At 37.7% G+C, this 144,179-nt stretch overlaps 1 protein-coding gene across 2 annotated transcripts; it reads left to right on the top strand.

Annotated features, from left to right (window-relative positions):
• The first annotated feature begins 36,122 nt into the window (after nt 1–36,122).
• Nucleotides 36,123–143,271, top strand: LOC121314571 (collagen alpha-1(XV) chain-like). Of its 2 annotated transcripts, XM_041247986.1 has the most exons (44): nt 36,123–36,420; nt 36,510–36,586; nt 74,404–74,951; nt 89,147–89,221; nt 95,702–95,800; nt 97,256–97,400; nt 99,036–99,121; nt 99,388–99,549; nt 101,766–101,792; nt 102,793–102,855; nt 104,392–104,460; nt 104,574–104,636; nt 104,924–105,082; nt 108,920–108,952; nt 111,836–111,898; nt 113,335–113,361; nt 113,874–114,008; nt 114,136–114,195; nt 114,550–114,585; nt 120,882–120,926; nt 121,366–121,428; nt 126,302–126,337; nt 126,426–126,509; nt 126,782–126,838; nt 127,515–127,550; nt 128,747–128,809; nt 130,424–130,513; nt 130,609–130,644; nt 131,010–131,063; nt 132,995–133,051; nt 134,597–134,656; nt 134,788–134,829; nt 136,305–136,350; nt 136,962–137,042; nt 137,875–137,900; nt 138,008–138,106; nt 138,753–138,888; nt 138,976–139,040; nt 139,389–139,517; nt 139,782–139,841; nt 140,157–140,219; nt 140,313–140,510; nt 140,733–140,845; nt 141,871–143,271. In XM_041247986.1, the coding sequence occupies exons 1-44, from the start codon at nt 36,410–36,412 to the stop codon at nt 142,085–142,087; spliced, it is 3,894 nt and encodes a 1,297-aa protein (XP_041103920.1). In that variant the 5' UTR covers nt 36,123–36,409; the 3' UTR covers nt 142,088–143,271. The 2 variants fall into 2 exon arrangements, with proteins under 2 accessions (XP_041103920.1, XP_041103919.1); XM_041247985.1 differs by lacking the exons at nt 36,123–36,420; nt 36,510–36,586; nt 108,920–108,952 and adding an exon at nt 67,905–68,570.
• The last annotated feature ends 908 nt before the right edge of the window (nt 143,272–144,179 follow it).

Genomic DNA, 144,179 nt, shown 5'->3' with positions numbered 1-144,179 from the left:
GGCATTGGCGGAAAGGAGATCGGGGATTAGAGAGCTAGTGAGCCAGTGTGATATAGTTGCCATTGCATGTGGCCGACAGTGTGCTTTACTTTTGTTTTACAGTCTGTGTAACACTACGTTACTCAACTGTTGTTGTACTATTCGCTTTAACCCTTAGCGGTCCATTTATTGAGCGCTTGTCAGGCACATCAGGTCCAATTTATTTTCACATGTGCTGTTTATTTTACACATGCTATTTAAAATATAAATTTTTCAGAGTAAAACAGGTTTAAAAGCCATTGAATACCAAAAGTACACGCAGTACTGTATCTCCAGCCAAGCCCCACCCCTTGTTCGCTGTATTTTTCACATTTTTTCGGTTCGGCCATTGAAAGGTTTTCTCTGCTTTTTCCAGAGAAAAAATGACTAGATGCCTGTGCTTTATATCTTTTTGATGGTGTCGGACATCGACATCGGACTGGAAAGGGAAAATCGTAATGTCTGACCTGGTCCGACATAGGACTGCAAAGGGTTAAAGCAGCATGCTTTTCTTGCTGAGTATAGAATCTCTGACTGCAATAAACCACAATAAATTTGTGAACCTGCAATATCTGTGAACCTGGATGTACAGGGTGGACACTGTGTCTACAGATGTTATACAATTGCATTGTTATTACATTATTCAGTATGTTTCATTCGACTTTATGAAGCAAAAGTCTTTAATTCTACAGGGTAATACATTAGCTTATATATATTATATATATATATATATATATATATATATATATATATATATATATATATATATATAATCAAGTCACATTCAAGGGCAATATATAAGCTTGAGGATGGATTTCACTGTACAACCACTAGAGGTCTTGGCCTGACTACAAGGAGTCAGGAAGAAACTACATTGCCCAGAAGGCCACAAGGTTTGGCTTGTTGGCCCAGTTAATTGATTTATTGTTGGCAGGTGTACTTAAATGAAGTAATTACGAGCCCTTTAAAAAGAAACAGGTTCAACCCATCTCGGGTATTTGTATGGAAGGAGGGTAGGTGTGTGGGGAATTGGAGAGAGAAGATTTCACTCGTTTTCAGTTTCTTTTGCCCTTTTGATGCAAACCCAGACACAGAAATTGAACTTTGTAAGAACTTACGTGCTATTTTATTATTTGCAGAAAGAAAATGAAAAAACAAAACAAAAACCCACCCCTGCGACAGAAAGACAATGATTCTTGGTGGTAAATCTCCCTCCCGACCTGTAAGGGCGCTAAGACTTGGCCTGACACTTTGTTCCTAGGGTTAAAAGGAAGTCGGTCATTTTAAAAAAGGGGCGGAGCTTCTGTACATTAACTCATCGGCCCGGAAGGGAAATGATGTGGCAGCTGCAGATTGGAGTGGCTGCAATCATTTACCAAGGGGTATAAGTAGGGGATGGAGAGACGTAATCTGTTCCTTTGTTTTGGTTATAGCAAAAGAGCCCAGAAGGACCTGAAGATTTGTGTATACGTATAGTGAGTGTTTTGTTTGTTTGTCTAATTGTGTCTTGTTATTATTAGACGGCTAACATGTTCTGGAGCTGTCGCCAAGGGCCAGCACCGACCCAGAACAGCACTGCACTAGTATCACTAATTCACGCACTAACTGGACTTGTGTAGGTGTTTTGTGTGGGTGTATAATAAATGGGACTATTATTTTGGGACAAACCCAAGGATTACAAATTAAGTAATACACGCCACTGTATACTTCACATAATTTATTGTTTACAGTTTGTTTTGCCATCAGGCACTGGACATACAAATCATTAAACAACTTTTCACTTGGATTATAATTGTCTGTCTGTTCATTGATCACCTGCACCTGCACCTCACTTAGCCGCTTACCGATAAACAAAACAATGTTTCACACACACACAAACAAAAAGGTTTTCACACTACCGCAGGCAGTTGGCCTTCATTAATAATTAGAGCCAGATGAACCTCATCCTGGCTCCCTCCGGTGGCATTCTGGGGGATGTAGTCCTTTAGCCCCTCCTGGACTACATTTTCTCTCCTCCTCCCCCTAGTCTGCCACTATATATACATATACACAATTGTAATATATACAATATATATATATATATATATATATATATATATATATATATATATATATATATATATATATACACACACACACACATGTGTATGTTACTGTGACACTATTGTATTAAATAACATTAAATGACACTATTGTATTAGATAAAATAACTTTTGAAAAATATGATATTGTTTACACAATGGTTTTGACGATTGTATAATTATACGACTAGAAATATTTATTGTAATCGAGTCCGGAAACAACCATTAAATAGTGTACCGTGTAATCCAGGTGTAGCGGTTCTCCCCCACACCCCCCCCCACCCCCCCCACCCTTTTTTTTTTTTTTTTTTTTTTACCAGACTCCAGTTAAGTTTGCTGGTTAATTATGAAAGCTTTTCCAAATATGAAGATTTGAGCAAGCTTTCTCATAAAGAGGTTGTATTGGCAAAATATTGAGGGCAGTGTACATTTAAACTTTTCACAACGTTTATGAAAAATTGACGAGCTACTGCAACCCTGATCATGCAGAATAAAACTACGTTCTATTAAACCAGCCCACAAGTTTCTGAAGGCAGTAAGGATTTTCGACCCACAGCAAGTTTGTAGTTTGGATAATGAAACCTTCCCTTTAGATTCTATTCCAGGTTTTGATGCTCGCTGTAAGGGGTATCAGTTATATGCAAAAGGAAATGGTAGTGCAATAGTGAATTTTGGAGACATGCAGAATAACTATTTAGCAAGAAAGGCTAAAAGATATTTGTTAGTTTGTAATTTGTTGCTTCTTATGGACACATTTTCACAGAGCAACATCAGTCTATGAAAGAAGTCTTAACCAATTTATGTTGCTTATGTTTGACAGCAAAATATACAAGAGCTGAGAATAGAAACATAAGTAATACTTAAGAACAACCTTGTTTTTTTACATTATATTCAATGAACAAAACAAAACCAATAAAAACAAACAAACAAAAAAAACCATTATGAAACAAAAAACACAGCTAACATATGTTAATGTCCAGATTCCAATAAACTGCTACATTAACTATACTGTTAACTATACTGTTCAGGGATCGGTGCCAGAAACGGGAAATCCATTAAAAAAATATCTCCCCCTTTTTTTTAAAACAAAAAATGATTTCATAAAAGTTAAAAAAGATATTATTAATAAAGAGAAAGTTTCTCTGTAATTATATTGAAAAACCTTTTAAAATCCTGTTACATGTATTTACAGAGATGTAAGGGTTCAATAAATGTCAGAAGCCATCTACAGCATTCTGTTTATCAATCTGCTAATACATATTTTGTAGTAATAGGATGTACATTTCAAATAGTTAAAGTAGCCTCATTGGTGTTCATTGTGCAATTTCTTTACTTTTGCATATTATTGTATCTTATTGTGTTCAATAAAGCAAATAAATCGATAAATTAAAAAAATATATTAAAAAAACTCTTTCCAAAAAAAAATTGTTAAAGTATTGTAATGGGATGAGTGTTTAATGATTGCTCATTACGTGGCTTACTGTGGAGGCTATATCGACATCTTGTGGCCAGAGGACTAAATTACTAAATGTATTCATATATTTATATGTATGTTTATTAATATATTTTATAGATATGCATATTTTTTTAACCTCGCCTTTCTGGCTCCACATTGCAAACAAAATAAAAAGAAAATTTAAAAAAGGAATACAAAATATAAACATGGTGTAGCAGGGCGGTAGGAAAGCCCTGCTTAAATGTATTGTTTGTTTATTTTTAGAACAGGGTCTTCCCCTCTGCCCCTGTGTTATTTATGTATTATGATTTGTATTTGTTATTGTAATGACGGCGTAGCTGTGCATTTTTGTTTTGTTATTATTTCTATTTTTTGAAACGTGTTCTGGCAGAGGCGAGGGGAGTAACTCATCCTCTGCCAGGAATGATTAAAAACGTTGTGGTAATCTGTAGCTTTCAGCTTGTGCGTTGTTAAACTAGCCGGCAGTCACACAATTAATAAACTCATGCAGATTGTGGCCGAGGGTAATAGAATAATTACAAACTAGTTAAACCCCTCAGCCATGGTTTTTAAGCCTGCAGCTCTCCCTGCTCGGGGTGGGAGTTCAGAGGCGGAGTGAGAGAGAGGAGTGAAAGAGAAATTTAAAATACTAAGGATCAGCGAAGGTAGTTGCCCAGCCTGACCTTAGTTTTAGTGATCGTATTTTGTGTTCATGTTCTGTTTAAACCTTTTATTTTTCTGCTCTGTGAGCAGTGTCTTTTCGTTTAATATCTATTTTTAGGAGGAGCCTGAATACCCTGCGTCTGAGTGGGAGGAGCCCGAACGTCCTGCTCCTGAGTGGGAGGAGCCCGAACGTCCACAGCCCAAGAGCGGGGAGTTGATGCATCCACAGCCCAAGAAGAGGGAGTCGGTTAGTCCACAACCCAAGAGGGGGAAGGCCGAAAGTCCGCAGCCCAGGTACCCACCAGCAGAGGGAGAATACCTGATGGTTCCACCTTCACCGCCATGGGGGAACTACTTGTCACTCCCACCTCCACCAGCAGAGGGAGAATACCTACTGGTTCCACCTCAACCTCCGTGGGAGGACTGTGTGCCGCTTTCACCTCCACCAGCAGAGGGAGAATACCTGCTAGTTCCACCTCCACCCTCGTGGGGGGACTACATGCCGCTCCCACCTCCACCAGCAGAAGGAGCATGCCTGCTGGTTTCCCCACTGCAGCCAATGGGGGAGGAGCCCCTTCCGCCTTCGCCGCCAGAATGGGAGGAGCCCTTGCAGCCAGAAGGGGAGGAGCCCCTGCTGCCTTTGCTGCCAGAAGGGGAGGAGCCCCTGCCGCTAGGAGCAGAACAGCAGGAGCTGCCTCTGTCTCCAACCTCGCTAGAGGGAGAGAAGCAGGAGCTGATTCTACCTTCATCATTGGAGGGACCAGGGCAGGATGATTGCCTGGGGTCACTGAGGGCTCTGCTTCACCTGGGGTCGCTGCCGTCCCTGCTTCGCCTGGTGTCGCTGCTGGCTCTGCTTCACCTGGGGCCTCTGCCTGGCTTACATCGCCTGGGGCTGCTGCTAGTCCTGCACGACTGCAGGAAGCACCGAGGCCGGCGCCTCAGAAAAGGGGGCTGCTGTTTGTGTTTTGTTTAAAGCTTTTATTTTTCTGCTCTCTTTTTGTTTAAATATTTTATTTATTTTTGTTCTAAATAAAACGGTTCACGCCGCATCTTTTTGAACTGTAGTACCTGCCTGTGTGTTTTCACTTCCGCCTTCTGGCCTGACGTCACTGCTCAGCCATTACCTGCCACACGTGGATAAAAAAAGTGTTCTTTGCCACTTTATAGTATGAAGAGGAGTCAAAACTTTGTTGTCGTGGCAAATGAAAATATAAATTTTTACAGTATTTTGATTCATATTGTAACATTACTGCTACACATGCATTTCACCCAGAAGTGATGACAGATTCAACAGAGTTAAATCAACCAAGTTTTATTCATCCAACCCATACAGCTGCAGCACATAACGCAGGTCAGGGCATTTCACACATAGTCACTGTTACCCCCCCTTCGGACTGCATGTTTACAATAATGACTTGTGTGTGATAATATAAAGTGTTAAACTTCTTCAGGAAAAGATCAATACAAATTCATAATAAATGAAAACTGCAATATACGAGTGTTCCTTTGCTTTCCTTATAATAATATAATGTCTGGTAATGAATTAAATTTTGACCCGGGATAACATTTTAAGAAAATGTATATGTTATAGAAACAGTGTGGGCACGCCACGGCATGCAAAGTTTTTTTTTTTAGACTATTGCAATATATTTTGATGAAATACAAAATATATTTTAGAATTCTGCCATCTATAAAATATATCTTGTATTCTTGTAGGAATGTACTGCAATATATTTTGAATGTTTTCTGAAATATATGAGAATGAGATGACAATATATGTATTTTAAATATATTTGTATTGCTTTAACATATACTGCAATATATTATTTTTCCTTGAGCAGCATGGTTTACATTAAACACTATACAGTTTTCCCTTGCTTTACAGTCTCTCATGATGATACAGCTGCACGACTGGAAGAATACTCATAGGCTGCTCCATCCTGAATGAGTATCCCAGTCTCGCTATATATCCAGAGAAGTCCTTAACTTGTCAGTAGAGGATCAATTAATTGAGTCATCCATGTGGATTTTTTTTCTAATCTCCATGTGTAAAATGGTGTTTTTCTTCACCCCCATTACACAGTTAAGAATTCTTAAACAGATACACCAATTAGGCTGCAATGACAACTTTATATTTTGTAGAGGGTACGGTGGCTCGGTAGGCTACCCCCAGCTCACATGCCTGTTCATAAAGGCAGTCAAATATTATAACCAAGATACTAGATGTGCCACGCTTCGTCGCTTTGATTGATACGCCTTCAGTGGGTAAATGTTTATTTAGGTGTTAAATGCAGAGCAAACAGGAAAGCTATCTTTGGTTAAAAGAGTTCATCATATTCATAACCTTTCTGAGATAATAAATGGGTGGGTTTGTAGCAGTTTTTTCTTGGTGTAATATAAGTATAATGATACCCTTTTATTTGAAATATTTATCTTATGAACAGAAAGATGCAGGCCGTTCTGAAAAGCAGAATTAGCATAGTGCCTGCCTGCTTGTCGTATTCAGGTTTCTAGCACCAGGGGGGGTCATTTACAGTTGGGGAGTGCAGGTATAGTATTCCAATAAGACGCTATTTTTTTTTCTCAGGATTTACTCTTGGTAACATGTCTGGTATTTGCAAGCTGCAGGCTTTGACCCAATTACCATTTTGTGTTTGCTTGTTTGGATTTGTTTCCAGGAAGTTTATTAGGGTCCTGATCTTATCACAAACTGTGTTGAGAAATGTTTATTTGATTAAAGTATTTTATAGACCACTTGTAAACAAAAGTATAACCTCAGGAGATAAAAATATCACTGACCTAAATAATTAAGAGCCATCTAGACATGTGTTTATATACAATTAAATTAATTAAAAAAAACTAAAAAAAACAAAAAAAACACAGCCTTATGCTGTATTTATAATCAGAATGTGGTTCCTCACCACTACCTAAAATGTACAGTGGAGCTGTAATAAACATTGAGAATCTAGTCAGCGTCTAAGGAGTATATTATTATCATAAGGTACTGTAGTTTAAGAAGTATAGTGTGTCAGGGGTGGGTTGCAGGGGGAAAGTGTGTTGGCACGAGACTGAGCCCTGTGGTGTAAAGGAGGTATTGCTCATAAGGCAACATTTGGGCTCTACAACCAGAACAATAATATTCAGTAAGTTTGCATGTAAGATTGTGAACTCTAACTTGTTTGATATTCTGTGTCATTTGATGTGTGTTGCTATGTGTATCACAATAAAATAAGGTCATCACCTATATGACCTTAATCCTTCCTCAATTGGTGGCATAAATGTTTAAAAGACAGATTTAGAAATCCTTGTCTGAACACATCTAATTTTCCAGAATAAAGAGTTGATTACAGGAAATTACCACACCCCACAATTATTGTCTGCCTCCCTGTTGTCTAATTTCCAAATGATTCATGAATCATACTCATCTAAAAAAAACTTTCCAAGTGATTTTGACTTTCATCCAGACACTAGTGCTACCCAGGACAATCTTCAAGTTGTTTTGACTTACAGTGTGTGGGTAAGCCATTTCAAACCTCTGCTCAGCGTATAAGCCTCTTTGTGATTCCCTGAGCTGTTCTTGTTTGTGTGTTGACAATGAATGGAAAATGTGATGAGAAATGCCTGTTTCTCCTTTGATTGCCTACCATTTGTCATCACCCACCACATCAGAGGCCCTGGGGAAATTCTGAGAAACACATGCAGAACAGACGGTTGCCTTCTACTTCCTCAATCAGGTGTTAAAGTCTTGTTTACACCTCTGTCCATTTAGAATTGCATCTGCGTGATCCTGTTCAGCCTTGGCTCTTACAGTTTTAAGTTTGATGTTAACAAAGATCATACTAATGTGTGAGGTAAGGCTTGAGGGTTTCCATTTTCTACAAGGGTACCTGTTTAGTGGGATTTGTTTGTAAACGATGTTACCACGAGTTGAATGTTACTGTACCTTGCAGAATATGTTAGTGTCATTTTAAGTCTTACCCCACAATAGCTTTAAATCTTAAAACAAAACTAATTTTTCATGTTGTGTAAGGCCATATTTTCAATTATTTTACTGCAGTCTTCAATTAACTGAGAAGAATCATAAACATTTTCATAGAAATGTCAGAACAACACGAGTTGGGTGCAAACTGTAGGTGTTGTGATCCATCAAGCTATTTTTTAAAAGAATACATTTAATTAAAAAGCACAGTGATTATGTTGAAAAGGATATGGTAGGAATATGTTAAACAAAGCAGGCAGCAATGTTAAGTAAAATTATGAGTTGTAAACATGCAGCCTGTTCAGTAGCACTTGAAGAGACACAAATATATAACGCATTTGCAGTGTTGGGCAATAATGGACTACATGCAATGCATTCACTGATTACATTTTCCAGTAACTTGTAAACTGTTAGGCTTTCTTTTTCAGACAGGAATTGAGCTGTTAAAGAACAAAACAAGAAAGAAAAAGAATAAGCTATATACACTATTAAGAACTGTAACTATTGGCATCTAAAATTCTAGATGACAATAAAAAATAAACAGAAAATGATAGGCTTAGCAAGTCTTCAAGCTATCCCTTGGCTTTTCTCACCCTGACTGACCAGAAATACCAGCATTTACACTTGAACAGGTATACCACTCCCCCTGATTAAACCAAGTGAGTGGTTGCTTCTATTAAACTGCTAAATATTTATAATAAATAAATACTTAAAATATAGTCAATAAATCCTAATACACAACCAATATAAAACAAACATACAAACATGCATGTGTATCTGTAACAAAGTGCCCGCCCCTGTGTATATTATCTGTTATGTGTTGCGTGTGGTGTGTTTAAATGTTGGTGTATAGACATTGGTACACGGGATATAAACGGGTCTGTGTAACACGAGTGTTTAAAATGTATATGTGTATTTAGGCACGAGGATTGCACAGCACTTCACGTGCAAGTAAAATGTAGTAATATGTGAGCACGGGGAATTGCACTTTATTAATTCACGTGCTGGGATTCAAGTGAATAATTAATTGGTAATTGAATCCCAGCACAATAGTATATATAGATGCACGTTGTCACATACTGGGGGTTGGGTGTTCGGTGAGCGGAGAACGGGATTGGAGACGGAGGAAAAGGACCAGGAGCTGTTCCTAAGTAGTATAATAATAATAGGGGAAAGTATCTGCTCAGGGGGAGAGGAGCAGGATCACCGTGTTTGTCAGTGTCTGTCCGTGCACCGTTTTGTTAAGTTTAGTCTGTTTTCGTTTGTCTATTTATTTTGGCGTAGAGTGCCGTGTCCTGTGTTTTTCGTGTTTGTGTAAACCTTTTATTTTGTATTAAACCGGCGCCAACAGGCGTCTTCATCACTTCATTTCATCCGTCCTGTGTTTTGTGTATTTCATTACTTTTCCTGGCTCTGACGCCGCCCACTTCGGCCGTCTCTGTGACAGTATCAAATAAATAATACACCCAGCCCTTGTTATATCGCCCCTCGCTATACTGTGTATTCGGATATATCGCGGTCCTGGAGTTGGCTCCCAATTTTAAACTGTCTAACTGCGTATTCCTTAGCTGCAATATACATAGACACTTAGAATTACTGTTTGTTTTATTTCGTACTGCACATCACAAACAAAAATATACAAAACAATTAAAAACAAAGCATTAATATTGTACTGTTATCATATACACACGTATTGCACAATAACACAAAGCAAATTAAATATCTACTTGCTGAAGCGCTTTTTACTTTAGCCAACAAGGTGTTCATGTGGCAGTAATGCAAAGTGGTGTACATTAAGCAAGCATAAGATTTATAAAATACTTCCCTTTTATTTGTACCTTTTGGTGCTGCCCTGACTACAGGAAGTCAGCTCAGAGGTAAGTATCAAAAGACCCCTCACTCAAGATGGTGGTTTTTAACTTCCTCCCACAAAATGGAGGACAGCACTACCCCATACAACTCAGGTAAATTAAACAATTTTACAGCATATATATTATACACAGTAACAAAGAAAAAAAGTTTAAAGTTTTCCACTCCAACAACCAGATCCATGCAACACCGAAAATGTGCATCTTTCCAGTATATTATCGCCTCAAAAGTGGCAAAACCCTTTATTCCTTTTCTTTCTTTCCAGAACCTTTCTGTTGCCTGACAATGAATTACCCACAACAGGTAAGTAAACACTGTGGCGAGCAGGAGTTCTGCATTTAAATAAGTGTAGTCCTGAGAGCTAAGATGGCTGCCCAGCACAAAAACTACATTTCCCAGCAGTCTGCATTCAGTCTAGCTGGCCAGAAATTTGCTGGGATTTAGTTAATCTGATTTTAATCAGGCCTTGTCTGTGCTGAGGGTAAGAAATGTATGTGTGTGCAGACTCAGCTACTGTTGTTAAGGTATAGAAATCTGTGTTTGTTTAAGAATGATGTTATTTTAGTACTGGTAAGCAGCTTATCTGCCTTGTTCTTAGTTAGGGAAATTGGGACTGTTTAGTTAGTGCGCTGTGACAGAGCTAGGCATTAGCGTTTAATCCTGCCATCTCTGCCTCTCAGTCTCTGCACTGGTGCCTAAAAGCCTCTGCACTTACGCTACCCTGTCACAAACCATTTTGTTTTCTTTTGTTGTGGGTACAGTTAAAAATATATATATATAAAGTTACTGTATTTAATTAAAGTACAGTAAAAAGAAAAGTCTAAACAAGTTTTACAATGTGAATGACCTTGCTCAGATATTCCTTAAAATTTCACAAGTTATACATGGACACGAGAATGAAAGTCTGCAGTCTTGTTCTGAGCTCCCATCCTATACTTCACCGTGAAGTTGAGTGGTTGCTTTGCCAGGTACCAACGAGTGATATGGCATTGGAATCTTTAATTCTTCCAAGCCACTGCAATGCACGATGGTTTGTTTCCAGGGTGAACTCACGGACAATCAGGTAATACCATAGCGAATCAAGGGCCCATTTGGTTTCTAAGCATTCCTTCTCAACTGTTGAGTAACGTGTTTCTCTGGAAAACAATTTCAGACTGATTTAGACAAAAGTCCTCAACTCTTCTGGCTCTCCTTGCAGCAAAACGGCTCCAAGTTCCACATTTGAAGCATCGGTCTGAGGGATGAAAGGCTTGGAAAAGTGTGGGCTCTGCAACACAGGTTCACTACACAGTGCCTCCTAAAGATCTTTAAGTGCTCTGTCATGGTTCTCAGTCCATCTCACTTTATTTGGTTCGCTGTTTCGGGTCAGATTGGTAAAAATGGCTGCTAAGGTGGCCACGATGATCTTACTTCCTTCTTGATTTTTAGTGGAACATAGTTCTGGATAGCCTCAACTTTCCCCATTTGTGGTTTAATGATTCCATTGCCCAGGTTTGCTGATAAAATGAGTGATTGGGAGAGGATTTAGCCATATGCAAGTCTATGAAACATCAAAGGCTTTATTTTTAAAATGAGCTCATATCCAGCATGACTATAAACAGTGAAAAAATATAATAAAATATACATTTCAAAATCAATGGGTATGTGCACATACCCATGCATAGGTGTAAATGGGTATAAGTACACACAAAACTATAAACCCAAAATCAAGAAGAATGTTTGTAATACTACATAAAAAGAAAATATAACACTACTTCTGGTATGACGGCCGCATTGTACTCTATGGAGGAGCATACGCATCTGCCAGCTGACTGTGTCTGCATCCAGGAGCTGTGTTGTAAACACAGACGCAGTTCCATTGAACACTATTTTGTAAACACATGTAAACTGGTACTTACAAACATGTAAAACTGAATTTTTTTTTCTAAGAGTAATATAAAAAAAAGAATATGTAACATACGTTTCATATTAGGCACACAAGTTGTTATCCTACCTGTCATTTCAGTTTGCTGTGTGCATTTGAGTGCAGCTTGCCATATTCCAATAAAAATGACTACATTCAAGATTAAATATTTCCTTGTAATATATTCCCAGTTGCATTTCTGGAATAAAACAAAGGATTGTTGTCTCCCCGGTACATTAAAAAATAAGCAACTAGGCTATCACTGAGTTGGCATCTTGACAAATCCACAATCATAGCAATCTCTGGCTTGTAGTCAGTCTACAAACAAAGAAAGGCTTGGAAAATAAACACGTAAGCTAGGAGGAAGAGGTGTGTCTTGTTTGCTGCATTTACAAAGAAAAATAGATTATCTTACGTCATATTAAAAAAAAAAAAAATCCATGAATTGCAGTGCACGTGGTGGTTCTAGGTAGAACTGTTTATCACTTTATCATTTTTACTATTCTGGCTGTCAAACGCTGTCAGGATATTTAATTCATTTATTTAGGAAAAGTCAAAAACAGACATATGCTTGGTCTTCCTGCGGTCTGGCAATAGCGATCTTGTAGACCAGCAGCCCCATCTTCCTCATGATCTTATATGGATCTTGCAACTGGGACAACAACTTATTTTCCTGTGAAGACAGATGCAGCAGCACATCTTGTCCATGTTGGAACTCTCTGGTATGTGCCGATTTGTCATACCTGGTTTTCTGGACTTGTTGTGCTTGCTCCATGCTCTGCTGTACTAATGATGTAATCTTTTTTAGTCGCTCTCACAACTGGAGAACATAACTAAGAACAATCTGGTCTTCCATCGGGCTTGACTCCCAGGTCTCTTTCAGAATGTCCAAGGGTCCTTGCACCTGTCTGCCATATAAGAGCTCAAATGATGAGAATCCTATTGATGCTTGAGACATTTCCCTTTAGGCAAAGAGAAGGTATGGTATCCAATGATTCCAATCAACTCATGTCCTTGCCACAAATTTCCCCAACATTGCCATCAGGGTTTGATTAAACATTCTACAAAACCATTAGTCTGAGGGTGTTAAGGTGTGGTCTTAATACCGTTAACCCTTTGCGGTCCATTTATTCAGCGCCTGTCAGGCACGTCAGGTCCAATTTATTTTCACACGCGATCTTTATTTTACACACGCTGTTTAAATTTTTTTTTTTTCCAAGTAAAACCGGTTAAAGGGCATTGCAATGTTAAGCGACATCAGTACTGCATCTCCAGCCAAGCCCGACCCTGTGTTCACTGTATTTTTCACATACCTCTTTATAGACATACATACTGATAAATCCTCTCCTGATCACTCGTTTTATCACCAAAGTCCTCAATAATGTGATCCAAGTCATTATTTTATTACTATAACATCTCAAAAAGCACTGCAAATGTTTGTGATATTCTTAGAGTGCTGGATGCGTAAGCAGCTACCTCCTTTGTTTAGCTGCTAGGGCTATTGCTCACATGCCCTTTTTTCAGTTTCATTCGGCTCCTATCGGTCTCACTCGGCCATTAAATGGTTTTCTTGGCTTTTTCCAGATAAAAACAACTAGAGACCTGTGCTTTAGGTCTTTTCTATGATGTCGGACAGGGTCCGACATTGGACTGGAAAGGGAAAATCGAAATGCTGGACATGGTCCGACATTGGACTGCAAAGAGTTAACACTAGAACCGCCACGGCAGTCACTAACGTTTTTCACTATTATAATTTAACTTACTCGACGTGTGTGAAAGATACGCAGATGTCCGTTCTTGACTTTTCCGAAATACATATACTAAATACCCTGATGCGTTTGAAAGTCAGAATCGCAAAAATAAAAAAGTTATAAGCACTTCTACTGCTAAAATCTGCCACTTTGACACGTTATTACAATACATGCTTTTGTTGTTAATATATCCTACAATACACAATTTTTATATGTATATGTATACAAGCCAGTTTGTTATCTCTACCTTCACTGAGTTTACAGCAGTATGTATTTGAATAGAATATTGCTCCTGAAGTCTAGACATGTGTTATCCAAATATCTATTGTAATCCTATCAATTTCTTGGAGAACTGCAATCTGACTGTCTAGATGAGCATACATAGTCTGCTGTCTGATAATATTACTATTAAAATAATTTTTCAAGAAATTTGGGGATTTTTGCATTTTGCTTTGAGAGCAACTACAGATATAGTTGCCTTAGCATCAGAAATTTGGAAAGACTTAATTGAAAACAGCATTGCCTACTTCAAGCTAAACTTAAAACTTTACATGGACAAGCAGCTGTTTCTGACAAAAGCATGGTGTTACTGAACACAATACATGTCAAAGAAACCTGTCAAATTTGGGATCACGTTTTGGCTGTCAGCGGACCCTACCCTACCTGTGAGAAGATGGTCAGAGACTGGGTAACAATATAGTGCTTAGGCTGATGTAACTGTACTTAGGAAAAGGGATCAATGTTATCAATGACACAGGGGTCGCTGGTGCGCGGTGAACCGTGGATTGCCCTGCCGACCTAATCCTTCCCTACTCAGGTGGCCCTCAGCCAATTGTGCATCACCCCCTAGGAAATCCTACCCTTGAGAAAAGCTGCAACAATACACTAACTACCTCTCTACCCTTAACATTCCTCAGGGGGAACACCTCAGGATAGTGAATAACATAACCACAGACAACCAGTATATATTTATACCCTGATCTACTTCACACATCCATCGCTATACATTCTATAGGAAAAGGTGAAAGACAGGCCCAAGTCACTTTTCCCCCTGCTCATGAAAGCTGACATTCAGGACACGATTTAATAAAACCACGACCTCCATATATAGGCCAGGCCAATAAAAGCAACTAGATATAGGGACAAGCGTTTTATGCTTACTAGGGATGCACAAAATCCTGGATTCGGTTTCGTATTCAGCTCGGACACCTACTTTTTGAGCAGGGTCGAATCCTATATCTGCCAAGACACACATCGATTTTAATACATCCCTCCAATATATGCAGTTCTTATTTAAAGAAAAGAGACAAATCTGTTATTGAATGTAACAGTTGTATTTAATAACAGAACCATGTTTGATGAACTCTGTCGGAGCTCTCAACTCCCTAAATTACTAGTGGCGCATGCACTAAACACATCACACAGCTGCTGAATGCAAACATACCCCCGTATGCAACAGCACAGTATGGAGTAAAGTTATGCGGTAAATTTGTACTATATAGTAATGGCAAACTGTTGTAGACTTTTGTGCTTTGTTGTTTTGTCTGTCAGACGTGTTCTAGAGATTATGCTGAGATAAAAGAAAATAATAATAGTCGGTACACAGAATTATATATATATATATATATATATATACACACACACACACACACACTGAGTGTACAAAACATTAGGAACACATGCTCTCTTCATGAAGTAGACTGACGAGGTGAATCCAGGTGAAAGCTATGATCCCTTATTGATGTAACCTGTTAAATCCACTTCAATCAGTGTAGATGAAGGGAGACAGGTTAAAGAAGGAGTTTTAACCCTTGACACAATTGAGACATGGATTGTGTATGTGTGCCATTCAGAGGGTAAATGGGCAAGACAAAAGATTTAAGTGCCTTTGAACGGGGTATGGTAGTAGGTGCCAGGCATGCCGGTTTGAGTGTGTCAAGAACTGCAATGCTCCTGGGTTTTTCAAGCTCAGCAGTTTCCTGTGTGTATCAAGGATGGTCCATCACCCAAAGGACATCTAGCTAACGACAGGCCAGTGGTCGAAAATGGCTCATTGATGAAAGAGGCCAAAGGAGGCTGACACGAATTGTGCAGAGCAACAGTTAGTCAACTGACAGTCCAGTACAACATTGGTGCCGAAAGACCCATAAAAGAATGCACAACTCATCGTACCTTGACACGAATGGGGTATGGCAGCCAACGACCTAACAGAGTTCCACTTCTTTCAGCAAAACACAAGAAACTGCGGTTGCAGTGGGCTAAGGAACGAAAACACTGGACACTGGAGGATTGGAAAAACATTGCCTGGTCTGATGAATCAAGGTTCCTGCTGTTTCACACTGATGGGAGGACTAGGGTATGGTGAAAGTCACATGAGTACATGCATCCGTCATGCCGCGTGTCAACATTGCAGGCTGGTGGTGGTGGTGTGATGGTGTGGGGTGTGTTTTCATGGCACACATTGGGCCCCTTGATAAAAGTGGAGCAATGTTTGAATGCCACAGGATATCTGAACATCACTGCCAATCAGGTGCATCCCTTCATGGCAGCAGTGTATCCATTTGCTAATAGATTTTTTCAGCAGGATAATGCCCCATGCCACAAGACTAGGATTGTTCAGGAATGGTTCCACGAACATGACAGTGAATTGAGGTTGTTCTGAGGGCAAAAGGGGGTGCAACTCAATATTATTATATAATATATAATGTAAACTGCCCTTCCTTTCCACGGTTCGTTGCCCCTTTAAAAACATAGACCCAGACACAAGAATTGCAGTTTTAGCGTTTACGCACACTTTTAATAATACAAAATAAACAAAACCAAAATAAACACCTAGCTCCTTCAGAGCACTACCTTCACAGACAGGATCACCCTGACAAACACACCAGACAGCTAAGCTGTTTACCGCTAGACAGACAGACAGACACACACACACACACACACACACACACACACGTTACTACACAGTACTCACTTGTGACTGCTTCACAGACAGTGCATACACCTTCCTGCTTCCTTCTCCTAAGCAGCCCTGAGCAAACTGGCTGTACACTTTTTAAACTCTGCATCTGGCACTAATTCACAATAATTCCCAGGTGCGGGTGATAATTAAAGAATAATTTAAATTAAACAATGTGCATATGCATGTGTTTTTGGGCAAGGAATAATTTAACCCTCTCCCTGCTCACATCTCATATATATATATATATATATATATATATATATATATATATATATATATATATATACGACAACTGTCAGTAAATTAAATTACGTTATTGTAATGTCACAATACAAGTTGATTTATTTGGGAACTGTTGTTTTATTAAAATGTTTTTTAAACTATTTATTTTGTAGCCTATTTGATATGCATTACACACACAGTGCATTTAAATCAACGTGGGTTTTATTTTGCAGGGAGATTCAGGTCACTCTTCATGGTAATTTTTTCCTCATAGCTCTCAGATAGGGTTATCAAGAGGCTCCAGAACCTCAGGACACTTTAAGGCAGGTCAGGTTTTTTTTATCTCGCCTGCAATGTATTCAACATGTAAAGTGAGTCTGAATTGCTTGAGCAGTTTAGTAAATGTGTTTAATTGTTTAATTGTGGTGGCGATTCTATCCAGAGACTCGTAACAACGATTAATCGTATTGGTTGAATTTTTTTATAAAGTAAACAATATCTATCAAATAGTGCAACACCATTATTATATATAACTTTGCACTCACATGCACTCTTTCATGTAACCGTGTGACTGCAGGTAAAGCTTCTATTTGTTTAATATTTCTTGCTTCACACAGCCCCGCCCAGTAAGAGACTCAGAAAGCTGCTGTATAGGTCTGATTGATGGAAATGGTCTTCTCAGGCATTTGTGTGCTTTTGGTAACAACTAAGTAAAACAATTCAATTAATTTAGCAGTTTGCACAATTCACATTCACTTTATTGAATACATTGCAGTTTAGAGAGGTGAGTTACAAAACCTGACTTTCATTAAAATGTCCCGATATTCTGGAGCCTGTTGGCAAAGCTACTCTCAGATCAGGTGACACAGGTTGAAACGTCATTAAAGAAAATAGTGGGTTACGGCAAGATGCAGCTTTCCTTGTAAAGGTAAATGGTTCTGTATTTTGACGTTTCTGTTGTGGGGGGAAGGGGGCTAGCGGTAAATTGTGTAAGTTTCAAACTGAAATCTTATTCCGGGATATATTTCCATTCGGTAATAAAAATAACTAAAAGGCTCAAAACTATAGATTGTGTGAGTCCCTTATTAGTAGCTGCCAGTCTATTTTTCATTCAGCAGTTTCCTTCAGTTTTCTTGATAGTTTTTGTAGATTCAATATTCGGTTTGGTATTTGGCTGAATCTTTTGAGATGGATTCGGTATTTGGACGAATCCCAAAAAATTAGATTCGGTGCATCCTGAATGCTTACCCAATGACCTGCCCACAGGATTGTAGGCCCCAAAGTAAAAATCTTCCCTCTCAATAATATCCTTACTCTGCCGATACAGCTGAGCTGGGAGACACTGTGCATACGGCAACAATAGCCCGGGTGCTTCACAAAACTGGCCTTTATGGGAGAGTGGCAAAAAGAAAGTCATTGTTGAAAAAAACTCATATCAAATCTCGGCTACATTTATTCAAAAATAAAAATCTGCCAGCGTCCAGGAGGCGCTGGTGATCCCATTTTAACACCACGTGTGACAGGTTGGTGTTGCGGTGACATCAGGACAGAAGCAGGAACAAAAATACTGACACCAGTACTGAAGTGGAAAAGACGTGTGGTGCGTCATTTATTCAAACAAAAATAAATTAAAAGGTTTTACAAAAACACTGCTCCGAGAGCAAAATAAATAACACCGTGTAACAAGTTTTTTTTTTTTTGTTCCTGGGTAGTAAGTGTTATTTCCTAATTGCTTATGCCTCAAAAGTATAGAAAATGGCTATTATTTCCCACAAACTTTTCTTTTGTGACCAGGACAGTGATATTTCAAAATATCACTATTTCCAATGGGAAAACGGGCAAATGTGTACTGTAAATACAGTATAATCGTAAATCTCGAAAAACTACTCACTTCTAAATCTTTTATAGTCATTTTTGTATTATTTTACTATAAATACATGTTAATTTGGATTCATATGTTGTTTTTCTGACTTTATGTGAACAAAAAGACACACATTTGTCCGTTTTCCCATTGGAAATAGTGATATTTTGAAATTTATGGGGAATAATAGCCTTTTTCTATACTTTTGAGGCATAAGCAATTAGAAAATAACACTTACTACCCAGGAACAAAATTGTGTTACATAGTGTAATTAAACAAAATAAATCACAAACACGAAGCCCTGTTTTTACTTTAGTTTCTCTTTCACTCTTCTCCGCACACACACACATGCAGCCACCCCGTCATTTTAAATAACTGAAATAAATGTACTGAATCAAAACACAAAAATGAAACAGTGCAAAACAGTAACACACAAGATGGAGGGGGAACCCCGTTCTAAAAATAAACAATACAAATAAAAAATAAACTGATTTTAAATCACCAGGGTTTTGCTCTGCCACTTTTTTTTGTGCAGGGCTCCTGGCCCTGTTACACCATGATGGACCGGAAATGCTAGCATTTATACCTGAACATATATACCCCTCCCCCTGACTAAACCAAGTGAGTGGTTGCTTCTATTAAACTGTTAAATATTTATAATAAATAAATACTTACAATATACTGAACAAATCCTAATACACAACCATTATCAAACAACAACATACAAACATACATGTGTATCAAATAAATAATACTTTAAGCAAGCACAAGATAATCAATTCATTAAATAGTTCCCCTTTATTTTTTACCTTTTGATGATGCTCTGACTCAAGATGGTGGTTTTTGACTTCCTCCCACAAAATGGAGGACAGCAGTACCCCATGCAACTCAGGTAAATGAAACCATTTTACAGCATATACATTATACACGGTAACAAAGTAAAACAGGTTTAAAGTTTTGTCTGTAAACTATTTATAATAAAAGGGTCTATTAAAAGATGTCACAGAGATATTTACATCCACTTTTTGAATTGTCAAAGGTGCAAGCTTGACCCAGTTCTTCCAGTGACAGCGTGAGACTTGCACCTCTTCCCCATTCCCCTGTATCTGAGCTCCAAGCATAAGCTATTATTATTATTATTATTATTATTATTATTATTATTATTATTATTATTATTATTATTATTATTATTATTTATTGTGCATTCATGTCTTTATTTGAGTGAGTCTTCCACCCTCAAGGACTCAGGATATATTGCAATTGGCCAATATTCACAGTTGTTTGTCAAAAATATTCCAATGTATGCTTTTGTTACACACATTAAATGGTGATTTCTTGTTTCTTTGAAAATATATTTATTCAGGGCTACAACAGCACAACACAAACATAGCAATAAGTAACTGTAACAAGCTGAACTGACAGTTTTTTGTTTTGGAACTTTTTTTATATTGAAAAATAGAAGAATAGGGGGATTTTAGGAATGTACCATCTACATATATTTACCATAAATAAATAGGGGTGTTTATAGGAATGTACTATATACAAGTATTCAACATTCCTTTTAGGGTGTTACGCTTCCATAAATTAGGGTTTGTAAACTTTGGACGCCCACTGTATATGCACAAGCACACAGTATAAATTTATTATACAGCAGCTTACAGGATTACATTTTTAGGTGCCCTGCCAAAAGGACAAACCAACGTTTCTACATATTGTGGCATTGGTGGACAAAAGAAATGCAACAAAGGCAGTTTTGTGGCCAAAATAGTGGTAACAACAACCATTGTTTATTTCTTCCTTGAGAAATGGACGCTCTGAGAAATGGGATGGGGGGCTGATAGTAAAACCTGGAATGCAACTGCTTTGCAGTTGTGCAATACAAGGCTCACTGACACTGCTAGGTCATATTAAAACCTGAAGGGGGCTTGGGGAGCTCAGTTTGCAGAGTCTTCTGGGAATTGAATTGTAGTTCGGCTCGGTGATGTCATAGCGCTTTTGTGGACAGTCGCTGTAATGGTCAGGGCTGTAATGACCCCCGCGGTGATCGCTTTCAAAATATGACTATGTTTTAATTATCTTAAAAAGATGAATGTGCTTAATTCTAATTAATTTGTCTATTAACAGATGTTGCAGCAACATGCCAAACTAATGGATACAACACAAGCTAAGGTGTTAGTTCCTAGTTCTCATGACATACAAAACTAAATTAGGTCCCTTATTACTAAACTACAAACAGTTACATTGACATATGCTCCCTCCTGGTCCCTTTGTATCTCAAGTCTTTTGCTTAAAGTCCGCAAGACCAGTCTTTCAGCTCTTACTATGCAACGCACTGTAATTCTCTGCCAATAGAATTGCAGAGTTGAAATAGACCAAATCCCACTAGACATATTGTTAATCCTGGCTCTGTAGTTTTTTTAAATGGTTTAATGTAATTGTGAAAGGATGGCTGAAGGTGGTCATGTCAGGCCAGAAGCAGGAACTACACAGGCTCAGGCAGTACTCGGTGCAAAGCGCAATGCGGCGTTATTTTTATTTGAAACAAAAAATGATTAAATATTCAAACAGAAAACACTGCTCACAGAGCAAAATTAAAGTTTTAAACAAAAACAACTCTCGAGCACAAAACAAACAGACCTAAGGTCAGGCTGGGCAATTGCCCTCACTGCTTTTATTTTCGATTTAGTTTTGTTTTCCTCTCACCCCCATGCCGCCCCCGCCCCCCGCAGGTCTTTTATATCATGGCTGAGGGGTTAACTGGCTATTAATTATCTCATTACCCCTCGGCCATAGTCTGCACAGGTAGAATAATTATGCGTGACTGCCAGCTAATTCAATAATTACTAGTTGAGAGTCACGCACCCACCAGATATTTTAAAACTAAAACAATACAATGCACCATGGCGGACGACACCTCGCTCATCCTTGCCAAACAATAACAAAACCCACAGCTTTTTCGCCGTCACATTTATAAATAATAATAATAATAAATATAGAAGCATGGCTTTGCCTTTCCCCCTCTCTCCTGCTGCCCTGCTACAGTAATGTTTTATTTTTATTTTTATTTAAGTTCTACTCCTACAAGGAGATTAATTAAGGAGGATATACATGTTTTTTTTTTTTTTTTTATAAACCATCATTAATGTATTTCTTGTTAGCTTACAGTACATAACACACACCCCAACACCACTATTATGCTATTTTGCATCTCCTGTGGATACTTCAACATTCTAAAGTCCTGTTCATTTAATATCTGCTGGTCCCTTCTTTTGAAGACAGCAGGGTGCCAAATAAACATGAAATAATTTGAAGTGACTTTATCTTTTAGGGTGGGACGACATTTCAGCACAAAATATTCTTTAGAAAAACAAATTGCCCTAGGATAAGATTTATTTGAAATCAAATATTTTTTTAAAAACAATCAAATGTGCCTTCAAAGCAAAAACAAGGCATTTGATCTTTATATTCACTGTGCATAAACCAGTCCAAATACACAAACTAAAGCAGATGCTGCAAGAACAACCAGCTGCACACCATGCTCAATTGTAAACAATGGTAATAGGGCATGTTCTGTATTATTGTTTAAGTCTGTGAAAAAGACTTCTAGTCAAAGGCTGTCATTCAGTTTATTCCATTTCTTTCAGTATACTCAAGTATACTCACTATTGTGCGTTTAATATGCATGGTGTTGTTTATTATCATAAAATAACTTGAAAACAATAACCATGTATAGATTTATGTGCAATTATTTTGGGAGTTTTTTTTTTTGTTTTTCTTTAGTTTCTTGTAATTCATGCAGGGCGGTCATGTTTGTTGTGGTTAACCGTGCTGTGTATCGTGTGATAACTACTCTGTGCAACTACATGGTTTGCTGCTCAGCTGCTCTGGTAGTCACTTCAGCTTCTGAAGAACAGACCATTTGCAGAAAAGGTTAGTCATGTGAAATCTATAAAACACAGACCCTGGTTAGCATTAATTTTAGACTAAAGCTACCTTCCCTTATGGAAATAACCTATAGAAAGTCCCGTAGTAAATTGGTCATCCTATAGAATATCCTATAGGATTTCTTTAAAACCTTTTTAGTCCTATAGAGTGTCCTATAGTACTACTGTAGGGAGACCCTTTTGAGTACTATAGGAGGATATTTTTTAAAAGAATCCTTTAGGATTTCTCTAAAACCTTTTTAGTCTCATAATGTCCTATAGTACTACCATAGGATCCTATAGGACATTTCCGTAAAGGTTATGCTATTCAGAAATGAAAAATGAAAACAGGTATGACATTTGAAAACAACTATGACATTTTATGGCACATGTACAGTATTCTTTCATTGGATGGCATCATTCATATTCATATACAATTCAGATTTTAGGACTTAACTGCAGTAAGGTTTCACATTTTAGCAACACAATAAATAAACTAGTTGTACCATTACATTTTTTCTATTCCACATACATTTGAATTTATTTTAGATTCTTACCCCTCTAAGTGGAACTGTCTTGTAAGTAATAAACTATATAAATTGGATTATGGCAACATTCTTTATTGAGCAAGATTGAACTTTACAATGATATGATCATATGAACAAGGGTTTGAATATGTCTGGTTGAGATTTACTTTGAATTCATAATTATGTCATTCGAAATAGGTGATATTATTTTTATACTTGTAGTACAAAATTCTGGTAGAAATAGACTATTTGAATTAGTCCAATACAAAGTGCTCTTATGTAATGGGAAAACGGAAGAATCTGAACTTAAAGTAAATAAAACTTCACAGGAAAAAAAACTGAAAAGACAATGACTGAAAGTGAAAGTAGAAAATAAAGTACAGTAGATCAATGAACAGAGCTGAACTATAATGAGAACCGTGTTACTGCTATATCAATAAGAGATCAGAAGATCCCCAAACATCATGAATATTTTTCCACAGGCTTTCCCATAGGCACTTTCCTTACAAAAGGTCAAGTTTCTAGTAAATAAAACACACAGATCACGATAAAATAGCCACCACGTTTATTTTTTTTTGATCATCGTGGTCCACATTAGAGCACTGTGACAAAGTGCCCGCCCCTGTGTCTATTTTTTCTGTTATATGTTGCATGTGGTGTGTTAAATGTTGGTGTATAGTCATTGGTACACGGGATATAAACGGGTCTGTGTAACACGAGTGTTTAAAATGTATATTTGTATTTAGGCACGAGGATTGCACAGCACTTCACGTGCAAGTAAAAAGTAATAATATGTGAGCACAGGGAATTGCACTTTATTAATTCACGTGCAGTTGTACCGAGACTCCAATTGAATGATTGATTAGCAATCGAGTCTTGGTACAGCTGCATAAAAGCAGCATGCTTTCACTCACTCGGGGTTGGGTGTTCAGTGAGTGGAGAACGGGAGAGAGAGGAGGAGAATTAGAATTAAATATCAATTGCTATTGCGTGCTGGTGGGACGATACTTGTTTATTTATCTGCTCACCGTGTTTGTTAGTGTGTCTGTCCGTGCATCGTGTTTGTCTGTATAGTCCGTTTTGTGTATCTATTTATTTTGGCTTAGAGTGCCGTGTCCTGTTTCTGTTTGTTCAACCCTTTTATTTTGCAATAAACCGGCGCAAGCAGGCGCCATCATCATTTTACTTCACTGTCCTGTCTTTGTGTTCATTCCTTTCTTGTTCTGACGTCGCCCACTCGACCGTCTTTGTGACAAGCACACAATTCAGTAAAATTAGAAAAAGGATTTATGTCCTTTTGCAAACTAGCAGACAGGTGGCATTTCTGAGGCCTGCCCCCATTTCTCCTTATCTCTGAGTTGATTCTGTGTAGCTGGCATGGCATTCAAAACCCTTAGGAACTTTGGTATAGACAAGGTAAAAATCGTCCCCTGACTTGCTTGTCATCATAGTATTTCAATCACAAGCCTTAAAATCAAACAGCAAACACATTACAGGTAAGTGCAATGGGCCTCTGAAGTGCAACTGATATTCTCAGCTGGGTTTTAGTATAAATACACTTACAATGAGGTCATAATAAGGGGAAAGGTTGTTGCTTACCATGTCATATTAACCATGGGAAATGTAAGTTTCAAGTTGATAGGTCAATGCACAAGTCATGCCTCCTGTAGAGTTTGTATCACCTCTGACCTGTTGGTTCAGCATTGGGTTACATGTCAAAGCAGATAGTAAATACTTTAGTGACATTTTTAAGGTGAGCATAACAGCATGTTAGATAAATCCAAAGTTGATAAATTCAGCAGGTCTGTGGTTTTCAGGCTTGCTGTGGTGGTTCAAAGGCATTAATTTACCTTCCCCTTTTTAATAAATATTCTTCATTTCCTCTGATGTTTAGTTTTAGGCAACCCCACTCCTCTACAGTGCAGCTGTTTCTGCCAGGTTGTGCTTTTCCAACCTTTCATCAGTTGGTGCAACACGTAATTCGGAACCTCAGTAATGAGATTGATTTAACCAGGCTTCCCAAGGAGGGTGAAACACACCAAGGCTTTTCATTCAATTGAGGGTCAAGTAACTACAATTGCTAATTATAATTTTCCAACCTGTATCAGGTCATAGTTTTGTCATATTATTTTATTTTACTTATAATACTTTATTGTTTCTATTGTCGCTATAACAACAATACAGATAATGTTCTGATGTTAAAAGAAACCAAGGTTAGGTTAACAGATGTTTTGATAAAACTGTATTTTTCTGTCAGTATATTTAGTTTCTTTTAATATTAATGATATTGATATTGATTCTTTTGAATTATCAAAGAACACCTACTTTGAAAATGACCTTGCCTATATGCAAAGCATTTTTGAATACTGCTCAATAAGTAATAACTTACCATATACAATCCTTTTCTAAAAACAAATGGTCCACTATTCAAGGTGCTAAACAGTTGCATGGTTTTCCATCAACTGTTTCAATTTGTATTATTTTGCCACTAGGTGTGTTTTTTATTCCTGGCTAAACATCCAATAAATTATGCCCCTATATTTATACATTACTATGTTTCATCTAACAATTATGACTCAGCTTGGGACCCAGTCCAATTAAAACAAACTGTAAAATGAACAGCAGGTAAAAATAACAAATGTTGTTCCATTTAGAATTCTAAGAACAAGCTGAAATAAACATAAGATGTAATATTCTTTTGTGCTAATTAATTTCATAGCATCACTTTACATAAATGCAGCACAGACATTAGTCACATCTCCCATTTTGGCATTGCTTCATTTCACTTTGACTACTCCTCCAAAATTGAATTACACAGATCAACATATTTTCTTTTGAAGAGGGAAAGCAGCTTGGTTTTGTTTTGTAAAGGACGTAACATGACAGTATCAAGAGCTTAAATACACAACAGAGTTACAGGCTAACTGTAATAAGGAATTAATGTTATTGACGCCCTGTGAGGCCTGAGAGGGGGATGAAAACATTTCTCTGCGTGTGAAGGCCTCGCTCTTGGCAGAGTTTACTCCTGACTGAGCATGGAAGCTGCAGGCTGGAAAAGTTACAGAGGGCCGATGTGGCATCGGTGAGACAGTGTAATTCTTCAACTTCCTTTAGAAACTACTTCCCTTTAATTAAGCCCAGAAAAAGAAAAACAATTACTTTAAATACAACTATTGTATTCCTCCCATTCGTTTCCTTATCCTAGACATGTGATTGTCTCTGCAGTTGTAGAGTTGACTAGCATGATTAATCCAATACAATATGTATTATACCATATGTTAGTTATTACATTTATGTGCAGTTCTTCTCAAATGTAACTATGTTGCCCATCTAACAAATATTGTTTGTCAATACTTTACAATGACTGCATGAGGCTAGTGTATGTTATTCTAACATCAATGGAATGGAGCTCTGTTAATGTTATACTTAATGGCAACATGACCTCTTGGGTTGTTGAGGGATGTTTCCCTTAATATATGGGAAAAGGTATTGAACACATTATGTGGTATTTAAATAGAAAATATGATGTTGAATGAATCAACAGCTCCTCAGCTTTAGGTCCTGTGTCCAAAATAGTACATTACTGCAGCACATCTTTGCTGCTATTTAAAAAACAAATAGTAAAAAGCTGTTTAAGTTCAGATAAATTCAGTTAAATGAACATTTTGAGTGTATTTTTATTTTTTATTTTCACTACAGCAAAATCTTATTAAATGTGTCGCCAAGTCTCTGGCTAAAGAGTAGTCTGTACCGGTCAGCCCATTTGTATGGGAGAGCCTGCATACTTTTGCAAAAACCGTAAATCGCTACTTTGTAAAGCATGCAAATGATGCCCCTCTCAAATTTGGGTAAATTCTTATTTTATAAGGAGTTCGTTTTTTCATCACAGACTTGGTCCCATTCCCAAGGTATGATCAGCCTGATGCTGAAAATCAGATGAATGCAAGTCCACAGAAACCTGATCAGGCCTGATGTATAAGGGAAGGCTACTGTTGTGCTCAACTCAGATATATCCCTACCTGGCTGAGGCTCAAGGGAAAACATTGAGGCATTCACTTCTATTTTCAGTTGGCTTTAATGAAAATTCCTTGTTATTCCTCATTATTATTTAAAGAAAATGGGGTGTTCTCCTACAAAAAATTCCAAATCAAAATCTGAAAATGTTTGAGCTAATGTGACAAATCTAAATGAGTGTCAGGATGATGTGGAGTTCTTACTGCTTAATACTGTAAATACATATATTACTAAGTGATTACATGATTTGACTTCAGTTGACGAAAATGGATGTATCACTATTCCTAAAAAAGATTTACCTGACCCTGTCCATTCTTACCACAATGTGGGTTTACAACAAACTTCTAAGTGCCGTGCCAATGGGTGTCATTTTATGGTAATTAAGGAGGGACTATGCTAATAATTTGATAACCGTGCTACTGCATTAATTAAATGCACATTGCATTAAAAGGATGTTTACAATGACTTACGTTTCCAAACTCTAGAAAACTGTAGTACAATAAGGGTATGTTGTCAAAATTCAGAAAAAAATAAAGTTTCATTCTTGATGACAAACGTTGATATTAACCTAGCCAGTGTAACCTTTTTAAAAATGTATCTTATTTGTTTCTTGCTATTTCAGTAACATTACCTGTTTGCTTTTCACTTTCCAAGAAAAATGGTGCAAAATGTGCATAAATGCTTTGAAAATCTGACCCAGCATTTTGGAAATAACACATTTACTCTTAAAGCAATAGCGATAAAAGTAATAACAAAAAAACATCAGATCAAAAAACCGTCTCCCTTATTAACACTGCAGACCTGCATACTGTGAAGTTCTAGGAAATATATTCCACTCTGAACTGCAGACCGCTTTTGTGGTAAAATAGATAGCTCTGCCACCACTTGCCAGCAGATCAGTAAACTAACGATATGTATGGCCATATTTACTGTTTACAAAAGGTACCTATTTGTATTGCTTTTGCTTTATAAGACACTGGAATATTTAAATAGTTAGCCTAGGAAGAACATGCTGTCTTTTTGAACATTTCTTAACCTCGTAATCTGTTATTTAGTAATGGGGGAGGGTCAGGTATCGCTAGCAGGATTCATATAATGCTGAAGGGATATCATCACCATTGATACCATTAAAATAGACCCAAATGTGTTTGGATTTGTTGCAGCATTTCCAACTTGTTTCTCTGACCGAGTATACTATTTTACTTCAGTGCATGTCTTTTGCTGGATACCTAATCTCTAACTGGACAGAAAACTTTGAGTCAGGCTCAGCTGTGTAATCAGAAAGAGTTATTTTCCTAATTGAAAGGATTAATAAACATTTAATAAACTAGTTTAGCTTCAGTTTATCTCAATGCACGTAAGTGGGTGATGTGATGTAAGATTTAACATTTGACTAAACTTGCATTTGATGCTACTTGGCGGTCACTTCACATAGTTAGGACTCCAACGCCAGAACTATGCAAGCTTTATATGAACAGAACATCTGTAAAGCTACTTGAAGAATAAATGTTCAAATTGCTGGTGCATTCCAGCTGTGACTCACATTCCATTTCTTCTGAAATTCCGGGGAGAAAGGGTCTTTGGCATAATTTATTTTTTCCATTGTAATAAATTAATAAATCTACTAGCTAAAACACATAGCAACTGTTCCCCAGTCCCTATAAAAGCTAGCTTGTGTCTATTAGTTGGTCAGTTTTCCTTTACACATTGCTTTCCACTCAAAACAAAGGCTTTCAACAAATGTAACACAGTAAACACATTAAATAACAATTACAACAGAATCATTAGAACTTCAAATTAAAATGAGCCACAATAATTATTATTAACTCATCAGCTGCAAAATGAGCTCCTGAATTGTTTGTAAATCATGTTATCTAACTGAAAAGCAATAAATAACAGTATTGCATATATACAGTTGAATTTGGGGCATATTCAATTTCCACTATATAAATGATAAAGTAATGACAGCAGGGTTCAAGGTCTCTGCATAATGCCTTGCCTTGGTGTCTGTAACTTTTGGAAAACCTGTCCTGTAACTTACATATTAGTGGAAAGAGGAGATGTGACTTTTGACCCTTAAACAATTGCTGTTTAGTGGAAGAAAACACCAGACAATGGTGTCACTTATTAAAAGACACTGATGCATGTAAAGGCATATACCAGTGCATTACAAAGAGCAGACATTCTAAAAGTAAATTCAGTTACTCACTAACTGGGGTTTGCCTAAATTTGTTAGCAGCTAATTAAATGCAGACTTAATTTTGGTAATTTGGGCTTTGAAGTTGCCATCTCAAAGAAGAATCCGAATTAAAATGTAATCCATGCCGCAGGGTGATTGCAGCAATACCTTTTTGACTCTTGCCGCAGATTTAGTACCATTCCAAGCAACTGTTAATTCTTTGTCGCATAAACTATAATAGTAGAATAATCTGCACAAATGTAGAATGTATTTGGTGGGGAGATTTATTTTCTGTAACACTAAAAGAAGCATATATAAAATAATGCATTCAAGAATATCATCCTCAGTTTGACAAGATCTTAAAGTTCTGCCTTATACCATATGTTTCTAGGCCTTTTTTCTCTTTCTGCTTGTCCATGACTTATTGCTGGGTCAGAAGGACTGTGAGAGCTTCAAACTCGACTACGCCGATTGCTTGTTACAATCACCGTGTCTCGTAAGAGATTTCGATTGTCATGGGAGTCTAGTTTAAAACAAACTCACTAAATGAACAACATTCAAGATACGATTTACTGATTTAAAAGTATCAGCTTTTAGTCATTTAAAGCTAAACTTTTTTTAAAGTGATTTTACGCATGCATTTCTCATTTTGACTGTAAATAACTGGCACTTCATGGCTACCTACAGATTATTAGTTTGTCAAGGAAGATTCTGTTTTTAAGAGGTGTAACAATTTGGATATAAGCTTCTTTCATGAAAGCAACAGGTAAAGGTTAAAGGAGAGTTGACAGTGATTCTTAGATACAAATAAGCTTTGAAAATATGGTCTCTGATGTGCACATTTGACTTGAGTTAGACAAAGCTTTATTCTAAGCTGAGCTCTATCTCCCCCCTTGTTTTTTTTTTTTTCACTCTCTCTCACCACAAAGCAATGTTTACTCTTCGGAAGCTGCTATTATTTGTGACTAAAGTCTGATGATTACAAGGCTAACCTTCACAATACAATTAGTTATCTCTTTGATGCCTTTTTATTTTGTTTTTTATTGTTGCATTAAGATAAGCTGATCCATGACACAAAAAAAGATTACCTCTTTGTCCAGTAGAATCATAGTTCTTTGGAAGTAATGATCTAAGAAAATTCACTTAAAAGAAAACAAATTAATGCGTTGACAGAACATTATTATTTACTGTAAGCAAGTTCTAAAGAGAAAAAAGGCTAACAAAATGCTAATATACATTTCTTTCAGCAGCGTTTTTCTCACAGAGGGCTTGTCCTCTAAACAGCGCTACAGCGTACAAAAATGTACCCGCTACCACCAGCATATACATTGTTTCTTGATAGTATTTCACTGCTATTTTTTTTTTTTTCTAAATGCCTTTGCCTTTGCATTAGTGTGGTACACAAAGGACCCTTTGTAATTTACTAAATGCATTTAGATTGAACGCTGTTTACATCAACTGAATTGACTCCATTATCTTTACATGCCAGGTTACTATGGTAATTTGTGTATCTTTATGACTAGATGTAAAGTTCATTTTTTAAGGAACTGGAAAGCAGCTATATTTAGTTAAAATAATAGATGCTGCCATGGTATGGTATAATATAATATTTTTGTATCAAATGCTTATTTCTCTTTATTATATTTGACTCACCATTATTTATATTTTCATTTGCTTACATTTTTTAATGATAAAAATAATATATAAGGATGATTTACTCAAGACAAGGCAGCTTCCGTCATGATGAATAAGATAGCAGGTTTGACACTCTGATCTAGTGCAAATTACTGATGTTCACAAAGACCAGTCTCAAAAGTGATGTCTACTCTATACTGTATGAGGGTAGGTTTCATGTTTTGGGAGAATCCTTTCATATAACAATCTGCAATTGACTCAAGGTCCCTAGTGAACTCTAGGTGAATACAGATTGAGGCTTTCAGCCATTGTTCAATGGTCTATTCATGCAGTATGTCCAGACAAGAGTTTACCTTATCTTATGTAAGCAGACACCAAGGTCAATCTAAGTAAGGTTGCTGTTTAGTTAATTAAAATAGGACCCTATCTGGTATTTTAGTGGTACATTATTGAAATGCAAAAATATACCAAGGAGTCATAAATTCCCTTGGTAAACAAAGGGCTCTATTGTAGTTACCTACACTGTGACTCATTTGTTTGTGCATTAAAATTCTCTGCAGCAGTGAAGTCTGGCCTTACACTAGCATTTTAATAATAATATCTTTATTTCTGCATAGTGCCTTTCATATTGGACCACCATCACAGAGCACTTTACAGTGGCAGAGGTAGGATTTGAACATCTGGTTACGAGCGCTGGACTTTAACCACTAGACCACACTGCCATCTGACTCATAGCATATGAAGGCAGGCATCCTGATGAGGGCAGAGGCACAGGTGCTCCAGGCTTCACCTCATTAAGAACCACTGCTTAGCTAATTTTGGACTACCTTACCTAAAGAAACATTAGCTAGTCCAAGGTTAGTGCTAAAAGAGGGTCTGTGGAACCGGCTGATAAAGCTTTTAAACTAAATACACTAAAGATACTCTTTGGTGTTATATATATAGTTTGATAATCAGGCCCTCTTGCTTAAACCCCCTTTCATAAATATTGCAGTAGTATATATGACATTCTTTAGTTGTGCATGAATAAAAAGGAACAGTAGTTGGTTGAGTTCAGTGTTGGTGTACATATTTTGTTTGGATTCAAGTTGACTTCAGAGCACTCTGAAACTCAGAAGCAGACAGTAGCCATGGCAACAAATTATCTGCAATATGCATCTAATAAAAAATGCTATAAGAAACTGCTAGATATCAGTCGGTCCATTAAAGATTGGAAATTACAATGAATGTCCACCTGCCACTGATTATTTAAGTTTGCTTTTGATAATCAACAGCTGCATACCCCACATTAAAGAAAATTATACTCCTATGTGCTTTAACACAAAGGATTATATGTTATTTGAAGTTCAATGTTAAAGTTTTATTGAGCCCACTTTAACAGTTATAAATGATGGTTGGAACCAAAAGCAACAACCCAGATGTCTCCTACCAACAAAGCAGAATTTTCTTTAGTTTTTAAACTATGCTGGCATCCCTCCTAACTCCAAGGGAGCCAACAATCTTTATCCACACGCAGTAAACATAACATCCTGACACAGGGCATCTATTCATTTACACCACTGAACTTTAGTAGAACTATCTGGAGAAAGAAAAAACACTTTTCATTTAAAATACTGTATATACTGGGCACTATGTAATTGGTGTTCACATACTTGCACACTGTGTAGCTATGATGCTAGATACTTGGTGTAGCATTGTGCCAGTCATAGTGACTGTCTTGTATTTTTTCTGTGTCCTTCAGTGCTTGAATAGAAGGTAAGGTTAACATGTTTATGTAGCAAGTTATTGCGTTTTGGAGTTATGAGAGTAAATCAGAAACGGCTGGTTTCACAAACCACAAGCACTAATCCTGGACTATCTTACCTTAGGTAACATTGGGTTGTCCAAGATTAGTGCTTGTAGGAGTCAATGAAACCAGCCGATATACGTGTGAAATGGACAGGGTAAGGGGTGAGACTTTGCTGTTTATAATACATTAGTAATGTGTTATCTGTAATGCACTGTGGCAAGTGAGTGAGTGCGAGTTTGTTTCGCCGTCTGATGCCGGTCTCTCTCTCTCCCTTGACCTTCTTGAGCAACCTGCTCCTGCCTGCTGCAGGCTTGTGTGGTGGTGAGGTTGTAGATGTGTCAAGTACAGGGAGATGTGTGGTGTATGCATGGCCAATGGGGTACTGTACTAGGAATGAGCCAATGAGTGAAGAGTGGGGGCGGAGTTGTACTGCATAAAAGGGGGGGAGCTGCGACACCAGTGTTTGTGTTGTAAGTAAAGAGTTTAAAAGAGCAATCCATGAGAGAGCATTATGGAAGATTAAATCCAGTTTAAATTGTCTGCCTCTTCCTTTACCACTTGAGCCCACACATAGCTGGCTGCAACAATATTTAAGGCCACAAACATACAAAAACATTCAGATATTGCAAGTAAATAATAAGAATATTAATATTGCATCAGAAATACATTGTTATATTGAAATAAACTAAGGATTGTTTTCTTTTCTATAGGCACGTGTTATTAATATTATTATTATTTAGTCATTTAGCAGACGCTTTTATCTTAAGCGACATACAGAAACTAGGGGGTGAACTTTGCATCACAACTGCTGTTCTGCACTTTAGGTCCCAGAATCCTTTTTGGACTTCTTTATTTGATCTTTTTATGGAAGAGGTTGAGGTTTTTTTTTTTGTCCTTTCGTATTTTAAATTTAGCAGTGCCTACGGACCTGTTACAGAAAAGAACAGTTTGATGATCTAAAATCTTACTGAGCAAAAGCTCAGGGTTGGCTTAGAATTTATTTTTTCCCAGTGTTACGATAACATGTGTGCTTCCTTGCTGTTTTCCAGTTAAATGGAAGTCTGGACTATTGAAATGTGACTAGTTGGCTTGTTAAGGAACCGGAAAATCAACTGCTGTTTCAATTGAATCAGACATAAGCAAATGTCGCAAAAGGCTTTGCAAGTAGGCGAAATGAACCTGCCTCTGTTAAAAATAAAGTCGTATAATAAGGTGGCAAAGGTATTGCAACCTCCAGTTTCTCTCAAACAACGCGTCTTCTGAATATCAGGTCCTATGTATGAAATATAAACCAATGAACATAGACTGCTAAATAAGCATCACAATCCTGTGCATGTCAAAGGTAGAAATATGTAGCAAAGTTTAAAATAACACAAATAATCATGAATAAACTATAATAAAAGGGGGTAGTGTATATCACCTTAAATATCATTTTCTGCCAATCCACTGTGAAAAAGAACGCCCTTTTTGGTGTTTCTGCAAGAACTGCAATACCGCATAATACTGTCGCGTGCACGGGGGAAGGCAGCAGCAGGGCTGGTAGATGACGTAGTCACATACAAAGACATAAGCCCGATATAAGTTACTTGCAAAGTAGCTACATGCTACACTCTTCCCTGCCAGCCTCAAGTCCGCCCCGGGCTTGCTCATCAGGCTACAGTCCGAAGAGTGCGTGCTTGGGTACCTGCCTCCACTTCTGAAATCAATGTAGCTATTTCGGTTCCCGCAGGCAAGTGCATCACACAGGGCGAGGCAATCCACACACAGGCGGAGGGCGGGCGCGAACCCGGGACCTCCCGCACTGAAGCATAGCGTCGATACCACTATACAAAAGAGCTGGCTCCTTTGCAAGGAATGTATATCGGGCTTATGTCTTTTTGTATGTGATTACGTCACCTACCAGCCCTGCTGCTGCCTTCCCCCATGCATGCTACAATACTATTGACAATTTAAATAATGCCTTATTCACACCAATCAAGCAAAGGAAGGGCTGTAAAGAACCCATGCATAACATAAATTGGAATTTAAAGAAATTACAAGAATCTAAAATTAAAATAGGTTCAAGTTGAAATATAAAAAACACACAGCACAGCTCTACACATGAGCCTAAATCTGATAACACACAGCACAGCCCTAAACATGAGCCTAAATGTGAAAGCACACAGCACAGCCCTACACATGAGCCTAAATCTCATTTTCAGATCTGTGGTACCTTTTATTTAGAGCACGCATGTATAAATAATTTTACAGGGTATAAGCAATATTAATAGTTTCTTCTGCAAGGAAATCCCTCTTTATTGTCTCGCTGTGTTTAATTTCTTTCATTTTCCAACTGCTGTGGCACACATATCTGACTCATCATGAGATCAATAATGTTCTATTATGGAAATGATAGAATGTAATGTAATCCTGTGTTGTTGATATAATCATTGGACAATGATGCCCACCGACTCCATGTTGAGACTCTGAGCGTGAGCAATCACATCACATAGCAACCGTCGCAGACTTCATTCCAGATCCCGGTTAGATTAGAAAATAATAATTGCCCCCCTGCCCCATAGCAAATGGCGCCCCTGAACACCAGACCTGTAGAGTATATTTTTAAAAGTCTTAACAATCAAAGTACTGTATTTTCATAACTTGATTCATATGAATACATTAAAACAATATAATAAAATGTAATAATAATTACAGTGTAAGAAGATTTTATTAAATTAGTTAAGTTCACGCATCAGTTATCAAAGTGACTGTCTATGGGGTGAGGGCCATACAAATCTGTTTACTTGACCTTCGAAACATTAACAAGAGAGTGCTATAAACTGTGTCAAATGCATTCCTTTCTATATTGCCTATCGATTTTTTTCTATATGTTGTAGTAGTCCAAGGTACAGAAAAAAACGTGAAAATCAATATGTAGAAAAACGAAAATCCCGTCATCGCATCAAACCATATAATAACTACATGCTTTGTAATGTATAAATTATAAGTCCGCAAATATTGTACTTTACTGATTGAACAATATATTAATGAGTAAATAAGGGACAGGTAATAAAGAAACCTGGTCAGTTATTCTATCTGAAATAACGTCTGTGCGCATCAGTATATTTAAAAAAAAAAAAAAAAATCATAGAACCGTTCCCTTACTACACTATTTCCCTTAATTCTGGATATATAACGTAACTATATAAAATATAGTAGTACTTAAAGTGGGAGTTTCATTAGTGACATGACACAGTGGTTGAAAGAGTGCAGCATCTTTTTTCACGCCAGTTTGACATTCTGTACTGCTCCTCAAAGTCGTAAGAGGGGTTGGGGTGATCGGGGTCGTTGCAGTAGTTAGGTGGGAGAGCGGGCTAGTTTAAGAAGTTTAAGGCGGTGGTCTTGGAGGAATAGAGGAATCAGGTTTCACTGTTTGAGGGCTGGTTGAGTCACTGAAGGACTAAGAGCTGCCTTTGTTTAATTTTGAACTGCAGGCAGGCAGGAGGGAGAGAGAGAGAGAGAGAGATAGAGGGTTCCAGCTCTCACCACAAGCACATATGCACAAGAAAACTCAAGCTTTTACTATCAGTAATTTAAAATGACTTCGGGGTAAGTAGCATATAATTTATTTTACAACTCTTGCACGACTTTCCCCGCTTTACATTGGGCACTGTTACACCTTCTCTTTCTGTCCCCAGGCTCAGTCGGTGGCCTCTGGGTTTGCTGCTCTTGTCCTGGCACTTCCATCTATCCACAGCAGCTCAGGTTATGGAAGGTATGACCTGATCATTGTTTTTATGTCTTCTCAGTCAAACCCTTTTCATGACAAGTTTATATATATATATATATATATATATATATATATATATATATATATATATATATATATATATATATATATATATATTGATAATTATATATATAGGGAATTTGGATTGGCGGAAAAAAAACTAAAGAATGCTTTTCTTTTGTATAGTCATTGGCTGCAGAGTAATGTCAAATGAAGTGGTTAATGTAATGAAAGAATGCTGATGACAGATATAATGCATATGAAGTTTTGTCTGTTTGCAGATAAACAAAGCAAGATAATATTCAGTCTGGAAATCAAATGCTGTTTATTGTTGATTTTGCTTGACATAGTTGGAAGGGGAGATATTATTGTCTCAATGTTGAAAATATATGATAGATTAATCTGTAGAAAATATTTGAGAAATCCATGGCTTTTTTCTTTGTAATGTAATGTCTGTCGTTTAAAAATAAAAACGTGGTAATAGAAATAGTTACACTAAACACTTCAGCAACAAAATCGTCTTTTGGGGGATCTCTGTAGAAATTACTAAAAACCATTTAAGCTCTCGTTCTGGAGATTTTGAATGAAAGCGCTTGAAAAATCCCAATTTATATGTAAGCGAGTTACATTTCTTAGCATCTCTAACCAGATCAGAATTACACATTCTTGTAGTAGAAGTAATATGTCTATATTTAAACTCGGTAGGCTAATAAATCACTTGCTTGGGTGCAATGGAGATTGATCAAACAAACAAATGAACCATGTTATACGTGTTGTAACGGTTTTCCATAACGACTCTGAAAAAAGTACATTCCGTCATCGAAAGCTTAATTAATTGCCATGCTGGCAAATAACTGTTATTAACGCTTACCGGTACCTTATATTGCATTGAACATTGCCTGTAAAATGGAACTCACGTAGTCAGCAAAGTCTTCTCCAAATTTTCCTTACTTCAGCATAAAATACTTAAAGGAAGTACTGTAGACGTTTTCTTGTCACCAAATCTGCTTTATATGGGCTTTTTTTTGTTCTTAATATTGCTAGTTTTCAAAGCTCTTGTACGATGCATAAAGGTTGTTAGACAATATGTGTTTGGTACAGGACAGACTGCCATCATCATATGGCTTTTTGCAGTCATGAGCTGTGCTTCATATTTTGTTTCAATGTGTGAAGATCTGTAATTCTAGGGAAGGTTGTCAAAAGCACTCCAGAGGGAAGTTCACCTGAGGGCACATTATCCTCTGGCAGTGAGCAATACTACTGATGTACTTTCAAGAGCTCAAGGGGTCAGTCGACATGACCCCCAACCTCTCTTTACTACCAAGGTTGGTTCTTGTCATGCTGACACCAGCAATGGACTAACATTCAAGTCAATGACAACAGTTTTCATTTTGATTAGCTATCATCAGTGTCTGATAAAGGACCGATCATACTCTCATCACATGGCTTCTTAGAAATGAAAAAAAAAAAAAAAATAGAGCTGACCTGGCTTTATTTATTACTATAAAAAAACAAATGATTAAATTATGAAAGGGCTATTTATTTAGTGATTTTTGTTTGTTTGTTTTTTATACTATTATATTAGAAAAACATTCACATTATAGCATTTTATATTTAAGGTGGTTTCAAGTCTGTTGCAACATCCTGAGAGATTGACTAATTTAGTCTATCATCATTTTGCTCTGTATGTGTATTAAACATCTAAGACCATGGTTCACTACTTACATAATGATCTGACAATGTAATTTTGTAATTTTGTCATTTTTCTGAGACCTCTGTCTCCTTTTTCAGGGTGGTCAGTTTACAGTAGAATATGTCTTCAGTACAGTGCATTTTCTCACAGAGATAACTAAAGCCACTTGTTTTGTGTGATGGAAAAAATATGGAGCCAAAGTCTACAAAGTCTCTTAGTGGGATGTTGGCATAAACATTACGCTATTGAGCTCAACCTGCTCAAGCAACCCCCAGCAGTCATTTTCTTTAGATCCATTCAAGCCCATTATACTTATTAAACGTGGAGTAGAATGGCTGTCCAAGGCTGGAGTTGCCCACCCTTGTGGTAGAGTATACTGCCAGGACATCATATGCAACATGAGATGAAATAAATATAACATATACAGTAATTCATGAGGCAGGAGCCAGGCCTGCATAAAGGGGCTAGTAAAATAAAGACTAAGTGCTTGTGACAAATAGGGGTTTCCCCTTGGCTACTCGGAGAACTGCCAAAACGATTGACCACCAAGGCTGGGAAATGAGGAACTTCCCCCAAGGAGAAACTAAGGACGGATAGAAGATAAAGAAATAAACACATAAAGAGGGCCAGGGTCCCCCCCCCCCCCCCCCCCCCCAGCTGAAAGAGCCACCTTTGATAAGTTCAGTCAATGACTAGCTTGAAAACTGGGAGCAAGCTTTGCACGCCAAAGGGGGAGACTGGCATGGCTGCAAACAAATAGATTTAAGCAGGAGAATGGAACATGACATGCAATTTAATGTTTTTTGGCTGGGGGTCCCCTCTTACCAGCAGGAACCTTCCTCTTGGAGGGCGAGATGACATTGTTGACCTCTAAGGTTGGGAAGTGAGTATCACTTGACCCAGAGGGGACCGTTGCATAGGTGATGCAGCAAAGTGGAGGAGGAAGGGAACAAGATGAGAATTATGGAGCTGGGTACATTTTAAATAGGGTGACTGACAGGTATTTTAGTGGGATGACACAAGGGAGGAGCCCCAGCTCCAGCCCCCAAAATACACTAAGGTTCTACAAAATGAAGCTACTAAAACTGCTTTTGGGGATTGCCAGTTTCCTTGAGGATTGGCAGTTTTCTTGAAAGCTAAATATTTTTACTAATGACTTTTTATTTGAGCTAGATGTGATTTATGAAGAGGTGTTACAAATGATGTTTCACTCCAGTGAAAAAAACAATACTTGCGTTTGTTCCAATACATTAAATAACATAGAAAGAGTTTGTAAGAGGTTCAGTAAATGCCAGACTTTTAAAGGTGATTTAATTTGGCTAGTCCTCTAAAACCAGGGCACAAAGACCAAGAAAACACCCTCAAGATTTGGATGGGTTCAGAAAGGTTCCTTATTTCTGTCCTTGGAAGAGCTATATTAAACAAGCCCTGCAGTTAATCGAAATGTAGCACATGGATAAAGACAAAATCCTTTAAAATCGAAGCAAGGACGGTTAAATATGTTGTGTTTTATAAATATATACTTTATTGGATTTTTTTTTTTCTGACCAAGTTAAAATACAGAAAGTTGTTTGATGTTGGGTTATGTGCAGTGTGTTACACCAAGGGTTTTTCTCTGCCAGCCTGCCTCATTGAGTGGGAAGTTTTCACTTGGGGATTAATATTTGATCATCCCTTACCATTCCTTGATGTTGGAGTTTAGCTTGACTGCTACATTAATTATTAAAAAAAAATAAAAATTCTGTCAGGGACAAAGGATATTTTTCTTTTAGTGATCCACCAATCCACTGTGGATAAATCCTATTTTCACTGTTTAGTGATGATACATTGATAAATAGTGGCTTTAAGAACAGTTATAATATGAAGTATAACATCTCTTTTCTGACTTATTTTGCTTGTTACAAATTGCTGCAAGGGTAACAGGGTTCTGAAAAATATAATGTTACAAGTCCCCACGTGTTGCTACATCTGTTTAAATAACATACCTGTAATTTTTCTTTTCATTGTTAACATCCTGACAATTTTTTACACTTATAACTTTAAAGTCTGTTTCAAAGCTTTTTTTCAAAATGGGCGCTGTGGTGCACTGGGGTTTGAGATCTGTCCTCTAAGTCACTGCAGAAAAAAAACACATAACAAGAAGTGCTCTGGCTATTCAGTTCTGTACCGCATCATGGGTCATTATTGCTGTGTTGCCTGTTTGACAATGTGGGCAACAATCCTGACACTATCAGTGTACCACAGTGGACATTTTTAAAAGAGCATTGAAACAGACTTTAAAGCTATCAGGATGTTAACAATGAAAAGAAGATTTACAGGTACTTTATTTAAACAGATGCAACACTTGAGAATGTGTAATGCTGTATCTTTCAGAACCCTGCTACTTACTCTTTAAATAGTTTGACTTCAATTTACTTGCAGGCTGTGTTGTTCCAAGAGTCAATTTGGATCACTCAGTAAACACGTAAGATAACTCCTGTTGATCGAAAAAAAAAAAAAACATTTTCCTTTCAATTTTTTTTTTTTTTTTTTTTAACTCCAGGCACCATTCTTCTCTCTCAAAGATTACAGTTGATCCTATTAGGTTTTATTGTGTTTTAGGCTCATTTATGTCAGGGACCTGGATAAGAAGAAAGCCAGTATAAAAACCTACATGCTGCAGCTGCTCACTTTTGAGCAAATGAGAAACGTGGGTGTGAACTTAATCAGTTGAGAAGCTACAGAGATTAAATACACAGATACAAAAGGAAAACTTGAACGGCACAGTGAATAGGGTATGAGTGAAAATGATCATTTGACTAATTATATGCAGAGAGAACATTTTCAGAGTTACAGTAGTTTGAGAGCACTGACATTTGAACTTAATGGTAAACATTTAGCTGTAATAAATTAACAGATGAACCTTTTGTCTTGATGTAACTGTGCTGTTCAGCTAAATTGTACACTGAATTATCTGAAACTATATTCTACCTATTAAGTCCTGTTATGAACTATTCATATAATATATGTCCCGTGGATATTTAATATCTGGTATCTATACACAAGGGCCCTATCCTCGCAAATTAAAAATAACATTTTCTGAAAAGGATAAAACAATTCTAAAGGCATAAATCTAACAAAACAACTTATTTAATTATTGTTCTGAATTGGTTCTTGATAATTGTATACTTTGAACTAAAACAGATAAGTGTATTGTGAGTCATAAACTGAACACTAGAGCAAAATTCAAAATAAAATAGTGACGCTTGTTCTGCTGAAAATAAGAACTAAAAAATTATAATTCTGTTAAGCATTTAAAGACAGTTTAGTAATTTGACACATTGTAGACTTCAAACAAAATGAGCTACTGAAAAGAAAATACTATTTTCTGCAAGAATTACTTTACAACAGATGAGTAAACAAAAAAAGGAAACAGATTTACAAACAAAAGCCCAGCTTTTTAAAGTGAAAAACTTAAATCTTGAGACATGAATGAAAATAATTTATTTTGTGTGGAAAGAATGTGTCCTCTTGCAATTGAAATAAATTTGGTGTGCATCTTTCATTGGTTCCTTATCCCTTTGACATACCTAACTCAGATGAGACTTTAATGGGTAGTGTTTAGCATTACCATGAACCACCAAACCCTTCATAAAAGTGTTTTGTGTGTTTGGCAGTCTATACTTATTAAATGACAGTAAGTGGGTTAAGTGGGTCCCCAAGTGACTCATTTATAGGAGGCTGTGTGGTCCAGTGATTAAAGAAACAGGCTTGTAATCAGCAGAGTCCCCAGTTCAAATCTCAGCTCAGCCACTGACTCATTGTGTGACCCTGAGCAAGTCACGTAACCTCCTTGTGCTCCGTCTTTCGGGTGAGACGTTGTTGTAAGTGACTCTGCAGCTGATGCATAGTTCACACTCATTAGTCTTGTATATTGTAAAGAGCTTTGTGATAGTGGTCCACTAAGAAAGGCACTATATACAAATAAAGATTATTATTATCATCATGCAAAGGTGTGGTGCACAGGGTAAGTCATACAGTGCAGGTTCACGTACTGGCTGTGCGAAGTGACCAGTCTTTGTTGGTGATTCTGAAGGGAGCGTCACGTTGGCTATGGTGCTCCCATTCCTTAAGGAGGCAGAAACAGCAGGAACAGTTTCTCCTCATTGCACTACAGCAAACCCTACTGGCCAGTGGCCTAGTGAGCTCAAAGGCAGACACCTGCAGGGCTGACATTTGTCCAGAGGTCGGTAGCTCGGTGACATCAGCTCTTGAGTTTCTGGGTGTAAAGAGGAAGCTGGCTCGGTCGTGAGATCGGACGACACCCACTGAATCTTCGGGTCTCCTGAGCTGTTCAGGGAATTACCGCGGTGAGGGGAAAAAATAATAATAAAAAAAAACTGGACATTCCAAATTGAGGAGAAAATTGGGGGTAATATAGCTGGGCACACTAAATAAAAAACAAAGGTCTCAAAAGGTCTAACTGCGTCAAAAGTCTAGCTTGTGTATTTTGAAAGCAGAATTTTTCAAACCCATTTTTTCCTTTTTTTTGCTTTCAGATTCATATCTTGTTTACCGTTCCTTTGACACCCAGACACTTTTGAGCTGACACCAGCAAACAGTGCGTTATAGCAGGTGTTCATTAAATACAATTTGTTCAAAGCTGTATAAAAGCGGTGCCTACTTTTTTTGGTTTGGGAAACTCATATCATGCTTTTTTGGATCAGTTCCAATTCCAGTGGTTTTAAAGGTGGTATTCCTCCAGCATATCACCAAAAAGCAAAGAGTTACACATTCAGATAGGCAGATGCAGTGCTATAGAGCTTTAAGTACAGATGAGAAAATGGATCTGGGGGGGATCATGGGATACCAATATTTGAGTTATGGTTAGATATAAGATGCTGAGATTCAGTTCAGGAATTCTTTTTAAACAAAGAAGGCAGGTGTGCAAAAAAGAAAAGTATGTGCTGGTCTTGCAGTAGAGGCATGACAACTTTATGTGTGACAAGTTGCTCTTCTTCTTTGAAACCTTTCCTTTCATTCTCCATGTTTATATTATTTGCAGTTCTCTTTTTTTGTTGTTGTTGCATTTTTTTAGAACCTCACTCACTGATGCAGGATATTTTACGTATTAATTTAATTTAAATGAATATATCAATGAATGCATAGGACTCTGGTAGACATACTTGCTCTGCTACTCAAATGCTTTTAAGTTGCGAATATGTAGTTAAGCTTTTAAGTTTAAAATATGTACTTTCTTAATTTACATCACTTTAAGTTATTTGTAAGGAGGTCGCTTCAGCTTATTCTTTTTTTATGTACCGTAAACAAAGCTGCCTTACTTTGATTTGGCTGCATTTAATCATGCTCACCTGTGGATTCTGTGTTTTTTCTCGTGGATTGAAATGGGTCCAAAAACAGCTGTACCTGGTTCTGCTGAAACTTCATTGATGAATGAAAATTTTTGATATGTTTTGCAGCACAGGCTTGTTAAAGCTGTCCTGCTTCCCAGATTTTGCTGATGGCAATCCAGTGCCATTTAGATTTGTTCTATTCTGTCATACTACTGATTGATGCTATAAAGCACAGGGTGCTTATATAATCACTCAATGTCTGCTGTAGGAAACCTTTCCTAGCCGATATGAAGGAGCTCATCCATGGAGAGGTGCTGCGTGCTATTTTTTAACTCGTGATGGAGGACCTGTAGTGGCAGTGGTATAATCATCATTGGATGCCTCCACCTTCAAGAATGTTTAAAAGAACTTACAAAAAGTAGTGTGAGTTAAAGATTTGTGAGTCCATTTTCATCAACCATGCTTTGTTCATGTCTCCCATATAAATAACAGTCAACATGTTTCTATTGAAAAATTGCTGTTGGTCCTATCAGCTAAAATACTGTATCCCTGGCTTAATGTCTGTGTTACGGCATTCCTTGCGGATAGCTGTAGATGGTGGTTTTGAGACCACTGTCTATACATCAGTCAGTCATAAAACCAACCAAAGAAACAACTGTCCACTCAGAGCTGAGCAAACTCACTGGACTGGTTCATATGAGTTCTGTGTCCTATGCAAGGAGCTTTTCAGCGCACCTAAATGTTTTAAATAACCTTTTAATAATTTTGCCAATTCTCCCCATTTCCTCTTTGGCAGATTAAAGAAATGTGCTCTTGAGCAAACTTGCAGCAAACCGTGCGATTCTTGTTGTGTTAGTAATTTTTTAACAAGAAAAGTAAATAAAGCAAACTAGCTTTAATCATAGAGTATACAGTAACTTTACAGTTTGCTGGTGGGTTGCTTGTAAAATGGAAAATGAAGAACTGCTTTCTGACCAAACGTACCTGTAAACAGATAATGTTACATTTTGCTTTTTATTCCAAAACCATTGCTTCATTAAATAACTGACTAATTTGCATGATCATGTGATCATTCCACTAAATACAGTAGTTTTAATATGTTGGGTTTGCAGTTGACACCGGCAGGGAGAAAGTCTGGAGCAATTGAAGTTTAGTGCATAATTGTACCTCCCTGAATAATTTATTCACTACATTGAGTTATGCTCCTTAAACAACCTATTAACGGCCATCTATAATTACAGCATAATTTTTAGAATTCTTTCCAACCTTTAAAATTGTTTATGAAAACTACAAGTGTTTAACAAAATGTTGGTTTCTTTTTTTATTACATTGACTTTGCAGAGCTGGTAGTCAAACATTGATCACATTTTCCACTCTTGCTTAATTGGTAATTGGACGGTGAATTGCCACCATATTGTGACATTTTCTGCTGACCATGTTACTCCACACAAAATAATCAGGAAAGTGCCAAAAGAGTCAGTTTCTCTTAAACAAACACAAGCTCTTCACATATCATAGGTGGTCTAAGTTTATCTCTCTTTCAAATAAGGGAGATTTCATATAGATCCTTGTAATATCATTGGTTATTCACACCCATTCTGGTTGACTACATTAAATGTTCAATGTTGTGTTTTGTTGAAGACCCTGCAGGAATCTGCTTCCATCAACAACTGCAAAAAGAAAAACCCAAAACACAGATTATTATATTGTGTTATGTAGGAAGAAAGTATGCTATCACATTACCAACATGTTCTTCCCAAATACAGCTATGGCTTAGTTCAGGTTTTTAAGGTTATTTTTATAAACAACAACATTAGTTTCTTAAGCCAATCTTTTGACTTGGTTTTCCTGCAAAGTATAACCCTAAGCTTCGCATAGTTCATTCCCTACAGGAAAAACCATGTCCATGTTGTGAAAAAAACCGCATATGACTGAAACAGATGGAGGTTTTGACACTTGATATAGAAAGGCCTCAAGAAAAAAAGTTACATACTGGAAGCAAACTGTTAAAATAAAAAAGACAATTTGAGCCACACTATCAGTTCCGTTACACTTTGTTTACAGCACAGCTCATAGCTTTTTAAACACAGGGGTATGTTGTGTATAAAATATATCACATAACTGATCGATTGAACTTAATATATCAGAATTAAAGAAAGTCATTTTTTCAAAGCAGTGCATTATTAAATAGCAATTATGCTGTAGATTAACAGGGTTAAACATTGTGCTCATTACATCAAGATCATGTTTAAAAATTGATCTGTTTTAATTCAATGATAGCAGTTAAACGTCAGCCTCAAGGTAGCCTTTCATTACCACAGAATTAATCAAAGCCACATTTATTCTTGGTATTCTTGATACTGTGTCTAGTTTCAGAATACTATTGTTTGAATTCCAAGGGATAGCACACAACATATTTATGCAGCCCAAAATATCCAGAGGCTTCTAATATAGAACAATATGAAAACTGTTCATTTATTCTTGGAAAAATGATTTTAAGTGAGGTAGTCTTTATGGTCCAGGTTTATGGCTTCTAGCTTGGCTGCTCTTTGCAGCTCAATGAAAATCCAGGAGAAAGGTGTCTTGATAGCAGTGGTTGAGTAAGAGAGGAAACAGCCATTACATTGCAAGAGCAAGAAGTCATATCATTCTGTCTTTATTCTGATGTAATTGCAGGCCCCTCATTCAGGTCAAATATGTGCACAATTGACAAAAGAAGTCTTATAAGATGTAAATTACACTTGTAAAGGGAAACCTCTGTCATCTGTCCCAATGACCTATTGCACAAAGCAATTCAGCATTCACTTTCAAATTAATTATCTATAGCCCACATTTTTCCAGTGGAAAAAAATACATCAGTTGTGTCTCAATTTCTTAGTTGCCTAAATTTAAACTAAAGGTCTGCCTTGTTTGGAGGGTAAGACGGAATGGAGCTTGTCCTTCGCAACCAAAGCAGTTCCAACAGCTGGAAAACAGCTTATGAAATAGCTTTACATAAAGTGATGCATATTAAAAAAGATGCTTAGTGATAGAACATGGAAATAGCCATATGCTATTAGTTGTATGTTTACTATGGCAAATGTCTGTGGAAATTACATTTCCCTTGAGTTTTAAAAGCAGTGAACTTTCCCCTGAACTTTAACATATTTTACGTATTTTATCATCCTTTGCTATAATTTGTCTTCTGCCATTCTTGACTGATTTATTGAATCCAAATACATCAGACCCAAAACTACACTGGTAATTTCTCTCAGCGCTTTCCATCTAAAGAATGCCATTTCAGCTCTCAAGACCTCATTAATTACAACAATTTTACAAAGCAATTTTAAATGCATACCACCCTCTCTACACGGTCCATTTGTTTAGAATGCAATCCTTGAAGTGTTTCTTTGAACGTCAAACTGAACTGTTTCCAGATTTAATTTGCATTGCTTCGCATTTAGTTACACTTCAGAAAGATGTGTTTAATATTTAAAATCAAAGCTTTTGTTTGCACTGAGTACTGCTTGGTGTCTGGTGATCAGAGCCGAGCTGCCATGCTAAAGGCTGCATTAAGAGAAAATCGAAAACATTCTGCAGATTCCTCTGAACTTCTTTGTCAGTTTTAGTAAAATTCATGAGTACTTTACATGAACAAACAGTATATAGAAATCTGCATTGCACCCCTTTGACAGATCTGTGTCATAACTTTAGGAAGTATCTGGAAACAGGGAGAAAGAAAAATGCTGTTTCCTGGCAGTGATGCATGTCCATGTTACTAGATGGATTCATTACAACTTAATTTTATTTCTACACAAAGCTTAGCCATCTTTATTAAAGGCAGCCCCCTACATATTATGGTGCCATTCCATGTGGTGAGAAAATCAAGGTGTCACCTTCTATGAGAAGAAGTTGCCTCAGGTTGTGTTATTTGGTCCTGGATTAAAAACATACCTCAGACTGCCAAGGTTAGATATAGTTTAACATGTATCAGATACTGCATTGCTGAATTCTGCACACATAGAACTACATAGATCCTGTCATGTGCACTGCTATCAAAACACAGTCTGACACACTAGAAAGAGTGGATTTATATGGCACCATTGCATTCTTAGATTAATGGTCTATTGAGAAACTGGCTTGAAAAGCCTGGAGTATGACTCAGTTTATTTAAGGTGGTCCAGAAAACAAGCCTTGCCATTATACTTTGTCCTTATTCTGTGCTTGAAATGTCCAATGTATTTAGTAGGCTAACGCATTTTCATAGTTGATAGGACAGCATTTCCTACCATGTGTGAGCTTTCTCCACTGTCCAGATCTGTAACAGTTAGACCAAACCACAAAGGATGCTTCCACTGAGGTTTTTCTTATTCCCAGCTGGAATGCAACAGTAATATAGTGCAGTAGGCGATACTTAACGTTTATACATTATACATATTGAGAGAATTGGATAACCAAATAAACTTGGTCAGGACATTCTTTAAGTTTTTTCAAAATCTGTCGATATATGGAGATGAATATGGAGCCTATCAGTATAATTCTACACTTATCCAATTCTGATAAACTTGAACAAGCTTGGATTTTAGGCATAACTTAGGTCATTGTGGTTATACAAATCACTGCAGTGTAGTTTTTCTTAAAAGAGTTTGCATGGCCCATTGCAGATATGTGAAGTGTTACGCATTGGGCGTGAGACTCACATTAGCATGCTATCTCACACTCACACATTCCTATGATTATCTCACACATTTTGAGTACATTAATTGCAGATTAAATCTGTGATTTAACAACAAAGTTGATTAAGACGTTAATGTTTGTAACTCGGGTCAATGTCAAATCCGGTTTGCCTGTATAAGGCACCCGTAGCCCATTTTGAATAAATATATAAAAATGTAAAAAAAAATTCTCAGGGGCTGCAAGAGACAACAGTACATCCTGGGTCTCAAGCACGGGACTAGCATAGAAAGCTGCTTTCCAAGCTTGTGTACTGTGGTAACCATGGAGACTACAGTCATCTATACGCTCGCAAGAGGAGAGAGGAGGCTACGTTGGAGGGGTTTTTGTGTGTGAACACTTGACTGTCAAAGAAAATGAGTTTGTCCAAAAAATGAGCAGGACTTGATCGAAAGTTAGCGGGTAATAGGAACAATAATATACAAATCAAATAATTTTTATACTGTAGTGTTTTTCAAAACGATGATCACTATGACAAGGTGACATGCAAAATAAACATATTGTTGTATTGATAAAACATTTTTCTTTTTTTTAGGTTGATATAAAAACAGTTTGTTTTTTTTAATATTTCTCTTGTTCTGTCCACTGACTGTGTACCTAAACCAGGGGTTATTAATTCTGGTCCTCAGGGATCTCCAATCATTCAGGTTTTTGTTCCAACCACTAATTGTTTTTATTAAAATCACTTGAATATTAAGCAGTGTACATTTTATGCAATATTAAGCAGTGTACATTTTAAAACAAACTATTAAGTGCTGGTTGGATTAAAAACCTGGATTTCGCCAAGGACCAAAGATAAGAGTCCCTGTCTTAAGCAATGACCGAACACCACACCTGGAAAATCTCACTCTTTGACCTTGAATTTCACTCTCTGGGGCTCTAAGCCTCACTGTTAAGGAAAGCCAGCCTTTGGCATCTCTGCCATTGTTAGTGGGAGCCTGGGTCAAGGAGTTAAACCCATTTCTCACCAAAACTAACCATGCATTTGATTAGTCATTTGTCTTCTCTGCTTCCACTCAAGTGTGGAATCCCCCACTCAGAGACAGATGGTTTTCTTCTTATTTTGAGCACACAAAACTCAAATTGAAAACACAGTTTCTGTAACAGTATATTGTATGTTGATAATACTGTTGTCATGGCTCTTGGACAATAGCTGTAGCAAGGGGATTCTTATACATGGAGTTTATCCAAGTGTGTTATTGGTCTATTTTGTATGTAGTTAATGTTGAAATGTCAGCATGCTTACACAATCGTCACTCTCTTTCCACAGTCATTATTTATGTGTGTATCATGCATGTACCATGCACATTCCACACGCTATAGGAAGTCCACGTCTAAAACACTGTATGACTTTAAGGGTTGGGTAAATAGTCTTCTCACACTAAAAAGCCATACAATTGACAAAAAACTAGTTGGGTTTTTTGCATGGAAACATGCCCAGAGGTCATACATTATGTTTATGGGACTTCAGCTGTGCAGATCCTGTTTGTGACATAACCTTGCCCAATGTTCTGCTATAACTGAAGGCCATGCCAAGCAATCCTTTATTGGCAAGCTTCTTTGACCAAATAGTGAAAAAAGCATACATGCGTTTAAAGACCTCTTCATTCAGTGTTTTATTTTGTTAATTTTGTTTACTTGACAGTATTTATTCAGTGTTTCAGATTATTACCATTTGATTAATAAAAAGTGCTTTATAGTTAAGTTGTTTTATAAGCAAGGTTATAAAAAAATACTGAAGCTACTACAAATAAAGCAAAAAATAGATTAAATAACAAAGCCCTTCTTTACACTTACGTTTGCTATCTTCATCATTGGTCATCGGATAGCTGATTGCTTTAGCCAAGATTGTTCTCTCCCCCATGGCAATTAGATTCAATTAATTGTACACTACCATAGCGCACCACACTCTCATAAGAAATGTGTTGTCTGAAAGTTTCACAGCATTTCAAATGTGAATTCAAACAAAACATAGATTGGCATGTGACTTGGCGGTCTGGTCAAAATGTACTTGCGGTCTGGATTTGGAACGGAGTCCGTCTGTTGAGTACCCCTGCACTAGTCTCTGTCATTTTGGATAAAATATATACTAAATATATATGCAGTCATAAAATGTTTAGCAAATAATATTCCACAAGATTCCGCTGTGCACTATCCTTGTATAATGCAGAGGTTTCTTATGGAATGCTTATTATTATTATTTGTGTAATGCCAAATGAGACAGGCTGCACTTTGTCTAAAAACTTTGTGTAAAGAAAGTTGTACGATATGAGCAGTCGCGCAAGGCCAAATTGGAACTCTGACAGAAACATTTAAATATTCCATCCCTCAATTTAATATTAATGAGGTTATTTGCATTTGGAATGAGAATTTCTCTGCCAAAAAAAAAATAACTACATGGAAACAAACACGACCCGAAAGTACTACCAAAATAGAGTGAAAAAAAGGTGAGACTTATTTTTCTTTTTCGATGGAAATTACCCCAATGAAATAGAGCAAACATGGAGTTCATCTGTTTATGCCACTGATACACAGATTAGACATTATAGGACACCTGTAACAGTCTGTAATAGTTGTATGTTGAAAAGGCATATGATTGGACTAACACAATAGAGTATGGCATTTTTCAAATGTTATTGATTTAATTGTGCCCTGGCTCTTATCTTTATTATATGTCACACAGTAATAGTTTAGAAGAATAAACGAGAAAATAATAAACTCCAGTAATTTATTTTGGTAGATTATTATTCTCATTCATTCAACCATTTTAACACCATCTGAACTGACAAATTGGCAAATACTGTATTTACATAAAACGGCATCTATTACAGTATGCCAGCTTGATTTGTTCATGTTTTACCAGCTGTAGCTCTTTTTTTATAGTTGTAAAAATGCCTTGTTAATTGTCCATCTTTAATAATGTCCGTTACCAGCATCACATGGAATTCTGAATTAGAACATTCTTGAAGGGCAACTCAGGTCATGGTGTCTAGGCATGCAGAACTTTGAGTGAGCCAGAAAATGAAGTGCTACACCCAGTGCCAATGCAGTGAAACCCTGCAACACAGAATACAGGGCTAACTTTCATTACACCAGGCTGGTGAAAAACAAAGCTGGACATTTCATATAAAGAGGTGCTTCTTATCCAGAAGCTTTCACCTTCATCAAGAGCTCTGGCGTCAATATACAGAAGCCTATATTGATTACATTTCACTTCTTATGAATCAGTCCCACAGTTAAAACTTCTAGCCAAGTGCCCCAATCAGCAGATCAGCTTTTTCCATCACGCTTTACCCATTCTTACTGTTAAGAATCTCTAAAATGGTTAGCCTTAATGCAAATTGTCGGGCACATACAGAGACGCTCTGCCAAGCACCACTGTTAGACATAGCTGTAAATTCTGTTTATTATAGTGTTCATATTTATTACAGAACGTTTATTACAGAAAATAATTCGAAATTTGCAGGACCTTTTATGGTTTTCATGACACTTCAGAGTAACACATTATTCTTATTATAAGAAAAAAAAATATTAGCCGCTGTGGCAGGCTGGCGAGTGGATAGAGGCCCAGAGACAGACTGCAGTTCAAAAAAATAACTATTTTATTATAAATAAACAAAAATAAAGTGCACACGGGCAAAATAACAAATACTCAAACACAAATAAAGCAAAAACAAAACTCACAAAAATAACAGTTTCCAGGCTGGGCAATGCCTTCACTGGATTCAAGTTTTCTACACAACCAAAAAAACCAACCTGCTTCCTCAGCTCCCTCCTCCAAATGAGAAGCTGAGGCCTCCTTTTATATCAGGTGGCTGGGCGCTGATTGATCGTTAATCAACCTAATCAACTAATCAACCCCAGCCACCTGAACATAATAAACCCAGGCAGGCAGGGGAAGTTAACCCCATCCCTGCCAATTTAAAAGGGCAGAGCTTTGCTCTGCCACAGCCGCTCTTCAAAAAGAGTAAGTTATTAAAACGCTTAACCTAATTTTGAATGTAATACAGAGAAGGCCAAAAATATTGCAGTCAGCACAAAAATTTAAAATGGCTGATACATAGAAAACATTCTTGCATTAACAAGAATCCTACTGATGTTCCTTAAAACACTGGGTTCTTTGACTAGTATGACGGAAAAAATAAACTCCCTTTGAATATATTAAAGCCAGAAACGTAAAAAAAAAATTGATAACTGCATATGAACAAGACGAGAACAGTTATGCAGTGTTTAATTTACAGCCTACAACGTGTCAGTTTTCAGTCATGGCTACATTTGGTATTATATTAAGAAAACCATGGTACTGGTACTAAAGGCTGAAATAAAAAGGCTCTAGATTTATTTTTGTACACATTTTTTCACTGATTTTCTAAAGAGAATATATGCATAGCAGCTATTTCCCATTTAACTGACTGCTAAAAGAAACTGCTTTAAAACCTGCTTTACGAAATGTGGTCTTTGATGAATTTGCTCAGTGTATATTAATGCACATTACATGTAAATAAGTTAAAATGTGGTAAATGCTTCTGTGTTCTAAAAGTAGCCTTGTTTCCCTGATTATTACAGTGTATTGCTTAAAGATACTTAGACTACACATCCTTAAAAGAGTGTTGCTTTTTACTAAGCCTTGTTCTTTACTTCAGTGATAAACTTCATAATAATTTGTTTGCTTTTACAATAGATAAGAAATTAAATAAACTAAATGAATAACTTATAACAGTACCAAGATCTCTATAATCACTGCAAATAATGCTCCAATGTAGTTCTGGCAAGGCGCATAAATCTGGGTGTTTAACTCAGTTTAACTCAGTCTGAACTTTAATGGCTCCCAGCCTAGGCAGCCCTGGTAGCGGAAAGGCTGCTTCCTCCCGTGGCACCCCTGGCAGCGGAAAGACTGCCAGCGGCAATGCTGCCAGCAGATGTGCTGCGAGCTCTAAGGCTGGCTCCTTCAACCCCAGCAAATCCCTGGAGGTCAGCAGCAAATGACCTCCAGGGAATGCCTCTCTCAGCAGTAGCGTATGGGCATCCCCCTGCGATGGCTGACTGGCAACCCCAGACAGTGATGTGCAGGCATCCCCAGGCGTTATAGACGATATACTTCAGGCACCCTCTGCTGCATCAAACCACAACTCAACTCCCGCTATTTACTTGAAAAATTTCACATGACTCTCGCAGTAGAAATCTTGCTAAGAAGGCATAACACATATTGAAATTAGTATATTGCTGCTCTTTTCATTAATAAATTTTCTCTTAGTACATACAACAAAATGTATACTTTGCTAAGTGTCGGAACTAGGGATGCATCGAATCCAGGATTCGGTTTCGGATTCGGCCCGAATACTTAAGATTCAGTAAACTGAATCCAAATCCTATATCCGCCCAGATACACACAGTTCTGTACAGTTCTTCTTTAAATAAAAGATACAAATTGAGCATAACTTTTGTATTTAATAACAAGAAAACGTTTGCTGAACTCTGTCGATGCTCTCAACTCTCTACTGGTGGCGCACGCACTAAACACGTCACGCAGCAGCTGAATGCAAACATTCCCCCGTATGCAACAACACATTCACATCATGTTTTTTATGGAGTAAAGTTATGTAGTAAACCTGTAATATATAGTAATTGCAAACTTGTATACTTTTGTGCTTTGTTGCTTTTTCTGTGACATGTTCTAGAGATTATACCTGAGAAAATATATATATATATATATATATATATATATATATATATATATATATATATATATATATATATTTTTTTTTTTTTGTGTGTGAACAACTGTCAGATGGTCAAGGACATCTGATGTTGAACAACAACTTGCTTATACTTTAAATTAAATAAATTAAATGTAATAACATTATTGTTACTCAAGTTGAACAATTTGGGAACTGCTGTGTTTTATTAAAATAATTTTAAAGCTATTTTGTAGCCTATTTGATATGTGTTACAAACAAGGTGCATTTAAATCAACGTGGGTTTTATTTCGCAGGGAGATTCAGGTCACTCATCACGGTAATTTTTTCCTCATAGCTCTGAGATAGGGTTGTCAGATAGGCTCCAGAATCTTGGGACACTTTAAGGAATGTCAGGTTTTTTAACTCACCTCTCTAATCTGCAATGTATTCAAAATATAAAGTGAGTGTGAATTGCTTCAGCAGTTTAGTAAATGTGTTTTGTTGTGGTGACTACTGTATTCAGAGAGCCCTGTAACAATGATTAATCGTATTGCTTGAATTTTTTTATACAGTAAACAATATCTATCAAAATAGTGCAACACCATTATTATAGTTAACTTTGGACTCAACTGGACTCTTTCATTTAACCTTGTGACAGCAGGTAAAGTTTCTATGTGTTTAATATTTCTTGCTTCACACAGTCCCGCCCAGTCAGAGACTCAGAAAGCCAATCAGCTGCTGTATAGGTCTGATGGCTGGAAAAGATCCTCGCAGGCATGTGTGTGCTTTTGGTAACAACTAAATTCACACTCACTTTACTGAGTACACTGCAGTTTAGAGAGGTGAGTTACAAAACCTGACTTTATTTAAAGTGTTCCAAGATTCTGGAGCCTGTTGGCAACCCTATTCTCAGATCAGGTAACACAGGTTAAAATGTCATTTTTGTACACCTACCCCTACATATTAGCTCTTACATCTTTACAAGATCCTCAGTCTGCCAAATACTATATCTGCCTGCTTTATTAAAATACAATATTTTTAATTGACTACACTGGGTGCCCCATGGAAAAGTTAACATTTTACATTGGCTATGTAGTTCATTTCCTGGTATGCAATCATGTGAGTAGGAGTGTGGCAGACCCAAGCTTTCATTAACCTACTGCTTTCCCACCAGCATAAAATAAGTGGTCTGTGATTCATTGCAAGCTATTCATTGCTGATTCAATACCCCATCATAGCAAATTCACTCCTTTAGCTCCCAGGAGACAAGCTTTTTCTAATCATGTGATTCCCTGATACACCTTGGAACATCGCTTGTAGTTCCCTCATACCACAGAATGAACAAAAAAAATGTCTCTTGGATATGGACTTTGCCAATTTTTTAATAAAAGCTGAAACCCCTGATCATCCTACTAGCATTGTAACAGGTCATGCAATGTATTACGAAATTATTAGGAGCAAAATCCTATTTGATTATGCAGGGAAATAATCTATTCTGGCTCCAGGCATTGGATTTAAAGCCATTAGTAATTTCTTGGATCATGTCAAGAGTAAAACTATTTAAAGCTGGCCATGTGAAAAAGCTATTAAACTTGTGCAGAATATATAAATTTGATCATTTTTTAATCGACGGTAAATGGAGTAAAAATATTCAGATTCAAGTTTTAAATAAATTATTTTGCATGTACATCTTAAACAGGAAATACTCTTGAGTAGCTGGTGAGTATGTGTATTGGATGTAGTTCAGGTAAGACCACTTCTAGATGCTAGTAGCAGCAGTTTGGTTTCAGTTTATATTTTGACTGGATAAAAACATACAGATGAAACTCAATGAATGTATATGAATTACAGATGTGAGTCTATGAATATGGATGACTCTCATTTTGTAATGAGATTACAAAAGTATGGATAACAACAACCAATATGCTCTTACTGCAGAAAAATAAATACTGCTTCAGAAAGAAAAAAAAAAATGTCGTGTTTGTTTCAACTCTCCTAGAGAACCAAGTCATTTAACACATCTGGAACACAACCAAATATAAATTATTTTGGCATAAGTATTGGCTCCATGTAAGGAGAGGACAATAACTGGCAATTTATATGACATTTCTCAATATCATAAATGCCATAAAGCCTGCAGGAATGTCTGCTGAGTAGTCTGGAGTGGAAGCACAAAGGGCATTCCAATATATAGTCTACATTTTAGTTTATGCTGTCAATCATTGATAGTAGTTAACATAAATACTGTTTATATTCTGTATGGATGTTAGGATACAGTAACCTACCTTTTCATGGTACTGACTTTATAATGTGGCCTTAAAGGGGCCAATGTATAATGTAGGTACCTTGTTGGATCATTTTTCTTAAATGACATTTAATTATATACAGAGTTAATTATGAAACCCAGGCATGCTTAAAATAACCTTTTTTAGGCAAATAGGTAAAAAATGTGGACTTTTTGTTACTTTCAAAATATGTTGGGGCTTATTGGGATTAGTAAAAAAAACATGTATTATAATGTGATTCTCCAACATTTTTTATTTAACATTTAACAATTCTAATAGGACCTAGACTTGTACAAAATGTAAGTGGATGTGATTTTGCGTAGAACACATGCCACCCGATGGCTGAATATTGTAATTGCGGTTCCAGTTTGCATTGATCTTAAAGGGAAGGACAAGGCTTAAAGGGAAGGCCTCTGTGGCTTGTGCTTTATAGGCATGATCTATCAAATACCCTAGACCATGAATCCCCAGAAAGACTAGAAAGTGGGAAGACTGATGTTATCATAGGTTATCACTGAGTGAAAGTAGAGCTTGTTCTTCTCAAGGTGTTTCTTAAATCATTGAGGATAGATGTATTTTTGCCGCTCCTCTACAGTTCCAAACTGTTTTCTGGAACCAAAGCGGCATCCATCGTTTGATAATGTGTAACACAGGTTCTGTCTCTGCCTTTCCATATTCAGTAACATTTGATAAAATGCAAGCCCTCCTCAGACAGGAAAGTAATAATACTATTCTTGCAAAAGTGTTTATATATTTCTAAATAAAAAGGCATTTGTCATGTAAACCTAGGAAAGTTTAAACAAATTTGTGAATAAACAGGTATTTTGATTTTGAAGTTGTTACTTGTGTGGAACAACCAGTTGTAGTTATTAAGGCGGAGTTTACTTTTGCAAATGCTTGTTTCTTAGTTCCTATTCATGCTTTGCCTAATAATGCTTGACCAAGTACATACTGTACATTGAACTGCATCCAGCTAGTATCAGACTAGTTTGTTGATTAGTCTGAAGCCTGTAATCACACTATGTTAATTACCACATGTTCTCTGTGGTTCAACTGCTGCAGTTTGGCTTTATTTGGAAACAAAGTGATAGTGATCGGTTTCAGAATCATGTCATCCTGGTCAGTTTATCGCAATAGGAAGGCCGTGCAAAATAATGGATGAGCAGCAGGGCATAGTGCCAGACTATAAGCACAGTTGGCTAGTAAGTTGGGTTTAAAGGTGGAAGCGGATGATTTAGATGAACCAGACAGTGCATTAGTGAATGGCTGGTAAACAAATCAGTGAAGTGAACTAGGACCTTTCATTTGTGATTGTGGTCTGTTGAATAGCTTATGTAATCAGTCGCTGCAGATATGGGTGCATTGGTGTGAAATCTAAAGAAAGAGCAGCTAAAATGAGTCATTGTTCCTAGTCCTTATCTTAATTCTTCATGGTGTTTTACCTTCTGTCACACCATGTATCTTCCAGCTCTGGTGCTAATTCCCAGTCACCCAATTTTTACCTTAGACTAAATCAGTTTAGCAATAGCTGCATACCTGTTATGTTCAGCAATTTTAACAGATTAATGAGGCCTTCACATTAAAGAGGAAGTCTTTTGGATGGGATTTATTTCACCATCAACCTCCATTATTTCCTTGACAGTAAACTAATTCGCATCTCCTGTGCATTTCACATTGGACTCATATTCAGTAACTTTCTCCATCAGAGCGACTGGTTCAAAGCTTGCTCTCTAGAAATCTCTCAAACTAAAGAACTAACTGCACTATATTGAGCACCAAATGCTTACTATGTTGCGGGTTCCTTCACACTATTAACATATAAGTATGTTTATTGACACACACTGGTAAATTGAGATGCAAGAGGTGCTTTCTAATACTTTATTTATCATCTGGGTTTTCAATAAGACTATTGTGATCAGGCTTTTATAGTACAATAGGCATACTGTGCTGCAGATAGGTTTTGGGTCATTGAGTAATTTATTCTCTAATTTAGACAAAGTGAGTAAAATGTATTTTGGGTAAAATGTACGTCAAAATACTTTAATGCTAACTTATGGGGTATGCATTAACTATAGTCTTACATTTTAACTGTAATGTTACTTTCAACTACTGTGCAGAAACTTGGGCTTGGAATAAAAACAAAACCAACAATTATTCATATTTGCTTTATTGACCACAAGCAATATGGCTGTGAAGCAATTGAACATAGAAACAGAAACTGTGCAGATGGAGTATACTTAACAAAAGGCCTGCGTGCACATGCTATATATTGGTACTGTACTAATGTAAATAGATAATATCGCCTTGCAATATAAAGCATCCCGACTCTCTAAACACAGAATATTGTGTTATATAGATTTACTTCCAAAAAATGTGGTTGGCAGATAGGTAAGGTTGAGGGGGACAAAGGTGGTGCCGAGAAATCCTAAGCATCAGGAATCAAGTTGCTTATTCATCAGTCACAAACACACATTTGCCAGTGAGTGGATTCAACAGTACTTTATTTAAAAAAAAAAGAAAACCAAAAACATATTGGTCACATGTTTCTGGCAATTCCGATTCAGGCTACAATTAACTGTCCTGGCATTTCTTTCATCCGTTCTGTAGCTACCCAGTGCAGGATATTCACAACTGACCATTGAGATGCCAGGAACCAACCAAGTTCAAGAAGCTTGATAACATGCGAACTCAAGATGGACAGCAAAATTACTATTCAGATTCTTTATGCATCAAATATATATACGCAATTGTAGCAGGGGAGATCTGTGCATGACTCTGCTTGCGTGTACACAATACTGCAGGAAGAGGGCAGCAGTCTTCCAACAACCGCCTGTGAGTCATGGCAGTGACACGGGGAGGTGGGAAAGTGGGTGTGTGGACTTTCCCCCCTCTCTGAATGGCTGAGAGGCGAGTCTTGGGAAATTGCTAGCCCTATAAAAAAAATGCTCTGCTGTTTCCTCAGGTCTGCCTTTGTAGACGCACTGTGTGTGCGGAAGCGCTGGTTGAGGACGGAGAAAACAGCTGGGAGCAGCGAACAAGCCAGAGAGTGACAGCGGGGAACCCTTGGGCAGAGCAGGCAGGGAGCCGCTAGAGTAGGACGGTGATCCGGGTCGTGCGGGTAGCGGCGACCGGGATAACGCTGCCGAGTGCAGCACCTTTTGTTTGTAGTTTTATTACCGTTTTATTTTTCCTTGTTCTTTTCGCCTTCTGTTCTCTGTATTATTTTGAGCACCTGCGAGTGCGCCCGCAGTAAATTCAACTTACCAGCTTTGGTATTTCCGTGGTGCTGTCTATCATTGTTGATAGGCAGCCCACGGACAACAGTGCCCTCTGCCGGTAAAAAATAAGAAAGTCCTGAAAATAAAACTGGGCACCTGGGTGGTGTTCCAAGTACAACTGTTCTGTCTCGTGTGTCAGTGAATTACCCACCACCCTTCCACACGTGGTGTCAGCAGTGGGATTCACTGGCATTGCCCATAAAAGCAGTGCACCCACAGAACCAGGACACAGAAGCTATGGATGCCACCCAATTTGCAGCCCTGATGGACCTCCTGCGCCAGACTCTGACTGCCGCGGTGCAGGGGGCGGCGAGACCCGCAGCTCCAGACCACTCCATCCAGAGACCCACCAAAATGACGGCCGAGGATCGACCTGACCCCTACTTGGAGGTGTTCGAGGCTATGGCGATCTCGGCCGGGTGGCCCCAAGCCCACCGGGGAGGCTCAAGCAGCTGCGAGTACGCTGTCCCCGAAGCACATGCTGGATTACCCCCTGCTGAAGGCAGCCATCCTAAATCGCGTTGGGGCCACACCGGAGGGCTACCAGAAGAAATTCCGGGAGGAGCAGTTTGCGGCGGGGGAGCACCCCTGAGCTATTGCCCACCGGCTCAAGGATTATGCCATGGGCTGGCTGAACCCGGATGCGGTCACCAAAGCCAGGTTGGTGGAGCTGATCGTGGTGGAGCGGTTTCTGGAGTGTCTGGCCCCGGGACCTCGGCTATGGGTCCAGCGACAGGCACCAGATACTCTGGATCGGGCGGTCGAACTGGCGGAACAGTACCAGGTGGCGGAACCAACGCCTGCGAGACTGTCTGGGAGGAGCGTGGCTACCGGATTGACCCCTCAACTGGCCCCGGAGAGGGCGAGGGGACTGGGGGAAAGGGTTGGTCTAGGATTTGGTCGGGGGGTGTCGGTGGGAGCTCCCGGCCCGGGAACTGGGGCAGGGCGGGGATACCCATGGGCTGCTGCAGTGTCGGACCGGGGTCTTGCACGGACGCCTTATCGGCGAGCCCCTTTTATGGCTCCAGTGTTTCCCCCTGTTGCCAAAACTTCGGGGAGAGAAACCAGCCCACCGAGGTGTTGGACGTGCAGGGAGGTGGGCCACCTCGCCCGGGACTGCCCCATGATGGAGTGTGACCTCAGCCGACCAGGTAGGCGCGTTCAATTACCTCAGTCGCTTCAGCACACAGGTTTTGTTATTCCTGTTACAGTGGATGGTACAAAAACCCAGGCTCTCCTGGATTCAGGGTGTGGTCAGTCTCTAGTATAGGAGAGCCTAATCTCACCGGGGCATAAACGTATATTGGGACGGGTGCATATTAAATGTATTCATGGGGATGTCCGCTCCTATCCCAAGATCAATGTGTGTATGACTATTGGCCAGCAGGTGATGCAGGTGCAGGTAGGATTATGTCCTCGATTGCCGGTACCAGTAGTTCTGGGACGGGACTGTGAGCAGTTTAAAGATTGGTTGGCTGCCCTGACAGCCCTGTCCTCTTTATTGGCTAAGAAAGAGGAAGTAATTGGAGAGATTTTTCCCTTTCGCGATCCAGAATGGTTTTGCCATAAATTTAAACCCCGTAAAACTAAACTGGAGCGCCGGATCGCTAAGAATGAGGGCTGGCAATGGAGGGAGTCGGAGAAGTTTCAGGTGGGGGCGGTTGGTGAAGAGTCCGGGGGGGAGGTCGCGGAGCCAGCGCAGGGGTCTGGCTCGGCTGCCTCTGCTCGGGACCGACCTGACCCCGAGTTGGAAGCCATGGGAGCTGATTTTTTAGCTCGCTCCCGTGACTTCCGACTCGAGCAAGGGCGTGACGACGTGCTGGGCAGGCTCTTTGACCAAACAACGGTGGTTAATGGTCGGGTGGTCGAGCCCAGACGCGCCGCCATGTACCCCCCACTTTGAAATTGATCAAGACCTGCTGTACCGTGTTGATAAATTACCCCAGACCGGTGAAGTGCGTCATCAGTTGTTCATTCCTCAGCCCTTTAAGGAGGATTTGTTGCAGCTGGCTCACGCTATTCCCCTGTCTGGTCATTTGGGAAGGGATAAAACTAAAGCAAGGCTTGTGTCACGGTTCTTCTGGCTGGGGCTGGATGGCGATGTCAAGCGGTTTTGTGAGCGTTGTGGGGAATGTCAAAAGGCCAGCCCTAGAGCCGTTCCACGAGCCCCACTGGTGCCTTTGCCCCTACTGGAAGCTCCGTTTGAGCATATTGGGATGGACATAGTTGGGCCATTAGAGAGGAGCGCGGCAGGATACACCCACCTACTTGTCATTCTGGATTACGCTACGCGTTATCCAGAGGCTATTCCCCTCCGATCTATGTCCGCTAAGTCTGTTGCCAACGAGCTTGTGAAGGTTTTCTCCCGGGTGGGGATTCCCAAGGAGATACTAACCGATCAAGGCACCAATTTTATGTCCCGGCTAATCCGCGGAACATGTAAGCTTTTGGGAATTAAGACCATTTGGACCTCGGTGTTTCATCCTCAGACCGACGGTTTGGTGGAACGCTTTAATAAGACCCTTAAGAACATGTTGCGCAGGTTTATTCGTAGTGATGTGTGTTACTGGGACCAGCTGATTCCTCCCCTTCTCTTTGCGATCAGAGAGGTTCCCCAGGCTTCCACGGGGTTTTCACCATTCGAGCTGTTGTATGGGCGGAGACCCCGGGGCGTGCCCGATCTGGTCAGAGAGATGTGGGAGGAGCAGCAGGACAATTCGACCAATCCCATCCGGTATGTGTTGGACCTGCGCAAAAGTCTTGAGTCTGTTGGGAAATGGGTGCATGACAATTTGCAGCAGGCACAGCACAGACAGAAGACACAGAATAACCGAGGAGTCTGTTTGCGCACATTTCAGCCGGGGGATAAGGTACTTCTGTTATTACCCAGTTCTGAGTCGAAACTCTTGGCTAAGTGGCAAGGACCCTTTGAGGTTACACGCCAGGTTGGGAAGGTGGACTATGAGATCTGCCAGCCGGAGCGACGGAGAGAGAAACATATTTATCATATCAACCTCTTAAAGCCTTGGTTGCAACCAGAGGCGTTGTTAGTGGCGCATGCAGATGACGTCACGGACCTGGGACCTGATCTTTCTGTGTTGGCAAGAAAAGGATCGATACAGATTGCTGAGAATCTGACACCAACGCAGAAATGTCAGACTCACGGTCTGGTGGCGGAGTTTCCTGACGTGTTCTCTTCCGTCCCGAGGCAGCCTCGAGTAGCCCATCATCACATTGATATTGAGCCGGGGGCGCTAGTTCGCCAGAGGCCTTACCGTATACCTGAGCGTAAAAGACAGGTAATAAAAGCGGAAATTGACGAAATGCTGAGACTGGGGGTAATAGAAGAGTCCCAAAGTGACTGGAACAGTCCGATCATTTTAGTCGATAAGCCAGACGGGTCAACTCGATTTTGCATTGATTTCAGACGAATCAATGAGAAATTGAAATTTGACGCTTATCCGATGCCCTGGGTAGATGAGTTGCTGGAGCATCTAGGCACAGCTCATTTTATGACGACACTGGATTTAACGAAGGGGTACTGGCAGATACCCCTGACTCCGGAATCTAGAGAGAGGACGGCGTTTTCGACTCCCTTTGGGTTGTACCAATTTAGGACCATGGTCTTTGGGTTGCACGGAGTACCCGCCACTTTCCAGCGGATGATGGATTGCATCTTGCAACCCCATCAGCAGTACGCTGCTGCTTACATAGATGTTGTGGTTATTCACAGTGAGGATTGGCTGAGTCATCTGTGTAAGGTGGGAGCGGTGCTGCAATCCTTGCGGGATGTGAGACTCACTGCTAACCCAAAGAAGTGTGCCATTGGGCAGAGTGAGTCGGAGTATTTGGGGTATCGAGTAGGGGGCGACCAGATCAGACTGCTGGTTGCTAAGGTGAAAGCCTTGGCTGACTGGCCGGTTCCTACAACAAAAACCCAGGTGCGCTCTTTCTTGTGACTAGCGGGCTATTATAGAAAGTTCATCCCGAGCTTCGCTACGCTCGCTGCTCCCTTGACAGACTTCACCCGGAAGGCTGCCCCAAATACCCTTCAGTGTACGGAGTCGTGCCAGAGGGCCTTTCTCGCCTTGAAGCGGAGGCTGTGTAGTAAGCCAGTGCTATGCAGCCCGGATTTTGGTAAGAGGCTCACCCTGCAGACGGATGTGTCAGAGACAGGTCTCGGGGCAGTGTTGTCACAGGAGGTTCGGGGAAGCGATCACCCAGTTCTGTACATCAGCAGGAAGCTCCTTCCCCGCGAGAAAAATTATAGCACCATCGAGAAGGAGTGTCTCACAGTAAAATGGGCAGTCGAGTCACTCCGGTACTACCTCCTGGGGCGACACTTCACCCTGGTTACAGATCATGCCCCCTTAGCATGGCTTCACCGGATGAAAGATAGCAACGCCAGAATCACACGGTGGTACTTGGCCTTACAGCCCTATGCCTTCAGGGTAGTCCACCGAGCAGGAAAGCTGCATCAAAACGCAGACTTTTTCTCTCGGGAAGGCATGGGGGTGTAGGATTTTCGAATTAACCGGTGGTGTCATTCTGAGGGGAAGGATATGTAGCACGGGAGATCTGTGCTGACTCTGCTGGTGTGTTCACAGTACTGCAGGAAGAGGGCGTCAGTCTTACAACAACCGCCTGTGAGTCATGGCAGTGACACGGGGAGGTGGGAAAGTGGGTGTGTGGACTTTCCCCCTCTCTGAATGGCTGAGAGGCGAGTCTTGGGAAATTGCTAGCCCTATAAAAAAATGCTCTGCTGTTTCCTCAGGTCTGCCTTTGTAGACGCGCTGTGTGTGCGGAAGCGCTGGTCGAGGACGGAGAAACCAGCTGGGAGCAGCGAACAAGCCAGAGAGTGACAGCGGGGAACTCTTGGGCAGAACCCCGAAGTATTGTTTAGAGCAGGCAGGGAGCCGCTAGAGTAGGACGGTGATCCGGGTCGTGCGGGTAGCGGCGACCTGGATAACGCTGCCGAGTGCAGCACCTTTTATTTGTAGTTTTATTACCGTTTTATTTTTCCTTGTTCTTTTCGCCTTCTGTTCTCTGTATTATTTTGAGCACCTGTGAGTGCGCCCGCAGTTAATTCAACTTACCAGCTTTGGTATTACCGTGGTGTTGTTTATCATTGTTGATAGGCAGCCCATGGACAACAGTGCCCTCTGCGGGTAAAATAGTGAAAGTGCCGAAAATAAAACTGGGCACCTGAGTGATGTTCCAAGTACAACTGTTCTGACTCATATGTCAGTGAATTACCCACCACCCTTCCACAGCAATATACACATTTTAGTTTTTTATCTTTAAAAAAATTCCCAGGAGTTTATTTTACAAATATTAAAATAGGGATAAAATCAGTAAAAAAATATTTTTAATTGAAACAGCAGTAAAAATTGGGAAAGCAATTCTCAGCATTCACACTTTACATGTGGACTATGATGTATGATGTGTAGCAGATCTGGTTTCTGATTAAGTTTAATGTCACTGGCATGTATGATGAAGCAGAATCTGTGCAAGTCGAGGCCACGTTTTCCCATGTAGCTAGTACTTTGTTTACGTTTGGGCAATCGCTGTGCTGATGGAAATTTTATCTACAGAAGGTATGAACATGACATCAGCACAAAACAAGCCAGGTTTATTCACCTTGAAATAATAAAAGAAAAGAAAATTGACAGAACTGGATGGCCCAAGCCATCGGGAGATGCGTCAAAAATCACACTGGACATTTCCATTAATGCTTTCCATAAGTTTACCAACTAAAGCATCTTCATTTTCTGTGAAATATTTACGATTAAGATTGTCGGCATTAGGTGGTGTTTTAGCTGATGTGATGGATAGTGCTGTTGCACAAAGTCGCCACACCCCTCTGCAGTAGACAGTGGCTGTCCAGCAAAGCAGAGCTCTGACAAACTCATTAACACAGTCATTCTGTGCTCTCTTTTATTAAATCATGTGTAAAAGCCGCAGAAATGGATTGCTCGTCTCTCAGTTCACTTTCTTGTTTTAGTTTAATGTGTTGCTTACTTTCAGTATGTTCTTTTATTCTGTCAGTGCAAACATTTACCTCAGTGCAGCAGTATCTGCACATTTCACATTGTGGGAGTTGAAAACCTCTGTCCTAAATCCAATTGCCAGACACACCATCCCTCAAATTTGGCTGGACATGAGATGTCATTATGGATTGCATTGTAGGTAGATAAACAAACTAATGAATTTTCCTTTTTATGGCTGTCAAACATCACCATTCTTTACTCACACCTTAACTATGATATTCCAAGAATTGTGGAAAGGGGTCAATTAAGGGATGATCCTCCACACATTCAGATTCTGAGGAGTTCATCAAAGTGATAAAGAGGTATCGGTTACACTTTAAAATTATGGCTGCAAATTCCAATGCATTAGCTGCTGTTCCTGTGGTTCCTTCCACTTGAATTCCTTGTGGTCTTTGTTTAAATCTCTACAAAATATTACAAGTTAACAACAAACATTTTTTATTCAGAGTCTTCTCCTATGTAACCCAGAAATGAATATGAAGGCCATTGTTTTAAAGTGTTATCAAGTTATCCGTAGACCTTTTTTGGATTCAGTATTGTAGCAGCCATGTTAAACAGCATGTTCTGTTAAAATACTGACATTTTCATTAGCAAATGATAATTTCTATATGCAGTTATTGTAGTGATGTACATATTTACTAGTTTAAATGCTGTCTCAATTTAAAGCATTCCCCAATGATTGCTCGTGCGTCTGTGTCCGTTGCAATCTGAATTGTTTATATCTCTGTGAGTTTTTGTTGAGCTTACTTAGCCCTCTTGGGAATTTCTTGAGTGACCTTGACTTCCTATCTTAGATGACTGCCATTGTAGATGTTTTGTGCATGCTAATGATCTCTTTACAAACAGGAACCAATCCAAGGCTTGTAGTGTCAGTTAAATGACCGTGAATTCAAGTGCTTTGCTTTACTGTGAAATTTGTGGAGTTTGTGGAAATTTGTGGAATCCAACAACATTCTATCCTTAGCAGGGTTGGCTGATTTAAATCATGGTTTAAAATCACTAGATTTTTTTTTAAATCACTGATTTAAATCATTTGTTCATTTACTACCTGTTTTACATAGTTTCTCAAGGAAACATCTTTTTTTTTGTTTTATATCAATTTAGTAGTCAGCAATAAATTTTACCCTGCTTTTGTCCCAATTTGACACATCCAATTGTATTTTAAGCTCAACTCGGGAGCGACAAAGACAAACACACGCTGTCCTTCAAACACACTGTGCAGGCTCGCCATGCAGCCAACCCAAAACTACATCAACAGAGAACAACACAGCTTACAGGCAAGCCCGTAGCCGCCCAGAGGGGTCGCACAGCCAATTGTGCAGTGCCCCCCTGGGAGCTTCCATCCACAGTGGAATAGCCTGGACTTGAACTGGCCGCCTCTAGGATGCATCCTGCACTCCACGAAGAGCGTCTTTACCCAGATGCGCCACTCAGGAGCCCTAACACAAACATCCTAAACTCTTACTGTCTATAATCTAAAACTCTTAGGGCTGTATTCTGATCACAGCACAAATGTGAGTGCAAGCACGAACTGCAATTCTGTGGCGCATAAATGGAGTGAAGACATAAAAAAAAAAAAAAATACTGCACTGAAGACATGTCCTGCCCCATTATAGACTGCCTTCCCCATCATTAACATATTTGCTGAAGCGATTCTGTGGAATTCATGGCAGTGGGTTCCCAAATAGGCAATTGAGCACTGTGTTAAGACCCGCTGAGACCAGGTTTATTTAATGGTGCAATCCGGAACTTTAACAATTGAACACACTATAAAAAGCAAAGTAGTCCTAAGTAACAACTGCATGTGTTTGGACTGTCACAGAAAGAGGAAATCAAAGAAAGAAAAGTAAAAGAAAAGAATGACTGGGATTTTTTTCTCCGGCATACTCCATTCCTGTAGTTCATGTATTGTAGTTCACATTTAGAGGATGCCGCAATGATAAATAATTTGCTTTATTTATGTATTCATTTAAGATAGAGTAATTTAGTTTGGTATGTAACTGTTCACAAACCACCATTTCCAACATCCTTAAATTTACAGTTTGTAGGTACTGTAGAGCTGAACTACGTTACTACAAAAAAAAAAAAAAAAAAAACATAATTAAAAAAGAGCTGATTTAAATAAAGTAATTTCGATTTTAAAAAAAAAAAAAGGAAATTTAAAAAATCACCAACCCTGATCCTTAGTGGATGTCCTAAATATGCAAATTAAGTGTCTCATATACTTGTGAACAATCTCTATTTTGTGCACATAATATATCTCTATTGAGGGGAAATGGTGCAGAGAACAACAAGTCATGTTAGAAGTTTGTATTGTTATACATGCTTTTAATTTCTTGAGAAATTTTCTTGAGCAAGTCTCGTGGTTAGTCTAAACAAGGCAACTCCTGATGGAGCGTAAGCTGCTTTTAATTTCCATCATAAAGAGGCTAGCAGTTAACGGCACATTTACTTAACAAAACCATTTCACTGGAAATTTTTATGATGTCAGCCAGCTATTTAGCTGCCCTTTAAATACCTAAATCCGCATGGTGCTGAAAATCTGGCAATGTCTGGCCACAGATGGTGGTGAAAAACTTGGAGCTTGATGAAACTGCAGTGTTTTCTTGTCGCATGAAGTTGTTACCGTAGTCTTAAACCTAAGATGAAACAAAGAATATTTTGCTTGTATACCTTGCTGATAGTGGTTAGTCCAGTGTGTGGACAGTGGTGGTGGTCTCGATACTGGGGCACACCTGAAACAACATCGGCACCTCCAGACATTATTGACACGGTAACCACCAGAACAGAAGAAGACATATCTGAAGGCCTGACTGGAACAAGGAGACTTTCATCTCAGTTAACAACCCAAAAGGGAGTGTCCCCTGCTTCTGTGGAAACAAAATATGCAGCTAATAATTCAAAGAATGTTAAACATCTTCTAAAAAGAATAACATTTGGTAAGTTCCATGTTTTCAAATAACAGATTGGTGTGAGACAGATGAATACTGTACTGTACATTAGGACATGTTCACAAAACTTGAAATCATGCTTTGTTTAACCACTGCTTTTCAAAAGCCAGTTTTGTTAAATAAGTATTTCTGAAACCTTTATTTGCTGTTCCTGAAGATACCTTGGTGTTCAAAGCACTAGCTTTTAAAATAAAATGTGAGTTCAAGGTGTGGAGGCAGAGTGGTGCAGTGGTAAAAGAAAAGGGGCTTGTAACCAGGAAGTCCCTGGTTCAAATCCCAGCTCACTGACCTTGTGCTCTGTCTTTCAGGTGAGATGTTGTTGTAAGTGACTCTGCAGCTGATACATAGTCCACACACCCTAGTTTATGTAAGTCACCTTTGATGAAAGCATCTGCTAAACAAACAAATAATATTAAAGCACTCTCACACCTAGTTCACTTGCAAGTGATTTAAATCATGGTTCACTAGGAAACAAACTCATTTGTTCTGCTTTGCTTCAATTTGTTTCACATCAAGCAAACTTCAGTTTATTTTTAAGTGAATTCAGATTTGTTTGGTTCACTTGCAGCTTCATCCAGACTAGAGTTCTATTGGTTTCCCATTACACTTTTCCAAACACACTCAGCACTCTTGCTGATTACTAGAGCAGAAGTTCTCTCTGGGAAAAACATTTGCCATCATGGTGATTATGAAAAAAGATGTACATATTGTACATTAAATTTAGCTGTTAATAATAATAATAATAATAATAGCTCTTGTTATGAATGCTGTACAGCTGCAACATAGGAGCTGGTTTACTAAACTCAGGTAGAGTTTACCGCTTGTTCTCTTTGTAAGTGTACAGCTATGACCAAATGTTTTGCATCACCTAGAATTTAAGTTTGAGATTATAATTTAGATATTTTATTTAACATCATGTAATCCAAGAAACTACAAAATTATATCATAAAAGTCTACAGGAAACCATAATAGTACAGTACTTCATGTTAGATTTTGAAATGTCACATTTTTCAATTTTTGTCGGTTTTTCTAAGTATATGGAAGACTACAAAGCGGTATGTAATTCAATATGTTAACATAACATTATTCAGCAGTTTTAATCAACTTTATAAAGCAAATTTCTTTATGGCCGTAGCTGCATATGGTGCTATTATAATGAATCCAGACGCAATACACATGCTAAATAATTATTCTGTTGTCATTTAATATTTTTCCTATGACTTTTCTTTGCCTTCTGAAAGTTAGTAAATCGGCCTTATAGTATTTTTTGTGATTTGCTATTTGCACTATTGTGTTCTTGTCTGGTGTGTGTCATTGTATTGTGTGTGTGTTTTTTTTTACATTGGTTATTGTAAAACTATGTAATATGCCTTAGTTTCAGCAGTACCCCAAGTCATTCCTCAAGAAGACATGTTTTTAACAAGCCCTGTGTTGTGTATGTGCAGCAGTGGTGAGACATTTTCCTTGGTGCTTGGTGAGGTATAGTATGTCACTTCCAAAATTTGCTTTGCAGTTCGGAGCGGTTCGTTTCCAAGTGAACTGGGGTATGTTTGTGGCAAATGTACAGAGTCCTCTTCCAAGCGAACCAAGACCACCATTTCAAGTTTGATGCGCATCCTATTGTAGAACGCGGCTCTCAGGGGTTTCATATATCACTCCAAGCGAACTGAACTGCACTTCAATTTGCATTAAAAAGAAACGAAATAGATGTGAAAGTGCCCTTAAGCACTTTTTAAAATGAAGCTGTTGAACACAAAGTTTGGGTTGTTGTGAAATCATTTGAAAAGAAACTGAAGTTTTGGATAATAGAAAAATATATAATGTTGAATGCATGAAGTTCAGTTAGAGGCCATAAAAAACAGATACAGATGCACCAGCCATTCGAGCACCAATACCACGGGCAGGCAGGATGACTCTCTGAAGGGTGCTCTCATTGTTCTGAAGGGATAAATACACCAACCATTCGAGCACCAATACCACGGGCAGGCAGGATGACTCTCTGAAGGGTGCTCCCATTGTTTTGAAGGGGTAATTCACCATCCCTCAATGTTTACTGCGTCTAATTCCTTCAGGGAAGTCTGGGTTTGAAATCTGAAGCTAAGTAACCCTCATTCTTGTACTAGACTTAAATGTATAAAAGTAAAAATAAGTTATTGAATACTGTGTCCGGGATTCCACTTCCAAAACAAATAGTCTAGTTACACAAAGTATGTGCTACATAACACATATGTTTCCATTATTTTTTTTTTACTCTCCATCCCCTGTTGGTTCACTGCACAATTTAATAATCCCCCAACAGTTTTCTTTGGGTAAAAATATTTATAAGCCTGGATATATTGTTCTTGGCTTTTTAAAGTTTTTTTTTTTTTAATTTCATTGTTTGAAACTTCTGAAAGCGTTGTAATTAATTCAGAATTAATCAAACTAGTGGCTCCAACAGCTTATATTAAAATAAAAGCTGTATCACAAGATGTTTGAGTGCACTGGTAATAGGATTAATTAGTGGATGGCCTTACCAGGGGGTCGAGATAATACCAACAAACGAGATCTCAGCATGAACAGTGATTTAGAATCCCAAGCTGCTCCTTGTGTAACACGGGAGCTGGCGTCTGACTGAAAATTTGTTCATGAATCTACATGTTTGATGTTTTCTTGAACAGTGGAGTTATTAATTAAACTGATTACACTAGAAGCAGTTACTTCCATGATATGAAATAGAATTAAAATAAAAAGCTGTATAAAATTAGCTTTTTATTGTTAAAGAATATTTTGAATGATTTCGCAAAATCTAGCTTTGCTCTGTCACCAGCAAAAGACTTAATTGTGATTCAGTTCCTAGGTTAGCAAATGCATTGTTGTAGGTTGATTCCTGACAGTGTATGACAAGGCGGCAGTGAATCCTTTGGCTGTGGACATCGATACATTCCTAGCTATGTGTTTCAGCATCGAAAACCTAAAGGGCAATATAAATTTAGCTGAAATACCAGGGTCATATTAGGGAAGGGTCCATGTACTGTAGTTCTTCATCTTGAAAAACGTTTTTTTTCTTTTCTAGTTTGATATTGGTTCATATTGTTTCAGCCTGCTTTAGTGAAAGAATGCTTAGTGTGTCTGACTGAAAATACTAGTGTGATCCCTGTGAGGTATACAGTACACACAATTCGGGCAACCCAAGTTTCAGTAACAAGATACCAGCTTGGTCACACATTGGGCCCAATTTGAATTCAGTGTGCTCCCATCTTTTCTGCAAGGAGAAACAAAGTTCATGTTATGAAACTAGGAAGAACCATATAATATATCCGGATCCCATACCAGCACCTACAGTAAAGTTATTTGGTTTTATAAAACAGAACAAATGTTTGTCCTAATATGGTTCAGGAAGGGACTTCTGGGCAATGTGAAGGTTAGCACAGCTCTCTTATCTTTTGAAATGCACCCAGTCTATTCCAATAGCAGCCTAAGCAGCAGGGGAAGCAAGAATGCACCATGACTGAATCTAGAGCTTGTTATTCATTGTGCTGCTGTCACACAGCAGATTGTGCCCTGGGAGCAGCCTGTCTTTGACAAACAGCGACGTGATTAATGATGTCTGAGGGGGGCCTCTTCACTTTCATGTGTTCTTTTAGGGTCTACTTTCGCATGGTTAGCTAATCAAACACAAGAAGTGTACTGTGGTCTATGACTAGCTCATAACAACAAAAACAGTATTTCAACATGCTCGTCATACCGTTTTGTACACAAAAAGCCAAGGAAGACTTGTTTGGTGGTTATTATTATTATTATTTTTATTATTATTTGTTTATTTAGCAGACGTCTTTATCCAAGGCAACTTACAGAGACTAGGGTGTGTGAACTATGCGCCTGCTGCAGAGTCACTTACAACAACCTCTCACCTGAAAGACAGAGCACAAGGAGGTTAAGTGACTTGCTCAGAGTCACACAGTGAGCCAGTGGCTGAGCCAGGATTTGAATCAGGGTCCTCTGGCTACATGCTCTTTTCTTTAACCACTGGACCACACAGCCTCCTATGGGTTTTTTTCTCTTATAAATGCTGTAAACATGAGATTTCATTAGGAGAGTTTTGGACCTTGAAGAATACCATATTTACACAATCAAGGCCGTAGCCTCCTGTGAGGCACGGGCCTCGGTTAAAATAGTAATAATTATTTATGTGGGCTCTTTTACACGTTGCTTTGCTGCAGAATAAAATGCATCTCATCCCTTGTTGTGTGCATACATTAATTCCCAAGTCCCGCTCTGTGCTTTAGTAGGCTAATGTATGTATTTCAACTTAATATCAGTATTTAAAATATATCTAGAGTTTCAGTTTTTGTTTCTTTTTTTTAATGAATGTACCTGACTTTAAATATGTTTTATGCCGCCTTTATTTTTTATTAAAAAGTTAAACAAAACAATTAACTAAGACTTCTTTCAGCAAATAGCACACAGAATGAAGGTGGTGGAATAAAATGAATTGCTCTGCATTTTAAGTAGTGCTATAATGCAAATACATAACTCATAATCACAATCATCATTATTAATTTTATTTGACGAGTTTAGCAAGGGTGACGTCTTTGTTTTATGAAACAGTAAGTGTAGCTACAGCCTTCAAGCAGCAAGGGTAAAGTGATCGTGACTGGGGGTTTTAGGAATGTATAAATAGAAAAATAGTTGAGCTTATTTTGTCATAATCATTTTTCAATGATTACATTAAGAAACTGAGATGGTTTAATGATGCTAATTACAACACTAAAGTCAGACGGAGCGCTCAGAAATAAAACCTGAAAACCAGAAACTCCAGCTATCCATTCTGGTGTATTTAGAAACATTTTACTTGTGCATTTGAAGTCGGGATACTTCAAGGCTTATTTCAGACAGGCTGTGATTGACACTGGTAGTTGGGTTGTGTCTAGCTCATATGGCTGCGGTTTGGACCCTCACAGCTAGCCAATCACATTAATAAGTCAGAACAGCCAAACAGCCTATCTAATTGACTGGCTAGCCAAAAAGCTCAGGCTGCAACCCTCTGAACTACATGCTGGTTATGATGTGCGTACAACTGACACAGCTAAACTCTCTCCGTCCTGTCAACCAGCTTAAGATAATTTTATTGCTGAATGTGATTTTGTAATTACTATCAAACCAAACTTTATGCATGCAAGCACTCTTGTCTTCTCGGTATTTGGATAATGACATCACTGTTAAAATTCAAGTTTGATAGATTAGGATTTTTTAAAATAGTGCCTGTATACAGTAGAGAGTCTATAACAAATATCCTGGCATTGCTACATTTCTTATTTTCTTTTATATTGAATTTGAATGCTGCAAAGAAAAAGCTACTTGTTTGCGCTGTAGAAAACCACACAGGTCCTACAAATTTAGAACCTGAGCTACACAAAATTCTGTTTTGGTATCTTATTCAGAAAAAAAAAAAAAACTGTTAGCTAAACTTTTGTATTTAACTGAACATGGGCAAGTGCCTCTGTGATTTTTCAAGGCTGGCTATGGCCCTGACAATGTATGCAAAATGCAACCACAGGAATAGAGGGAAGTTGATGCCAAAACCATGGCAGTGCAAACGGGAAACCCGTAATGTTATCCACAGGAAAACCACTGAGAGCACATAACTGAGGTACAGAAAGAAGCAACTTTATATCACATTACCCACGGTGTAGCCATAGCATCAAATCCAAAATTCTCCAAATGGTAAATTAGTTGTCATTCCCGTTATATTTACTAAACATTTTCATTACAATGTACATTTCCTGTAGTTTTCCTTTTCTGTGAATGTATCAGAATTATTATTTTTTTTTTTCAACAGAGCGAGGCTCCAAGGGGCTTCTTGATCTCACAGAGCTAATAGGAGTCCCACTTCCTCCATCGGTTTCCTTTATCACTGGATTTGAAGGGTTTCCAGCCTACAGTTTTGGACCAAATGCTAACATAGGCCGGCTGACTAAAACACTGATAACGGAGCCTTTCTACAGGGATTTTGCTGTCATAATAACCATAAAACCAACCACTAACCGAGGTGGCGTGCTCTTCGCCATTACGGATGCCTTCCAGAAAGTTATTTATCTGGGACTTGCCTTGACGCCGGTTGAGGATGACACGCAGAGGATTATAATGTATTACACAGAACCGGGTTCTTCAAGGTCTCAGCAGGTGGCTTCTTTCAAGGTGGCTGGGATGACAAATAAATGGAATCGTTTTACACTGGGTGTGCAAGACAATGAGATCACTCTGTATATGGACTGTGAGGAATACCACCGGACAACGTTCCAGCGCGTGTCTCACCCACTGAAGTTCGAATCAAGCTCAGGAATCTTTGTCGGAAATGCAGGAGGAACAGGATTAGAGAAGTTTGTTGTGAGTATACTAATAACTGTTTATAATATAAAATAAAGATTGATTGATTGTTTCCAAGCATTTATATATAAATCCAGCATAAAAGAGTAATTCTCAAACTGAATGCAGTAAGGATTCAAGAAAATGCATGCACATGGATTAGGGAGTGGTTAACATGTAGAAAACAGAAAGAACTGATTAGAGGAGAAACCTCAAAATGGAGCGAGGTAACCAGTGAAGTACTACAGGGATCAATATTAGGTCCTCTGCTCTTCCTAATCTACATTAATGTCTTGGATTCTGGTATAGTAAGCAAGCAAACTTGTTATATTTGCAGACAACACAAAAACAGGAGGAGTGGCAAACACTGTTGCAGCAGCAAAGGTCATTCAAAATGATCTAGACAAGATTCAGAACTGGGAGGACACATGGCAAATTACATTTAATAGAAAAAAGTGTAAGGTACTGTACGCAGGCAATACAAATGTACATTATAAATATCATATGGGAGATAATGAAATTGAAGAAGGCCTATGGCCTAAATCTGTGAAAAAGACCTAGCAGTTTATGTTGACTCAGAAATGTCTTCATCTAGACAATGTGGGGAAGCAACAGTAACAAGATGCTCAGATATATAGTGAAAGTGTTGACTTTAAGTAATGTTAAAACTTTACAATGCGTTAGTAAGACTTAATCTAGAATATTGTGTTCAGTTCTGGTCACCTTGCTACAAAAAGGATATTGCTGCTCTAGAAAGAGTGCAAAGAAGAGCAACCAGAATTATTCTGTGTTTAAAAGGCATGTCATATGCAGACAGGCTTAAAGAATTGAATCTATTCAGTCTTTAACAAAGAAGACTACATAGCAATCTTATTCAAGATTATATTATCCTTATTCTAAAAGGTATTGACAATGTTGACCCAAGGAACTTTTTCGACCTGAAAAAAAAAATAAGGACAAGGGGTCTCAAATGGAGATTAGATAAAGGGGCATTCAGAACAGAAAATAGGAACCACTTTTTTTACACAGAGAATGGTGAGGGTCTGGAACCAACTCCCCTGTAATGTTGTTGAAGCTGACACCCTGGGATCCTTCAAGAAGCTGCTTGAAGATATTCTAGGATCAATAAACTACTAACAACCAAACGAGCAAGATGGTTGACCACCCCAATTTTTAGATGAAGCGTCAAATTTTCACCATTAACACAGTTATGTATTAACATATGTTAGGAGGGGTGAGGATTGACTTGAGGTGGGATGAGGTCTGCGGATGTCCTAAAATGAACACCGTAGGCCCGTCTTCCTTTCATTCCAGCTGAAGCAGGAGAGGGGCGGAGCTCAGACTCCAAATCATAAAGTTAGTTCTGTTCAACTATCTAATGTTTTGCTCAGTACATATTTTTACTTGTACATTTATGCTATAGATGTATGTGTAATATACTTTTATATGCAGGGGTTTCATGTGGTTTATTTGGGGCAATTTTTTAATTTATGTAAGATCTTTATCTATACAATGTATAGCTCCTCTGTGACCAAATGTTATTTCAATGTTGTTAACCATGGTTTTGTTGCAAGTTCATTATGATAACGGGGCTTTGCTGAATGAGATGTTTCTCAATGGCGTTAATCGGCGATTTGGCAAGCAAATTAAAATCAAATAGTAGCAAGCATACACACAGTATATACAGGCTAACTTCACTATATCACCCCCATGGGACCTGGAGAAATGTTTGTTATATCAGGATGTTCACTATAATGAGGTTTGGCATTTTTCTGTATCAGAATAATGATGAAATGGCAAATTTGAATTGAACATCAATATATAGTACTTTTATGAAGATTCCTTCACATTGATCAACATTTCAATGGTATTGTGACAAGGTACTCATGTCACATGTGTGGGTAACCGCATTGCAAGACAGAGACATAGGAGTTTGAGTTGAAATGATGGCACACGCATGCAGTATTCAATAAACTGTCAGAAATCGCACATTGATTTTTATTGATATATATGCTCTGAGTACAGGTTTAAATGCAGGGGAGATGTTTAAGGAGGACAGAGATGTTCAAAACTTCTGTAAGTGGTTTTGTTCGTGCACTGGGCGTGCTATATGTCCAGACAACTTTAATATTCTAGAAAATCACACAGACTCATTTAATTTGAAGTTTTAACGAATCAGGGCAGTAGCAATGCATCCAATATAAAAGAGATATTAAATTCAAATATATACTTATCTTCCAATATATGGAAGAGTAGTGTAGGATATTTGAAAAATAAGAACTGTCTTCAAAAGGCAGAGACTTCTGAACAGTTTTTCAATGACCCTCAGAGCATGGACTACGTCGGCTGACAAGTTCAAGATCAATGGTATCGAATGGGGTCTTGCTCTGGGGGTTATATAGGACTGTCCCTCCATTGAACACATCAGGAGTCCCAATCAAGTCTGATCATCAATATGCCTTGACAGTTCTTAATTTTGAGCTAATGACATATTCTAGAAGGATCTGGTCAACTCCTTTTAAAACTAATTGGAGACAACTTCTGTCCAAAAAATATTGGAACCTGATTTGGCTTCCCTTTTCCTAAACCCTCCTTTCTTCTCATTTAAATATAAGCTATATAAAAACCTGTTAAATATAATAGCCTTATATTAACTTGTACCATGCTTGGACTAAAACTGATCTCTCATTGTTTCTAAAAGTTGCATGCACCAACAGGTTTCCAAACACCTTGTTGACTTGCCAATTCTAGTGTTTTAATTAATATGAAACTCCACTGCAAGCACTTTTCCAAATTCCCTGCATGAAGTCATTTTTGGCTCGCAAGCATTATCCCAATTAAAATCACTACCTATCTGATAAGGACTGATACTGCAGGTGACTTTTCTATTGTAATCAAATGCTCATTCAGATGCCAAGTGTTCAATAATTTTATTATCATGAAGAGACTTAATTTTGGAAAGATCTTGGATTCAAAACTGCTGATGACCAGTGAATCTCGCTTTTTAACAAGCCAACACAGAATCCTGCTTTGAGGTGCCAATGACCAATCCTTAACATTTGAAGGTCTAATGTCCTTCCAGTATTATACTGTGTGTCTGAGACAAACATTTACAGAAAAACCGCAGACCTTAAAATTATTTGTTTCACTTTCAAACTCTACAAATTTTCTCTGCAAATAAGTATCTCTATTTATTGAAGTAAAATCTTCATATAAACTAAACAGGTGTATTCTTTGGTTTAATTGACAATGTTCAACCAAAAAAAAAGTCTTTTAGACATTCCAATATTTAAAATGTTAGTTTAATTGATATTGTAATATCTAGCTGGAGAAACTGAACTAATTCTTAAATTGATTTAATTAAATGAACATTATTTCAAATGTGTCTTAACAGTATATTTACAATATTGTCAACGCCATGCTTCTGTTATAATAACGTTTACTATGTTCTTTCAACAGTTTAACTTTAAATGGCATTATAAGATTTATTTCTAATTACGTTACTTCAGTATAACAGTTGCTCCAGAAATGGTAATATTATTTTATTCTGTTATGAAGTAATTTAAGCTTTCAATGGAAGGTCCAGTTATGTGTACCTAAATACAGGCCACTGTTAACATATTAGAATGGTATAGTGTTATAGTGACTGAAGTCTGACCTTCTTCACTGTTCATACAAAATCCATTTAAAGCGGGTTTTTAAGACAACCTTTGCTTTTTGCCAATTTTAGGGTTGATTAATAATAAACACTATCGTAAGCATTTTTCAATACTCTATTTCAAACCAATATTCAACTTAATGTATTAACACTTATTATGCTTTCCATTCCCATCTCTTCCTGCCAGGTTCTTATAGATAGAAAATAACTATTGAAAGATAAACTCCTATCTTCTGTTATTAAAAAGGTATTTCCATTAATATTAATAAGATTGCTCATTATAGAAAAGATCTTGGCAGTTAAATCACTGATCATCAGAAAAAATCCCTGCTTCACTGGCCAACACCACTGGCAACACTGCCTGTACCACAAGCAGGTGAGAATCAAGGTTACAACATTAATTTGTATTTCTTTAGTAAGTTTACTGTTAGAGTTACAGTTTAAACTGTTTTTATTTTCTTGTCTTGCTTCTTTTAAATACAACATTCTAATAGCTTTATTATTGCAATCTAAATAGAAGATTTACTTCTAACTCAGGGGTTCCTTTTAGATCAAGTCTTAATACCTTTTCCAAATAAGATACATGACTCCACAGTCATTTAAACTATACATTTGTTTAGCTCCCAAAAATATATCTGCAGTTCTACGACTTTAAATTGTTGATTCAAGTATTCTGTTTTCATCACTTTAGAATACTTGCTTTTAAATCAGAGACCATCTTTAAATTGGACTCACTCCTTTCTTTAAATAAGGGACTTGACTATGTCTGCTCTTTTAACCGGTTACCCTGTACACTCATTTTCTAAGTCTTTTTATTTTTTTAATAATACAAAATGTGTATTATTTTTCTACTTTAAACATCTACGCTAACAGAACATGTATATATTTATTTCAAAGTATGTTTTTCCTTTTTTACTCAGCTCAGCAGCTTTCTCCAGAAAGTTAGCTACCAAGGTCTGGCACCTAAATCAAAGACTTGCCTACTTCTGATAAGGGTTTGCCAAGAGCTGGTCAGCTTCTCACAGACTGTGCATAACAGCTATTTGAAACAGAGTACATGCAGTATTGCTATGATTATTGACTAAGAGTATATCATATTTTTTCAATCAATACATGTTCCTTTAGACCATCCAATTCATGTCTAACAAATCAGCCTGTTCCCAGCAAGATTCAAACTCTGCACTAGGCTCAGCTTGGACTGGTTCTGCAAAAACCACAACAGGCCTTTTCATCCAATTCTTCACATCGCAGGTGTGGGCCTCCAGGGTTTTCACTTGACACCTGCAAGACACTTGTACATGTTTGGCAGGAACACCATCTTCAATTCTAGCTTACCCAAATGAGCCCATGTCACTGGATGACCACTGTTACAAGCCACACATTCAGTTCTCTTTACATCCCGTGAGTCTACATTCATGTGTGAAAATGACATCCCTTCAGGACTGTTACATTCAATAAGAATTCGACAGTGTCTGACTAAGTGACTGCAGGCTGGGCAAGATTGGGACCTGGTCAGGGGTAATTCACCTCGGCCCTTATCACATCTGCAGTGGTCACAGCCACACTTTAGAAAAGGATTGCATTCAACTGCTCAGTTCAAAGTTAGCTCCGTACCATGAACAATGCTCCTGCCTCTTTTACTGTTCTCTTGATACATTTCATGTAGTTCACAGAGGGTAATTTTAGGAGGCACTCTGTCCATCCAAAATACAGGAATGGGCCAGAATTCACTATTTTTCATATAATTTGGTTTCCAACCTAGTTTCTCTTGCACATCATCAGTGGGCAGACTCATTGTAACCTAATCTGGCAACTGGAACTGAATCTGGAACTGTTTACCTTGGCAACTAAGACACAAAACAAACCCGTTTCCACATATAAATTATACCAACACTAATTTCCTTCCTGTGCAGGGTGCCCTGCTACAGATATGTTTAAAAGAAAACAGTAAAGAAATGAAAAGGGAAAGAATGTACACTTACATGCTGAATATAGTAATTACACGTCCTTTCTCTTGAAAAACTATCCAGCATAGATTGCTTCTCACGCCCGTTGCCTGGTTGCGGTTTGAGTGAAGATGACGGACAGGCAACGACTGCATTCGTCATGCATGATTCGTACTACAATAGGTCATCTTTGAATTAGCATTATCTTTGAATCAGTCAACCATGGTCTTTGTTTTCACTGACAGAATAACACACTTGACACTGGAGAAAGTTCAATGTCAACTTTTTGTAGCAAAAGTTTTGCTTTTGTGGATGAGGAGGAAAAAAGTTACAATATATGTCTACAATTGTATTATTTCAGTAATTTTTTTGTAGAACACCAAAAAATGCGAATTCAAAAGTATTAATACCCTGACAAGGAAAATGAAACGAATAGCTAGTAGATTCACCTTTAGCAATAATAACATAAGGTTGCGGATGCAACCCCAGTTCTCTGAAAGAGAAAATAGTCATCAACTAATGGGTATTGCCGTCAGGTGATAGGATTATGCTGAGCTTAATATAAAAGCTGCCTTTAGGGCTCTAGCTCTGATGTCAGTGCCCCGCCCCTCGGGTGCTGAATGACTGTGCAGAGCATAGGAAGCTCACCTTCTTTTGCTTCAGGCCGCAAGGGTTACTGTAGCGACCTCACTGCTTGGTGACTGTTTTCTCTTTCAGAGAACAGGGGTTGCATCCACAACCTTACGTTCTCTTTCAATTCGAAAATAGCCATCAACTAATGGGTACTGTGTACCAAAGCAGTCGCGAGGGAGACCATGCGGCAGTAAGACAAGATCGGTCTACATGTAAAGAAAAACACGGAACACTGAATGGCACAAAGTATGGCCGGGAGTGATAGGGGCGTCCAGGAGAGAGGGCTTGTCCTGCTCCTGAAGTCTAGCCTGGGAAAGCCAGATTTGCTGTCTGGTGACCACCAGCACCACAAGGCATCAACCCTCCACTCTGGCCGTGAGTTGGGCCAGTCTGGTGATCGCCTCAGAGACCTGGTTCAGCTCTCGTCTCTGAGCCGCCATGACCATATCAGGGAGCTCCTTTATAAGGATCGCCTGATAAACAGAGAGCATGCTCGACACATTAGAAAGCCAATCAGCTTGGGAGCACGTGGCGTAAGGCTTTTTGAGGTGCATCTCTGTCGTCCAACACTGTTTGTTTGGACATTGTAGGTCCTTGGCCAGTCCAATGCCCGGCGCCTGTACTAGTCCACCGGGGGGAAGGCTGCCAAGCCGGCACCCTCCGATCCCTGCATGGAAGAAAAAACCCAAGCTTCAGCTACTGTGGTGCTGACAAAGTCAGGGAAAGGGAGCAGTGTCCTGTCCGGCGCAGCTGCGGTGCCAGAGGCCGACTACATGCTTATCAGGAGCGACTGTTGTCCCATCACCACCTCCATAAAACAACCAATCTGGTCCGTTTGGGCCGAGATCCCACTAGGTTGGTCCTTAGGGGATCTGGTGCGCACACAGTGCCACACGGGAGGTGAACATTCCTCCGGGGGGAGCGTCAATGCTGCCCCACACTCCTGGTAGGTGAGCGAGAGCATCGCCTGAGAGACGGGGAGGGTGACCCGGATAGTTGTAGGCGGCCAGGAGATGGTGCTGTTCCCCCTGAAGGGGGGACAGACTCAGAATGAGATCCCCTGCTGGAAGGAGATCCCAGCCCCACAGCCCCGTTGGCTCTAGCTTTTAGGATCCGCCTCTGGAACTTCCCGCAGATAGCGCAGAATGCTCTGTCAGAGCCGAAGCAGCATGTTCTGGACCCAGGTATGAAACACAGAATTCATGTGGGTCCTCTGAGGGCATGTTCTAGCACTCATGGAAGCCTGGCATAGCTCAGTGCACTTGCCCAGGTTGCATGGTGGCACAGGAGCCGGTATGCGCACGGGGTGCACAATAAGTGCATGGGCACAGGTGTGCACAGTGGATGCGTGGGCGAACAGGCACCAATGTGCACGGAGTGTACAAGCACAGGTGCACGGATAGATGCACGGGCACAGAAGTGCATGGGTATGCATGGAATGCACGGGCACGGGATGCACGGGGTGCACAGGCACGGATGTGCACGGGTATGCACGGGGTACACAGGCACGGATGTGCACAGTCACGGGTGTGCACGGGGTGCATGGGCATAGATGTGCATGGGGTGCACAGGAACGGGTGTGCACGGGGCAATGGGAGTGCACTGGGGCACGGGTGCGCACGTGCTCATGTCGCTGCGAGGGTGTGGTGAGATACACTTCGGGAATAATCCTTCAGAAAACCAGATTAAAATTCAGATTGGGAGATCTAAACTAACACACAGGGTAAAAACCCTGTGTGCAGCTGGTGTCTGGAGCAGACTATGGTCTCATAAAGACCGCTGCTGTAGTGTTCGAGCCCGGTGAACTGCGGCCTGCGTGCAGTGAACGTAACTAGAGTTTTTTCAGTGAGATAAACCTGGGGAAGGGGCAGCCGCCAGCTTCCCGTAATAATGTTTTGCCTAAGGTCTTCAGACAGCTCTTTACTTTTCCCGGTTATTGGTAATGAAAGCAATCGTCCTGTGCCAAACCCTTTTATGCTCTCTAAGAATGTTTACCTACAATCCAGCTTTTTATAAACTTTTCTAGAATCAGGTTCTGCATTATCATATTGAAATTTCTAGCTCCTTGTAGACAATACTACCATAGCATCAAAGGGTATGAATACTTTTGAATTAGCATTTTTGGAGTTTCTAGAAATTATACATTTCCATTGGGGTAAACCACTTTTGACATTTGACTGTCTGCATTCAACCAGATTGCTGAGGTGCATTCAATAGGCACACGCTCCATAATGTTACGTGGTGCTTTCCATTGTAAGACATGCACGCCGAGAGAGCTTCCTAACATTAGCTAACATTCTGAGGAGCTACTCGATGGGCGTTTCAAAATGGCAGAGGTACAATACCAGTGGAGCTGCTGTGGTGTAATTTCCCACATAGTGAACTTTTTGACCAACATATCTGTATGCATTCTTTTTCATTAAAAAAATCTGACAGTTTATTTAAATTAACAACATAATTAAAAGACTATTTTTCCTTCTAAATGAAGTGAATCTGCAGCATCGCCTGCAACATTCAAAACGCTCAGCTTGTTATTGTTTGTTCGGTCGGCCTTACAGGAATATGTTCTTAACTGCATTTAAAGAGAAAAATAACGGACGACTAGCGCTGTGTTAAAGGTGAACTATATGTTTTTTAAACACAATTTTATATATATATATATATATATATATATATATATATATATATATATATATATATATATAAATATCACAATTAGTGTTAAAGGTTCTGAAAAGGATTATAATGGTTCACAACACATCTCTACTAAAAAAGCACAGCAGTATAATCTACTCTGAAAACTTTAAATCCTTTTTTGTGGTAGAAAAGGGACATTACAATAAGAGAACTTTACTGAAATTCAGTACTTTTCTAGTGTTACATTTCTGCCTAGCCAGGAGCACATTCTAAACAAAATGATATATGTACTTGTGGCAAAGTGGTGAATACGTGCAGGTGAGTGCAGTGCAGAGTGGATAAATGACACAGACGATGATATACAGGTGCAAGGGTGTTTATTAAATGAATTCAATCACCAGAGCCTTATAGCAAACCTGCAAATAATAATAATGTTGGCAGTGGTACAGCGGCGTGTATCACTTCTGATTATAATCCCACGGGTTTGACCCGTAACCCAAAGTCCAGTTCTTTCACCCACACAAAACACAAAACACTGACACAATTCCGACAGTGCGTGATTTTAGTGCTTGTGATGCAAAAGACAGTTCCTGTAGTGTAAAAGGTGAGTGGTGATTTCCGGGTTTTACACTGGCCTGCGGCTGCAGCTCCGGATCGTGCTCAGTATTCTTGGTGAAAAACGACACACAAGACAAACAGTGTTAATACACAGACAAGCAGAACACTCACGGTTTTTGGTATACACAAGATGGGCTCCTTCTTGGTTATTTGGCTTAACCATCTGCAAAGGAACAGATCACAAACCCACGCCCCCCTATTTATACCCTCGCCCATGACCCCTAGGTTAACGAGTACATCCGCTCCTCCAATCCTCAGATGCTACGTCGTTTACCGTCCGGGTCAGTGAGCTTGGGTGCTGTAGCTCCGCCCCTTTCCTAAATGGCCAACTTCCACCTACCCTTCGGAATAAATTGTCTTGCCATTTCTTTAAGGATACTCTGTTCCTTCTTTCTAGTGCCCTCACCAGTTGGGAAGGAGATCTAACACCTCGTCACAGTACTATAATCATATTGGAGAAATAAACAGTAGTACTTCAATTGTAAGACTTTGCAGAGGAACAGAAAAGGCAGATACAGGAGCTCATGGAAATACAAAAGGTTGCACTTGAGTTTGTAAAACAAAGAAATTAACTGCTAAAGTCATTCACAGATGTATTCAAAGAGTCGTTGATGAAATAATTTCTTTTGAATTCTTTTTAATTTATTTGCTGTATAAAAATGTTACTGGGATGAATAATTGTTGAAAAAGGAAATTGTTCTATTTTTAGACAGCTTTTATTTTTGATTGTGCTATACAACAGTACTTACATATAATAGAAACATCTTAATTGCAAGTGTAAACTGCACTGTAGCCACCTGTAAAACACGCAATACGCAAAAATCACAGTACTGAGGAACAATGCTCTCAACTTAGTTTTCAATCCGTACTGGACTCTTGCATGTGTTTGAATTCACTGCCTCTAAAGCCATGGTGTTGGCTCTCGATGCAAGTGCAACAGAGGCATTACAGCAGATTTTCTGCGCAATCTTCCATAAATTCATCCAAAAACAGTGCTAGTGCTGTTTTTTTTCTTCATCTTGAAAGTGTCCTCTTTGCAAAACACTGTTCAATAAGAGTTAATGTATGTTACGTATCCCCACGGCAGAGCGCTGTGCCTATTGAACACAGCCCTGTTATCTGGCTGAAATCCAAAATAGTTCCACATCAAGCTTCTCTCTCCAGCATTCACCATGACTGCTGCAGTAATTTAGTTTTCCCAGAACACACAGGGAGGTTGGTCACTTCCCACTTCCACTAAGTGGAAATTAGTAAGCTTAGTTCATATTGCTTTTAAAGCTCACAATTAAGCATTTTTGTTTTAAAAGCTCAACCCCCCCCCCCAAAAAAAAAAAAACACAACATGGTATTTAATTACATATGCAAATAGAGTCTTATAAAATATATAAAGGTGTTAAATTTATTGTATTCATACCAAAGAAGTCATGGCTGGTAGTCGTGCTCAGAACTACTCGACAGAGCAAAAACTTAAGTAGAAATATTAACTCCAGTTTCATCAGCATATTTGCTATTATTAAATGCAAATAGTATTTGTACATTAACAGTCCATTCATCACAGGTGCAGAGAGAGAGACGCACGGCATGAAGACGAAATACCAACCAACAATTCCAATGTAACCCAATCATCTCATAACTACTATAATCTACATGTATTATAATTGTATATTTATTCTAGCACAAAACAGCCCAATAGTGAAAGCCTTCTTGAAATTGTAGTTTTAGTTGGCTGTTCTCGAAAATCTGTGCATCATGTGTGCTGCCTGGCCATCGTGCAACCACGTTACGTATTTTAAGATGATGAACACACATCTGCAATTTATTGACTTGTAACTATGCCTGTTGATGAAGCTTGGATCCTTAGATTGCTTATAAAACTGAATACAGATGTGTGTGCAGTATATGGTGCCAATAACTCCAGGTATTCCAACTGTAGAATAAAACGCAGTACAATTATTTCGTCTCTCCTGTTCATTGGGCTGCATGACAACGTAGCTTTCAAGAACTTGGTGGCTTCATTTAGTACTGTATATCAAGAATATCTAGGGGACAGCAGTCATCATTTGGAGTTCGTTGCAATTGGCAACATTTTAAATCCATACCTGGTGACTATCTGGAAGTTCTTGGTTCGTTGCGATTGGTGATGACTAGCGCACTAGTTTAGTCTAGTCTTGGGGTACTAACTACGGGATCATCTGCAGCTTTTTGTTCGTTGTGTGTGTCGCAAGATTTCTTCTTCTTCTTCTTCTTCTTCTTCTTCTTCTTCTTCTTCTTCTTCTTCTTCTTCTTCTTCTTCTTCTTGTTACTACTACAACTATTACTTAAATTGCCTATGAGGGGCTGTGACAGAAATATGAGTTCTGGTGATAAATCTTCCTAACGACCTATGAGGGTGCTAAAGAACGAGAGGAGAAGTATCTGGAAGGGCTGGCTTGACAGTTCGTTTCCGGGACAGGGAAGTGGGTCAGCCTAGATGGAAGCGAGACTCTGTTGTAAGACCGTATTGATTTGAAAGGTAAACGAGAGGCAGCTGCAAGCAATAAAGCAGCTGCAACCGTTTACCTAGATATCATGCAGAATTACGTATAGGGGCCAGGGTAACGCTGATCTTTTCCTTCGTTTGGGTTAACGCTAGGAGAAAAGGACTGAGAGAGGAGCTCTCAGAAAATACGAGAAATAAGTGTTTGTTACGTGTTGTGTGTTATTTCTGACTGTCTGTAATTGCCTGTCTTTGTCGCACCACTAGACAGTTAACGCACACCTCCGGAGCTGTCGCCACGAAAGCACTATCCGGAGCACCAGTGCTCAGAGCACCTGCACATTTGGATTCACCCAGGACTGGTGACCGTGCCTTTGTTTTCTGTTCAGGACTGTGTTGTGTTATTCACGCTCCCCGCGCTTTACACATTGTCGTGTACTGCTGGGGATTTATTATTTGATGGTCGCCAGACCTGGAAACGGCACAATAAACACTTATTCACTAAATTACCGTTGTCTGCCTGTGACTCCTGCATTGCATCACTGCTACACCTGTTCCCCTTACCATCCACTTTGCCACTTATTATTGTTTTTGTCTGGAAGCGTAAACATTTATTTAGGAAAAAAGCCATAATGATAATTCCTGTTGGTATGCAATGTACAGGGATGGAGTAATAATTTGATGTATGATTTAAGATGATCACACAGAGTGTCAAGTGGCAAAGAGGGATTTTGTTGTTATTATTTATTCATTTATTTATTTCTGCCTGGTGATCCTTGCCACCAAACTGTCAGATCCCACTTATAGTCGGGCATTACAGTGTTTTTCAATAAGACTGGAATTCTGAGTGCTTTGAAGTTGTGAATTATATCAAATGATAAAGTCTAACAAACAAACTGAAACAAGTATTTATTAACATTCATCATTAATATTATTTACCATATCTTAACGTTAGCATATGTAGGTGCATTACATGATGCACCTATATACAAACTTTATGCTAGGGTTGCTACTGTAGCATTCATTTCTGGACTCCACACTTAATTTTCACCGCCTAGGGCCCCGCGCAGCCCAAGGCCAGCCCTGGTTGCCGCACAGTAGGGTATGTAAGAGAACTGACAGAAGTATAAGCCTTGTTGCTTGGCATGAAAAATGTTGGCGCCTTAACCCATTTTCTGTACCTGTGCCAAGAGCTGAAAAGTTGTGGTTGAGAGAGAGAGAGCTGTACATTTGCTGTCTGGCTCATTACACGCCAGACGATACTTCTTAGGTTTGTTTGTATTGGCCAGCGTGCCATTTATTTTTGTAAGTGTTTTGTTTATTTTACTTTCATAAATATGAGCGCCAAAAGCGTTCTTACCCCAGTACTGTGCCTGTACTGTGTACGTCACCCACCCAGCCATCCTGCTACACAAGCTTTCACAGTCCTAGAGAAATGAATGAGCTGATTAGAGGCGAGGGACATCTCCATAAAATACTCTATTGACAAATACAGCTATGGCCAAAAGTTTTGCATCACCTAGAATTTTAAGATTGAGACATTCATTTAAAAAAAAAAAAACCTATATGAACCAAATTTAAAGGTTTTGTTTTACATCAGGTAATCAATGAAATTACTGCACAAAATGATATCGCAAAAGTCTACCAGAAGCCATAATAGTAGTACAGCATTTCATGCCACATTTCCAAATGTCACATTTGTCAGTTTTTTGTTAAGTATATGTAAAACTACAAAGCAGTATGTAATTCAATATGTTAAGAAACATCAGTGGCGTAGCCAGGATTTTGTTTTGGAGGTGGATGGATATTTTTTGTTTATGGTTAATAACACTGATGTAGCAAGGATTTTGTTCCAGGCGGGGCGGGGTGGTGGTGCTGGTGAATGATCACCAGGATTTCATTTTGGTCTGGGTGGTAGGGGATAGAGGGATGCGTCACTGCGTAATATTATTCAGCGGGTTTCCTTTGACTTTATGAATCAAAATGAGTTATTTCTATTAAATCCAAGGGCTGGTCACTCATCACACTATTCACCTGTGTACTGAGTGAGATTCCTGGCAAATCAGCTCCATTATGTTTGCACTTTTATATTGCACAGGCAGAGCAATAGGAATGCTAATTGTTCTTTATGGCATATCTCTGTGTAACAGTGATGGAAAGGGGGTGTGCAGTAAGGTTTACTTCTGTAATGGGTATACACTGTAGTTCTTACAGTAAAACTAAACATAATCATTTTGTTTCTTTTTAGGGGTCAATACAGCAGTTGTTAATAAAACCTGATCCAAGAGCTGCAGAAGAGCAATGTGAAGATGACGACCCTTATGTAAGTAAAGATGTACTAAAATGAAAGTAAAACTGTCCCCTAATGCTTAATTTGTTGACATGTATACAAAATACATTAAAACCTGCCTTAGCGACCACCTCTGAAGAGAGACCACCTGTCACGAGTGACTACTTGTAGTCCATGGAATGTTTTTCCCCTATAATTTAACTGTGAAAAGCGACCACCTGCCATCTGTGACCAGCAACCACATTTTCTTACTCCCATCCATAAAAACAAGCCTGTAGGAGAGCCCGATTCGCTTATCAGATTGTGTTTCTTTGAAGCTTCCGAAAAAAATGTTTTCTTTTGCTTGTTATCATTTCAGCATTATATGGCTTTAAACTCAACATGAACCAGAATCGAAAGGTGACCTTGAACTTGAAAGGAAGATGTCAACATGTTGAAAAACGAATGATACTACTGAAAGTTACAGTTTTAAGCTAAAAGAAGTCAACATGGAAGCGAAAAATAAAAAAAGGAAACCAAAAGTGTTTCTTACCCTGGAGCAATGTGTTGAAGCAATATTCCAGCTAGAAGCCGGTAGCAGTTTCCGGACAGTTTGGCGTCGGAAAAACACAAATCCAAAACCTGTTACGACGACGATATAAAGCATGTCATAATATAAGCCAAGCTTCACAGTTCAAAGACAGTGTTTTATTAATACAAAAAACTTGCAGTAAATTGAATAGCAGTAGTCACTCTAAATACAATTCAAAATCCGCTCTCCTTCCCTTTTCCTTTTTCTCTCTCCTAGCTTTGACCCTTCCCCTCTCCCCCCCTCTCCACAGTGGCTCCACTAGAACAGAATGTCCAGGTAAACCTTATAAAAAAAACCTTACATAACCTAAACAAAAATGACTCTTACATATACTTCCCCCTTTGTTAGAACATCCTCGTTTCTGAAGGCAACAACAAAACATTCCATTAGATGAACTTGATCTACAATTATTGTGCAAATAAGTGACTTATTTCTTTTTTTTTAAACTGGAAAACTTATATAAAATGGAGAACAAAACAACTAAATCAAGACATGTCCTTTGCAGTCCATATGGAAAAGAATGTCCCAGTAAAGCAACGTGTCTTTAAGATAGTGAGGCTGTCGAACAGTATGCCCCATCCGTGTTATCCTCTGTGTGTCTGTAGAACCGTATGTAAAAGCACTAGCTGGGCTGAGTTGATGCCTCGTGGTAAGCAGAACCCGGGCTGGTTCTGGTGCCAGTGCTTGAGGACGTGGTTGGTAAGATCCTGACAGAGCTGTTAATGAAGGAACAGCAATGCTGGTTCTAGGTAGTGAGGGGACAGAACCTGGAGTGCTAGGCGAAGAACCCTCAGACCAGAGAGAATTGTACAGCTTCATACGATTGTAATGAAGGAGTTTTGAAGCAGCCTCCGGATCCCTTAAGTTCTGAAGTTCATATTTTACTCCTGTTTCTCTGCTATTGGCATTGATTCATTGGAGTACTTTATATTGTCCTTTCTAATGTGGTGAGAGCTTATTACAAGGCGTAGCTGGGTACTCAATTCACATGAGATCCCCAGATGCATATGGCTTGTGACGCATGTTCCCGTCATAATAGAGTTTTTGATTTGCCCTGGCTATGTCACTGTTTTTATTCTCTGTTTTAAAAGATGAGTGTAGCTTTTTCACCAAGCTTTTTCACTGTCCTGGAGTGCCTTTTGTAGCCTTTGGTAATGAAAAGACACCAAGGAACACAATTGCTATCAATCTTCCTTCTTGTCCATGAACCGGGAAGAATGGGATGTGTCTAGTAGTCGAGTGCATATTGGTGCCATTCTGCACCTTTATAGTACAGGATTTTAGCCAATTCATCCTTGCCAGCCCTGTTTGCACATTCCACCATCCTATCAGACATAGGGTGGTAAGGTGATGTCCTGGTGTTCCTTATCCCAAGCTGGTAGCTTAAATCCTTGACTAGGTCCAATTCAAACTGTCGGCCTTGATCAGTGTGTAGTGATTCGGGCATTCCATGCTGTCTTACAAAATCTTCAAAAAGACATTTAGCTATAGTTGCAGCTTTTTGATCATGAACCGCAAATTAGTTTAAATCATAGCCTTCATGTGACAATAAAAAGGTCAGTTCAGGTGTATTTTTAGGTTCATCGCACATCTGGCAGTCTGCTGTTGTCGTAATACCAACTGTTTTGCTACCTGGAGCATGTGCTTTGTTCAGAGACAGAATCTGGAAGGCAGGTATGCCAGTATTTACCATTGCTAGGAGGGGCGTGACATCAGATTGAACACTGGGTTGTCGAGACATAGCATCTACATTTGCATGCGTAACATTCTCTCTATGTTCTACATTCCAATCATATAGATCAAGTTTGAGTGCCCACCTAGCTCTTCTTCCTGTGGGATAATTTTGAACCAACATTTTATGAAGTCCCCGAAGAAGTTTGTGGTCTGTAATGATAGTAAAGGAACAGCTAGATATTGACGAAAGTGTCTGATTGACCAAACCATAGTTCACAGTTCACGATCATATGTAGACAGTTGTCTTTCTGTAGCTGTAAGAACATGGCTTCCGTAAGATATTTCCACTTATTTGCCTTCACTGCTGAACTGGGCCAGCACACATCCAATAGCTGTGTTGGAACCATCTGTGCACAGCAAAAATGGTCTTTTAATGTCCAGAAAGGCAGCAACTGGAGCTTCGGTTAAAGCATGGCAGAGAAAGACAACATGGTTTTGTGCAAACTGGCATTTTGACAGTTTTAGTGTCAGTCCGGCCATTTTTACTCGTTGGAAGACTTCTCTGAGATGCTGCAAGTGTCACAACTGTACATAATAATGCCGTCTAACTAGGCTAAATACATACACCAAGAAAGTCCCTTCAAAACTAGCTGCATGAGGTACTGAAATGTTGGTAAAGCCCGCAACCAGTTTTTTCACGATCTGCCTTGTCCATTTGAACCTACCAACAGCCTGATGAAAGGTCCATTATGCTGAAAAGTGAAGATCCAGCCAGAGCATCTAGCTTTCGTGGAATTGGGTGTTCATCACGTATTGTTACAGAGTTTAGGGCTCTGTAGTCAACACAAAATCTCCATGAGCCGTCTTTTTTCTGAACCATAATTACCAGTGAAGTTCAGGGGCTATAGCTCTCTTCAGTAATGCACTTTTCTAGCATGTCGTCGAGCTGGTTTGAATTTCCTCCCTGATTTTTGGAGATGTGCGATAACCTTACGACCTGATAGGTGGTGCATCAGTGGTTCGAATTTTCAGTAGAGAGCTGTTGTCTTTGCAAATTAGATGAATCACTTTGCAACAGGACTGGCATGTCATTGGTCACTGAATGTATGGTGGTCGGTTGTGACAGAGGCTCTGACTGCAATAAGTCTGTGTTATCTATGGCATAAAACTGTCCGAGTTGACGATCTGGAGGCAAATCGATTAGGTGATTAGTGGAGTTCAATACCCGTGCAACAGTGAAGCCATTTACTACTGGACTTTGAGTTGAAGCAACAGCAAGACCATCTTCAATGTGTCAAGGTTCTAGAAAGCCAATATACTAATCAGAATTAACAGTCTTTACATTGCTCTGCCAAGTTGAAGAAACTGGTGTTGTTGGTGATAAAATGCTTGCTGCTTGCTATGCACACTGTAGCCGCCTGAAGGGCTTCTGCTAATGTTTTTACACCTCTTTCGGGGCATTTTAATTGCAATTCAATTGCAATACAATCCAAACCAGACAAAAGTCTTGACAATGTCATATATGTAGCAGCATTTTGTTCAAAATCTGGAATAGCTTCCTTCACCTAACGACCAGTTTCTGCAGCATACACTCCAATAGGTTCACCAGGTCTTGCATTCGGAAAGGTCTGGAATGATGCAATAAAATCTTTCTGGCTAAAAGCTTCTTGTAACTGTTGCTTTGTCAATTTATAATTGTTCTGCACTGTCAGCGGTAAATTATCCCAAACTACAAAAAGTGCAGGATCAAGTCGAGTCGGGAGTTCATTGCTAAAACTCCATCTAAATCTACATCAGTAGCTCTATATTGCGCTTGCTATACAACTTCATAGTGTCTAGCCCACTGCTGAAAAGACTCCATTGTTGTGAAATGGCAGCAGCAAATTACTTTCTCTGGGCTTTTCACTACAGTAGTGCGTTTCTGCTACTGCAATTTCATCCTCAGTCACGAAGGTAAATGGTGATGGTATTCCAAAAGAGTAATTTTTTTAATTTGTATTTGCTTAAAACAGGATACTTACTGCGTGTCCAACTGGTTAATCCTTGTGATTTGTTTGCAGGCACAGAAAATAAAAAACTGCACAACTCTTTTTCTCCAAACAGCTGCCACCAGTGTAAGACTTTCTGTATAGACATCCTGTAGTAGACTCAGGAGACTCAGTTGGGTTCAAAGACAGTGTTTTATTAATACAAACAACTTGTAGTAAATTGAATAGCAGTCACTCTAAATACATTTCACAATCCTCTCTCCTTCTCTCTCTTTCCTTTTCCTTTTATGCAGTGCATACAAAGGTACCACGAAATATTCCTGACAGGACAACTGAGGAAGTGAGCACCTCGGGTCACTTTTTTTTAAAGTAACAAAAACGCTTATTCACTGCCAAACATGAACTACTTTAGATGTGTAATGGCTGTAGCATAGAATACTGACCTTTTTTAGGGTTAGGGTTAGGTTTCGGTGTTAGGAGGATTATTCATTGTTTTATTAGCAATAATATGATAACCAATTAGAGTGCAGTGCCCTGACAGGAACATTTGGTGGTACCTTTGTAAGGACAGCTCCTTTTTCTCTCTCCTAGCTCCTTGCCCCTCTCTCTACGGTGGCTTCACTAGGACAGACACTAGCTAAACCGTAAAAACAAAAAAAAACTAACAAAAAAAAAAAACTTCAACAGGAATATAATGTTATCAAGAACATTTCGGTCTTTTTGATAATGACTGTGTAGCTTCACAGTCTAGAAAATAAGCACTTTAGAACTGAATTTCTTCTTCTTTTGCGTAACATAAATGTTAATAAACCCACCAAGAGATTTTAAATACAGTACTGTACTTATGTAAAGTTAATTAAAAAAAAAAAAAAAAACCTTAAAACTTAAGATAGTGTAGTGGGATGTCTTTTGAAGCACGCAATTAAAATTGTACATGAGACATCAGTAACAATAGTAGCCTTTCTTTACGTCATAAAAGTGCCCATTTTACAGCTGATCTTTGAAGAGAGACCAACTCTTACAAATGACCACTTTTGCTTACTCCCATGAGTGGTCGCTTTTGGCAGGTTTTACTGTATCCCATTGCTCCCTCTAGTGGCACAAAAGTGCAGCACTTTATTAGCTTTTATAATTAGATTTGTATTGCCATCTTGATGTACATTTTATTCTAACATTGTTCATTCATTCCAGGTTTTTACAGTTTTTATTTCATTTGAATTACTAAGCAACTGTCATTTGTGTACATACTCAGGGCCAACTCTATCTGCATAATTTTGTCTCACTGGAAAATGTAATTGTTAATTTAAAAGTGTTTGTTACTAGTTTTGCAACAATTGGTTTTCATTTCATTAAAGAAATGGTACAAATAGCAGTTATGCAGCAAGACCATAATAAATTCATCACCTTTATTATAAGTTCAGTGTTTGTCAAATTGAATGAAGTCATACCAGCCCTGGCAAACCCTTCAGTGGATGCTGCTTTTAATAACAGTTTCTAAGATTCCCCCTCAAGTGGGGGACTGAGCTGGAGCAAGTAGCATCTACGTAGTACTGCTTAATCTAAAGCATATGCATATGCACTGTGTGTTGGGACTCTAGATTCTAGAAAGGCATAGTTATGTAAACCCAATCAGACTTATCTCAGAACTGACCACTATACCATTAACCAAGACAAAAAAACCCATAATAAAGGTTACTCATCTGTGTTTCTGCCTTGTACAGTCTATAGGGATGGGGTGTACCATACTACACTGTATACTGTAGTGTCATGCCAAAACATCTCAGCAGTGCATAAGAAAAGATTGAACTGTTTCTGGGAGTTATAGAGCAAATCACAACTTTCCATTCAAAATGGAAGGGGATTAAGCTTTTCCTGGCTGTGTATCAGACCCTTTAATATACACTGCAACATATTACATGAAAACACTTGTGGTAACATGAACACTGCATAGTGCTTTGTTTTAATTGCAATCAACTATAAATAAAAAGTAACAAATAAAATAATCATCTTTCATTAATTATATAGTGTATTTGTATTTGCAGAATAATAGGTTTAATGAAGAGAAATTGTGTAATTTAAGCAAAAATGTAACCATGAAATATATATTTAATTTTGGTTGTAATAACACATTGTTATCTCAAGCTCAATACGTATATGTACTGTATAATATTGTTTTCTTTAGTCTGTGCTAACAATTGGTCATCATGGTTAGTTAAAAAAAAAAAAACCTACAGTGTGTATTGTAGTAAATGAAAAAAAATGGGCTGTGTCTCAATTCAGGCATCAGGAGCAGGAAGTGGGGATGATACCCATGAAGAACAGGACACTGTGGATGAAGCCAAAAAGCGTGTTGAACAAGTTGAATATAACCCATCCCTAGTAAGTAGAAAGCAAATGACCATTACACTTCAACAGGTTACCTGAGCGTGTCATCTCACCAGGTACTGCATAGGAAAGAAAATCAGGCATGTTATATGTTCGAAGGACCTCTGTTGCCTGTTTGTTTGGTCTAGTTAATTAAATATCAGACTCGTTGAAATTCTATGATAACATTTCTTTTGGTGGCTTGGTTGTCTAATAAATTAAAGGTTGAGAAAACTGAACAGAACAGCTTGTAAATTTGCAGCCTACCTTATTTGCATTCTACTGCACTGCAAAAGAAAGCATTAGATTCAGAATTTTTGTCCCAAATTCCCACAACCCACTTTTAGATGGAAACAAAAGGAGACACTGTAATCATTTCTCAGAAGCAGCAGCATGTTCTGAATTGTTTTGTGCAAAATCCCTTTCAAATGATTTCTATAAATTGCTAGCATCGGCACGACATACAATACCTTACATAACTATCAATGTGAATTTCACTTTAAGGAAATCTGCCCAATTCCAGTGCAAAAACAGGAGCTCTTAATAAAAAAAAAAAAAAAAAAAAAAACACATTTCCAGACAATAAAGAAAAAAAAATACACCATTTCTAATTAGCTCTGGTGAATGGATTTTACATTTCTTAACAAGGCCAACTAGAAAAAAAAAACCAATATGTACTACCTATACTCCCATTAGTTTAAAAGGAAAGGTGTGTTTTCTATCACTTTTATGAGCTTAAAACTTACTGTATTTAGTATGAAACCACCAACCCCCAGAACTCCCCTGTTGGATGGTGTGGTCTGACACTTGAAATCATAGTAAAACTCAGAGGCATGGTAAACATGGTAGCAAGCAAGGTCAATCATGGTAAACTATGGTAAAGGATAGAATAGGCTTTTATCATAGGAACATTTTATAAGGGTCTATTCGAGGAGCACACAAAGATGCAGCATAAGCCTCTGTTATATCCGTGTCTTTCAACATTCTGGGAGTTCCACTAGCTAGAAGTAACACAGTCACAAAGACAGAACATTCTGTGAAGCTATAGAGCAGGGTGCATGTTGAACATCAGATGAATGGAACCCCTTAACTTCCTGGAACCCCCTTGGCAATCAAAAAGAACATACAAAATGTAAATTGCTAATGATTGATCTGGTAGTTAAAGCTGGTGTGTGTATTCGACACAACATATTACAGATTTCTTAAAATATTTCCTTTTATAAAAGTTTATCAGAAGATTTTTTCAGTGTTTTAGCAGTTTTCCCATGGTTATACTATGAATTTACCATAGTCTGTCCTGGGTTGTCAATGTTTTTTAATATGCTTTACCATACCTCTATGATTTACAATGCTTATCTATGCTTTACCATACTTTCACTGTGCTATATTACACTTTTCTATGCTTCTATTAGGGGAAACTTTTCTACAAGTTGTTTTATTCATTGATGTTATGTGCGGTAATATTCACAGCCTGAGGAAGGCATCGGCAGGCCAGTCCAAGCACCTCCGACAGAAGCCCCATACAGTGAAGAAACAGAACACTTCTCAGGGTACCGACCTTCAACCATCCTTCTAGAGCAACACAGCGAGGACATTACATTTAGTGAAGAAAGGGGTAATTTTCAATGATGTCAATATGATGTACAAGTGTAACTGGATGAAGGTTTGTATTGAGGTTATTAGATTTGCTCTGATAAATCCTTTGGGAAAAAATAAACTGCAGTGACACTGGAAAAGCTAGAGAAATGTATGTCCAGATAACTGTACTAACATTGTAGACACATTTACAATGTATTTAAATGTAATTCTTGTGTAGTTTACTATGCTTTCACTACAATTTACTACACCTGTTTTAATACTAACTAGAAATGTGTAGAACCCCTTATTAAATAAAAAATACTACTTAACAAAACATAAACCTAAAGTCAGATATTAATCTCACTTATTTTTTCAGAAGGGGTTTAAATACCATTATTTGACCTCTGCATCTATGGAGAGGAAGCTGGATGACAGCTATAACAAATGTGTTGTAATTACAGTGCTCCCAACTCTAAGGCTCTTAGTTATAACTATTATAAATAATGGTTATAAATAAAAATTTAGTAATTGTCAATTTTATTATTTTCTCCCAATTTGGCATATCCAATTATTTGAAGGGTCAGCTCACCGCTACCACCCCGGCGTTCACTTGGGAGGGGCTTAGACGAACACACGCTGTCCTCCAAAACGTGTGCCGTCAGCCAACCGTTTTTTTTCATTCTGCAGACTCACCATAAAGCCACCTGAGAGCTACAGCGTTGGAGGACAACGCAGCTCTGGGCAGTTTACAGGCAAGCCTGCAGGCACCTGGCCAGAATACAGGGGTCGCTGGTGCATGGTGAGCCGAGGACACCCTGGCTGATCAAAGCCCCGGGCGGCTCTCGGCCAATTGTGCGTCACCCCCTAGGAGCTCCTGTATATGGTCGGCAATAGAATAGCCTGGACTTAAACTGGTGACCTCTAGGCTATAAAGGGCGCATCCTGCACTCCACTCAGAGTGTTTTTACCAGATGTGCCACTCGGGAGCCGGGTCAAACATTTTTAGTGAAGAAGCACAGGGTTGTAGTATTCATTTTATGTTTTACAAGCTTGGATTATTATTCATGCGGATGTCTGTGCCAGTAAGGAGTGCTACCTAGAGCAATATCTAAAACAAAGGATCCATTTCATAAAGGACCCAGTCAATTGTATTTTCCCAAAAACATAATTGCAAAGGAATGGTGCGCACTGGCTGCAGCTTTGTTCCAGAAATGATTGCTACCATGGTGTTTCAAGATAAAGGAGAACTTCCACACTGCAGAGTTTATACATCTGTGGATAGCATCAAACAAACAAATGTGTTGGAGGAACATTTTTAAAACAAGTTATGGAGAGCATCAGAATATGGAGATGTTTTTACATGTGCGTGCTGTGGATGTAGGTCATGGTGATTTACTTTTTCATGATACTGATAGATCTCATTTACAAATGGGGATGGATAGGTTTATTATATTACTGACATACAGTACTTAGTCAGTGTATGCCGCCACTAGGGGGCATAAAACTATTGTTGCGTCATTGTAAGGAAAGATTGTAACTGCCTTTTAAAAACATGCAAAGCTTTTCAAATCAGTTGTCAGCTGCTATGTAATTGTCTATGTTAAAATGTTATATTTATTTGTTAAATGTCTTTCATGTTTTTTAAATGCATGTTTTCGTCTTGTCTATCCAGGATATTCTAGTGTAAGGAATGAACAAGTCCAAAGAGGGGACAGAGGATATGGTTCAGAAGCTGTTCAAAATGAAAGAGTGGAAAGTGTAAGCATTTTCTTTTATTGGCTCATTGTGTGTCAACACGTTTGGAAATGTGCAGATTGGATACATACTGCAACAGATATTTTTAAAACAATGGGTGACATAAATACGCTGAAAACTGAACTATGTAGAACACATTACACAGCTGTTAATGCAATTCTAAAACTCAACAATCACTGCAGTCATGTTAGAATGAGCTCCAGCATTTGTCTTAAATGTAAGTAGTTTTACTTGTTGCTATACTTAATGACAGTGTCATTATTTTTAAGGGTTCTTCTGGGTTTGAACCAAAAGGTGAAAAGGGGGACCGGGGTCCCCCAGGGCCACCAGGTCCCCCTGGCCCAACCAGAGTGTCGACCCCTCTGCCAGGACCTCCTGGACCCAAGGGGCCCCCAGGACCACCAGGGCCACCCAGCAAAGATGGTGAAACTGTATGTGCTCTTTTATTTTACGCTTACTCTTTTCGTTCTTACTATGGAAGTCTGTTTTCATCAAACACATTCAGAATGGCTAGAAACAATTGAATTCAGCAGAAGACATGAGTTTACATTTAACATTTGGGTCTGCTATAAAATATTTTACAGAGTGTCACCTGCCATTCACAACCTTAGTCAATGATATTCAACATATATCGTTAACATATTTAGCTTTAAGTCATGCAAACTCTGAAATGCCATTTTATAACTTATTATATATGACTAGGGATCTATTTAAATCGTGCTAAGTTTACGTATTTTTTGCAGGTAGGTTATAGAATAAAATTAGGATTTTGCGGACCTGTTTAAACATTAAATAAACCAAAGTAGACAATATTTCAGAGCACTGTAAAAGCCTAAAAATAGTGGTACTTGCTTCCTTACTAAAACAGAGTGCTGTCATTTGTTAAAGGCAAGCATGCAGCACCCCCCTGCAGTTGCTGCCGACATTCTCTGTCTGGTGTGGACTCGCCCATACATTGAGACTGCATGCCTGCATCCACTGAAATGGTTGGAAGTGTAAGGCAAAGCTTTGCCAAGTTATACAGATGTGAAAATCAATTATTAACAGTCCCAAAACTTGGTTACCCAAGGGCATCTGGCATACCTTAATAAAGCAATCTATGTAGCATGTTCGTTCTCATGTTATTTATCCCATCCAATAATTTATTTTAATAGTCAAAACAAAGAAAACATGCCTACTCGGGTCTAAAATTCTAACTGCGTTTAAAAAGTAAGCAGCAGGTTGTTTGAAGCGAGGTGGCTGTGCTGGATTATACCTGTAGTACTGATTTAACTTGGCTATAACCGACAGGAATAAATTTTTGTCTGCGCTGACTTTCCAGTTTGTTTTCTGAACGCTGTTTATTATACGTTCTGTTCAACAGCCTCAGTAGTAGCCTTTCTTTTAAAGTGTGATTCTGAAGCTAAATAGCGATCGATCGTATTTTCTCCAAAGATACATTACATGTTGAAAAGAATTACCTCCATCTGCATGTACTGTTTCTTTGGGAAATATCTTGACACAATCATCAGCCAAAAAGTACTTCGCTTTTTTTGCTTTATTGTCCATTTCTGGTATTTTACCTCCAATGCTGAAAACAAGATTTTAGCAGCCTAAATAAAAACAATGCAGCACTGCCTTAGTCCCACCCCTACTGTAAGGTACAGGTCACAGAAAAGCGGTACAGACGCACTGATAGGCTGATTAAAACATTGTTATCATTTGAACAGTAAACAAGAACCTTAACCGTTTTGGAGTCTTTTTTTTGTAAATGTTATTTGTGGACAATTTTATTTTTTTTGCTTAAGTACAATACACACAGGACAGCGAAGGAATAAAAAAAAAAAAGCCTGTCTACAGAAGGAAGATACGTTGTTTGCATCGCTTGCATTGTGCAGTAGTTCATTTAAACAAGGTTTCTTTTTTTTTTTCATCTCCGTACTTGTCTGGTATGCATTGGCTCCTAAAAGAGGTGGATTTCGCGGTGACCCCTCAATTTCCTGATTTCCGCGATTTAGGTAGACCCCTATATATGACCAGTACATTTTTCCATCTATGTTTTGACGCAAACATAGTAATTATTAATAATTTCCCCCAAGCTGTAAATCACCAGAATTGTGTGCAGGGGTAGAGCTGCTTTATAAAACCGCAAGTAAAGCATTTGTGTGACTATGGATTTGTGAACAAATCAGTCATTCATTATTCCTTTTCCTATCCGAAAGTCACTTAAATTGTTAACATTAGCTTGGTTTAATTGCTAAGAAAGTGTACAGACAATGACATTTGGCAGTTGCATTGGGAATGAATATCTGAATGAATATCAAATAGAAATGTTGTAATTGAGTTTAATTGCCCTACCGATTTAGCACATATCTGGGCTTTTGCAGTTGCTCTAAACGGGGGGTTGTAAATACTGCCACTGTTTTCATCATTAATAAATGACCTCAAGCTATAACTACAATAGCATCCAATAGTTCATAATAGTCTTGCTAGTTTATTTAGGCCTGTTCATATATTTAGAGGTTCATATTGTAACTATTTAAATGAAGCCATTATTTATCTCTGCACAGTTTAGATTAATTGCATATATCTCATTGCTGTTTATCCCTTACATACTATGTAATCTGTTCCATTACTTATTTACTGAACATTACTATTTGCATTGCAGGGTGCTACTGGTAAAGATGGATTGCCGGTAAGTTCTTATCAGTTACTGTATGTCTATTGCTGTGAGTTTGAATTTCCAAAATATTTACAGTACTCACCCTTTATAACGCTATAGTGAGGAGCCATAGTTACAAGACCATGCTATTTGTATAAAAGGACCACTGTAATGGCATTATAGAAAATGGGAGCCATGACCCTACCGTGTTATAACCGATTCCGCACTGTAACGAGGCGCGTTATAACAGGTGAGCACTGTATTAGCAATGAGCATGATAAAAGGATGTTATAAAACTATTGCATACAAGTTGTAAACATTTAAAATGCAGACAAATGTTTGTAGCAAAATTAAAACAGAATATAAACTTGGATGTAACAGGCCTGGGACCGATGTATGTTCGTATGGGACATATTGTTTTAAAAGCTTTGCCATTTTTTGTTATTTATTTATTATTTAATGTATTTAGTTCTCCAGAATACTTTTGTACATGTTGTTGCCACCTGCACTCAGCTGACTTAATCCGGCCTCAGGTTCACTTATGGGAACCAGGAGCGTGGGCCGACCAAGGAAGAAAAAAATTAGGTGGCAACATACATTTAAAAATAACATTTTGTGGCAACCAAATTATTGCAAATTAGCAATTAAATGTAACCACATGTAACTTGGATAAAGGAACTACTAATGTTAGATTGAAATCAAGAACAGCCTTTTTCAGCTGTTTAAAATGCTCCCACATATTAATACCTTGGGGAACAAACTAAATGCACAATCACTGTCAATCCCATGTCTAATTTAATATTTTAGTTATTTAGTATTACAACATTTCATTTAAAATTTTATTTTCCATTCATTTCATATAATGATGGCACCATGTTTATTTTACAAACGCTACGTTTGTTGGTATTTCTTGCATGTTTTGATTACATGGTTATTATTTGAGCTACTATTGCAATTTGATAGGATTTAAAGAAAACACAGCATGTGCTATATATATTCTTTTTTGGTATAATAATGCACTTTTTACTTTTAGGGTGAAAGAGGACCTCAGGGCTTTCCAGGATTGCCGGGAGATAATGGCATTAAGGGAGAAAAGGTATATAAAGCTTGAGATAAAATAAGTATTAAATCAGAGGACTACCATAGGTGGCAGAGCAGGCTACTGAAATAGCCTGTCTTTGCGTCCAGAAATGTGACTTGTTGGAAGCAAATGTCATTAAACCACCACACACTCTGTCAATTATGTACCAATTATGTATCAATTTATTTAAATATGATAAATCAGGGAATTTCAAATGTTTGGTAACTTTTTTTAAACAGTTCTGCTCTTAGATCACAAGAGGATGTCTGGGAAACAGTGCAGAATGCTAGCTACTGTAAGCCATGACCAAGATCTAGGGGTGTACCTGTGACTCATTATGTATCAGTGAATTGGGATACTTCCTTTATGGTATGACTATGGTATCTCATTTAAATGTTGCCTTTAAAAACATCAGTAATGATTACTTTATCTTTTTGCACTCAATAGCATGTATCATGATTGGGGACGTAAATTTTGTCACAGCGGTCACGGAACCTGTGAATTTTTACATTTGTTTCCACTCAGCGTGAAAATGGGAGCAGTTCATGTCTTTTGAATTGGTTTTAGTGCAAAGTTAAAGTGGTTATCAAACGTCAGATGGAGATGAATACACAGAACTATAAAAGAGTGGGAAAATGAAGTTCTAAGCAACTAGCAGAGCAAAATATCCCAAACAATTTCATGAAAGGGGAGTGAGCAGCTTTAAGGACAAACAAACTTCAAATTAACCGAAGCCTTTTGTGAAGAAAATCCTTCCCTGAGGTGCTTAACCTGTCAACAGTGTAAATTCAGAACAATCCTTCGCATCACTGAATGTATATTTTGTAATACCCAAGGCAACGTTGTGTTTAAATAGACATTAACGAAAAGGATATTGTAAAATTCTCAGTTTATAACCAGACATGTATTTAAAATAACTAGATTTGAGTGTTCAGAATCTTTTTTTTTTTTTTTACATTGGTCTTTTTTACAAGGTAAGCATATTCCTGTTACAGGTTGTTTTTTAAAAAGTACTGTTAAAAAAAAAAAAAAAAAAATCTGTTTACTTTTGACTAGAAGCATGTGTTGAAAGTAAACACATTATATACATGTTAAATACATTAAATATATGTTTACTTCACACAAATACTAAAATATTATACAGTATATTACATGAATAAGTATATTTAAGTTAAGATCTTTGTAGCCATGACGTTTCAGTGAAATTGTCTATTTTTAACCGTTCTTGTGCCGTGATATTTACATATTTTTACAGTGACAAAATCACATCCCTAATCATGATATAGATAATATTATGATATGCATATCAGGAATGTGTCATTACACCCATGCTAGGATCCAAAAAGAGGCACGAACGCACTGACTAGGGGATCTTGGGCAAGTCTCTTTCCGTGGCGTTGACTTAATTCACGCACAGACTACTGTGGAGTAACTATAACTGCACCTTCACTACAGATTAATACAACAATTGCTATTATTTAAATACACTTCTATAATCTCCTTGACAAAGTAGTGTCACTTGTACATGAGTGTTGTTTCCTTTTGCTGCAGGGTGATCCTGGAGTCGGGCTCCCTGGACCTCCTGGCCCCCCCGGCCCGCCTGGACCCTCACGATACCCGGTACATGTTTACATGTTTATATACAAAAGAGCACAATGATCTTGACAGAATTTTTTAATGATTTATTTTCAAATTGTCATGTCAACATAACCCAATATACTATTCTTTTTCAGAATGTGCTTGATGCTTATGGGTCAGGCTTTGGGGACTTTGACAGTGATGCAGAACTAGTTAGAGTAAGTAGCTAAAAACAAAAATGCTCCTTTACAATTTTGTGGTTAAAGCTATCTTCACTTTGCCATTCTTAATTCAAATTGGACTTCCCAGTAAGGTTTTTTTAGCCACCAGCATTTTGCTATGTCATAATTATGTTTAAAAAACCCCAGCTATTACAGCATTTGACCACAAAGTGGAACTTTTTCCCATGTAAGAAACGCATTCAAAGACAAAGCCATTACATCACCGACCACAAGTTGTTTTCCCTTCGTTGTGCACCCTGTAATGATTGTAACTGTCTTTATAGGGTCCCCCTGGGCCCCCAGGTCCTGCAGGACAGCCAGGGCCTCCTGGACCGAGTGGCCCCCTCGGTGCATCAGAGGGACTTATCCCAGGACCACCCGGCCCTGCTGGCCAGCCTGGAAAGGATGGCAAGGACGGAGGATCTGGAGATCCAGGATTGCCTGTGAGTATCAATTACGGTTTTGGGACAAATTGTCAGTACAAAAGAGTTCTCGTTAATGTAAGTGCAATCAGGTTCACATCTTTCTAACAATTAAAATGTTGCTTGAATATGTTTAGAATAGTTACAAGCTAGGTGGCCCTGTGGGTTAATGCACAAGCCTTTTAGTCCTGAGTTTAAATCCTATTTAGAGAGCCACCACACATAACACTTGACCTTTATAGGCTGTTTTAAAAAGAGAGGACAAGGATAGTATGGACATGGAGCCTATCTGATCATCGGTCATCGGTTTCTCCAGCGCAGGAATGCTTGCAGAGAAATGTAGCTCTATGCAAGAATAGAGGAGATTCTAGCTGCCAAGCCTGCACCCTATATGAGCACCAAAAATTCACTACTTGGTGTAAGTCAAGCTACATCAAATGACATCTTAAATAGTTTACTGTCCCTCGCCTTTTTATGGGTGGTTCATGTTATTTCAAATACTTTTCTTTTATGAAAAAGTGAAAGGGGCTTTGAAATGAGTCAGTGAGCTGCTCTTGAATACTATCTGCCATACATACTGTATTTTGTAACATAGGCTTGATCAGCCACGTCTATACAGAAGTAAGAGCTAGTGCCATCTAGAGGACATTATTAGTAAATACAATCTTTTCTTTCATTTTTATGCTAATGATACACAAATATATGCCTTGTTTCCAGTGCATGTAGATATGGCACTAAATACTAAATGTTTTTAATTGGCTCTAAACTGGGCTAGCAAAATGTGATCCCATCAATATTACTTTGGATGGCAATTCCATCTTCTCTTCTACTAGAGTGAAAAACCTGTGTGTTATCTTAGACTCTGAGTTTTCCTTTGATCTCCATCTTAATTCTGTTATCAGAATAGCTTGCTGTCTTTTGAGAGATGTTGCCAACTTGAAGTCAATGCAGGATATGAGGGATGCATAGGTGCTGATACATGAATTCCTAACCTCACGTCTTGATAATTGCAATTCCTTGTTTGTTGGTCACTAAACCAGTCACTAAACTTTAGAAGGATTCAGCATGTCCAGGCTGCTTCTCAAAATATTACTCCAGTGCTTAGTCCTTACATTGATTACCAGTGAGTTGTCAAATTAATTTTAATGTTGCCTTAATCACTTATAAGGTCCTTCATGGATTAGGGCCACCCTGTCTCCAACAACTACTGACTCTGTATATTCCCATTTGATCCTTGAGAACAGAAAATGCAGAACTTTTAGTTTTTCCAAAAATGTTTCTCAACTAGTTGTGCTCCTTGTTTGTGGAACTCTATTCTGTTTGACATTAGGCAGGACGAACAATGTGATTTATTTTAAATTGAAAACATACTTTTTTTTTAATGTGCTTTTATATAATTGGTTGTAGCCGGAGTTTATGAACTGTTTTGTTTTGTTTTCAATTTTATACAGTGCACTGGGATGCCATGGCGTTAAGGGCGCTATATAAAAATGTACTTGTATAGTATTGTATCTAGTGATCAGCATAGTTTTTTTTTTTAGTTTTGCTGACTTTACACTGCTATGCGCTACATCAGTGGTTTACAAACTTTTTAGGCCCCGTACCCCTTTCCAAAAAATCTAGTCTACTCCGTACCCCCGTCTGAGATCATAATATACCTATGAAAACAGAAAAAAGTATTTTCTAATTACTAGGCTTAAGTACTTATTGATGTTAACTGAATATATATATATATATAATATATAATATATATATATATATATATATATATATAATATATATATATATATATATATATATATAAATGCTTTCCTACCAATGTGATGGATGTGCCTGCTTTTTATCACAGATTTCAGTAAAACTACACCCTGATTAGTAAATAATGCAGCCCCTAGACAAGGGTATGTTATTCTGTATTTTAAAATGAACGACTAGGACCTCAAGTTATTTAAGTGGGTCATTAAAATAAATAAATAAACAGGACTTGATTTGCTGGCTCAGAAGGCACAGGGAAGGAGGAGGGCCTAGAGTTTAGCCAATTACTGTTAATGGAAAACTGCTGTTATACTAATTGAAATAAAATTAAATGAAAACTAAAAATGGTATGTAAAATTATTTCCAAATCCAGACCAATAAGTGGAAAAACGAGTTACAAAACAGGTTATGCTTTTGAAAACAAAACTAGGGTTCTAATTTAAAACAAAATCAGAAAGCAATTCTCAACAAAAGTCATGCATTTCTTCCAACAAATGCAGAAGTGTAGAGAGAAAACAGACAGGGCATTTTGCATAAAAACTATTTAAAATTTACAAATACATCCATCTTTAAAAAAAAAATCTGGTAGCATACAGAACTGTGTGAATATTGATTAACACATTAAATATGTGGGTTTTTATTTTTATTTTATTTATTCACCGCTAATGTTATGGTTTAACACTTGAACTGGACATTTAAAATGCTACGTGTGTCTTGTGCAGTATTGAATCCAGCCAGAATAAGCACATTGTTTTGAAGTGAATATTTCCAAAAACTAAATTTGATTAAAGTAGAAAGATGACATTTATATCATGCAGCAAAAAATGACTTTTAGCAAAATGCTTACATGTTAGTGTTTAGTGCAGTCGTCTGTTCATGTTAATCAGCTGCCAGACAGCTTGTTGATGGGCACTCGCTGTATAATATGAACACTCAGTAGGTCTGGAGTAGGGAATCCAATTTCAGACTCTTCCCAATCCAGGATTAGGGGATTGATTGATTTTTTTTTTTTTTTTTTTAAAATCTGCGTTTCTGTTTTTGTAATAATAATACCGTGCTTTTGCTTTTATTAGCCTAATAATTAGCGGTGTACATGCGTAGGCTAATGTAATCACACGACAAAGGGGTTCTACAACGAGTTAATCAAAAAACACATAAACCATTATAAGTAAAGATAACGCAGTCAGGTGCGCTCTAGCTCCAGCGCAGTGATTGCACTGTCTAAAGGGCGGCACAAAACTCAATAATACTGTTATTAAAGACCTAAACTTAGGTAAAACACACTGAACTGATTAAACAAAACTACAAACACTGAACATTTAAACTCCAAAAAGCAAACGTACATAGTAAGTACTACACATTTTTAAAAGAAGCAACATCATACAATGATTTTTTTTTTCTTTTTAGCCTACAGATTGCAGAACCACCACCCTGCTGGTGTATTTCAATATGTTTGTGACTTATTGTCAGCAGTCGGTTGGGTGTTTATAGTTAACCTCGCCCAACAGAAAGGAAACGTATGCCAGCACGGCTGTGGTATTATTTGAAAGGAGATTCAACATTGTTAATTCGATTGCTAAGACGCAAAGAACTACAATGTAGTAAATAAATAAATAAAAATCCATTGTCCGCCATTACAGGATTTTTCTTGCGTACCCCCTGAGGAGCGCTTGAGTACCCCCAAGGGTACGTGTACCCCAGTTTGAAAACCGCTGCCCTACATAATGCAGGTGCTAACTGATATAAAGACACTTTGGCTAATCTAGCCTACATTGCACATGTCTATGGCAGGCAGCTGGTACTGAAGAGCAGCTCCTGAACAAACAGTCAAATCACAATAACACAAAACATGAGTTCTAGCAATGAACTACTAAGAACTGCAAACAGAATGAAAAGGTAAGGGAACAGTACAAATAAGAAGAGTGTTTAAAATGTCTTAACCCATAGGGCCTTATTTTCAAATCTTAGTAACATAGGTGAAGTAAAAATGCTGTGCAGCTGTTTATTGGAATAATTGCAGTATATATGACATTTTATTATTTCATATGTACTCGTGTTTTCACTGTCTCTTACAATTAACATCTTTGACTTGACATTTTACAGGTGTTTGATGTGGAATTTAGTGGTTCTGGCGAGGTATGGTACTGGTCAAGCCCCTACAGTGGTTTTACGAGTAGGCTATAAAAGGCAGTATTTTTCCTCCAACAAATAAAACTACCATGTTTCTGATTACAAGGCCTCATTTATTGTAAACTGTTCATCTCAATAATGGTTTACATTTGAATGGAAATCTGCTAAACTTTATGTAAATGGGCCATGTAGCAGTATGGGTTCTTGCAGATGATTTGTCAATCAAGTTGTAAATAGACGTTTTTCACTTTGGAAAGTTAACCATGCCACATATTAACCCACATTAACTACAGTTATGAGGCATAGGGCCATATCTTCAAAGAGTTTCCAGTCTTTAACTTTTTTCTTTTTTTTTTTTGAAAGGGGAAAAAAACAGCTAATAAATTTGAAAACTGTGGGATATACTCAATATCACCACGCCCCCGGTGTTTTGCAAGTCGGGAGGCAAAGAATAAGTGCCTTATTTCTCTTATAAAACAGGTAAATTAACTAAATAAAAAAAAAAAGTAAAAACGTTTTTTTTAAATTAATAATTTTTTATTAAAAAATAATTATATAAAGATGATTTTGAAAAAAAATAGTTCTATTCTAACTTAAGAAGAAAAATAAAAACACAAAATTTTTGTTTTAAAAAAAAAAAAAAAAGATTTTACAGATGTTGAATTGAACATTGCCATTGAAAGTACAGTGTTATTTATTTATTTTTAATCGTCCTTTGTTATCCAGGATAGTGAGATATCCATACTAGATTTTTGCTACCGCTTCACAGTGGCAAGAAAGACATTATTTGCATTATAGAATATCCGGTTACTTATCAAACTGACTTTGCAGTTTATGGCTGGACAACGTGGAGAACGTTAGGTTATTACCATAACCCTGGTTTAACAAAACACCCATTTAACCACCAAAGTCTCTTCTTACGGAGAAGGAACAGAGTGCAAACAGAATGGCGAGTTTTGAATTTATTTGAACACTTTTGCTTTTTTTCCCTACTTTAATGAATCATTGGTGTCCGATTCAGACTCATTCAATATCTCATGTACACCTCGGTTTCACAAAAGGTCGACATTTTCATAAATCTCGTCAGTCATGTATATTGCAATAAATTCCAATTTGTCTGCCGCTTTTTTTCTTCAAAATTCTAGTGGCGTATGGATATCTACCAGTGATTCGCCCCTTTTTGAAAAGAAGTGCCAAACCATTGTGTTAGTCAGTATTCTGTACTTACTGTCATACCCCCCCCCCCCCCCCCCCATGTCACCTGTTTTAACCAATCAGGATAGAGTATTTAAAGTTCCCATTTTATAAAATATTTTAACGTGACATTATTAAGCAGGTTTTATTAGATTTTATGAAGCAAAATTAGTTAATTCGATAGGGTGATATACACTACTCTGAGGGTCATGTATACCACTTGAAAGGCACTTTCTATGAAAAGCTTTGATAATAATTGGTAATAAAAGTACACTTAATTGTCAAATCTCAAGAATCTTTGGTTTTGCCTTTTACTTTTTAAAAAATGTTTGCTGTGGGAATAACAGTCCAAAATTACTTTTTTGTTTTGTTTTACTTGGTATTAGCTAATAAAAGCAGTTTTCAAAAATGCACACAAGCAGATTATTTATATAATAACAATCTGTTATTTGAATAGTTTATTATACCCTGCAGAAACAAAATTACTTTATTATTATTAATAATACCTCTGAAATGATCTTGCATTGCTACATGAGTATTGGTAATCTTCCATTTATAAACAAAGTAGCCTATATTACTAGAACTACTGGATTCTGTATGTTTAAGTATGGTTAAACTACCTAATTATTGAGAGTTTCAGAAATCACAGACCTGGAATTGGCTTTGGATATCCAGAATGGTTTGATGTGCCTGAACTGTCTGTTTTAGGCAAACTTTTCTGAATTATTTGTGATCGTGATGCATTTCTAATTGCTGTATGGGTCTAGACATCGTAAACACCATGGAAAAAAGTATATAATTAAGCATGAACAGCATCTGATCTGACTATTTCTATGTAACGATCATGAACTTACGTAACTATATAAAAAAAAAAAAAAAAAAAACGGGCTTCATGCTGAGGGGAAAATTGGTTGTTCGTGATCAAATGAGCACACACAGTTAGAGCTGCAGTACTAAATAAAGGGGAATTGATAGAAAAAGGTTTGACTGCAGCAGCTTTGTTATATACCTTATCCACTGGAACCAAATAACAAGAAACTTGCTGGACCTGGATTTCTGGCAATAGCAAGTTACATGTAGGCTAAAAGCTTTTTTTTTTTTGACATGGTTAAATGCATTGTTGGATAAAATCTGCCTTTGCTTTTGAGTACTGGCAGTGGCTTCTACTAACTGCATCAATGCATAACTGGCATTTTGCCTTTGTATCAATCTGTATTGCTTATATTTTGTAAGTTTATATAGATATAGTATTATTTATTTACAGCCATTAAAGTATTTAACTTGATTTGAAGATGTTCTACAATATATGGCACCACGCTTAATAGCCCCTCGCTGACCTTACCAGTTACCTTTTTAAAAGTACTTTATTAATTATAGCTTGTGGAGTATGAATATTAATAGTCAGTATTGAGTATGAGTTAAGGAAACAGGACATCCATTTGACACGACCTGCTGCCTCAGTACATAATTTATGTGACAACATGTTGAAATGCCTGAAATTAGTTATCATTTAGTTCTAGCGCTAAAAATGCAAAACATAGAACTGAATCTGTACACCCTGTCCCTGATTAGAGCTGAGGAGTAGCACCCCTGCAGTTTGCACATTGTAGTCTTGGTCCACTTTCATGTGAAAACAATGAGGTAATCTAAACAGTATTATTAGAGCAGTATTTTATGCATTCTTAATACTTTCAGGGTGCTCAAGGTCCACCGGGTGTTGACGGGGCTGCTGGGCCTCAGGGAGAGAAAGGTGAAAAGGTAAGTCCAGCCTGACTTCCTGAAGAAATGAATGGCACAGACAGCTCCTACAATGAGCCCTTCACCACCTGCTCACTCCCTCCATACCATCCCCCTTCTACTGAACATTTCAGTGCCTACTGGTTTGCTGCTTCGCTAGTAAACCAGAGTGGTGGATATTAATCGCAGGGTATATTTCATCATAGAGAGAAAATGTTGTTCTCTTAATCATCTTCAGATTATCAGATGTTTAGAAAGGTATAATATGGTATACTTTCTGTGGAGATTTGTCCTGATACACAAGCTGAAAGTCATGTTATATCAGTCAGACCTCAAACAGGTAGAATGTTCACTGGGGCAGAAAGGTTAATAGGTGTTATTTCTAACAGTGATTAGTTAACATTTAAACATAAAGTCAGACAAATTGGTTTAAAAGTAGAATTACTTTTGTTTATTTAAAGGTTACAAAAGTAGGAGTAGGTTGAAAGTATTGGCATAGGATTTCTAAATGGCAAACGTTGTAATTAGTTTTATTTTATTAGTAAGTATTTTTGGGAACTGTTAACTGTATATTTTATTACATTATAGCATTAATGTTGGAAGCATGTAAATTCAATAAACAGGTATATATTTACCAAACCTTTGTTTTAGTAGAGCGTTGAAACAAAGGAAATTAAGAAAAATGGCGTAGTGAAGCAAGTTTTCAAACAGCGCATCCAAAGGTTGCAAAGATTGATTTACTTTGTCTTGTGATTCCCTCAAGAAAATAATTTCCTGGCTGTGTTCAGAATCTTGTGGCGGTGTAGCAGGATAATGACAGCTGTTTTTCCTAACAGGCTGCGTTTGAGATGAGATGACAGTCAGATGACACTGAATAGGTCAAAGGTGCTTGTTTTGGAACATGTGTGTGTTGAAATGCCCTGTGTTTCATGTTAAGTATACTCTCAAAAGAGGCAGGCCCTTCCCAAATTCAGGTCCGTGGTTTGGCATTTTGAAAATAAGCAGAGTGGGTCATTTTTCTTGATCCATAGCTTCTCAGATTTCTTGAAGAGTTTCACTGCTCCAACAGCTTTTATTCACCAGAGGTCACTGTTGCTCCTTGTTTGGATGGCAAGTCCCCAGTCTGTTTAGAAAGGCAGTCTTGATAGACACCAAGTCTGCCTCTCATCCTTTGTTTACTCAGAATAATAAATTGGCTTGCTGTCACATCTGGAAGTTCCTTTGAATCCAAGAACATCTGTGGGTTCCTTTAAAAAAAAAAAAAGTATTTTTGTTTAAAATTGAGATTTTTCACAGGCCCAGTCTATCTTGCAATGCGGGCCTTCCCAGCTTCCCCTGCAGTCAAAGTTTTTGTCTTGAAAAGTCCCAGTTAGATTTACTTATATATCCTTATGTAATCTTAAATTTGATATTTAATCTTAATATTAAATATGATCATTTCTTATTCTTAATTACAGGGTGACCACGGATCTCCTGGGCTGAAGGTATGTTTTAGACTAACAAATAACAGTTAAAAAACATACCTGTATGATTGAATTGTACTTTTATTTGTTAATTTATACATTAGAATATAGAATATATGATTAATTATATGTGATTTTCTGATAACTCCCATAGCTATACTGATAGAACCCTTTATTCCAATGAGATCACATAGGAATAACAGCAACTGTAATTCATATAACATTTCACAGTGGCCAGCTTCTTATTGCTGCTACTCATCTTTACTCACCATCATGCCAGTAACATTTGGTAGCAGCCTCAGCTTGCTTTGCTTGTCGCCTACATAGTTGAAGAGAAACTGAAGTTTCACTCGAGAGCTATCATACACCCTGCTTCCTGTCCCATTTCTATGGGTTCCCAGAAAGTGAGCTAAGGGAGACTTTTAGACCTCATCAGATATCTTTGGTCTAGTGAATAGATACCAGCACCAGTCTAGCACTATAATTTGCTTAAAGCAAAAATATATACATTGTGACAGTTTACTTTGTTGCAGGGTGATACTGGAGACCCTGGGCCAGTTGGAGCAGCTGGTGCTGTAGGTTCTGATGGCCAGCCTGGAATACCCGGGTTACCAGGGCAACCAGGCCCCCCAGGGCCTCCAGGGAAAGGCTTCAGCCATGGACTTGTGGTAAGTTGATTTTTTATTTTTGTATTTTATTTTAGTGCAATAGTGTAGTATTTCAGTTGTTTAAACCAATAATAGCAGTTCTAACCCCAAGAATTGACAATGTATGTCTTTTGTTTTTCTTTTTCAGGATATGGAAGGATCAGGAGAAATTGGCGCATTTGGTAAACCCGGGCCTAGAGGACCTCCAGTGAGTACATTTAGTTGTGACCTGAAGAACTGATTTGTATTCTGTTCATTGCCATTCGATTTGCTGTAAAAACAAATTTATACTGAAAAGGAGGGTGAGCTTCATAAATATAACATGGATATTTACTGGTATTTAGCATTTCATATGTGTTTCTTTTAAATACTTTTGTACAAAAATTACATGTTTATTTAGTTTGTGTGACTAGCAGAGTCATTCACAGACACATTTTTTTTTTATTATCACATTTGCTCCTCAAAAATAGACATGATAAAACTCATCAATATATAAAATGACTTACAGTATAAAACATAATCGATTGAATTGCAAACATATAATAACTTAACTGTTGTGCAGGGAGCTGTGGGAAAACCTGGACCAATGGGACCCAAGGTAAAACATTGTTCATATCACTAAAACTGTAACCACTAATACATCAGCTAAAAAGAAGTTTATTCTTGCTGCAGTAATTATCAGGTTATCATAAACTGATAACTAGATAAAGATAATGATTTTTAGTGTTCAAGGTACAATATTAATAATGTTATTTAAATAATGAAAAACAAACTGTTTCATGTTTCAGCTTCTGAATAACGAAAAAAGCCATTTTGTTTTTCATTGTTCTGTCTTCAACTTTTGAAGAACAAAAATCGCCTGGTTCTTTTTTCATTTTCACTTTTTCTGTTTTCAACTCTCAAATAATGGAAAACAAACTGGTTACAAATTAAATGACAAATGGCACTGCGACAGGAAACTTGCTCCACTTGTGACTCTGAGAGACCGGGAGAGAGCAAGGAAGGGGGGCAGCAACCCTGCACCCGCGGACCGTGAGGCAGAGGTTTAGTTAGCTGCAGACCTGAAGGTGGCCCTCTCCACCCCTTGTTTGAGCTACAAGTGTGTTTGTAGCATTTTTAATATTAGCAATACATACTTTTAATAATTGGAATGTGTTGTCTGGTGATTCTCTTTCCCTCCCCCACTTTAACATCTGTTGAAAACTTTTAGCACAGCGATGCCAGAATTCACTTGTTATGTGGCAGCTTGAACGGGCTAACTGAACCCAAAACATAGCTGCCTCGGTTTTTGGGGTTGAAGACTCCTTTTTCAACTTTTCAGTATCAAAAAATAAACTGGTTTCTATCTCCTTTTTCAACTTCTGAACAAATACAAACTGAAAAATAGCTGGTTAATTCCTCCCTTTTATTGGCTAACTTGAATAATTTTTCATTTTTCAGCTTTAGAAAATTGAAAAATGAACAACGAACCAGTTAGTTTATCTTTTTTTGGTTTTCAACTTTTGAATAATGAAAACTGTTCATTGTCTTTTCTACCCATGTTCGTTTTCAACTCTTGAATAAGAAAAAAAAGTACAAATTAAATGAAACAGCAATCCTATGCCGGCGGGTTACGCAAAGACATAATACTGAACTTTGTTTAGCACCCTGAAAGAACACTGTTTGCTGGAGGAACTGATTTCATCTGAGTCTTATTCGAGTAGGTGGACATCTAGTGAAATATGCATACTTAAATTGCTATTTAAATGCGCAATGCAATGAAAAAAACAAGCACCAAATTTGTATTACATAACAGTACAGCACATACTTGAGGTTTGTCTTTTTTACTCTTTTGCAAAGGATGGAGAAAGCATTGTAAAAACTGGCTATCCTATTGTTTTTGCATGAGTTGATGCAGAACATAGTTTTTCAAAATTTGGACAAGTGCTAAGCCCTCAAGGCTGTTGCATGTCAGTGAAACATGAATGCTCAATCTAACTTATATGAACTAATTTGTTTTTTAAGAGCAAAAGTAGTAATCTTTTTTTATTTATGTAAAGAAGCTGGTAACAGTCTTTAGTGTACTTGAACAGACTACAAGATAACATTATATATTTTTTTTTCTATTACATTTTGCAAGTTCATAAATGAAGGAAAGGGTTAACTGAAGTATATATCTGTCTATATATTTCTTTGTAAACTGTTATGCTGTACCTTGGAATAAAATTACTTTGACAGATTATTGTGCATAAGAGTTAATATAACAGCATCTGAAGTACTGCTACGTATTTTCTAAAGTAGATTTTATTAACTAGCTGTGGCAAAGTGGTTTGCAGTGCGCAGGTGTAGAGGTGACGCAATGCTTAAACAGATGACAAACAACAAAGTTCACGGTCCAAACAATCCTTTATTTGTTTATAATCCTGGTCATTTGGCGAAAGTAAATAATAGTCCCTGGCAATACACAGCAATGTGTACTGTACAGTAAAAACCACTGGGTTCAGTCCAGATATAATAAACAGAGTATAAACACACACAGAACACAAACACGATAACAAGTCCAGAGTGAGTGCTAACGTGCAAGTGGTGAAATGCAGTTTATTAGTAAACAGTAGTGCAGTGCTGTCTGGGTTGGTTCTGGCCTTTAGCGACATCTCCCAAAACCTGTTAGCTGACTTAACAAGAACAAACTATTACAATTAGTACGACAAACAAACAAACACCAAACACTCACGATTACTTTAAAGTCCTTCAGCGGTTCTCTCGCAACCATAACAAAGGAACAGTTCGCTTTGCCACATCCCCTTTTGTACCTTCAGTCACGCCCCCTTGGTTTGTGAGTTGATGACTTGATGTACTGTGGCTCCACCCCCTTTCTAGATGGCCAACTTCCACCTTTCCCTGGAATAAATTGCCAAACCATCCAGTCTGGGCACATTGTTTCCTTTACACAGCGCCCTCACAAATCGTGAGGGAGATTTATAACCAAGATTCATTCTTTCTCTGTCACACTAGCCCACTATGCTTAAACAAATTTATTAGAAGCAAGACAAAATAACTCCTTAATTTTGATTGAAGATTTTTTGTTATTCTTGTTATTTTTTGATTAAAGATTGCACAACAAAAAGTTATATAATGAATAACGAAAGGGTTAAAATGGGGCAGTTTGTCTTTGTTCAAAAGTTAGTTTTTTATACTTTTCTTCTTCAACCCCAAAAACCGAAGCTGCTATGTTTTGGGTTTGGTTCGTGCGTTCAACCTGCCACCAAACCAGTGAGATCTGTGCCAAGAGTTTTCAGAGTATGTTAACACATGCTAAAGTGGGGGAGGAAAATAGAATCACCACAGACAAGTTGCAGTTATTCACAGTCTATTGTTAATATTAAAAATGCTAGACACAGACTTGTACTTCACATGCAGCTCAAATACAGGGTGGAAGGGCTGCCTTCGGGTCTGCAGCGAACTCTCTCCTCTCATGGTCTGCTGGCACAATGTTTCTTGCTCACAGAACAGCCGTATGCAACTCTATCTGTCCTCTTGCTCCCACCTGGCTTTGTCTCGGTTCCTCTCCTGGTGTCTCAGTTACAACTGGAGCATGTTTAGAAATGCCTTTCACATCCCAGTGGCATTTGTCATTTCATTTTCTAATGTTGAATTCAGATAAAACAGAGGTTATGCTACTGGTGCTCACAGAACCATCTAAAAGGAAATGTGGGATTACATGAGCTTAACCCTTGCAGTCTCTCATCAAAATTTAAACTAGAAATTAAGACTTTGGGGGTTGTCTTTGATCCTGATCTGTCATTTGAGACTTATATTAGGGAAGTTACTAAAGTATCTTTTTACCATTTGAGAAATATAGCTAAACTTAGACCAATTATTTCCGTATCTGATGCTGAGAGACTAACGCATGCCTTAGTTTCATCTAGAATTGAAATTGTAATGCACTTTTTTCTGGTATCCCAAAATGTGTGGTATCCCGCCTGCAGCTTGTTCATTTGTCAGGGAAGCTGGGACCATTACATTTTTCAAGTCAAGACTTAAAATGCACTTTTATAAAATGGCTTTCTTATCTTAGTGGGTTTTAATGTAACTTTAAAATTGCTACTTTTGTATTATTATTATGTAGTGCTCAAAGATTGCCAATATCCTTAGAGGCATCTGGCTCCTAGACTTCAAAATTTGGTAGCCAATGAAAAATTTAGGGACCAAATGAAATATTCTTAGTTTTTTTAACTCTAGCTATTTAATAATGCATTGTTCTACTGATATTAAAATAAATGATTACAATTAATGTACTAATATAAAATGTACTGACTTTTTAACAACCAGACATTTTTCTCCGATAAGATGGAAAGCTCAATGTCAGGAAAAGACGTGATAGATTAAGATTATTTATTAAGCATACAGTTGATTAGACAGCAATACGTTAACGTTATTGTGCAGTCTTTGGCCTTTTGCCTTGCCTTCGAGGTACCCCTGCCCATAATGCAGCTTATTTGACAGGTGGGGAGACTGACTAAAGGGAAGCCATAGTCAGGTAGGCAGAATATCTGTCCTCCCCCTTAGACTTAGTCAAGAAAGCAGGTGGAGGCTGGGGAAGAGGAGGCGAACTCTAGCACACAGCAGGGACGGAATGAATGAAAAAATAAAAATAACCAAACTTATTGAAAGTTGAACTACAACAACTTGAGATATAACAAAATACCTGCTGTCGGGAGTTAAAACTATAATACGTTAACTCTAACAACCCAACAACACAAGTACAGCACTGTTATACACTGTCAGTATAACTGACATACTCGTAGAGATGCTAGACGAGACTCTCGAATCTGCTCATCCTCCCATAGTACAATACACCATTCCTCAGATGTGGGCCAACTTATCTAATTGCATTTTCAACCAGTTTTACAGCTGATTCTGGGTCAAAAGCCTCCATGGGAGGACCTTCAGCTGCAATTCGAATCAGACTTGGTGTAGTACTGGTGCTCAAGCAACAACGCACGCCTGTTTTTATTCAATTCATAGCACTGAAGGCTCGCTCACACTCAACTCTGTAAATTTCACAGTGTATAGGTAACGGTTTGAAAAAAGTTGCTTCATTATTCTATATAAGAAGTTAAAACTCACCTTTTTTGCTCTTCCTTTTATCACTGCTTTGTTGTGAAATGATGCAAATTGCTTCTTGTGTGTAATAATAGCAGCAAGTTGTCCTGCGTCAGTTATCATGTTAGCCTCATTACTGTGCAAGCATGGCCATAACTAGCTATGAGGACACAGAGGTTGTGTCCTTGGTTGTTTTTTTGCATCATCATTGCTGATGCTCATGTAAAAATTCTGTTAACGTAGAAAAGACTCCTTAATTTTCTCTGTTGGTATGCTGTGAAACATGGATTTGGAGTTTGAACTGTAAATATCAAGCAGTCATATAAATACTAGCTATAGCTATAGCTTGAAACCTAAGTTTGACCTCAGTAGAATGTCAGCTCTGGTTATGGGCCTATGTGCATCAGCATGCCCAGAGCTCACCTGAATATGCACAGCCTGGAAACCAAGTTCTGTAGCCCCTGACTTCAACTGTCTGCGACTCTTGCAAGAAAAGTGAATATCTTGTATATCAAGTCCATCATTGTACCAAGTCGACATTCTTTTAAACTTTTGGATGCTGCCAATTCAAGCCTGTGGGGCATACACCAAAAAACTACTATGTGACCGGCTTTCTCTTTTCTTTTCAGCAACAGTACAAATTTAGTAAATGCCTCTTCATTTTTGGCTATTGTGTAGGCTGTGTTAAATTTTGCTTTTAGTTCAGGAAGTGTTCTGTTATCAATTGTGGTGGCAGCTTTTTCTACTGCTTTTATTATAAGACCTTGCTGTTTCCATGTCAAAAATCATGAGAAGCTTTGTGCTTACCGCTATTATGTTGTCAAGAGTATTTTTTTTAAACGTAGTGCAGCCGCTAAACATATCGGATTAAACAGCAATCTTTTCACCATGCGGACATGCGCAGGTTATATAGGAGAACAGTGCCATCTCATCGTTCCTCTTTTTTCATCCAGCTGTAAGTTTGAAACCAGTGGGTTTATATTTTTCAGATTGTCTGAGCTTTAATGTATTGCTTTTTGGATTCAGTTGACTTGACTCTATGTTTTCGCTCTCTGTGCCATTTGATCTCCTTTAAAAAAAACATGAATTGGTTTTGAAGCTATTTTCACAGGTTCGGTTTAAACATCCGGCAGCCCTAATCACATGATGTGTACTATGGTAGTTCTGGCAGCTCACATGATGTCAACGAGAAAGTGACCTGAATGTGAAAGTGGCATTAGTGATTTCGTGGTAGCGCTATGTACAAGAGAAATCTTTTTCCACGGCAAAACCACATTTTAATTGTGTATCAACCCCCCCACAGTAGCCAATGACGAGTGCAAATTAATATGTGATCGCAAAGACAAATTTTGGTCGCCCGCAGCTTGCAATTTTGAGCCCTGTTATATGTATATTGTTATTTAAATCGGTTATTTAAATGGTCTGATTGTGGTAGTTGTATGTGTGATATGATATACAAATGTATTATGATTTGTTCTTTTTTCTGCTATGTACTGTATAGTGCTTTGCGATACTTTTGTATAAAAAGTGGTATATAAATGCAATAAATAAATAATGTTTTTCGTTATTCAAAAGCTGAAAAAACAACTTACTAGTTCATTTCTTGTTATCCAAAAAAACAACAATGAACAACGAAGTTGGAAATAACTTCAGCCTGCTGTAAAATGAAGGAATTGGGTAATTACATTAGTGCAAATTGTAAAGTAACCAATTTCTTTTTTGGTTGGTCTTTAAGCTAAAAGTAGAAAAAAAAAAACAAATGTAATTTTGCTTATCAGTGTGGCCATCATCTTTCTTTGTTTGCTGCAGGGTGAAAATGGTACTATTGGCCTTCCAGGTATAGCTGGCGAAAAGGTAAGTATTTTTCTATGCCACTGAAACATAAATGTCAAATTAAATTAGAGCATTTTTCCAGTGAAATTTTCTGGAAACTCACTAAAATGACATAACATCCAACAGCACATGTTATTATTTGAGTTTTTTTTCTGTAAGGTTTCTATTTTAATGATTTATATTTGCCATGTAAACCTCTATGTGTAATATGTGTAGTCTGAATTGGATACTGTATGGTTTATCTCTTCTCTGAGACCAGAGCAATGCTCTAATAAGTGTTAGCTTGGTTTTTCAGCTCTATTATCTGCACTGAAAAAGTGGCAGATTTAAATCCCAACATCTCTAACAGTGAATGAGAGTTGGGGGTCTTCTATGTAATGGAATAGAGAGGAACATTTCTGTTCATTCACTCAGAAGGTTGTTGAATCCTAGTCTTAATCATCCCTTCTCCTTCCCTCAGGGTGATGCAGGATTGCCTGGAAATCAAGGGCATCCAGGAGTGGCTGGACTTCCAGGGCAAAGGGTCAGTTGTGTTTCTACACGTTGGTTGGTTGGTTGTTTTCTGCTTGTGAAACATTAGACATTTTCTTTAAAAAAATGTACAGTGGCTTGCGAAAGTATTGACCCCCCCTTGGCATTTTTCCTATTTTGTTGCCTTACAACCTGGAATTAAAATTGATTTTTTGGGGGTTTGTATAATTTGATTTACACAACATGCCTACCACTTTGAAGATGCAAAATATTTTTTATTGTGAAACAAACAAGAAATAAGACAAAAAAACAGAAAACTTGAGCGTGCAGAAGTATTCACCCCCCCCAAAGTCAATACTTTGTAGAGACACCTTTTGCAGCAATTACAGCTGCAAGTCTCTTGGGGTATGTATCTATAAGCTTGGCACATCTAGCCACTGGGATTTTTGCCCATTCTTCAAGGCAAAACTGCTCCAGCTCCTTCAAGTTGGATGGGTTCCGCTGGTGTACAGCAATCTTTAAGTCATACCACAGATTCTCAATTGGATTGAGGACTGGGCTTTAACTAGGCCATTCCAAGACATTTAAATGTTTCCCCTTAAACCACTCGAATGTTGCTTTAGCCGTATGCTTAGGGTCATTGTCCTTCTGGAAGGTGAACCTCCGTTCCAGTCTCAAATCTCTGGAAGACTGAAACAGGTTTCCCTCAAGAATTTCCCTGTATTTAGCGCCATCCATCATTCCTTCAATTCTGACCAGTTTCCCAGTCCCTGCCAATGAAAAACATCCTGCCACCACCATGCTTCACTGTGGGGATGGTGTTCTCTGCGTGATGAGAGGTGTTGGGTTTGCGCCAGACATAGCATTTTCCTTGATGGCCAAAAAGCTTAATTTTAGTCTCATCTGACCAGAGTACCTTCTTCCATATGTTTGGGGAGTCTCCCACATGCCTTTTGGTGAACACCAAACGTGTTTGCTTATTTTTTTCTTTAAGCAATGGCTTTTTTTCTGGCCACTCTTCCGTAAAGCCCAGCTCTGTGGAGTGTACGGCTTAAAGTGGTCCTATGGACAGATACTCCAATCTCCGCTGTGGAGCTTTGCAGCTCCTTCAGGGTTATCTTTGGTCTCTTTGTTGCCTCTCTGATTAATGTCCTCCTTGCCTGGTCCATGAGTTTTGGTGGGCATCCCACTCTTGCCAGGTTTGTTGTGGTGCCATATTCTTTCCATTTTTTAATAATGGCTTTAATGGTGCTCCATGGGATGTTCAAAGTTTCTTTTATAACCCAACCCTGATCTGTACTTCTCCACAACTTTGTCCCTGACCTGTTTGGAGAGCTCCTTGGTCTTCATGGTGCCGCTTGCTTGGTGGTGCCCCTTGCTTAGTGGTGTTGCAGACTCTGGGGCCTTTCAGAACAGGTGTATATATACTGAGATCATGTGACAGATCATGTGACACTTAGATTGCACACAGGTGGACTTTATTTAACTAATTATGTGACTTCTGAAGGTAATTGGTTGCACCAGATCTTATTTAGAGGCTTAATAGCAAAGGGGGTGAATACCTATGCACGCACCACTTTTCCGTTATTTATTTTTTAGAATTTTTTTAAACAAGTTATTTTTTTCTTTTCACTTCACCAGTTTGGACTATTTTGTGTATGTCCATTACATGAAATCCAAATAAAAATATTGTAGCTGTAATTGCTGCAAAAGGTGTCTCTACAAAGTATTGACTTTGGGGGGGGTGAATACTTATGCACGCTCAAGTTTTCTGTTTTTTTGTCTTATTTCTTGTTTGTTTCACAATAAAAAATATTTTGCATCTTCAAAGTGGTAGGCATGTTGTGTAAATCAAATGATACAAACCCCCAAAAAAATCAATTTTAATTCCAGGTTGTAAGGCAACAAAATAGGAAAAATGCCAAGGGGGGTCAATACTTTCGCAGGCCACTGTATACAGTTATGCAATGACGAGATTCAGTCACAAGATTATGTACTAAGCGAGACAAGATTTTTCACATCATGATGCAAGCTGAACAGAAACACAGAAAATGATGATAACACCATATTACCACCATACATGATCATGTGGATCAAGAACTGATATTTAATTATTTTAAATTATTTTAAAGAAAGGAACAGTTATATTAATGTTAACAGTAACAGTGGATGTTGGCATTGTCAACCGACATCACCTTAGACACCATTGCTCGTTAAACATCAGCAAGTTGAGCTGTCTTGATCACTGAAGCTCCTCACTGGGGTATCCTCTTGCAGCCAGGCCTGTCCAGCATTTTTATACATGACCCTAAGCATTCTGGGATGTTATTTGCTTAGTTAACACATGAGCCACACCTGTGTGGAAGCCCTTGCTTTCAAAATACTTGGTGACCCTTTTATTCTTATAAACTTCCAAAAGTAATACAATTGTACATGTTCAGACAGTAAACGGACTACAACATTAAATACACCATAAACATAAGTTGCTGGCATCAAAGAAGTCCCTCGGTTAAAACCACATGCTCGTCACCGCTCGTCACATGACACACAAAGGTCCTTTCCTTTCACATTGTTTGACTCACAAGTTAGGGAGATTTCCAAGTGTGGATTGTATGGTGGCTAATGATGGGCAGAACAGAAGAAAAAAAATATTAACGACTTGCAAACAAATTTCAAAACAGAAATAACTTTGAAAATGGAACCCTCAAGTAGACGGGTGGTACATACAGTTTTACACTCTCAACACAGTTTCAGCTATGCTTAAATATACACATGCTGTATTCTAATGTTCTCTTTGATATATATATATATATATATATATATATATATATATATATATATATATATATATATATATATATATATATATATATATATTATTATTAAAAAAACATACCAAGGACTGTGCGAAGACAATACACTTTGCTGTCCAAGATCACAGTAATTGAACACCCACCCACTTAGCTGTTCCATTTTCAAAGTTAGTTGTAAATCGTTACCTTTTTTGTTTGTATATCGCTAACATTATATTTGCTTGTGTTTTGCACTTCAGGGTCACAGTAGGATTGCTACAGTGCCGAGAAAAAGTTTGTGAACCCCAATGATAATTATGGAAATTCCATAGTTTTACCATGATAGCCTTCTTGAATCAAAACAAGTCTTTTCTTAAATATTCAGTAGGGTTTATATTAACCAATTCCTTGTCTTTTGAAACAAAATGATGTATGAATTAGACAAACAATGAGTAATTAAGATTCAGGGTATGTGAAAAAGTAAGCGAACCCCTGGTTTTGTCAGCTCAGTTATGTGGATAATTAGAATCAGGTGTTTAAATAATCAGGTAGATCTTCAGGGGTGAGTTTGGGAGGCCCCACCCTATATAAAGATCAGAAACTTTGATAGTTTGGTCTTCACCATACAGGTGTGTGGAAACACGTCATGCCACAATCAAAAGAAATCTCTGAGGACCTCAGAAAAACAGTTATTGATGCTCGTCAGTCTAGAAAAGGAATTACAAAACCATTTCTAAGGATTTGGGGTTTCAGCAATCCACTGTCAAACAGACTACAAATGGAGAAAGTTCAAGACCACATTTACTCTACCCAGGAGCGGTTGTCCTACCAAAATCTCTCCAAGAACAAACCAGAAAATCATTAAGAAAGTCACAAAGAACCCCAGAGTAACATCCAAGGATCTGCAGGCCACTCTCGCCTTGGCTAGTGTGAGTGTTCATGACTCAACTATCAGAAAAAGACTGAACAAGAATGGTGTTCATGGAAGGATAGCCAGGAGGAAATCACTGCTCTCTAAAAAGAACATTGCTGCCTGTCTGAAGTTCACCAAAGAGCACATAGATGATCCACAAGACTTCTTGAAAAACGTTTGCTTGACAGATGAGTCGCAGGTAGAACTTTTTGGCCTCAATGAGAAACGTTATGTTTGGTGAAAACCAAACACTGAGTTAGAAGAGAAGAACCTCATCCCAACTGTCAAGCATGGTGGTGGGAGTGTGATGGTTTGGGGCTGCTTTGATGCCTCAGGACCTGGACGGCTTGCCATCATTGACACAACCATGAATTCTGCAGTGAAGATTCTAGAGGAGAATGTCAGGCCATCCGTCCGTGAGCTGAAGCTGAACCAAAAGTGAGTCATGCAGCAAGACAATGCGCCTAAACGTACAAGCAGATCTACAAAAGAATGGTTGCAGAAGAAGAAATTCCACGTTTTAGAATGGCCTAGTCAAAGTTCAGACCTAAACGCCATTGAAATGTTGTGGCAGGACCTGAAGCGAGCTGCCCATGCAAGGAAGCCCTCAAGTGTCACCGAGTTGAAGCAGTTCTGTAAGGAGGAATGGGCCAGAATTCCTCAAAACCGATATGACAGACTGACCAGCAGTTACAAGAAACGCTTAGTTGAAGTCTTTGCTGCTCAAGGGGGTGCCACTAGTTACTGAATCTAAAGCTTCACTTACTTTTTCACACATGGATATTGAATGTTGAATCATTTGTGGATAAATAAATGTTGAAAAAGTAGAATGTTTTTGTCATTTGTTTAATCTGTATCTATTATTAATTGATTAAGATCTAATAACATTTTAGGTTTGAAATATGTGAAATATGTGAAAATCCTAAGGGGTTCACAAACTTTCTCGGCACTGTATGTATATGATGCTACATATCTCTGACTTACTAACATTATCCACGCCATTGTCGTGTAATGTTGCGGTAACTGATTTGACAAACAATACAAATGATATAAATTTCTATAGCATGATATAACAGTATCACTGCAGCCGTAATAATACGTGAATATGTACATTTGGTTCTAATGTAATTGAGTACAGCGGTAACAGAGATATGGCAACAGAAGTGATTGGTGTCCCCACATGTGCAGTCTAACAATCTGTGTTTTTGTTCTATACACAGGGAGAAAAAGGAGAAACTGGGGATATAGGACAAAAGGTATAATTGTGTTTAAATTTTTCATTGTGGTGGTTAAAATAATTTAAGAGGGGCTATTTTAACAACATCCATTATTTTTGTTATGCAGGGTGAACCTGGGCAGATTGGAAAGAGTATAATAGGCCCACCAGGCCTACCCGGACCACCAGGACAAGTAATATCCCTACATGATGTAAGTAACTCTTTTGCAAAAAAAAACATAGCAAGCTTCTGTCTTTTTCTATCCCATTTGCTTTTTGTTAATGGAATCTATATTACTGTACATGATATAATGTTACTCCAATGGTCTCTTTCTACATGTAACTAAACTAAATACCAGCCATGAGTGTCATACATGAGTTGCGTTTTGCTCATAGGGTACTCGTAGTAAACTAAAATTACAACGCTTTTGTTAAGAAACTACCTGGAAAGTTATTTAAAAGTAACAATGTTTTGCTTTCCCAGCTTATGTTCAACGATACTGAAGGAATATTTAACTTTACTGACATCCGAGGACCACCTGTGAGTACCCGGCTATGTAAAGTAGCCTTAAAAGCTGATTCTGTTCACCAGTGTGCTGGCATGTTGATCACATAACATTTTTTTTCATTTAACGTTTTTTAAATTGTGACCAATGTGTTGCTCATTTTGCACAGCTTGCCATTGGGTCTCTATTAAAGGAATGATCATACTTTTTCTTTACAAACTTATTTACGTTTTTTCAAGTTAAGCCACAAACTAGCAGCATGTTACTTTAAATATGGATATATACCATTCTCCAGCAAAGAACAAGCCAGTTTAGTTTGAGTCTATAACTGTAGGTAAACCCCCTGTAATCTGATTGGCTGTCATTATATCTCAAGGACAGTTTTTGCACATATGTCTTGTCCCTTTTGTGGACATACACAAAATATGTATATATTAAACAAGTCATTAAAATAAAAAGAAGCAGCAGTTCCAAAATGTACATATTGCTGGCATAATGAACACCATTGTGTATGCTATTGTGTTTAGTGGTATCATATAGCCGTTGGTGAGCTTGCCATGGATTTATCTGTACTTTGGAACTCTTCTTAGAGACAATGCTGTAGATGGACCATATATGCATTTAAAAGTACTTTGTTCAAATGGTAGTAATCACACTTTAACAACCATTTGCCTGTTCTACTTGCTTGTGTTTATCTTCTGCATGTCACAGGGTCCTGAAGGCATGCCTGGTCAAGTAGGATTTCCTGTAAGCTTGTTTTAAATGCTTTATCACAAAACCTTATAAAGCATTATAGTACTGAGTATTTAAATAGCAAGCAACCAAAAGAAAATGATTAGTCAAATTCATATTATCTATTAAATATATCTTGAACATTCAGGCTTCAAATCATACACTATATGTTTGTAAAGTCAACCACAAAAGTATTTAAATTGGTGTGTTTAATGTTTGTCACTTTTGACAAAGTACATGACCTGGCCAGTTTATTAGGACCTGTCTTCTTGATTGGATTTGGCATCGCCCTCGTGTTTACTTGGGAAGGTCCAGAGGTCCTAATAAACTGTCCAAGCCGTATACAGTATGTGTTTACTATAAACCTCAGAATCACTAATGTCATGCCTTGCTACCAGATCATTGGTACTATACTGTGCAGTGCTATACAGCATTTATTTCTTGTTTTTCTATTAACCAAAAATGTGGTGTGGAACACATTCTGCACAAGGTGAGGTACGAAAACAGTAAATACCTACAAAAGTACATAACTAAATAAAGAGCATTTTCTGTTTGTAATTTAGAATTTGGACATAGACTCAAAGCCTTCTCAGAACCTTTTGGATAGCATTTGAATATAGTACAATAAAATGTTGGTTGATTTTATACATGTGTGTAGGTACACTGGTTTTGCAGTGTCTTTGTATATGTTAAAACATGGATGGGTCACCAGTCTTCTCTGGGGATTCTGGAGGGAGCGTTGTATTGGTTCTGGCACTCCCACAGGTTAGGGAGGCAAAACCGTCAGGAACTGTTTCTCCTCATCGCTCTACATGAATGCTGCTGGCGAGGCGTCCAGTGAGCTCAAAGACGGACACCTGCAGGGCTGGCCCTTTGTCCTGCAGAGTCCGGTAGCTCCCTGACAACCGCTCACAAGTTCCTGGGTGTAAACAGGAAATTGGCTTGATCGGATGATACTCACAGAACCTTCACTTCTCCTGAGCTGGGTGGGGAATCGCTGCAGTGAAGTAACATAATTGGCCATTCTAAATTGGGGAGGCAATTGGGGTAAAATAATTGGGCACTATATTTAAATAGAAAAATAAAAAAAAAAAAAAAAAACAGCAGTGGGCAGCTGTTTGATTTGGTCATTTTGTTAATTCTCTCTGAAATAAAATGCAATAGTTTCTAATTATGATTTCGTAATATAAAACAAGCGTTTCTATGTGTAGGGACCAAGGGGACCAAAAGGTGCTACAGGTTTTCCAGGCATGCAAGGACTTCCGGGAATGAAGGTAATTCCAAGATTTTTATTTTTTTTTGGTGTAAACGATCAGCATTTGACCAAACCTTCCAACGTTAATTGTTTCAAACCTTATTAACTGTTTTGAGACATTATTGATTGTTTACTTAATTCTAGTTTTACCTCTATTTTTAAATATCTGCCAATGGTTAGATTTAGGATTTCATTTAAATATGTACACAATATAATAAATAAACATTCACTTCATATGTGTGCATTCAATAGGATAGCATATAGATAGACTGATTGATAGATAGTAGCTAAATATTAAAATAGTATGTTTTCAGTTTATCACTTACTTTTCTGTGAACCTTTTTCAATAAAATATCCTATGAAGGAGATAAATTGAGGAAAGAAGAGGCCCAGAGTACAACTACTAATAGCCTATAAGTACCTCCACAATTTGTTTGCCAACACACTTTCCCTTGACAAAGCTATGTTAAACATACCGAAATGTTGAGATGTTTTATATATTTGAATCACCAGTAACTGATTTATGACAATGCTAAAACCATGCAAATATCTGTATGTGCTCTCCAGATCTCAGTAATCAGTGTCATTCAGCAGCCAATATTCCATGTCAGCAGTGGGTATACTGTGCCACAGATTAAAGGTTAATTACTGCACATCCCAGTTCTGACAATTCTCTACATCTAGTATGTCTCAAGTTTAAAAGCAAAACCAATGCAGCAAACGTGTGTCTTATATTTATTGTATATGCTGTCTGCAATAATGTGTAGACTCTTCCCAAAAGTCTTCTGTAATGGGTGTACTGTCACAGTGTGGATATCTGCTGAGAAACGACAGACACAGAGGGTTTGAGGTTGCAAACGCCACGCAGGCATCCAGGTTTTCTTTATTTACAAGCAGTTACAGTGGTTGGTGGCCGCCACTAGGGTATCAGCAATGGTAGCCCTAGTGTGGAAGGATGTATATACTGTACACAGGTACATGAATATATACAAAAAGCAAAAACAAAACACTGTACAAAACAAAGCTAGTAAATAAAAATTTGCCAAGCTCAGGGCATGCGCTACTCCCACTAAAAGGGAGGTCCCGCACTAGGAACGTTCTCCCTGCAAAAACTAAATAACTGGGGAGGATTAAAATACCATCAATTAACCTCTACCCTAAAGTTCTAACAATTTTCCTGGTTACACATGCTGAGGTAATCCTTAGCTTGCCCTGGTTCCATCCGCAGTCGTGAGGGTTCTCCTCCTTCCCCTCCAGGCTTGTGAAAGAAGCACAGCACAAACCAACAAAAGACAAAGAAGAACCAAGGGCTGGCTTTCCAGACCCTTTTTAAAAGCAGGTGACCAGTGTTAATTGATTATCAATTATTCAGTTGGCACCTGGCCACCTGCTGCACGTAATATTTCAATTAGGCAGAGGGGGAAGTCTTCCCTACCAGCCCAGCCATATCTAGTCAAACAGAAACACATTTTTATTACAAATCACCACCAATACACACTGTACCTTCAAATACACGTGATATCGTGGTGATTAATCAATCAATAGATGATTCATTGGGGCTCTCAAAATAAAAGGCATGACGATCATTGTTGCAGCTTAGTATTTATTTCTCAATAGTATTGCTTTTTTACAGGGTGAAAAGGGTGAAGCAGGGTCTATCATTGTAGCCGATGGATCTCTGATGGCAGGATTAACCGGGCCAAAGGGACCAAAAGGAATTCAGGTGACTATAAATGAGAATCCCTCTGCCCTTTATCCCCAAAGTCCTCCCATGTGGATGGTGTCTATTCTAAACTTGTATTATTTCTGTCTCCCTAGGGTGAGCCAGGCTTAACCGGACCTCGAGGACCAATGGTATATAGCGTTTAATATATTTTTATCCGAATACAATGCATTATGAGCCAGATGTAATTGATTTCCTCTAAATAAATAATTGAATTAAATCGTTCAGTCTTAGTGTAATTTTTACAATGTATAATTATATAATTAGATATGAAATAATTTCTTAAAGAATTACAAACTTCTGCAAGAACATTTTCATGATTTACTTTCAAACACTTGTAAACCGATCATCTGTATTGTGCTGTCCTTAAGGTATACACAAAAGACTTTTAGACTACCATTGTTTCTGTGTTATTGTAGTAATAAAACTGGCAATAGGAACATACAATGACAACGCAGAGCAGGCACCCATTAGATCCTTTTTTTTTTTTTTGCAGGGGCCAAATGGACCACTTGGACCAAAAGGAGAATTTGGCTTCCCTGGACGTCCTGTAAGTAGAGAAGGTTTTTGCAGTGTTATATATATATATATATATATCTATATATATATATGATATATATATATAGATATATATTATATATATATATATATATATATATATATATATAATATATACAATGTCATTAAAAGTTTAACCTGTAAATGTGAACATTTACCAAATAAGGTGGTAAATGTCCAAAATTATAAAGAAATAGATGGTTTACCAAAGCTTATTGGTAAACGTCGTTATATCATCGAAAAATGTATTTATTCCTGCATATATATTGTCAATTAACAAAATAATCATTAACAAGCTTACAGTAATGCACAATTGAACAGTTCAACATGGTACTGAACAATATTGTGATCCACTGAGAGCAACCAACATTCTGGTATGCGTGTATAAAACAGTTTACAATTTAAAATAGCATTCTGTTAAATGCAAATGTAATCATTTAGACATAGTTTTTCAAAGAAAATCTTTGTTATGATACAAAATACCACAAAGATAGGCAGTGAATAGATATATTTACTTACTGCAGTATGGTAGACTCTTCGAGTTACACAGAACCCCTGAAGCCTTCAAATGCGCAAAAGCGATTAGAAAGACATTCGCTCATTAGCCAAAGTCACTTGGTTAATAATAATAATAATAATCTTTGTTTTTATATAGCATCTTTCATAGTGGACCACCATCACAAAGCGCTTTACAAGATACTTCTTGAGATACCAGTAAATGTCCAAGTATAGTGTATTCATGTTTGGTATTGGTAAATGTCAACATCAAGATAATAATCTTTATCTAGCACCTTGGACCACCATCACAAAGTGCTTTACAAGCTACGAGAGTAGGGTGTGTGAACTATGCATCAGCTGCAGAGTCACTCACAACAACGTCTCACCTTATAGACAGAGCACAGGGAGGTTCAGTAACTTGCTCAGGGTCACACAGTGAGTCAGTAACTAAGGGGGGATTTGAACCAGGTATCTCTTGGTTATAAGCCTGTTTCTTTAGCCACTGGACCACACAGCCTCCTCCATGTATTTGACCCTTTGATCATGTGTTCTATGAGACAAATAAGATTATTTGCTGGAAATAAGATTTTACATCCCCTCACAAGTCACAGCATCAAAGAACAGTGCTGATACAGAACCTCTCTGTGACTGGGTCTACTGCGCTTTCCAGTCAGTTGGACTTTGCAGGCCAGGCCAGTTCTCTAGACTGATTATATTGGTCTGGCCACCAGATGTCACATTTGGTCCACATAAAGAAGCACAAGTACAGTTAAAAATTCTTACAGCCCAGTCATATAAATGTGCTAATATGCCCTCTATTAGTGTACAATAATGTAAAATTATATATATATACAGTAAAACCTCTTTTATCCAATCTAATCTAATTAGATCCAGGGGGTGTTTTAAAAAATCTATTTGATGTATAATCAAATTACTGTAAAATAGATTATATAACATTATTAATCAACATACCACCAAAAATAAACATAACACCACACACCACAAATATATATATATATATATATATATATATATATATCTATATGTGTATGTGTTATATATGTTTATTTTTGTGTGGTATGTTGATTAATAATGTTATATAATCTATTTTACAGTAATTTGATTATACATCAAATAGATTTTTTAAAACACCCCCTGGATCTAATTAGATTAGATTGGATAAAAGAGGTTTTACTGTACATATTGTATAACATGTCATGATGTTAATAAAAATCAGTCCTTTGATGTCAGATAAACCGTTTGATATGTAAACTCTACATATGTTTCAGGATCCTCATTCTTTATACAAAACAAAACGTGTGTAAAGTCTTTGTCCAAAGGTTTGAAAGATTGTAAACAAAAAATGTAAAAAAATTTTTTATATTAAATTTAAACTTACTGAACTGATCTTTTTCTTGTTCATAGGGTCGTCCAGGAATGACTGGAAAGAAGGGTGAGAAAGGAGAAGTTGTGATGCTACCAGTAAGTAGTGGGCTATACAGGCACAAGTTTGAATTTCACATCTTAATGAACAGTGTCTTATTGGATGTGTAACTTGTGTATCTGGGCTTGTTCTAAAGTTTAGAATTTTAACAAATTGTTTCCTAAGATTTTAAAAAATAGCTATTGAAATTGCAGCCTGTGATCTAATTACTCAGATTGTATAGATATGTAAAACTAAAGGCTTATATTGAAGCAAGTGTAAAGGCATTTTTTGGAGCGTATATAAATATTTCATGAATAAACATCATCAGACACCTTAACATTCCCACCAGTATTGTTTCTTGGTAGTTTTTTTTAAAATATTTCAGCCCTGAGCAACACGATATAGTGGAGGCAGTCAAATGTACATATATCTGAAAAAGCAGTAATTACATTGTGATGAAAACCGGTTTTAAAATTGTTTAGCATGTAATCTGGAATGCCAGGTTGTGGAGATATAGGGAGGTGTCTGTCTATATTCTTCTGTCTGTATTTCACACTTATATTTTTACATATGTCTTGAAAATACAAAGTTATTCCAAATACTGTAAATCAGCCATTTTAATGTATATGATACTAACACCTTGTTTGCTTACCTGATTACACCAAGGTCTTAAATACCACCTTACACAATGATTCATTGGCATTTCTTATTCCATACTATTCTGTACATATTGCTGATATATGTCATGGTCTTCACCTTTTCTTTATACCGATAGCTCCAGTTTAGAATCTAGAGCTGTGATGGGAGATGTGTGTTACTAACAGGCTTCCTTAATTTGATACATCTATGAGAATTAACACTTGCTTCAAATTAGAACCGTAAGCATTTAAAATTCAACTAATATAGTGGTATACATATATCATGTATTTGACCTTGATTTTAGCATTTTGTAATTGGGTTTTCCTGATACGAGGAACAGCATATCCAATTAAATCTTATCAAATCTTATCAAGTCACTATACTTTGTTTCTCAAGCTATTTCTGCTCAGCTGGTTGGAATTATCTCCATGTCTGTATGTTGTCTCAGTGTTGGAACAAGTGTATTCCACATGTAATGAAAAGTATATTATATTTATAGCACTGTAGTCACATGTGAAAATATTGGGTTAATAGATTATTGTTGGTTACCTTCATTTTATTTAATAATAGAGGTTTATTGCTATTAGACAACACAAGAAGGTGCAATTTGCTATAAACTACAAAGAATACTAATTATACAGATTTCAAATTAATACCTACTGCAAATAGTTTGGATTATGAATTTCCTGGTTTGCACCAATGCTGTCCAATCTTAGTATGAACCACGATATGTATAAAAGCCTCTTAAGAACCATGTGCCGTGAATCCGTCATAACAGCGACCAGCATCTTACTGAAAAAAATAAAAATCAATTGAAAAGTAGATATGATATCTGATGTATGAGCATAAACAACTCAGGTTAAACCTGCTCATCGTGGTATATAGAGTTTTAGAAATATGTTATGAACAAGTACATACAGTCGTGTATTTGTGTTTTTAATGATTCGTTTGGCCATTTCTAGGGAACTCCAGGCCTGCCTGGCCCACCTGGACCTCCAGGTCCAGCCATCACCATTAAAGGAGTAAGTTCAGTGTTCCTCGTTGACTGTGGCTGCTATCTTTGTCTTCAACCTTTTATTTCCTCAGAGCCAATTATTTTTGTTCTCTTTGTGATTCATCGTTTATTCACCAATCATTTTCCTCAATTTTAAAGACAGTTTTTCCAGTCCCTCCCAGACCTCACTGCAAAACTCCCGTAAGTGAAAGTGAGCCCTTTTAAGTCTCTCTGTTATGTCCAGATTAAGTTTGCAAATGCATTACTTTCAAGGAAAGCTCTTATCTCCCAGTGCCTGTGTTTCCCTCTGCTTTGCTCTTTCTCTCTTTTCATCTTTTAAATATATCTAAGTATATAAGTCTGGGCAGATAACAGATGCTAAGGGAAAATTGTCAAACGCTATACAAAAACATTTTTCAAATGATGTGTTTTATTATGTAATGTAGTTATAAACAAATGCAATTATCTGAATTAAAAAAGAAAGTTGATACTTTTCATTCGGATCACCTCATGATTATCTGCATTGTAAATCTTGGCCTGCTGCATCAAGATGAAGAGAAAGTGCAGCTTGCATTGTCTGCACATCCTTTTAATTTTCTCACGTGCCCTGCCTCTCCAAATTATTGAAAACATGTTCTAAGGTGCCATTCAAAATGTTAGATATAATTTAAATCTGTTATCTGAACATTAAGACTTGCTCCTTGCAGGTGATAAGTAAAGAATGAAAAGACAAGCTTGTTGCTTCTTTTAATCTTAACCCAAACAAGGCATAGTTTAACACATTTTACATATATATGACGCAATAATATATATATATATATATATATATATATATATATATATATATATATATATAGATATTAGTATATATAATATAATATATTATTTCATATATTTGTCTTGTCTATATATGTCAGAACAGAATACTTACACGTGCCATGTGCAGATTCTTAAAGTGCAGTTACAACTAACACAGGACATGTGTAACTTTTGTTGCATCTCATAAAGTAATGTTTTTTAGATCATTAATTTGTTTTATACTGTATGTACTTTAAAATATTCTAAACATTCAGTAAATATATAACAGGCTGCCAAGAAAAGTAATATAATTAGTGTGGAAATTTAAATCTGTTTGTTTTTCCCAATGAAACTATTTGGACATACTGAATTTAGCAAGTCAGTTGCAACATCATTCATTTTTGTATTTTTTGTATTTATATGTAAATAGTCATATCCTCATCCCCCTTTTAATATTGTAATACAATAAATAATAGCTGTCTGATACCTTTCACTGATGTCATTGGGTGCGATAAATTGGGTTTCAGATAAATAAATAAAGGGCATTTTAAAAAATGTTATTGAAACTTCTGTCATGGTACTCATGTTACGCTTTCACATTTTATCCAGGGTTCTGTAACAAAAACCTTACTTAATGCTCCCTTTTGAAAATAGTATTAGACTACAGAGAATCATATCATATAAATGATTTGTAACATGAATCAAATGCAGCTCATTTGTTGCTTATATGAAATATAATTGCATTACAAAATCTAACATGACTGCAAAGCTAGCAATGAATTGTCTGTTGGGTTTTCAGAAAACAAACACTTTTATACCTACATATTGAAATCTGTATTTGGATATTGTTATTTATTTATGATGATGTATTTTGTTAGGTAAATGGAAATGAAGAAACACAGCATGAACACACATTTACCCATGGTGAGTCATTTATAATCAGTTACTGTATGTTTCTCCACTTTTGTTTGTCAGACACATGTTTGAGTGTTGTTGGTTCCTGAAACTTCAATCTAATAGCTTGAACCGCTCAGCTGGCTGTTACTCAGTGACTGTAGAACTCATAATAGTGGGGTGAATTATACTATATTTGATTACAAACATCAACAGCAACAAAAAAAAAAAAAAAAAAAAAGCAAAAATTGGTAAATAACAAATTCATAAGGAAAATTATATCCAACTGGAAACTTTGTACCTCATTATTTTTTTCCTCACCCGTTAACGATTTAGTCAAAAGCTACTCTAAGGAAAATGTATTGGAAATAATAATAATAATAATAATAATAATAATAATAATAATAATAATAATAATAATAATAAAACATCCCCAGCAGCATTATTTTGCACACATTATATTTAAAAGTCAAAATATGTAATAGACACCTGTGCGATGAGTCTCATTTTTTTAATAATACAATAGTAGTAGTTGTCTAGTTATACCCTGCCCTTGTGACAAAATTGGCCACTGACATCATAAACAAATCTCTACATGGTTTTTCTTAACAAGTTTTTGTATTGCATTCCTACTTACATAGGACCAAAAGGACAAAAAGGATTGTTTGGCTCTAAAGGTGAAAAAGGAGACAATGGCGTTTCTGGAATACCTGGACCAAAGGGTAATGTGTAGTGGTGTTTGTGTATGCTTAATGGAAGAAGTTGTTTAAAAGTCCATTCAATCTATTTTGATGACCTGAACATGATCATAATATTGCCGCCCTGAAATTTATAAACCTGATTTTTCAGAAACCTCATTTCATTATATTTTGCAGTATTATTCCAGTTCTGGTGGCTTTGTCATAGTAATCCTTGTTTTCCTATTTCAGCTGTCTTATTTAAAATGCTAAAACAGAGGCATGTAAACTACTTAACTTACTGTAACATTGCTGTTTGCAATGCTTTGTCAAACTACTCCCTTTACTGTCACTTTTAAGTTTTCAGTCTTCAACAGCTATTCGTGTCAGGGATGTTAAAACTAGCAGACTACCCCAGTGTCTTTAATATTGGATGCACAGCTGTATTATATAATTATCTCAGTCAAGCTCTATTGCCAGAGCTAGCCAGTAAACACTTCCACATAGTTTCACTGCTTTAACCTCTAACACAGTTTTAATCTCTGGCCATATGAATGATAAAAGATCTTCTCCACAGATCTATTTAATGTATGTTTACAAACCATATATATAATATATATAATAATACCATAAAAATATATATATATATATATATATATATATATATATATATATATATATATATATAATATATATATATATATATATATAAAAATATATATATAAGGGGAAGTAATTAAATCCCCCCCCCAAAACTCTGATTTTAGTTACTGGCTGATATTAGATTCTGATATTGATGTCATGGACTGGCTAACTTTTTTGTTCATCAGCATTGGACAGATGATTATATATATAAATGTGTTTCATCCTTTCACAGGCTGGTGGAATCCTGACGAGTTTAAGGTATGTTGCCTTTTTCATGGAATGTTTGTCTTTCCTGCTTATATAGTATGTACTGTAGTGTATATATCTGTTTTGCAACTGACAGCTGACAACTGACAACTTTGCAGGGTGAGAAGGGAGATTCTGGATATAAGGGTGATAAAGGGGAGAAAGGTGAAGCAGGTGTTTCTGGACCTCCTGGCCTTCCTGGTAGATCTGGACTGGTTGTAAGTCATGTTTCCTGCAGCAGATGTTGTAATCAGCATTATCTTAAAATACATGTAGAATTGGGGCCATAATTTAAAGCATGTGCAAAGACAGAAACTACTCAAAACAATAGTTAAAAACAAAAAAAGTTATTTCCTGCTTGTCTACCATTACAGTTGTTTTATTCCTCCACGACCATTACATTTTATCTAGGTTTGCTTGTACTGTTTGGCCTGCATGGTTTGTTGTTCTCCATGGATGCATATGAAAAAGGTTTCTTTTCCTCCATGCTTTCTAACTATGGCAACAAAAATGCATCTTAGAAAAGACTTCTTAACACTGAATATTTGAAATGAGGTAAGGATTGTACAGTGTTGTTCAGTCTTTTTAAGCAATGTCTTATCTATACCTGCACAGCACACGGTGCAATGCTAATATTCTTCCCCATCTTCAGATGCATTTTTGTGAGAATTGTTTTTAAACATGGTAAATAATGGTCTAAGTATTCCGCACTTAACAGATTAAAAAAACAGTAAATAAATGAAATATTCAGAAAATGTAAAATATCTTTTTTGTGGGTATTTTAGTTGTGCTTTTGTATTGGTGGCTTTCTGACTGTAGCGCATGCTGCTCTGTGTTCGTATAATGACATCCAGTTCCTCACAGGGGCCCAAAGGCGAGTCTATTATTGGCCCCAGAGGGTCGCCAGGTGTGCCAGGTGTGCCGGGACAACCAGGGTTTGGAAGACCAGGACCGGCAGGCCCCCCAGGACCACCAGGACCACCCTCTCTCTTCGGTTCAGGTGAGCACCAGCCTTCATTTGGGAGCAGCCATTATAACCATGTACTGTAATCAGTAAGTTACACCATGTTGATGTTTCTGTTGTCAGCTGTTGCAATCCCAGGACCTCCAGGACCTCCTGGACAGCCAGGCCCATCTGGAGTTGATAATCCAGTAAGTGAATAAAACTGAAAACAGCATAGTATGAAATTTGGACCAAGTTTTAACGAATGTGTTATTTTAAGTTTATTTAAGTTATGTTGAAAAACATGTTCTTAACAGTTGTCAAAAAAGCCAACAGCAGTCTAGAACAGTTTTAATGAAAAAAAAACAACTGTGTATTATTACTCAAAACAGTCTCAGCTTCTTTTGTTTTTGTTGTTTGTATCACCTGTCTAATTCCCAACCAATGCCCAACAGACCTAAAAAAAAAAACACAAAAAAAAACCACACATACTGTCTAAAATGTTTTTATCTGTTTTCTTACTTTATTAATAAGTCATTACTCTTTACCCCTAACAGACATTCACATACAGAAACATTGAAGCTCTGCAGAGCGAAACCTATCGCACAGCAGAGGGCACCATGGTGTATGTCACAGACAAGAGTGAAGTCTACATCCGAGTGCGACAAGGCTGGAGAAAAGTCCTGGTAACTATATTTTATTATGTTTGCACAAAACGTTTACACTGCCAAAAATATACTGTATTGAATACATCAAAGTATGCAAACATTATATTTTCCTGTAGTAATGGTAAAATGATAAAACGTAATATACCTGGAAAAAGCTTAAATTCCCATGCCTACTGGGAAATATTGGAAAGATCATTTATTTTTTATGAATGAAGAACAAACTAGGTTCAGTTGTTTGATTTGTGTTTGATAATGCTTTTTAAACCCGTTTTCTATTTTTAGCTAGGTGAACTAATGCCTTTCCCAAGTGAAATCCCACCACCTCCAGCTGCATCAGGTCTTGTAAGTTAAATTGAACATTTTAAAACATGTTATATTACCAGACTCTGGAAATAGTTTATGTATGTGTGCAAGTAATGGAGTTTACTATATACTAACTGAAGAGTTATGAATACTTCACATGTCAGCTTAAATTGAAATATTAGACATATTGTTATATAGAAACATACAGTACACATATACATACATACGTACATATACATATTTTATAATACATACTTTTTAAAATTTTTGACATAAGTTTTTTGTTGTTGTTTTGTATTGTTTTATAATTATGAAGTAAAGTAAAATGCTAATCTTTTTTTTTTTTTTTTCCAGGAGATTCAGAGCTTCCTTCCTGGATACAATCTTCTCCCACACACAGTTCATACACAACCTGGAGTAAGTAAACAATTGACTCCAAATGTGCAGCTGTTACACACCAGTAACTGTGTTGCCAAAGCTTGAAATTGTGGATGTTTCTGCCGTTTCCAGCTCCATCTAGTTGCGCTGAATGCCCCGTTTTCCGGGGACATGCGAGGAATACGTGGAGCTGATTTCCAGTGCTTCCAGCAAGCACGGGCCATGGGGCTAACGGCAACATACAGGGCCTTCCTTTCTTCTCACCTTCAGGATTTAGCCACAGTCGTGAAGAAAGGCGATAGATTCAACATGCCTATTGTCAATCTTAAGGTAATTAAAATCCATACCCAAACTACTTAATGATGCATATGAATTCACTGCACTGGTACTTTACTGGCAGAACTATTGAAATCTATTTATTGGGAAGTGCTTTAAAAAACATTCAGCCACAGATTATAATGAAGGCACTAGCTAAAATGTTTATCTGACTTTAAAAAATGCCAAATATGTTTGTGCTATACTTGCTCAACCAGGCTATTTTGTTTCTTATAGGGTGAAGTGCTCTTCAACAACTGGATATCAATATTTTCAGGCAATGGCCAGTTTGACCCCCAGATACCCATCTACTCATTTGATGGCAGAAATGTCATGACAGATCCTTCATGGTAGGTGTTCAATATACCAAATGCATTAACCTGACATTAGATGCCTTAAATTAAAATATGGTAATATTATCAAAGTCCAAGTAATTTGTGCTTTCCGGTTGGCAGAAAAGGATTAGTTATTATGCAAAAAAATAAAAAATATGAATAATACTTATATATATATATATATATAATATATATATATATATATATATATATATATATATATATATATATATATATATATGTAATATATATGTAAAATATGTCAGGGGTGGCCAAACTTCCTGACCCTACAAGCCGCATACCAACGTTTTCATATGGCCGATTGCTGCAAGACAGATACTGTAAAACATGAAATGTTTGTGAGGAAGTGTGGCAATTTGGTGATTGTGAACAGGTGTAGAGGTGATGCAGCGCAGAAGAAATCACAAACAATTGTAATCCGGTAGGAAATGGGGGTTTTAATTATAATCTGGGTCTGGTGACCAAAAAGAAAAACACTCTGGCAATACACAACAATGTGAGTTTACAGTCCCAAACAGTAATCGCTATCAGCCCCACAATACTAAAACACGGTCATCAGTCCCGGGTGTGTATATTAGTGGTCGTGGTGGGTGATATCAGGGTATTTGGTGACAGATCGTGCAGTGCAGTTCCAGCTTGTGCTGGCCCAAAAGCGACAGCTCCGGAACATGTTTAGCCATCTGGTGATATATACTGTATTTACAGTATAATCGTAAATCTCGAGAAACTACTCACTTCTAAATCTTTTGTAGTCATTTTTGTATTACTTTAGTATAAATACATGTTAATTTGGATTCATATGTTTTTTCTGACTTTATGTGAACGAAAAGACACACATTTGCCCATTTTCCCATTGGAAATTTGAAATATCACTGTCCTGGTCACAAAAGCAAAGTTTGTGGGGAATAATAGCCATTTTCTATACTTTTGAGGCATAAGCAATTAGGAAATAACACTTACTACCCAGGAACAAAAATTGTGTTACATAGTGTTATTACAATGTTATCTTTTTTTTTCAGGCCTCAAAAAATGATATGGCATGGCTCGAATAGAAACGGAATTCGACAGACCTCCAATTACTGTGAAGCGTGGCGAGCAGGAGACATGGCAGTGACAGGGCAGGCCTCCCTGCTGCAGAGCGGGAGACTTTTAGATCAACACACACGCAGCTGCTCCAACAACTTCATTGTTTTATGTATTGAGAATAGTTACATGCATGACCATAGGAAGAAATAACTCAGGAAGCTGCTTCCAAACATTAGGCACACAATTTCATCAGAGAAAAAGAAAAACAAAGTTGATACATCTTTTTTTTTTTTTTTTTTTTTTAGGTGTAGCTTTTTGAAATATGTAAATATTGCTTTCTGATGATATTGTTCAGCCCACATACAATTAGCCCAAAAGATGCCAAAGAAAAGATACCTCAGCAAGCAATCCTTGAGTGGCATATGAAGGAAACAAAGCAGCAAAATGTGCTTTTTGTTGGTATGGTAACGACACTGCACAGTGGAGCTCATGAACTGTTAACCTTATAATCTGACAAACAGCAGCTGTAAGGTTTAGAGGGATAGTCTCATCATTTCCTTTCATATTTAAAACAAAAATATCTGTGGGTGCTTGGGTGCTATTTGTTTATTTCTTCTGTTGTAATTGTGTGTTTTTCCCATATAAAGACAAAATAATATATTCTGGGAAATTACAGGTATCATGACTAGAACTAAGCTAACAGCATATACTTTACTGCTCCAGTCAATTTATGTGCACTACATTCACTATTTTATATTTTCAGGGTTCTGTTCTACCCGACCCACAAAGGACTTTGTCTGGATAATTATGAAAGGGCTTCAGCTCAGTGGGTTGTATAGCAAACACAAGGATGGTCTGTGAAGGTCTAATTACATAGACAATGGCTTTTATTTATACATTAACAGCACATACTCTAATGAGAACAAAAAACACATAGTTTAATAAAAGTAATCTCTGGTGTAATTACTTTTAAAGGAACAGTATTACCCTACATAAAAACACATATTTATTGCCATTTTCTTTTCTAAAATTAGTGTTTTATAAGAATTTGGATAACAGAGATTAACAAAGTTGCCATGATATTTTTAATAAATATTCTATTATAGGTTTTAAAAAAACCTGTACATGATTATTAAGAAAACTGAAGCTTTTCTTACATTTTAATAAAAGAACGATCAATAGTCTTCCTACTTACATTCAAAAAAGGCACTGACTGTCTTTTAAATAAAAAAAAAAATTGTACTGTAACAATAATTTGGAGGTAACTTGTGTTTGTATGCTGTTACATGCTCATTGAATACATTTTTTTTTTTTTGTACAAACTTGACTCTGTTTTAATGTACTGCGTAAATGTGTCCTAGTCTAATTAATGTCCAGAGCCTCTGTAAAGTTTGGTATAGCAGTAAAACAAGGTAACACACATGTTTGTTTCAGTAAGGATTACAGGATACTTAGGATGCAGATATGGGTCTTTGTGTCACAGTACAGTTTTATCTGCTGTGTTTCACTATTTTCCAGTGATCATCATATATTGACTTGTAAGCATACATTTGCATCACAATTAAAATGCTATTGCCTGTGCGATACAGGATATGGCCAGAAGGAGCAGTTACTGTAGCTATTTGTAGATTTACGACTGCATATCGTCCTACCAAATTTAAAAACACAGATCTGCTGAAGGGGCTTAAACCATTGCAAAATTGGTCAACCCTTATAGTAATTCTCATTTGCTTAAGAGAAGCTGTATTTTTTCTTTTTGCAATCTGTTGTTTAATTATATATATATATATATATATATATATATATATATATATATATATATATATATATATATATATTGCAGTCCAATAAGCGCAGTGGTTAAGAGATCACTGCAAAATTATCAGTTTCTCTGGTTTTACTATTTATAGGTATGTGTTTGGGTAAAATGAACATTTTTGTTTTATTCTATAAACTACTGACAACATTTCTCCCAAATTCCAAATAAAAATATTGTCATTTAGAGCATTTATTTGCAGAAAATGACAACTGGTCAAAATAACAAAAAAGATGCAGTGTTGTCAGACCTCGAATAATGCAAAGAAAATAAGTTCATATTCATTTTTAAACAACACAATACTAATGTTTTAACTTAGGAAGAGTTCAGAAATCAATATTTGGTGGAATAACCCTGATTTTCAAGTACAGCTTTCATGCGTCTTGGCATGCTCTCCACCAGTCTTTCACATTGATGTTGGGTGACTTTATGCCACTCCTGGCGCAAAAATTCAAGCAGCTCGGCTTTGTTTGATGGCTTGTGACC

Source organism: Polyodon spathula, chromosome 4 (genome assembly GCF_017654505.1).
Source record: "Polyodon spathula isolate WHYD16114869_AA chromosome 4, ASM1765450v1, whole genome shotgun sequence".
Classification (NCBI taxonomy): domain Eukaryota; kingdom Metazoa; phylum Chordata; class Actinopteri; order Acipenseriformes; family Polyodontidae; genus Polyodon; species Polyodon spathula.
Note: the sequence above shows the minus strand (reverse complement) of the source record. Positions and strands in the feature narration are given on the sequence as shown.

Bases quoted from the DNA above. Each gene is read 5' to 3' on its own strand.
- LOC121314571 (XM_041247985.1), top strand. From the start codon at position 68,276: ATGAAACAAAGAATATTTTGCTTGTATACCTTGCTGATAGTGGTTAGT. The intron at 104,637-104,923 runs GTAAGTAGCTAA...CTGTCTTTATAG, and splicing joins GTGATGCAGAACTAGTTAGA to GGTCCCCCTGGGCCCCCAGG. The intron at 137,901-138,007 runs GTATGTTGCCTT...ACAACTTTGCAG, and splicing joins GGAATCCTGACGAGTTTAAG to GGTGAGAAGGGAGATTCTGG.